The 144,179-nt window shown below is 39.9% G+C and overlaps 1 protein-coding gene and 1 long non-coding RNA gene across 2 annotated transcripts in view; both read right to left on the bottom strand.

The window, feature by feature from the left end:
• Positions 1-20,397, bottom strand: part of LOC122686871 — a 22,372-nt gene extending 1,975 nt beyond the window's left edge. Inside the window, exons 1-2 of the long non-coding RNA XR_006338932.1 lie at positions 20,286-20,397; positions 11,003-11,008 (exon numbers count right to left, since the gene is read on the bottom strand). This is a non-coding gene — a long non-coding RNA (uncharacterized LOC122686871). The remainder of the gene's footprint in view (positions 1-11,002; positions 11,009-20,285) is intronic.
• Positions 20,398-56,918: 36,521 nt separating this feature from the next.
• Positions 56,919-135,555, bottom strand: NDFIP2 (Nedd4 family interacting protein 2). Its single transcript, XM_043892004.1, has 8 exons — positions 135,160-135,555; positions 100,215-100,380; positions 95,918-96,051; positions 87,561-87,654; positions 70,096-70,220; positions 65,046-65,112; positions 62,260-62,365; positions 56,919-60,216 (listed from the first exon to the last, which is right to left on the bottom strand). The coding sequence occupies exons 1-7, from the start codon at positions 135,478-135,480 to the stop codon at positions 62,262-62,264; spliced, it is 1,011 nt and encodes a 336-aa protein (XP_043747939.1). The 5' UTR covers positions 135,481-135,555; the 3' UTR covers positions 56,919-60,216; positions 62,260-62,261.
• Between the last annotated feature and the right edge of the window lie 8,624 nt (positions 135,556-144,179).

The following is a 144,179-nucleotide window of genomic DNA, read 5'->3' as shown; positions in this document are numbered from 1 at the left end:
TGCATCTGACTCTTTGCAACCCCATGGACTGCAGCCCATGCCCTCCTAAAGGGAATCTTCTCAACCCAGGTATTGAACCCAGGTCTCCCACATTTCAGGCAGATTCTTTACCATCTGAGCCACTAGGGAAGCCCAATACCAAGGCTATTACATCTCAAAAATCATGCAATGGACCATATAAGGTCATAAATTAGAGGGATAAAATGATTTGGAGACCACAGTAATTTTTAATTTCCTAGGATTTATCATAGTTTTTTTGAAAATGGTGGTAAAATATAATATAACCTGTACCATTTTAGGCATTTTTTAATGTGCAGCTCAGTATTAAGTACACTCACACTGATGCACAACCAATTTCTAGAGCTCTTAATCTTTCAAAAAAAAACCTGAAACTCTACTTCTATACCCACTAAACAGCTCCCTCCCCAAGCCCCTGACAGTCACCATCCTACTTTCAATCTCTATTAACCTGACTTCTCTAGGTACTTCATATAAGTAGTATGATACAGTAATTTGTCTTTTTGTGTCTGGTTTATTTCACCTAGCATAGGGTCCTCAGTGCTCATACATGCTGCATATGTGCCAGGATTTCTTTTCTTTTTAAAGCCGAAAAATACTAAGTTGTATATATGTATCACATTTATCCATTCATCCATCACTGGGCACACTTGGGCTGCTTCCACCTTTTGGCTCTGCTACAAACTAGTCTTTCTATCTTAATCCTATGTGTCAGTGTTCCTCATACCTACATTCATGAAAGGCTACCATATCGAGTCACTCACATTCCTACTGAGTGGGAAGACTGACCACAAAAACGTGATAGCTCCTAGGGCTTCCCTGGTCGCTCAGCAATAAAGAATCCACCTGTCAATGCAGGAAACAGGATTTGATTCCTGGGTCGGGAAGATCCCCTGGAGGAGGAAATGGCAACTCACTCCAGTAGTCTTGCCTGGGAAATCGCATGGACAGAGGAGCTGGAGGGCTACAGTTCATGGGGTCACAAAGAGTCAGACATGACTTAATGACTGAACAACAACTTCTGCTAAGATATTAAATTATATTAAAGACAGGCAGCGTTCCCTGACATTCCATGCTCACAAACATCTTGTATTATGCTGTTGAGTGGGTGAAATATCAAAATAGGTTCATGGTTGAATGTCCTCTGAGATTATTTGAACCCATACAACCATGCCCCATCCTTCTGCCCTTCTGATGTTTCTTTATACACGTCTTTTTGTTTTATCAGCTGTAGACAGTATCTCTCTTTCTATTTATTTATCACTGCACTGGGTCTTCCTTGCTATGCCTGGGCTTTCTCTAGTTGTAGTGAGTAGGGCCTACTCTCCAGGTGAGGTGTGTGGGCTTTTCATTGTAGTGGCTTCTCTTGCCGCAGAGCACAAGTTGTAGGGCGTGCGGGCTTCCGTAGTTGCAACGTGTGGGCTTGGTTGTCCCCACGACGTGTGGAATTTTTCCTGACCAGTGATTGAACCCATGTCCCCAGCACTGGCAGGCAGATTCTTAACCACTGAACCACAAGGGAAGTCCACCTTTCTGATGTTTTATCATGCACTTATAAGACACAAAATTTTAGGAAAGAGAGATAACATATGAACTTTGAAAAACTATATCCACTCGGGGAGAAGAGCTTACATCAGAATCTGGGGCAAGAGGCCAATATGTATGATTGAAAATTTCTGAATATTATCCTAACACACATAACTTCTTGAAACCTAATGGCTCCCTGATTACACTGCCCAGTTAAATGTAAAAAACAAAAAATACATACATACATACATATATGTATTCTTTAAGGAAAAGCATTCAAAATTAAGTAGTTTTGAATTTAAGAAAATTCCTTAAATGTGAAAGATTTAACTCAGTGAAAAAGTCACTTCTTTGCAAAAACAAATAAAAACTATCTCAAGCACATCACACAGGAACCATTTCACCCATGTGGTCTATAAGATGCAATTAGCACCTCACTAGTTACAAGCCAAGCTTCCTCCCTTCCTGCCCCACAACCTTCACCATGCCAGAGTGAAAGGCCAGGAGCCATTAGATCCATTTCAGGAGGAAGAAAACTCATGCTCTGGGTGAGTCAATGAGCTGCCACAGGCAACATGATTAGGAAATGACAGAACTGAATGTAGAACCCCAGACTTGTCTGTGGAACACAGGACAGAGAGTGTTTAGAAACTTTGTAACAATTTACAAAATTCATTCTGTCTGTTAAATCTAAAAAAAAAAATAAATAAATTAGGGTTTGTATTTTAGATCTTGAGAGTTTTAATTTCATTTCTCATAATTAATTTTACTGTATTCTAAAAAGCATCCATCCACAAAAATTTGAAAATTAAAAAACAAAACTACTCTTCCACTGCAAAAAGTTTGAGATATACTGTTGGACTCAAATTCCTCTCAAATCAATCAGTATCTATGTATGGGTGAAAATAAGCATGTATCAGGAATTCTATACACCATCTCAAAATGTAAGTAGTAGTTAAGAGATGCCAATATTCACAACGTATGAGAATTTTGTAACCAATTTATAAAAAAACAGCATACAATGCACAAAGAGGTAAAGACTGCACTTTAAAAAAGCAGATGTCAAGGACTGAATCTGAAGGTGTAGGTTAAACGTTACCGTCAAGGATACAGCGTGGTTTGACAAGGCATAGTTCCTTCCTCATGGTTGCTTATTCACGGCATGTAGAAGAAACCACAGCCCTGCCCACCCAGGGCCAAGGAGCCAACCACTCCTTAGGTCACTGAACCTTCCTGCTGGAGAGGACATCCTGTGCCTTCCTGTCATATAGGGTCACTTCACGGATCAGGAATAAATGGCAAAAAGGGTGTCTTTAGCAACCACCTGAATAACCACGTCATCTGCTTAGTGCAATCCTGCAGAATTTTTCTTTTCTTTTATATAATAGTTAAATTCAGGTACAATGCAGTTTGGGGCTGCCCTGGTGGTTCAGCAGTGAAGAATCCGCCTGCCAGTGCGGAGACATGAGTTCGATCCCTGGGCTGGGACGATCTCTTGGCAGAGGAAATGGCAACCCACTCCAGTACTCTTGTCTGGGAAATCCCGTGGACAGAGGAGCCTGGTGGGCTACAGTCCACAAGGTCTCAAGAGAGTCAGACAAGACTGAGAGACTAAACAACAACAATACAATTTATAGCATTAAAACCAGATTCTCTTTTGAGTTAATAAACTATGTTCTACAGTTTCTATCTTTGGTAAAATTGGTTCTTTAAAGCCACAGAGTTCATAATAGAACTGCCATGAGCTTTCTTGTTAATAGGAATTGTTTCATATTCAGGTTTCTTTTCATTACCTTAATTATCAGGTAATTATACTTTCCTTGTTCTACCCCAAGCAGCACTTTACCTTCCTTGGTATTTATACATCCAAATAATTGCAGATGGTTATCAAGGCCTATCTTTGTTGTCTCTAAGCCAAGGTGAACCTATTTCATTCCCTTACCTGGCTTCCTAAATCAGTGCCTCCAACCCCCTCAATCATTTTCCTGACTCTTCGTCTGAACATTTTCCAAGAAAACGTCTCTGTCTTTCCTGGTCTCAGGCTCCCAGAACAAATGTGGTTTTCAGTGCCACTTCATCAGGATCGCTTCCCTACCCCGGGGTAAATCTCTTGAATTCTTCACATCCCTTTGGTCTTTTTCCCCCCTGCCTGTATCCAGCCTGGGTCCAAGGTATTTCATTGCCCAAGGCAAAATGAAGCTTCTTTTCTTTTACAGCATGTAATTGGATTCATTTCAAAAAGCCTCACACTGTCTCCTTCCCCCCTTCCCACTCCCCTTTGGCTCTTGAATTATAGACACACTGCTAAATTATCTGGCTGTAAGAATACTGGAGTAGCCATTCCCTTCTCCAGGGGATCTTCTCAACCCAGGGATTAAACCCAGGTCTCCTACATTGCAGGCAGATCCTTTACCATCAGAGCCACCAGGGAAGGCCACATGGCTGCAAGAGATCATAAATAAGTCCAAGGCCTTGTAGGATTTGGAAAGGTCAGAGCCTCTAGGAAGCACAAGTGTGGACTTGTGGAATAATTCACTTCATTTCTAAAAGCCTCCATGTCCATATCTTTAAAACTGAACAATGACAAAAAAAATAAGGAAATATATGTAAAAATAAGGAAGAGTATACAAGATTATTTGTAATAGCTAAGGAATGACATAAAGTCTTTGTTTTTTTTAATAGTAACTCAGGCTTTGTTAGAAATAATAAAGTCACAAAATGACTCATGTGGAAGAAGTGCTATCGGTAATTCAGACTTAATGATTTCTCTGCTAAAAGTCTTTGAAATCGTGAAGGGTCTGTTGCTTAAATAAAATATTTAAGGACTATAAATATAATCCTACCTGGGAAGGGATCTTTTTTTTTTTTTCAAACTTAATTTCCCAGGCAAGAGTACTGGAGTGGGTTGCCATGCCCTCCTCCAAGAGATCTTCCCAACCCAGGGATCGAACCCAGGTGTTCGACTCAGCCATACATATACATGTATCTATTCTCCCCGCTACTTCCCCCGACCCCACCATCCAGGCTGCCACATAACATTGAGCAGAATTACCTGTGTTCTATGGTAGGTCCTGTCAGGCGAGTGTATGCTCCTCGGTTCTTTGTTTCGTCACAACAAAAATTTGGAGTGACGGCCATTAAAGCCCCTTGGCGGGTCACAGCTCATGGAGGACAGACTGTGCTATAGCTCTCAGGTCTCGAACGGACCGTGTTATAGCTCTTAAATAAATCAGTGTTACAGCTCAGTGTTACAGCTCTATTTATTTAGATAATAGCAGGAAAATCCATCTTCGAGGCATGAGGGCACGTCGATCCAAAGACGCGAAGAGAAGATAGCCCCATGGCATGGGAGAGAGAGAAGAGGGCTTTGGCTCCTCTTTTTATATGTTTCTCTGTCCCTGGGCCTGTCTTATGTAAATTGGGCCAGCCAGGAGTGTTGTTTGTTTTACCTGAGGTTCTCACTCCGGTCCTCGGACCTTCCTTTGCTCTATTTTCACGGGCTTTTCCCTTCCTTGTCCTTTAGCCACCACCATTCTGGACTCCTTTTCCCTATTCTAACTACCTAACAGACCACTTTAAATACAGCAGTGTGTACATGTCCATCCCAAACTCTCTTGGAAGGGATTGCGTAGAGATGAAGAGCTGACCTGCTGGCCATCAGGACCGCCTCACTGGGGCCGCACAGAACCCAGCACAGCTAGTGGAGCAGCTGTCAGAACTCACCTGTGCAGGTCTGGGCCCGTGTGCCATGCAAGGGGAGCAGGGCCGATGCAGCATATCAGACATCTGGATGCATGACGGGATCCATAGATACTCTGGGGAAAGACAATAAACTCCTGAGAGTGATTGTGATTGATCACCAATGAAAGTGTAATTGTGCAAGTCGGGGGCCTCCTTAAGCTGTATACATACAGACTCTCATCTTTCACAACCAAAAGGCAAGAAAAATTTAGGATCCAATCCAGAACTTAATTTAAGAGTAGCAAAGCCCCGGGAGAGGCTGTATTCTCAACATGGAGCCATTCACTACTCCAAAGTCAGGGCTCCGATTCTCTGATTCTGATGGAGTGGGAACGTAAGACAGGGGGTGGTGATATCTAAGTGAAAACATTAAAAACCTTAAATTCTAAGATTTTCCGTCTGGGCCTGCATAATTGGTTCACTCCTCCCTGTTAAAGGCTAGTGTCAATGCAAATAGTCACTAAACAATCTATGATAAGGAATAGAATAAAGTTTTATTTGAGCCAAGGACTCTAGGCCAGGAGATTCAAGAAACACTTAAATTGTGTTCCACTGGACTACAAAATGGAGGAGACTTACACAGGAAAAAACTGCAAAATTTCATAAATTGTTTGTCAAGAGCAGGCTAGAAGTAAGGATGCTTGTTAAACAAGCATTGGTCACATAGTAATGAGGGAGACCTCAAGACAGACCATAAGGTTGCAGCTGGTAGCAGATAATTGTTTTGAGAATGGCTGCTGGTGTCCTTGAATTTGAAACAGTTCAGAAAAGTCAAGTTCTCATTGATGCAGAAACAAGTCTGAAAACATATCCAATAATGGCCATATCTATCCATGGCTCTATTTTGGATGCCTGAGCCACAGTTTGTCCGTTTGATTTTTAAATGATTTTAAATACGTCATCAGTAGTGACAGACCTCCCTTTCTTAAAAGTTATAAAGGAACTTCTGCCTTACAAGATCACACATGCACATGCACACACACACACACACACACAGCATTCTTGATCTCCTCCAACCTCCTGCCCACCAGACAAGGACTAAGGACTAAGTCAAAATAAAATCCTAATGAAGAAGTATAGATCTTCTAACAAGCGAAGAGATAAAACCTTAATATTGCCGCAAGACCCCATGATGTACCAGCAGAAACTGGAGGCGTACAGTGGAATTCTGGGTACCACATCAGTAGGAGCAGGACATACAACTGGACTAGAAAGAGTTTCTATGATGTCAGGAGCCTTCTGTGACAGAGCACTTCACCCCTGTCAAGACCTGCGGAGACAATACCAATCCATGGCTAGGCTGGCTCTGGGAAGAAAGTGACAGCCCTCACTGAATGAACAGAAACATCACAGCTATCATGGTTAATAGTAAAGAAGAGTCAAAAGACTCAGAGACATGAGCAAGCTAGAGTGGAATAAATAAATGGTAAAAGTGAATGAATGAGTAAATATCTTCCCTTTCCTTGGAAAGATATATTTACATATGGATGCCAGAATTTTCTTTCTAAAACTCAAATCTGATCACATGACTCTTCCTTCTCACATACCAAATAAAATTCAATCTCATTGTTTTAAATGTATTTTTTTTAATTACATGTGCCTGGCAGGTATTTGCCATATCAAAAAATATTTGTTACATAAATGAATGGTCATAGTAGGCTCACAAGACTCAGTTCGTCCCACTACCTTCCCTTCTAAATACCTCTCATTTGAAAGGACAGACACAATGACTTTCTCGCCATTCCCCAAATACGACAGCCATTCACAGTCTGTGCCTTTGAATAAACTGATCACTCTGACTCAAATGCTATCTCAATCTTCTTTCATCCATTCATTCAACAAATATTTATTGAGTGCTACACACAACCCTCCCTGCCAACTCCAATTCACTCCTTATGGCATCTTCTCTGAGAAGGGGTTCCAATCTTCCCCAAGATAAGTGGGGCCCTTTGAGCATGGCACCTTGAACGTTTCCCTCTAGGAACCTCCTTTTTGAACTGCTATTTGTTGGTTTACGTGTCTTTCCAGTTCACTGAGTGCAGTCAGAGCAGGAAGACCACCCTGTAGATCAGACCCCAGTAAACAGGAAGCTGTGTTGCAGATACCATTTATTTTGTTTGCCTAGTCTCATCTTCAACATTCTTGCAGCAACACTCCTGCTTCTTCAGGGAATGACTGCACAGGCTGCAGATGGCTGTCATACTTGGGGAACGGTGAGAAAGCCACCGTGTCTGTCCTTTCAAACGAGAGGTATTTAGAAGGGAAGGTAGTGGGAGGAACCGAGTCTTGTAAGCTTAATAGGTCCATTCATTTATGTAACAAATATTCTTTGATATGGCAAATACCTGCCAGGCATATATAGTAAAAAAATAATAATAATAAATCTATAAATACATAAATAAATTATCTCCCTGCTCCCCACTCTGTGTGGCTCCAGCTGCTAATCACAGTTCATTAGTCGCATATATCACACACACCTTTAGTCACAGAAGTAGCATGTAACTCAGCTCTGGCCAGTAACGAGTCTCCTTGGACATCATGCTTTGTCCAAGAATGGACATGTGACCCAACCCAGGCTAATAAGACTTCTTCTCTGGGATATTGTATATGGCCACTGGCATAGGGAGGTGCTCCCTCTTTCCATGGGGGTCACTAACCTAAAGCAGCCTGTTGGCCATGACCTCCTGCTCTCACCAAATAAAGGAAGCACACCTGTAAGAGGGAGAATGTGGCCGACGAACAGAGACAAGCAGAGTGACAAGAGCAGACCCAACATTATTTTAGTCTCTGAGGTCCCTGAGGCCAGGCACACCCCTAGTCATTCAAGTTGTTGCTGTTGTTCAGTCATTCAGGTAAATCATCCCCCCAAAATCGTTGAACAAACAAAAATGGAATTTTTAAAAATCCTTTCAAAACAGTATTCATTGTCAAAACTCCATTCAAACATATTAAGTCATTCCATAAAGTCATTCCATTATTCAGCCTCTCCTACGGGCTGGACATTCTTTTAGACGTTAGGTTGTCACAAGCAAACACCTTGAAAGTGAAAGTCGCTCGGTTGTGTCCAACTCTTTGTGTCTGCACGGACTATACAGTCCATGGAATTCGCAAGGCCAGAATACTGGAATGGGTAGCCTTTCCCTTCTCCAGGGGAATCTTCCCAACCCAGGGATTGAACCCAGGTCTCCCATATTGCAGGCAAATTCTTTACCTTCTGAGCCACCATTATACTGCTATTTGAAATTAGCACTTATCTCCAAAAAATAAATAAATAGACAAGCCCTTAGAATTTTATTGAATATTTGTATTTTAGAGTGATAAGCCCAACCTTCTTTTATTGTATTTATATTCACAGTTATTGGGATAATTTATCCTGTCATGTGAAAACAGATAATACCCCTTCAAAATAGTATAGATATTGGATCAGTCCATGCAAAAGTCAGCTAAAGATAATATATCAAATGAAGTCAGGAATAAAAATGTATACTATATATGTGCGCTCAGTCGTGTCTGACTCTTTGCGATCCCATGGACTGTAGCCCACCAGGCTCATATGTTCAGGAGATTCTCCAGACAAGTATACTGGAGTGGGTAGCCATTCCCTCCTGCAGGGGATCTTTCCAACCCAGGGATGAATCCGAGTCTCCTGCATTTCCTGAATTGCCAGGCAGATTCTTTACTGCTGAGCCGTGTTCCCCACATTGGCAGGCAGACTTCTAACCACTGAACAACCAGGGAAGTCCCAGAAACATAGCTTTTTAAAACTACAGCTCTCTGGGTACTTACCTACCTGTCAGATTCTGAATCAATGGATCTAAGATACAGCTTGAGACTCAATATCTTCTTTTTCTCAGTTCCCAAGATCAAAGTCATGCAAAGCCAGATTTGAGATCTAGAAAACAGTCCAGCACTCCTATCTGAATAAATCTTTCTTTTTCTCTACCAGTCATCACACACACTCAACTTTTTGTTATATTTATTAAATGAGATATAAAATTTCAGCTAATATTGATGAGATGGTAACTTATATCATAAAGCTACACTTAGGAAACATGATGTATTTCCATATCCAAGAACTGGGGAATTCATGAAGATCTTAGAACAAAATCCTCCTGGGGACATGTGTATACCTGTGACTGATTCATGTTGATGTACGGCAGAAACCAGCACAACATTGTAAAGTAATGATCCTCCAATTAAAAAATAAGAAAATCTACTACATCACTGGTTCACATGTTGTACAGCAGAACCTAACACACCATTGTAAAGCAATTATACACCAAACATTTTTAAAAGAGCACCATATCTTAAAAATTTTAAGACTGCAATGGGAGCCACATTATATTTAAAATCTTTAAGTTTAGAACTCACATAGACTTGAGAATGCATTCAGTTTAACTCCTTCACTTTGTAGAAGAGAAATCAGAGTTAATGATTTCATTCAGATGGAAAATGAACTCTGAAATATATGTTTTAATGTAAAATTTTCAAATCCTGCTTTGGCCAGCACAAACAGCAATCTCCCAAATCACAAAAGCTCTTCCAAAATACTGAAACCAATCCCTGGAGTTCGTTGTATCCTTGTGTCAGTATACTGGGAGCTGATTCCATCTATAAAAACCTCTCAGTTGGCAACTATAACTTCCTTCCACCTGTTAAAATTGTCAGTTGACCTGATCATTCATAAAGTCCCTAATATGAAAAACAAGGAAGATTCCCGATCTCAAACTGAAAAAAAATGTTGACAGATTATGGTGCTGTGTTCTAAGATGGAGCATATTCTAAAAGAGGGTGGATCATAACCTAGGTTTGTGGCTCAGATTTACTTTCAGGAAACACTCAAGGTTTCTTGAGTTTGTTTAGTGCATCTAAGCTGAACATGTAACTTTCTAATTGTAACATATAACTCAAAAAGAATACTACTTGCTGGTTTTCAAGAGAATTCTACCTCAAGGGAACTGCTATAACATGCTTCGTAGACATGCACAAATTGGTTCATGTTCATATATAGTGCCAATTTTTATAACATTAAGAATATATACACTGCAAAGTTCTTAAAAGTTACCCTTAAATGTTTAATGCCTAACTGAAGACACTTGTGGCTTTAGGTGACTTACAGTATGTCTCCATTTTACATAGTAACACTCTAAAGAGATCTGTCAAGTTTAGAATAAATTTGTACAAGGCAAGACTCAGTATAAAACCTATCTCAGATCACTTCAGACATTTTTAGCATACATATGAAGCTGATCAGAGACAGAATGCCCACACCAGATCTATCACAAGACTGTAGGGTTGTAGTTTGATTATAAAACCTGAAAGTCACATTCAGGTAGCTTAAGTCGTTGGTCAACTATGCTTCAGACTGTAAGGGAAATATTCTGGAGAATATTATAATCAGGTGAAATTATAATTTGTAATGAACAAAAATGTAATACCAAGCCTGGAGACTTCCCTAGAAGTCCAGTGGTTGCGGCTCCCTGCTTGCATTGTAGGAGGCATGGGTCTGATCCCTGGTTGGGAAAATAAGAGCCCACATATCACACAGCACAGTCCAAAAAAAAAGATGATATCTACATTTTTTTAAAAAAAGAAGAAGAACCAGGCCTGAAAGTGTCAGAGTTTTTAAGATTTTAAGATTATTTCTTTTGCTCATTAATTCCTTTAGGCAATAATCCCAAATTAAGCACATTCATTACAAATATAAACTAGTAACTTAGATCTGGAGTTTTCCATCAATAAATTAATAGGTTATATAGTATAACATTGTCTTTTTGAGATTTACTGAACTGGAGAAAGAAAATGTACTAGCTCAGTCTGAAAACTTGGAGAAAGAAAAATGTATATTCTAAGCTAGTTATTCATACTGTAAAAATTATTCAAACTATTATTTAGAAACTATAGCAAGACTGTGCCCTGAGATTTTCTCAATAAGGAAAATAAATTCCCACTTGAGTTTAAAAACAATAAGTTTAAGTGCAAAGTCAACAAGTAAGGTCATCCCATCTATGAAGATGTCTTTAAATGCGACATAATACAATGTGCATACCTCCTAGTACTTATTTAGCAATTTTATCTTAACACATCTGAAATTTTAAGAAATAGTAATATTTTCCTATGCCATCAAGTTTACTGGTTATTAATTAATGAATAATATGAGAGGTAATAAATACTACATTTAGGGAAAACAATATCACACGCTATACCAGGAGTTTTTAAAAGAAAAGAATGGTTTGGAAAAAATAGAATTCAATGTCACATTAAAGAAATTTTTATTCTAAATATATTAGAGGAAATATTTGGAGCAAATGTGCTAATTTCTAGTTCAGAACTTCCTGTCAACCTTTTTACTCAGTTAACAACTTTCTCATACTTCAAACACCTTTAACCTCCCTAAGGCTGTATAATTTTTCTAAAAGCACTCACTTATCAAAATGCCCTAGTTGAGAAAAAAGGGCAAGAGGCAAAGAAAAACTTAAACTTTATTTGAATTTCTCTTTTTTCCTATCTAAGAATGAGAAATATTTCAAAGGAAAAGGTTAGTGACATGTAGAAAAATCTGTGCCATATTGCACAATATGGAAAATACTTAGGACATTTGCAATACCATATTGTGTTACCTTAAAACGTCCTTCATCTTTCTCAATTTTTTTTTTAAAAAGCTTGAAAGAACAACAGAAAAAGACATCTTCACAATGATTAAGAAATGAAATTATGAAATAAAAACTAATTATTGAGGAAGATGCAAATATTCCAAAAATATAACTGAGAGGGAAATTCATCTGTGAGCATCCTGAGAGGTAGGGCTAAAACAGGAAACACAATCACCTATGTCAATCCTTTGAACACAGAAGTGGGAGCACATCAGTGGCTTGATTAAAATAATAAACATTAATAATATCATCTAGGATTGTTATATACATATTTGTATATAAAGCTCTTGACAACAGTTTTTCAACAAATACAGAAGTCCTCTTTAATGACTCTTGCTTATATAATCTTTGCTTTCCAGACAACACAGCCTGGAGATAAAAATAGGCTCATGAGAATTCTCTGATTCTATGCCACTTGAGAAAGTGTAACCAATTTGGTTTTTTACTTTGGGGCGCTGAGCTGGGTCTTCATTGCAGCTCATGGGCTTCTCTAGTTACGGCGCACAGACTTAGCTGATTCCTGGCATGTGGAAACTTAGTTCCCCCAATCAGCATTTGATTCTGTGTCCCCTGAATTGAAAGGTGGATTCTCAACCACTGGACCACCATGGAAGTCTCAGCAACCCATTTTAAATTCCTCAGCAAAAGAAAAGTCCCCAAGAGTGGCTACAATTTGGCATCCACCATTTTCTTTCTCTCTTCTTCTGTAGTGACAGCTCCCGTCACTGCGGAGCCAAAATGGCAGCTCCGCACCCCTAGCTCACAGCAGTGGCGATCAGCAATGGGTTCATAGGGACACTGATGCTGCTGCTGAGAGCTGATGTCTGTCCTGAGACCGCCATCTTCCATCTGAATGCACCAAACTCAATTTTACCTTAGCACCTTGCCCGAGCTATTCCTCTGCCTAGGAAGGCTTTTCCTCGAGTCTTTACACGGCCAACTTCCTCAGAAATCCATGTCTCTCCTCAGATAGCCTACATTTCCCTGAACACACTAGCTATCCTCATCCTCTAGTCCCTCTCCATCCCATAAACCTGTTTTATTTTGGACTTGGACCAAGTCACCAAAACCATCAATCACTCCTTTCTGATTCTTCCTAAAAGGACAAAAATATAAAACCAATCAAGTCAAAATAAACAAACAGCAAAAAACACTTGGGCGGGTTAATGGGCAGATAGCAGAATGCGCTCCTCAAAGTTATGAAGCATCAAATAAATGAAGAGCAGACGGTGCTCTCCTCCTATCTGGTCATGAAATTCAAGTTTACTTCTGATAGGTTCTGACTGGACCTGTTGCAGCAATACAGCAAAATATTAAAATGTGGCAAATACATTTCAGGATACTTCCCCCAAATTAAATATCTGCACAAACTAATGAGGTTAAGTTACTACTAACCTCAAACTTTCCGTTTGTCCCCAAAGTACAATCAAGTAAACATATTTTTTTAAAAAGAGAAAAAATGCTGCTCCCTGGAATAGAGGTGTTGGCATATGTGATGCAAAAAGGAATAATTTCAACTGAAACAAATACATCTCTAAGAAACAGCACTCTAAAGCTTAGAGCAGTCAGAAATCAAGAAAGTTTGGTTAGCTATGGGGGAAGTTCTTTACTTCATGGCAAGTCAGAACATGCAAAGATGGCAGAACTCTCACAAGATTGCACAGAGGCTCCTTACAAACGGAAAGGACTATTTAGCCATAATCTAAGTACTTTCCAAAACAATGACACTGGGATTACAGCATATGCTCCACGTTGATAAGAGTATTTTTATTACTCACCAAGTTGACTTCGAAAACATTCAGGCTTCATTTGCAGAAGTTAACACAGGATTTATTCAGGCAAATAAGTATTTATTTAGGTTGTCCTTTTGGAATGTTGGCACGGAGTGAGGCTGGTTACAAAATGTTAATATGCCAACTGCAATGGTGTTCCCAGGTGGCACTAGTGGTAAAGAACCCACCTGCCAATGCAAGAGACCTAAGAGACACAGGTTCAATTCCTGGGTCAGGAAGATCCACTGGAGAAGAGAATGGCAACCCACTCCAATATTCTTGCCTGGAGAGTCCCATGGACAGATAAACCTGGCAGGCTACAGTCCATAGGGTCGCAAAGAGTGGAACATGACTGAAGTGACTTAGCACATCACAGCACAATAGTGTTAGCTGAACTGGATGACCTGGCATTGCTATTGAAGTCTCAAGGCCGAAACAAGATACATTAAACTTTGGGAATTACAGTCACAGGACTCACTAGCAGAACTTGCAAAATACTGCTATGAAATCGCAAGGACTGTTTAGTTAGAATTCAGTTTATGTTTCCCAGCCAAGTGTCTTAAGACAAAAACAAACTTGGCATTGCGAAAACTCTTCTACCTGTTCAGACTTTCAGGACCAAGTATTCACAAGATTTTGCGAGAGCAAAACTTGTTTTTTTTTCACTTCATGCCTGTTAGAATGGATATTATCAAAAAAGACAATAAATAAGGTGTTGGTGAAGATGTGGAGAAAAAGGAACACTTCTACGCTATTGATGTGAAAGTAAGTTGATGCAATCACTGTGGAAAAGAGAATGGAGTTTCCTTAAAAAATTAAAAATAGATCTACTGTGAAAAGTGAAAGTGAAGTCGCTCAGTTGTGTCTGACTCTTTGTGACCCCATGGACTGTAGCCTGCATCAGGCTTCTCCGTCCATGGGATTTTCCAGACAAGAGTACTGGAGTGGGTTGCCATTTCCTTCTCCAGGGGATCTTTCTGACCCAGGGACTGAATCCAGGTCTCAGGGATCAAACCCAGATCTTCCACCTTGCAGGCAAACACTTTACCCCCTGAGCCATTTTTCAGATCTACTGTGTGATCCAGCAATTCTACTTCTGGGTATTTATCTGAAGAAAGTGAAAACACTAAAACATATTAAAAAGATATATGCATTCTTATGTTTATTACAGCATTATTTACAATAGCCAACATAAAGAGCCTAAGTGTCTATCCATGGATAACTGTATAAATAAAATCTGAGCTATAGATATACAACACACACACACACACATGCACACGCACACAGTAGAATATTATTCAGTTATAAAAAATAAGGAAATCTTGCCATTTACAACAACATAGATAAACCTGAAGGGCATTATACTAAGTGAAATAAGTCCATCAGAAAATAGAAATATCAGCTGTCTTATAAGTATAATCTAAAAAACAAAACAAATAAAAAACACAGAAAAAAACAAACACATAGATGCAAAGAATAGATTGATGGTGGTCAGAGTAGAAACAGGGTATGAGGAATGGGAGAAATGGGTGAAGGAAGGGGTCATTAAGTAAAAGAAAAAAGAAAATGTAGCATTCTTGGAATAAGCTGCATACTCACAAGAAGTAGAGAGATGAAAACATTAGGTAAACTTATTTATTATGTGATGTGATGCAAAATGGTTTGTGGAAATGTTTTTGAGTCATCATACCTATGGTGGTAAGGAACTAATTTAGGATCTGGGCTTGTGCTGTGTGCTCAGTCCTGTCCCCAACTCTTTGTGATCCCGTGGATTATAACCCACCAGGCTCCTCTGTCCATGGGGATTGTCCAAGCAAGAATACTGGAATAAGTTGCCATGCCCTCCTCCAGGAGATCTTCCCAATCCAGGGACTGAACCCAGGTCTCCCACATTGCAGGTGGATTCTTTACTATCTGAGCTACCAGGGAAACCCATCTTTAAAAAAAGACTATAATCCAAGTTAGAGTTATAATAAATAAATAACTTTAAATCAAAAAAATATTAAACTAAGTTTGAAACTTCATCTTACAGAAAGATAACTAGAGATTTTATGGATGTGGATGGTTAAACATATATGTGGGCCACTGAATATTTAGTTGATACCAAAAAAACTTGCAGAAAATATTTCCATATATGTATTTGTCCATAGTAGAGTTAAAGCTTTTAACCTGAAATCTGTCTAGTAATCAGAGAGACAATATTTAAGGAGAAAAATAAGAAAGTAAGTAAGATGCCCAAAACAAACTGAGAATAAAATTTGCAATTCATGTAAAAAAAAGTATAATTTCTCTAATACCAGGAGCTTCTAAATGTCAGTAAGACCAACAAAATGTAAGCAAAGTTTGGAAACAGTAAGCCACTAAAGAGTAAATACAAATATCTCCTAAAAATATGAAAAAATCTTCAATAAAGAATAATTTTAAGATGCTAGTTAAGCTATACTGAAATTCCAGTTTTTACACACCAGATTAGCAAAGTTTAAAAAGTTTTATGATGTATAGTGATCCAAGCGTACAGTGAATCAGGAATTCAATTATTCCTGGTGGTGTGCAAATGAATCCAAATTTCATGGAAAGCAACAGCAATATCTATCAAAATTTACATGCACATACTTATGGAAACTCCACCTCCAGCAATTCATCCAATGGAAAGAACTATGTGTGTGCAAAAAGATATCTACATAAAGATCATCAGGGCAACAGCACCAAATTAGCAAAAGTTTGGAAATTGCAATCAGTTAAGACATTGCTTAAATAAGTGACAAGTCATCTTAACCATGGCAGCATTCTTGTTTACCTATCCAGTGATTATGGCCCAACATCTATTCTGGTATGCGTGTGTGCACATGCTCAGTTATGTCCGACTCTTTTGAGACCCCATGTACTGTAGCCCACCAGGCTTCCTCTATCCATGGGATTTTCCAAGTGAGAATACTGGAGTGGGTTGCCATTTCCTACTCCAGGGGTTCTTCCCAACAGAGTGGTGGAACCCATGTCTCTTGCATCTCCTGCATTGGCAGGTGGATCCTTAATCACTGGCACCACTTACTGTGCTAACAGTCCATATTTCGCTAATTCTCTCCCCAGCACTAGGATATATTAGTCTTGAAGAGTGTAACTCAATCACAGTCATTTCATTCTCCCTGTTGGAATATAATAAAATCTCCAGACCACTATTTCAGGAGGAAACCAGTGGCTGGGGGATAGGGACTGAAAAGAGATTTACTTTTCTCTAAAAGCATCTTTGAACTCTAAATTTTTCAATTAGAACAAGCATGTATATAAAAAATACATAAAATTTGTAAATAGCATCATCCTCCATTTTTTATTAAGAAGCTGAAGCCTAAAAATTAAAATTTTAAAGGTTTTGAAAGTAGTAGCAGAAATGAAACTTAAATCTATGTTCTCTAGCTGTAAAGTGAGTCCCAGCAAGGCCCAGCCTATCTGGATACAAGGTTTGCTGTTACTTGCTTTAATATCATCTCTTCTCTCCTCTGATGAATATGCATCATGGTTTAAAAACTAATAACCATAAAGTCAGGCAGAAAGTTCAAATTCTGTCTCTGCTACTTCTTGAGAGCTATATGAATTTAAGCAGGTAGTGTATTTTCGAACCTCAGCTTATTCATTACCAAACAAAATAATAATGAAACCTTAGGGTTGTGAGAATTCAGTTTCAATTGACCCTTGAACAACACAGGTGTGAACTGCAGGGGTCCCATTCGTATTCGGATGTTTTTCAATAAATACGACAGCACCACTCTCCCCTCCCTTGGATGAATCTGTGGATGCAGAATCCTGGATGCAGAGGGCCCACCTTGGAACTTGAGTATGGAGTATCGATGGCTTTTGATATCCACCTCAGGTCCTGGAACCAATACCTCACGATAACAAGGGAGGACAGTAGCTTAAATGAGATATATTAGAAAAAGCCGCTAGTCTTGTGCTGGGCTTTAATGAGTGCTCTAATAGGTGCAGGCTTCCCTGGTGGCTCAGACAGTAAAGAATTTCCCTGCAGTCCAGGAGACCTGGGTTTGATCCCTAAATTGGGAAGATCCTCTGGAGAAGGAAATGGCAACCCACGCGAATATTTTTGCCTGGAGAATCCCATGGACAGAGGATCCTGATGGGCTACAGTCCATGGGGTCAAAAACAGACAGACACGACTGAGCGACTAACACATCCAAGTGGATGTAGGTTGTAACATGGTCACTTAAAGTAGATTTAAATGAACTTTTGGTTCAACAGTTTGGAAATTTCTCAGCACTTCTTAAAATTATCTGAAATACTGCATGTGTGTGTGTGTGTGTGTTAGTCGTTCAGTCATGTCCTCAACCACCAGGGGAGCAAAAATACTACATAAGGGATCATAAAAATAAGAATGGAATGCGTGCTTGTGTGCGTGCTAAGTAGCTTCAGTTGTGTCCGACTCTTTGCAACCCCACGGACTGTAGCCTACCAGGCTTCTCTGTCCATGGGATTCTCCAGGCAAGAATACTGGAGTGGGTGGCCATTCCCTTCTTCAGGGGATCTTCCTGACCCATGCCTTGAACCTGAGCCTCAGTTGGACTCCTTTTAAATTAGCAGAGAAGAGGATTCTGGGCACTGTTTCTCACACTTCAGCTTTGCCTAAACACTGGAATTACTTGGAGTAACCAGGAGTTTTTTAAACTCTTGATGCCTGAGTTCCACCTTTAGAGACTCTGATTTAATTGGTTTGGGCTGCAGTCTGGACAACTGAATTTTTAAAGAATTAATTTTAAGTTCTAATGTGCAGCCGAGGTTGAGAACTGATGGCATAGATTCTTCATAAGTCATTTGTTCTTAATTAACTTAGACCTATTCTCATCACGTCAGTAGAGGTTTTGAAAGCTTATATATTTCCTTCAAAGATTAGCAGCTTCATCAAGACCAGAATTATCTCTTTATTTCCTAATTGTTTTTTTTAACCTCTGCCTTCTAGCTTTCCATTCATCTCATTAAGGGCCCGGTTGAATCTCTATCTTCTGTTGACTGATTGGCTATTAAAGATTGAAAACTCTGACAGCAGCTGGAAGCCTCCCCGTTTTAGCGTTTCTTCCTCAGGTGATAACCTGCCTGGTGAGAACCAGATCCATGAGGTGGGGCACACAGCCACACTGCCACGGCTCCTTCTACAGGCAAATGTTGCAGAAATGGGTTCCATTCCCAGCCAAAGCACTATATTACCTCTTGTTTTTCCTTTCCTTCCATTTGTTTCAACTTTTACTGAATTAAATAATGATGCAGGCTTCCCTGATGGCTCAGTGGTAAAGAATCACCCTGACAATGCGGGGGACACAGGTTTGATTCCTGGTCCAGGAAGATCCCACATCCCACTGAGGAGCCAAGCCCATGCACTGTTGCTCGCTAAGCCCAGCTTACTGACCGGTGCTCTAGAGCCCAGAAACTGCAACTGCGGAGCCCACGTGTCACAACTACTGAAGCCTGCTTGCCCTAGAGCCTGCGCTCCACGAGAGAAGTCCCTGCAAGGAAAAGCCCATGCACCACAACTAGAGAACAGCCCTGCTCATTGCAACTAGAGAAAAGACCTCCCAGCAATAAAGACCCAGCACAGTCATAAGTAAATACATAAATAAAATTATTTTAAAAATACAATAATGATGCATGTGAAACCATTCTCAGAAGTAACCAACTACTTTGACTTTCATTTCAGATGTTTAGGGAAGAAGAACAGATAGCAGAACTCCGGATCTGAAGTCAGGATGTGGGTTTAAGCCGTGGTCTACCGCCTATGCTGGACAGTCACTTTGCTTCATTGCCTGCTAAGTCCTTTAGTCCTGTCTGACTCTGCAACGCTATGGACTCTAGCCTGCCAGGATCCTCTGTGCATGGGGTTCTCCAGGCAAGAATACTGGAGTGGGTTGCCATGTCATTCTCCAGGAAATCTTCCCGACCCAGGGACTGAAACCATCTCTTTTTGTGAGGCCTCAATTTCCTAATGCAGGAGCTGAGTAATAATGATATAGGGTTGTTAGGATAATGGGATTAGGGGTCTGAAAAGCACTTTATAAAATATAAAGCATGTTTGAAATATTATTATGATTGTGAAAGGAATAAGTAAAAACCTTAAGCAAATGATTAAATTGATTTTATACAACAATAATTTAGCATCCCTCTTTTAGATTAGAAATAATTTCCCTTAAGCCTTTCCTTGTTTGCCAGAATTGATCATATCTCACATCTCTGTCTAAAACTTAACTTGGTTACCATTATTCTCTATAGTCAAAGCTATGGTTTTTCCAGTAGTCAGGTATGGATATGAGAGTTGGACCATAAAGAAAGCTGAGTGCTGAAAAACTGATGTATTCAAATTGTGGTGCTGTAGAAGACTCTTGAGAGTCCCTTGGACTGCAAGAAGTTAAAAACAGTCAATCCTAAAGGAAATCAACCCTGAATATTCATTGGAAGGACTGATGCTAAAGCTCTAATATTTGGCCACCAGATGTGGAGAGCCAACTCATTGGAAAAGATCCTGAGACTGGGAAAGATTGATGGAAGGAGAAGAGAGCAATAGAGAATGAGATGGTTGGACGACATCATTGAGTCAATGGACCCGAGTTTGAGCAAACTCCGGGATATAGTGAAGGACAGGGAAGCCTGGCATGCTGCAGTCCATGGGGTCACAAACAGTCAGACACGACTGAGCAACTGAACAACAGCAAACCGTCATTCCAAACATGGTAACATTTGTCATCTAAACACAAAGCTGGTATGCCATTGTGGAGACATTCCTTTCCCCAGTGAACTCTTGAAGGAAGACATGATGTAAAAAGCAAAAGGAAGGAAGCTAATAGGTATTAGCTCATTCATTTGTTCTCCAGGGTATGTACTAAGAATCTGCCAGCTTCTTGAGAGCCTGCTGGGTGGCAAGGGCCATATGAGGAACTGTGGTTGGAGTACCGACCAGGACCAGCAGCGAAACGTGATAAATGTTACAACTGAGAAAGATGGCGATCAGTAGCAGGAGATCTCACAGTCAAAATTTATAGAAGTGAAGCTTGAATTGGCTGCCCAAGGTGGGCTGGGCAGGATCGGTGCCTGGGCATGGAGAGCAGGAAGGTCTGGATGAGAAAGCACGGTTCGTTAGAATAACTGAAAGAAGTTCAGTGTATCTGGAGCGTGTGAGAGGGAAGGTGGTGAGAGAAGAGGCTGGAAAGGCAAACAGGAACCCTAAACCTTGGAACACCCGTCAAAGGGTTTGGATCATATCCTGGGGGCATTGGGAAATCATTAAAAGATTCGAAACGAGAGTGATAGCATCAGATTTCTAGGGCTTGTGCTTGTCAGTTTTTCTCTGTTTGTTTGGTTACTGTGTGTAGCAAGCTTTTGAGAGGAGAAAGGAGGAGACTAGATGTGAATACTCCTTGGGAGAAATGCTTGGGATCTAGTCTTGTGTTGTGACAGATGGAATCAGAGGAAGGAAGGGAGCATTCTTTGTAAAACTCCAATCTGATGTCACTCTCTCACTTTAAACTTCAAACATTTTCCATTGTTCTCAGGATAAAATTTCAAAAACTCTTAACATGGCTTATTAAAGGACCCTTCATGGTCTGGATGCCCCTTCCTGCCCCTTACACACTGAGCCTCTCTATTTCTTGTACCGTTTGAAATATTTGAAAAAGCTTACCCATCTACTTCTCTAAACTCATTGGACATTGAGGTCAAATAACCTGCCCAGAAACTTCATAAAAGTCATAACTGTTTCACTGAGGAATAAATGAATGACATGAATGATTTGTATGTATCAATAAGACTTGTAGTTTATCAAACTTGGAGGGGAGAAGAATCCTAAGGATGAAACAAATGTTTCTGGCTTGAGTCACTGGTTGGTTTAGAGAAACTTTGGAGAGGGGACAGAGAAGATGGTTCAATCTGACTTACACGAGTTTGAGGTAGTTGCAAGTTATCTAAGAGGAGATGCTAAATAGGTAATTGGATCTAAGTATAAGCATATGCCAGATTCTGTGCCAGGCACTTTCACACATATTATCTCATGTAATTAACTAAAGCCAAATATAGATAAAAAACAATTAACTATATGATTTAATTTTAAAGTAGGCACTATACTAATTGTGTTAATCCAGGCTATGAGTAGCCCATATCTATTCATCTGGGGAAATGAGCAATTTATCCCTGGAGGAGATAAGAACTGTCTAGTGATTTCAATCATTTCATTTCCAAAGTATTTACATGGCACAATTATGGGAAGACTTAAACACAAAAACAAGTATAGATGGTTGAGTGAATAATTTTATTCCCATGGAGGAGTTTTAGCCTGTCCCAGTCTTTCGCATGAGTAATCATGGGGCCCAGCTCATTTTAAATAAGCCCAACAGAGAGAAAAAGGAAAATGCCCTACCACTGTCAGCTCAGCCAATACTTGGCAACCTGTATTATCCTTGACACCTATCCCTGTAAGGGTTCTCCCTTCCTACTTTAGGCAAAGTATTAAGCCAGACCTGTGAAATATTTCCTCTACCTAATTTACATATTTTATGCATCTTTGTTGCATCTCTAGGTACAATATTAGCATTCCAGAAAACATTTCCATTTCATCCTTCAAACCTTCAGACTCCAAAGTTTCCCAGCAATACAACTAAGCTGTTTTATATACGGTAGTGTATATATATATCAATCCAATCTCCCCAATTCATCCCATCCTTCTCTTCCCCTCCCCTACGTCCACATGTTCGTTCGCTATACCTGCATCTGTATTTCTGCCCTGGAAATAGGTTCACCTGTACCATCTTTCTAGATTGCACATATATGCATTAATATATGATTTTCTCTTTTATCATATCTCTTTTGTGATATTTGTTTTTCTCTTTCTGAATTATTTTACTCTATGGGAACCTGCTATAAAACACAGGGAGTTTAGCTAGATGGGTGGATGAGGGAGCATGTGGGAAGGAAGTCCAAAAGAGAGAGGATATATGTAAACATGTGGCTGATTCACTTCATTGTACAAGAGAAACTAATACAACATTGTAAGGCAATTATATATCAATAAAATGAAAGCAATAAAAAAGAAGAACTAAGCTCTTTGCTCCGTAAGATTTTAAAATAATGTTTCTCAAAGTATGATCTGAGGCCAGAAAACTGGAATCAACAGAGCTGCTTCCTTAAAATAAGGACTTGGGTCCTTTTCTCCACAACTACTAAGTCAGCATTTCTCAAGATGGGACCCAGGAATCTACATTTGGAAAAGGTTGCCCAGGTGATATCTGTCACACTAAAATTGGAGAATTTGATCCTTTTTCTTAAGTAAGGTAGACAATTCTCACTACACATCTTGCTGTCAGAAATAGCTATGTTATGCCTTCTCATGGAGAAGTAACATACTAGAACAATAGATACATTCAATTAATTTTTGAATTCAATAAAAATTTGAATTCACAAGTAAAAACAAGAGGCTGAACACTCTGAACTGGACTCCTTGAAAGAAGATTTTAAAAGATTTTACCCACCTACTGTTGCCAATAGAGTAATTGCTAGAAAACAAATATTTTACACAGAACTACTAAATACCAGGTAATTGTTCACTGATTACTAAAAAGTAAGCTAATCAAAGGGAGTGCTTTATAATTAAGGTATCTTATTGACAGTAGGGAAGATCCATGTTACAGAGTAAACTCCTAGGTTATGAGAATTCTGTTTTTAGATTTTGCTTTCTGTTTTGTGCATATCTGTTTGGTTTTTGATAAAGACTTTTCAAAGAAGTTTGAAAAGGAATGGCAGAATTGACTCACTGAATTAAACTCTTAGTTATTGCCCACAAACCTTCCTTCAATGTCTGTATCATTCTCGAAGAAAGATTGTGTGTGTGTGTGTGTGTGTGTGTGTGTATATACATATATATTTAATACTCAACCTAAATATAGATTTCAGTGAGTGTAAAACTCTTTTGTTTTCCAAAACAAATAAAGACTGTTACTTGAGAGATGCTGGACAAATAGAGATATGTGAGACCTGATCTCTGCTTTTCTCTGAATTTCCTAAATTTGAAAAAGAGGAGAAATCATTTTTTGTAAACATTTTCATTCAAAAGCTTCAGTCTTTTTTATTATTCAGGCACTGAAAGGTTAATTTTTAAGTACTTTTCTTTGGCAAAGTAAATAGAAAATTCTATTACCCATCAATTAAACATAGGTAAGAAGTAACAGAGTTTGAACAGAGCAGGGATACATATTATGCATGCAAGGAAAATTAAAACTTGAGATGTTGTATCGGGGTGCGTGTGCTTTGATGTACAAAAGAACCATTGTTTGTGTGGGACAAAACCTCCGCAGTATAGAACAGAGATAAAAAGGAGGGAGTTTCTAGCAAATCAAGGTCAACTGAGATCTGTGAATAACATAAATGCTATTAATCTAGTACCGAATGAATCACAGGAGTACAGCGGGGTATGGTTATGTGGTGGAGTTCGTGGCAGGAGTGTTTTATGTCACTTTGTATTAGATAGTGAGCGTATTCATCCAGATTCCTAAATACCAACCCAACTGGTGCAGAAGAAACCTTAAGGAGCTGGCGAGAACAAATCCAAGAGCTAGATCTGAAGTTCAGAAAGGTAATAGCAATGTTCAAACAGTGCGGCAAGTTGAGATATTTGCAGGCAGCCATACAATCTCACCCCTCAGAAATACACGAGAAAGGATCTCGTAGTTGGATGGCGAGCAGCTTATTATGTATAATGTCGCCTCCCTCTCTATGTCCTAGTTTAATAGAAGAGATGCAGACAGTAATGCCTTAAAAGACTGGATGCCAGAAAACATAGAATTCTTTTCCTCTGATGACTAATTTAAAATACAAAATGAGCCACTACTTTCTTAAGGGAAACATTACAAACTCAGTAAGTATCATTCTTTTTTCAAAAGTTGAATCTATCTAAATGTTTGAGAGTCCTTTTATCTAAGTCTTACTGAAATATATATTTATTTTAAATATGTTTGTCTATGTATTGTTTTACATTCCAGACCCATTTTTTCTTATTTTTTGCTCTTTATTGGAGTAGGTTGATTTACAATATTATGTTAGTTTCAGTTACACAGGAAAGTGAATCAGCCATAGATATACCTACATTCTCTCTTTTCTAGATTCCCTCCCCATATAAGTCATCAGGGGCTTCCCAGCTGGCACTAGTGGTAAAGAATCTGCCTGCAATACAGGAGACATGGGTTCGATCCCTAGGTCAGGAAGATCCCCTGGAGCAGAGCATGGCAACCCACTCCAGTATTCTTGCCTGAAGAATCCCCATAGACAGAGGAGCCTGGCAGGCTACAGTTCATAGGGTCACAAAGAGTTGGACATGACTGAAGTGACTTAGCACTCACATACACACATGTATCTACAAGGCAGAGAAAGTCAATGGTTGCCAGCAGCCCCAAGAACCTAAGAGAGCAGCACAGGACTTCTCCCTCAGCCTCTGGGGGAAACTAGCCCTGCTGACAGCTTGATTTCAGATTTCCTGGCCTCTAGATTGGCGAGAGAATGAATTTCTTAAAACATTGGTGTTTTAAGTCACCCAATTTGTGGTCCTTTGTGATGGTAACCCTAAGAAACTTAGTGATGCACAAAATTCATGCAAATGTCAAAACCCAGCCTACAGTACCACTGAGCAGCTAGGGGAAACAAAAATGTGCTGTTTTTAACAAAATCCTCGATAAAGAGGCTGAAGAATGAAGGTGGGCTCACCACTAGAAGGGATTTTTGAGATCATCTAGAGAAGGCAATGGCGACCCACTGTAGTACTCTTGCCTGGAAAATCCCATGGACAGAGGAGCCTGGTAGGCTGCAGTCCATGGGGTCGTGAAGAGTCAGACATGATGAGTGACTTCACTTTCACTTTTCACTTTCATGCATTGGAGAAGGAAATGGCAACCCACTCCAGTGTTCTTGCCTGGAGAATCCCAGAGACGGGGAAGCCTGGTGGGCTGCCGTCTATGGGGTCACACAGAGTCGGACACGACTGAAGTGACTTAGCAGCAGCAGCAGCAGTGTCATCCTGGAACTTCCCTTGTGGCTCAGCTGGTAAAGAATCTCCCTGTAATGTGGGAGACCCGGGTTTGACCCCTGGGTTGGGAAGATCCCCTGGAGAAGGGAAAGGCTACCCACTCCAGTAGTCTCGTCTGGAAAATTTCATGGACAGAGGAGCCTGGTGGGCTACCATCCATGGGGTCACAGAGTTGGACATGACTGAACGACTAACACACACACAGAGTCATCCTATCCATTGCACAGCTGAAGAAACTGAAGGAATCTATCCTTGGCTTCCTTTCTCCTTTGTCTCAAGTGAGATACAGATGGTCTGTTCTCACTCTGGCAGGAAATCTCTGTCTGGCTGAAACCCCAGATGATTCATCTGGATTCTCAGAGAGTAAGAAGTTCTCACCAGTAAGATGGTAACTATAAAATGCATTTACTCTAGAGTACCAACCCTGTAGGTGTTCTGTGCTTAGTCACTCAGTCATGTCCAATTCTTGCAACCCCATGGACTGTAGCCCACGGAGATTTCTCTAGGCAAGAATACTGGAGTGGGTTGCAAGCCCTCCTCCAGGGGATCTTTCCAACCCAGGGATCGAACTAGGATTTCCCACATTGTAGGCAGATTCTTTACCATTGAGCCACCAGGGAAGCCCAGGTCACAATGGGAGAAGCTGGAAATATGAACCCCTGTCTTTTAAAACACATCCGAAATCCCAAATATGAGATCTGTTACATTGAAGTTGTAAGTAAAATCAAACAATTATATTTTTGTTTTCTCAGGTTAAAACCGATGGCTCAGAACAAGGCAAAAGAAAGGGAAACTGTAGACTATTTCCATCTGTGGCATTTAAAACAAGGGCAGGATGTTGCTGCCTGGCTGATAGCTGACCAATTCTATAAAACCAGAAAAGAAGGACAACACACACACACTATTAATGATGCTGAAGGACTATAAAGGCAGTCAAAAGCTTGAGAAGGTCAAGATCCTTGGCAGAAGGAAAGTTAATTGAGGGGCTGGAGAGAAAGTGGCTGCTGAGATGCAGAGAAATTGAGCTCAACCAGTGAGACCAGCAGCTTCCCTCTTAGCTCAGTTGGTGAAGAATCTGCCTGCAATGCAGGAGACCCCGGTGCGATTCCTGGGTCAAGAAGGGATAGGCGAAGGGATAGGCTACCCACTCCAGTATTCTTAGGCTTCCCTTGTGGTTCAACTGGTAAAGAATCCGCCTGCAATGAGGGAATCCTGGGTTCGATCCCTGGGTTGAGAAGATCCCCTGGAGGAGGAAACGGCTACTCACTCAAGTATTCTGGCCTGGAGAATTCCATTGACTGTATAGTCCATGGAGTCGCAAAGGGTCAGACATGACTGAGAAACTTTTACATACATACAAGTGAGACCAGCGAGCAGTCTCTTGCATCAGGCAAGTCAAGACCATCAGGAGATCCAATATGCAACAAGCTAAGAGCCTAGATGGCTTCCCTGGTGTCTCAGCAGTAAAGAATCTGCCTGCAATGCAGGAGACCTGAGTTCAATCCCTGGGTTGGGAAGATGCCCTGGAGGAGGGCACGGCAACCCACTCCAGTATTCTTGCCTGAAAAATCCCATGGACAGAGGAGCCTTGTCGGCTACAGTTCATAGGGTTGCGGTTGCACAGAGTCGGACACCACTGAATCGACTTAGCACACAAGATCTTAGAGGGAAGGGAAATGCAGGAAAATAAGCCACTTTTGCTCTCGAGTTATTCATCTATTTGTCTGCGGTGCAGGCCAAAAGATGAGGAAGCAAATCCAAAAAGTGTTTTCTCTGCTAAGCAGCTGAAACACTAAGGAGGGCTATTGGCAGTCTCACTATGCTGGGAGATTAAAAAAAAAAAGAAAAGTATAGCAGCTGCCAATGTGGAGATGCCCAGGCAGTCATTTCAGGGTTTCATGTGAGATGTCCTATACTTTTGAAGTAAAAGGAAACCTCAAGTAAAGAAGCCATAAAGATTGGAACTTGGACTCAAATCAGCTTGCCCCCTAATTGGACTAAGGGGATCTGCTCCTCTAACTGCCTTCCAGAAGTTAAAGAAACTCTCTCTGGAGAAAGAGTATCTTCGAGAGCTTCTCCAGTTTTTCATACATGAGCTCCAGGCTTCCCTGGAAGATGGTCAAGTGCACCCGAGAGGACTAGGAGGTAAAAAATCCATCGTGGAACCAGCCGCAGTTGCGATTCGGATATCAAAGGGATCAGACTCTAACTTTAAAACCTGAGCAGATGTCCACCTTCCTTCACCACAGACAGTTCATAAAGGGTCACAGACAAACTTTTAGTGAGTGAAACTAGAATGGGACCTGGCTAAGCATCTTGGTGACTCAGAAGTGAGCTTCTCCTCTGAAGACAGTAGTTCTGTATGGAGTGGCCTTGAAGGAAGGGGAGAACGCTGACCATTGCCCCAGAGGCTCAGTCCTTTACCCCTGAGGGGTTACTCACATGAAGCCAGTATTTCCCAAAATGCCCGGAGTCCTGAATTAGGACACAGCACTAGAATTTTTAAATAGTAAAGCCGAACTGGATGAGAGGATAGGAGAGGATGGACTGCGTTCATGGGCAAGTGAAGAACAGAAGCTCAGAACAGCAGTGAGGAGTTTCCTGTGAGTGGCAGTGAGGTTCAAACCTTGACACAGGCTGTGAGAAGAAAGAAAACAAAGTTCGCCTGGACTTCCCTGGCAGCCCAGTGGTTAAGAGTCTGCGCTTCCAATGCAGGGGGCACAGGTTCAATTCCTGGTCAGGAAACCAAGATTCCACATTCCATGCCGTATGGCCAAACACTAAATAAATAATAAACAAAACAAAAATGAAAATGAGTTCCTATGTAGAATTAATTATTATCCCTTTATTTTTATTCATCAGAAGCTGGGAGAAAGTGGGAGAAGGGGCTTTGAGAATTTTAGTTCCCCTTTTTGTCTCATACTGTCCCCACACTCATGAAGTTGCAAATTAAAGAATTAATAAAATTAGGACAAATAAAAATTAGGACACTGCCTTTGTGTGTGCTAAGTCATATTTGACTCTTTGGGACCCTGTGAACTATAGCCTGCCAGGCTCCTCTGTCCATGGGATTCTCCAGGCAAGAATACTGGAGTGGGTTGCCATGCCCTCCTCCCAGTTATCTTCCTGACTCAGGGATCAAACCTGTGTCTCTTACGTCTCCTGCGTTGGCAGGCAGGTTCTTTACCACTAGTACCACCTGAGACACCTCCGTTACCTAACTCAGTATAATTTCTTTGCTCTTTTCTGTCTTGTTTCTTCTTCCCGAGGTCCTTCCTTGCATATTGCATTTTATCCTTTCCCCTTAAGGTGCCCAAAAAGCTATGCGGCTACCCCAAACTTACCCCCACAGTCCTGGCACAGGGTTAGCCCTGAGGAACACTTCTGGGACCACAATAAGAAAGTGGAAAAGTAGGTGCGGGGGCACTGACTTTCCCCACTGGCAGCATCAGGCAAGCTCAGAACAGAGGCGAGGCTCTGATGCTGACCAGTGCCCATCTGCGAGGGAACCACTAGCTCCATGGTACCAGGACACTTAACAGGCTCGGCTGCGGTCCCATCTGTGCTCTGGTGTCTGCAGGCTTTAAACCAAGGACAGGGGTTTTGCCTTCTCTTTCCCTACTGGCTCAGCTGGTAAAGAATCCACCACCAATGCAGGAGATGCAAGAGACAAGGGTTTGATGCCTGGGTGAGGAAGTTCCCCTGGAGCAAGAAATGGCAACCCACTCCAGTATTCTTGCCTGGAAAATTCCATGAACAGAGGAGCCTGGTGGGCTACAGTCCATGGGGTCGCAAAGAGTCGGACATGACCGAGCGCACGCACACACTCACAATCCCTTCCCGTAAATGACTCTTAGTGGTGAAGCAGTTAAGGCAGGATTCCTCCTCTTGGCTGGAACTTCGCATTTTTTGTTGGCACCGTCTCATCCCCGGAGACAATAGCAGATTGTGTGTGGTGTTCGCAGAGGGATCTTGTCCTGGCAGGCAGGCTTCCAGTCAACATGCTTAACATCCTCTGCAGAGACCGTGCCTTGTTCCAACCTGACTTTCAAGTGTCTTTATAAAGACAATCGTTCCAATCACAACGGGCAACCGCGTGAGGAACTTGCACAGAAGTGAAAGCAAAAATCCTCCTAAGAGAGTCTCAGGGAGGAGCAGAGAAAAGGAGGATGCTCAAAAGAGGAGGGGAGGCAGCCTCGACTGAAATTCTGGGACCCAGATGCACTCTGTCTGTTCCCCGATTAGAAAAAGCCCTTCTCTTCCTCATACCTCTGACCCAGTTCACAGTCCTGAAACGGCTTGCTGTTGGGTAATCTTAACCACAGCCATCACCCAGGTGAGGGGCTTTCCTGGCAGGAAGGTGAAGAATTTCAAGCCATGCAGAACTTCCGACCAGGGCCCGAGGGTCTGGGTCCCCAACCAGCAGCCACACCCTGAAACCACAGACCCTTCTCCACCAACGGCTGGTCCACTGTCCCCTCACCCCTCCCAGAGCTGGAGGCGGCGGGGAGCACCACGCAGATAACCTCCAGGAAAGACTGCCTCGGGGGACAAGAAATCTGAACTAAGATAAACAATGACTAAGATCCCCGTAGAGTCACAGTTCATAAAGCACAAAGCATTCTGGACTTCCATGTCTCAAAAATTTTTGTGGAAGACAGATTTTAAAGATAAGGAGATGGGGAGGGAGGTGGGAGAGGGGTTCAGGATGGGGGACACATGTACACCCATGGCTGATTCATGTCAATGTATGATAAAAACTACTACAATACTGTAAAGTAATTAGCCTCCAATTAAAATAAATAAATTAATTTAAAAAAAAATAAAGATAAGGAGACAAATTCATCAAGGTTAAGCAGCTCACCAGAGGTCACATAGCTTGCAAATGACCACACTGGTTATGAACATAAACTTTTTAGGGGAGAGAAGACAAATCCATCATGCAGAAAAATTCCAAATAATTTATGGAGATACTCAAGGGAGGTGGAAGAGAACTGCCCACTCCATACATGTGGGCAGTACATGGTGATGACCTTCCAGGAGGATGGCATGGGAGCATGGGGGTAACTGTACTGTGGGGAAACTGACAGAGCCTTGACCACTAGCTGGTCAAGGTCAATGTCAACTGAGATATGTCACGTAGAGAGGATGCACCTCTTTCTGGTGGGAGGAGGGGAGGAGAGAAGCAGGCTCCTTCATAAGGGTCTAGCAGATACAGTGGAGGTGGAGGTGAAGTCCTAGGCCTCCGGAGCAGAGACCAGGCCTCCCTGACTCCACCTGGCAAGCCTTCTCCTACCTCAGGTTCCTCACTCCAGCCTCCCGCGCCTCTGGGAACACAGAGCGCCAAGAACTGCCAGGCCGGTCCCTCCAGGGCCCCCACTTGGAGCAGAGAACAGGATCCAGGATGCTCCCTCCCCACTGTGGGAGATCAGGGGAGACCAGTGTCCCACTCTCCACCAGGATGAAGTGGAGAAGCTCTCTCTCCTCCAGAAGAGAACAAACTCTTGTTCTCTGTGATGGGGGAGAGAGAGTGAGGCTTGGCCCCTAAGCAGAACCTAGAAAGAGGCCAGAGGTGGAACACCCGGAGGAGATTCTCAGATGTCACTTTCACATTTGCAGTGTCTCCACTTTCCCGTCCCATCGACTCTAGGGAGCAGCTCAGAGGCTGGGCCAGAGTGACTGACAGGAAGAGGGGATCTGCTCCAAAGACATCTGTGGATTTCAAAGTGGGAGTTTCCCCGACACCAAATTCACCTCTATACACACAGGGCAGTAGTCATGTATGGATGTGAGAAATGGATCATAAAGAAGGCTGAGCACTGAAGAACTGATGTTTTTGAATTGTGGTGTTGGAGAAGACTCTTGAGAGTCCCTTGGACTGCAAGGATATCACACCAGTCAATCCTAAAGGAAATCAACCCTGAACATTCATGGGAAGGACTGATGCTAAAGCTCCAATACTTCGGTCACCTGATGCTAAAAGCCAACTCACTAGAAAAGACCTTGATGCTGGGAAAGAGTGAAGGCAGGAGGAGGGGATGACAGAGGATGAGATGGTTGGATGGCATCACTGACTCAATGGACATGAGTTTGAGCAAGCTCCAGGAGATGGTGAAGGACAGGGAAGTGTGGTGTGCTGCCGTTCATGGGGTCACAAAGAGTCAGACATGACTGAGTGACTGACAACATACACACACAGGGCAGCACCCCTGGTGGCAGGCGAGCAGCTTCAAAGGGACCAGAAAGAGCAGCCACCCTTGGGGCTAAAGAGCTGGATGGGGCCAGCCAGTTCTGGGAGATCGGGCAGTATGTGCCCTTGATTGGGCGTGATGAGAGCGGCACCTTACCTCTGTGGTCTGCCTCCCCAAAACCCATCACCCCAGGCTAATCACGAGAAAAACAGACAAATTCCAACTGAGGGACATTCTACACACGCCTGACCAGCACTCTGCAAAACTGTTGAGGTCAGCAAAGACAGGGAAAGTCTAAGAAACCATCTCAGCCTAGAGGAGACTAAGGAGACATGATGATTAAAGCTACTGTGGTGTTCTAGGTGGAATCTAGATGGAAAAGGTCATGAGGTGAAAGCTACGGAAATCTGAAGAAATTATGGACTTTGAAGTTGTGGTACACATGTACAATGGAATACACATGTACACATGCATGACAACACATGTACACATCTACAATGGAATACATATGTACAACATACACATGTACATGTGTACACATGTATATGTGTACACTGGAATACACATGTACACACGTACACATGTACAATGGAATACACATGTACACACATACAACATACACATGTACACATGTAGGCATGTACAATGGAATACGCATATACACATGTGCAACATACAATGTACACATGTGCAACATACACATGTACACATGTACGATGGAATACACGTGTACGCATGTACAACATACATGTGTACACATGTACAATGGAATAAAAAAGAATACGTTTGGGTCAGTTCTAAGGAAGTAAATGAACCTAGAGCCTATCATAGAGTTAAGTAAGTCAGAAAGAGAAGAAAAACATATATTAACACATATATATGGAATCTAGAAAGATGGTACTGATGAACCTATTTGCAGGGCAGCAATGGAGATGCAGACATAGAGAACAGACTTATGGACATGAGCAGGTGGAAGGAGGAGAGGGTGGAACAAATGGAGAGGAGCATGGAAGCATATACACTACTGTATGTAAAATAAATAGCCAATGGGAATTTGCCGTATGACTCAGGGAATTCAAACTGGGGCTCTGGAACAACGTAGAGGGGTGGGAAGGGGTGGGAGGTGGGAGAAAGGTTCAAAAGGGAGGGAACATATGTGTACCTATGACAGATTCATGCTGATGTATGGCAGAAACCTATACAATATTGTAAAGCAATTATCCTTCAATTAAAAATAAATACATTAAAATAAACATATAAATATAAATGATGGACTTTGATAATGTATCAACAGTGGTGCATGAACTGTAACAAATATACCATATGAATATAAGATGTCAGTAACAGAAGAAACTGCATGCCAAGTAGACAAGAATGAATGCTTGGTAGTATCTTCTCAATTTTTCTGTAAATCTAAAACTGTCCAAAAATCAAAATTTCATTTAACTAAAATGTCCAACATCTCTGCATAACATCTTTCTATAATAACACACAATTCTGTGTCTTATTAAGCAAGCATTTTCTTGGTATGCAACTCAGTTGATTAAGTCTAGCCCTCTGACCAGACACTAGATTCTGAGAAGGCAGGGATCATGCCTGTTTACTGGGCATCAGATCTCTGCAACTTGGCACAGTGCCTAGCACATAATAGGAGTTCAGTAATGCTAAATGAATGATACTAGTTCCAAGGGTATTTAGAACAGCTTTCTCTAAACACATTAATTTCAAACATTCAAGCCCAGGTCAGGAAGAATGCTAAAATAGTTAAAATATCAAAACAAGAAAATAGGATCCCAGTAATTTCATTTAAGATGTTAATTCTGATGATAAGAGATTAACATAGACATTTTAGAACAAAGCACAAACTATATGATCCAGCAATGTGACTCCTGGGCATACATACTGAAAAGGTGAAAACTCTCACTCGAAAAGACACACGTACCCCAATGTTTATAGCAGCACTGTTCACCGTAGCCAACATGTGAAAGCAACTCAAGTGCCCATTGACAGGTGATTGGTTTAGGATGTGGTGGAGATATTTACACAACGGAATATTACTCAGTCATAAAAATGAATGAAATATTGCCATTTGCAGCAACATGGGTGGACCTAAAGAATATCATACTAAGTAAAACAGAAAGACGTATATGATATTACTTACATAGGGAATCTAAATAATACAAATGAAATTATACATAAAACAGAAATAGACTCACAGAAATAGAAAACAAACCTGTGATTACCAAAGGAAAAAGGATGGGCAGGGGAGGGGATAAACCAGGAGTATGTGATTAAAAAACACAAACCACTGTACACAAAGTAGATACACAACAAGAATATACCGCATAGCATAAGGAACTATATTCAATACCTTGTAATAACCTATAATGGAAAATAATCTGAAAAAATATATATATAACTGAATCACTTTGCTATATTCACGAAACTAATACAATATTGTGAACCAACTCTATTTCAATAAAAACAAAAAACTTTTTTAAAAGAACAGAGCACAAACTAGAGCAAGGTTACAGACATGAGTTGGGAGCTACATTACAAGGAAGAGGAATCAGAGTCAAGAAACTTCAATGTAAGTACAAACAATACGGTACACCACATTAGAAGTCAGCATTATCAGTGTGTACTCACAGAAATACAGCATTTGTAGGCCCGCAAGTTAACCTCGCACTTTCTTGCCTTCTTGACTTTATCCAAAATTCTGTGTACAGTTTGAATTTCCCTACAGGAAGAAGACAAGATATTTAAATGTTTACAAAATAGATAATTACCCCTTAAGGAAAAGTTAAAAGTTGAGAAAAATTAGCCAGAAAAGCAAAGAGATAACAAGTGATCAATAACAACTATTTAATGTGTAACGAGTGTTTGTAAAGAGAGACCTGACTAGTTTTGTGGCTTCACAAAAAACTAGGCAAAAGAAAAATGAGCTTAAATTGCCATAAACCTTTATCATCAGGAACTTTGTCTCTTATTCCCTGGATAGTTTTAAAATTAGAATGGTCAGCCACTTGGTTGCCATGGCCCTACCAAGAAAGAAGGGTGGCCTTCATGAAAGTCATATCAATCTATGACTATTATTTGATGACTTGGTGTAGAATCTACACATAAATAAATTAATGGTCACAAGGCTTTCATCCACCACCAACCAGGCCACCTGGGTAGAAACCACTTCTGTTTCATTCACCTCTCTCCTTAGCACCTAACTTAGCATCTAGCTGTTGGTGCTCAAATCAATATTTGTTGAACAAGCATATTAATAAGGAAATCAACCTTGAGTCATGAAAAAGACAGCCAATTATATTCTGCTTTTTTACATTTACAGGAACTTGAAGTAGAAGAACAGAGCAAAAGAATGTTGCCATCATTGATTTCTTTACTAAAAAAGCTGAAGTAGATATTCTAAAGGGAAAAAGCATTAACACGGTACCTGACCCATTATAGACATTGTGCTGTTGTGTGCTGGGCTTAGTCCCTTGATCGTGTCCCACTCTGTGACCACATGGAGCCTGCCAGGCTCCTCTATCCATGGTGATTCTCTAGGCAGGAATACTGGAGAGAGTTGCCATGCCCTCCTCCGGAGGATCTTCCCAACCCAAGGATCGAACCCAGGTCTCTTCACATTGTGGGCAGATTCTGAGCCACTGTGGCATGTGTAATTCACAAACCCATCTCCCACACTCTTCGTACAAAGTGACATTGACATGCCTCTGTTAGAGTCTACCTTCCCTTTCCTTGAACACAGACACACCTTGTAACTATCCTAAATGTTACAAAAATGATGTAGTGTGATTTCTGAAGGTAAGTTATACAAGGCTTTCTCTCTCTCTCTCTGTCTCTTAGAATACTTACCCTCGAAACCCAGCCAACATGTTGGGAAGAAGCCCAGGCCACATGGAAAGGCCACGTGTGGTGACCCACTGTCAAGGACTAGACATGTGAACAAATGAACCTTCGGACAATTCCAGCCCCCAGCCTCTGAGCCTTGCCTTGGGGCCCCCAGCCATCATAGAGCCATTTCTCCTGTGCTATGCCTAAAATTTGGACTCAGCAACATTGTAAAAGATAATATATGATTAATTTTACTTTAAACCATTGAGTTTCAGGTAATTTGCTACACAGCAATAGATAACTAATAGAGGTGTAACTAAATGTTAAATTGGTTTAATTGTCTTGAATATCTCCAGCTGAAAAAATTCACTGAACACCTACTCCTATGTGTCTGGCACAGTGTCAGGGGCTAGTAATGTGTGTGTGTTAGTTGCTCAGCCGCGTCCGACTCTTTGCGATCATATGGACCCCACCAGGCTCCTCTGTCCATGGACTTCTCCAGGCAAGAATACTGGAGTGGGTTCCCATGCCCTCCTCCAGGGGATCGTCCCCTCCCAGGGATCGAAGCCCGGTCTCCCACATTTCAGGCAGATTCTTTACGATCTGAGCCACCAGAGAAGCCCAGAGGCTAGGAATATACACACTTGAATCAGTGCCCTCCCTTCTACTAGCTTCCTTTAAGGGGAATAAACGCAAGGTAAACAGTTCATTTCAGAATAATACGATCTATCTTTTTTATTACACTGGTGAGTCCTTCTATAACTCAGCAGGACCCTATGAGGCCTTCCCGGAATAGACCCTCCCACCCATGATCTCTGCCTGCCTTTTGTCTGTAGAAAAACTTTACTCATAGAACAAACTTAATCAGAGAAGTTAGAAAATGCAGAATGAAAGGGAAATAGTCAAGCAAGACAAAACAATAATAATGTAGCCATTAAACAAACTCAAGGACCTTTAGTTCCTCCTCAAGGGCTTCCCTAGTGGCTCAGATGGTAAAGAATCTGCCTGCAATGCAGGAGACCTGGGTCTGACCCCTGAGTCGGGAAGATCCCCTGGAGAAGGGAATGGCAATTCTCTCTAGTATTCTTGCCTGGGGAAATCCCATGGGCAGAGTCTGGTGGGTTACAGTCCATGGGATCACAAAAAGTCGGACACAACTGTGCAACTTTCACTTTCAAGGGCTCTAGTAATATTCTGAGCCATGTCCTTTGAGCTGTTTTGCAGATACTGAAGCCCCCACCAGGTGGAAGAAATTAACTGTATGCTGTCCACAAACACATAGACCCCAGACCAGCTGGAACCAGTAACTTGATGATGGTGACTCCCAATTACTTCACCACCTACCAGTCAGAAGAATGTCCATGAGCTGATAACACACCCCCAAACCCCTCTTCCTCACCCTATCTTTAAAAAACCTTTCCCTGAAAGCCTTTGGGAGAGTTCAAGTCTTTAAAGCACTAGCTACTCTGGACTCCCTGCTTGGCAATAAATCTATTTTGGGAACTTCTCTGGCAGTCTAGTGGTTAAGACTCTGTGCTCCCAATGCAGGGTGCACTGGTTCAATCTCTGGTTGGAGAAGATCCCACATGCCACTTGGCGTGGCCAAAAAAAGGTTTTTTAATAACACTATTTTTATTTCACCCAAAGCTCTGTCTCCAAGATTTGAACCCACGTGGGTACACAGAGGTCAAATTTCGGCAACAATTCCTGGCTCAGGCTTGGATCCTGAAGTGGGGAGTTAGTGACCCCTGTGAGCACCTCTTAAAACTCATTGACACTGTTCTCTCGAAACATCCCACCCTCGCCTTCTCCCTCAGAGTCCAAAATTCTATTCTGTACATCTAGAGAACAGCATCGAGAGAACAGCATCGAAACATGTAAATTATCAAGGGTGAAACAGATCACCAGCCCAGGCTGGATGCATGAGACAAGTGCTCGGGCCTGGTGCACTGGGAAGACCCAGAGGAATTGGGTGGAGAGGGAGGTGGGAGGGGGGATCGGGATGGGGAATACATGTAAATCCATGGCTGATTCATGTCAATGTATGACAAAAACCACTACAATATTATAAAGTAATTAGCTTCCAACTAATAAAAATAAACGAAAAAAAAAAACCTCATTGATATGTGGTCTCCTGGCTTTTCTTGCAATGGTGGGACAGAAAAGTACCTAAAGAGGAGGCAGAGGTTATACTTTCAGTGGACGGATGCTCCTGAGCAGAGAAAGTGATACAGAATGAAGATTGGCATTGGTAACACACCCCGGGCTTGATTTTGAGTCCCTCAGAGAGAGGAGTCAACTGAAAAATGGAGTTAAGTTCCCGAAGGAGCTTGTGAAACCCTCAGAGGGGTCAGGGCTGTTTCGGGGGGCCAGATGTTAAAAACATCAAGCCCTGTGTTACCATATCGGTTATTTCTCATTGAACGAATACATTCATGGCCTCGAGTATTTATGATGATAAAATGTATGTAATATAAAATTTGCCATTTTAACCATTTTTAAGTGTGCAGTTCAACAGCATTACCTCTGTTTGCAATATCATGTAAACATCACCACCATTTACCTCCAGAACTTTTTCACCATCCCAGACTGCAACTCCATCCCAAATAACTCCCCATCTGTGCCCCCTGGCCCTGGTAACTTCTGTTCTACTTTCTGTCTCTGCAAACTTGGCTATTCTAGGTGTTGGTTCACAAACTCGGCATCCCAACGATATCCAAAATGGGTGCCGAACATGAAGATACAGGGAGAGACCCAAGAAGCAGGCAGCCCACCCCAGGTGGGTAGGTAGCAGTTTTCTCAAGCAAGGGAACTTACGAGGTTTGTCTTCAGCAGCCACAAGATGGGTATCTGTCTGCACTACCCAAGCATCTTAACAGTTTATACAGAAGCCTTAGTTCAGTTCAGTTCAGTCGTTCAGTCCTGTCCGACTCTTTCCGACCCCATGAATCGCAGCACGCCAGGCCTCCCTGTCCATCACAAACTCCCAGAGTTTACTCAGACTCGTGCCCATCGAGTCGGTGATGCCATCCAGCCATCTCACCCTCTGTCGTCCCCTTCTCCTCCTGCCCCCAATCCCTCCCAGCATCAGGGTCTTTTCCAATGAGTCAACTCTTCACATGAAGTGGCCAAAGCATTGGCGTTTCAGCTTCAGCATCAGTCCTTCCAATGAACACCCAGGACTGATCTCCTTTAGGATGTACTCGTTGGATTTCCTTGCAGTCCAGGGGACTCTCAGGAGTCTTCTCCAACACCACAGTTCAAAAGCATCAATTTTTCGGTGCTCAGCTTTCTTCACAGTCCAGCTCTCAAGGGGGCTCAATTAGGTGTGCATCCAGACAGTCTCAACAACACACTGCTCTCTCTCAAGGCTGTGTCCTTGAAAATGGCTCCCAGCGTGGGAACGCTGGGTGAAATGTACATTCATGGGACATGGGCGGAAGGAGGGGAAGAGCCTCCCCCTGTCCGGATCCAGCTCAAGGGTGAACCAGCGGTCACACCACCCCCACGACCGGCCCTTACAGTTTTACACGCCCCCTTTTATCCCCCCCCACAATTTTCACCTGAGCGGTCATCAAGGGGTTTCACTAATTTGGTGACTCTCTGGCTGCACTGGAGGCAGCAACAATACAGGCAGATGCAGGAGAAGACACAGGTTAAGATAATGATTCCCAAAATAAGTCACATGCTTTCCTATTATAAGTCTCATCAGGACTTCTCAGGCAGTCCAGTGATTCAGACTTTGCCTTTCAATGCAGGGGCTGGTTCGATCCCTGGTCAGAAAGCCAAGATCTCACATGCCTCCGAGGCCAAAAAAAAAACACAACACATATAACAGAAGCAATATTGTAACAAATTCAATGAAGACTTAAAAAAAAAAAAAAGCCTCATCATCCAAACTACTGTTTTTGTAAGTGCCCTAGGCCAGGTTTCGGCTCATTTGGAGCGTTCACTTGTGCACTCGTGTGACTTAATAAAGTTGACACATTAGCAGAGTCATCGGGTGTGAACACACAACAGTCTGTTTAGATCATGACACAGATGCCTCCTCCAGGGCTGTATAACGTCCAAGTCCACCCTGTTTGGGAGGACAGCTTTTCTCATTAGAGATTTCAGTACTCGGTAATGACAGGCTTTGCCAGCTCTCATTTAAGTCTTGCTCCAGGCCAGCAGAAGGGACAAAGTCTGTGGCCAAATGATCGTACTCGTGGTAAACAAAACATGCTCATCTGGCCTCGAGGAGAGGGAGGTTGGCAGTGTTTGTTACTATGGGGTGGGTTCTCTCCTGTGCCCAGGGAAAACCCAGGGAGCATCAGGCTAACCTCCCAGGTGGAAGCCACAGCCAAAGATTTGTGCCATGTAACCAGTGTCCCTCTGGGAGTGACCCAATATATACCCAGGCGTGGGCAGCGCAGCCAATCACTGCCACACCTGCCACTGTCCTCTGATGTGACAGAATGATTGCAAGGTTCCAGTGATATCCATCCCCTATTCCTCATGCAATTAGGTTGGCTATTTTTATAGCATGATTGTTCTATCCCCAACATAGGGGTGCCCAGGGGCTCAAATGCCTATTAGCTGGATGAGTGACATGAAACGTATCCCAAATCTGTGTAGCTACCCACTGCGCTGGTGGTGGTATTTTTAGGACTCTGTTGGTCAGCCATTTGATGGGCTGCCGGTGTAGTTTGACTGACAGAAAATGAATACCCAGACACAGTGATAGCGTGTGTCACAGGCCAGGTGTCCAGATCAGCATGGGTAACACCAGATGAATTAAGCATGCTTGTCCCAGCTTGTTCTTCCCTTATGTTCTGCTTTAGTGCTTTCCAATCCCCTTCCTGGGGGGGTGATAGCCACCATCCTGACCAGCGAGAGGGGGCAGCCGCCCACATACCCAATAGATGGATCAATTCCTTTGCCAGGCACACAACTGGGCCCCCCCGTAGAAAGGTATTTCCATCCTTGACCCATTCCATGACCAAACACCATAAGAGGAGCAGAAGTCTAATGCTGAAAAGACAGATCTTTAGTAGGAACTTGTACGGGAAGGTCTTCCACTTCTATAAGAATTACACTTCTGTGGGCTTCTCTGGTGGCTCAGGGGTAAAAAAAAATCTGCCTGCCAATGCAGGAGCCACAGGTTCAATCCCTGGTCTGAGAGGATCCCACAAGCCGTGGAGCATGTGAACTCCCATGGGCCACTAATCCCATAGGCCACAACTACTGAGCCTGTGCTCTAGAGCCCAGGAACTGCAACTACTGAGCCCTTTTGCTGCAAATACTGAAGTCCATGTGCCCTAGAGCCTGTGCTCTGAAACAAGAGAGAAGCCGCTGCAGTGAGAAATCTGCACACTGCAACAAAGAGTAGCTCCCACTTACCCCAACTAGAGAGAAGCCTGTGCAGCAATAGAGACAGCACAGCCAAAAATAAAATTAATTATCTATTATATATATATATTACACTTGTGGCCTGATCCTTAGTTGTCCATGGGACCACAGATTTAGACATCTACCCGGTTGTACAGACCCTCCACGTTGGCTGGGAAGGCAGCACTGTGAGGGGAGCACTGGGGCAGGGAGGCCAGAGGAGGACTCCCACCTTCTCTCAGTGGTGCTACGTGCCATTCCAGGTAGATAGCATCTCAGCAGGTCCCATTTGCCGCAAGACAACAGGATCCCAGTAATGACTGAGTGCTTCCCCCTCACCTGAGGGTGCAAAATAACCCATCCATCCCAGTGGGACATCCCATCGAATGTTCTAGTGGATTCACGCCTTTCCCAGCACGATGGGACACGATGTTCTCAGCATATAGACAAGTGATCCATGGTAAGAATCAGAAGAGTGTTTTTTTCTTTTCTTTGAAGGAGGTGGAACCCCTTCAACGTCATGTTCTTTTACCCAGTCTTTCCTATCATGACTTTTGAAATGTGATCCTTGGTCATCATCAATTTGATAAGGGGATTCGTACATGGTGGGCTTCCCAGGCGGCTCAGTGGTGAAGCATCTGCCTGCCCATGAAGGAGCCTCAGAAGTTTCAATCCCTGGGTTGGGAAGAACCCCTGGAGAAGGGCATGGCAACCACTCCAGTATTCTTGCCTGGAGAATCCCATGGACAGAGACTAGTGGGTTACAGTCCACGGGGTTGCAAAGAGTCAGACACAACTGAGCGACTAAGCACACAGCAGAGCATCTTATGAGCCAGGGCAAGGGAGCATGAGCGTGTCTTTCCACACATTCTGACCCCACAAGGGCTTATTCACAATCATCTGTCCCTTGGCTTCCCACTGTCCTAGCCATAGCGTTCACCCCTTTAAAACAGCCCAGCTATCAGTGCCAAGGGTTAGGGCCAGGACTCCCGAGTGAGCACCACCCAGACCACTCAGCTCAGCCCATGGGCTGCTGTGGTTCATTCCTGTTTCCATCCAGATGGTGTCACTGTTGGGCTAATAGAGTCTGCAGTCCATGGAAGACAGATTGCCCCGCTAGATCATCACACACCAGGCATCAGCAGGAGCTTCCCCCACCCCCATGGGCTGCAGGGGAATGGGGAGTGGGCATCTGGAGAATCCCCATCCAACACAGGGCCTAGGAGCACCCCCATTTCTAGAGACAGTGGGCTGGCCGACCGGGCACTCGTGTACTACAAAGTGTTGGTCAGTCGTGTCCGACTCTGCAACCCCATAGACTGTAGCCTGCCAGGCTCCTCTGTCCCTGGGATTCTCCAGGCAACAATATTGGAGTGGGTTGCCATGCCCTCCTGCAGGGGATCTTCCCAACCCAGGGATCGAACCCGGGTCTCCCACATTGCAGGCAGATTCTTTACCATCCAAGGGAAGCGTGCTACAAAGGGGCATGTCATTCAGTCAGTGTGGGAGCTTGAGCCATGAGAGAAGGGGCAACAGAACATATTTTTTTCCATTTATTTTTATTTGTTGGAGGCTAATTACTTTATAATATTGTAGTGGTTTTTGCCATACATTGACATGAATCAGCCATGGATTTACATGTATTCCCCATCCCGATCCCCCCTCCCACCTCCCTCTCCACCCGATCCCTCTGGGTCTTCCCAGCACACCAGCCCCGAGCACTTGTCTCATGCATCCAACCTGGGCTGGTGATCAACAGAACATATTTTTAACCCACACCTTGATAGCCGCAGTGTCAACCAGAGCTGTCACCTTTAGTTTATTTGTAGGGGATCAGGGAATAATGACCTCAACATGAGGTCTTCTGTGGCTCCAATGGCCCTCAGCTGGAGGTGATCTCGGCCTGCATCCTAAACCCCAGGTGTGGGGGTTACCTGCCCTGACGAGGGCTGAATCCCTGAGGCCTCTGCTGGAGCAGGTGGGGCATCGGAGATGGTCAGGGCAGGTGGGTATGTCTGCACTGGTCAGGTTTTCACAGGAGACCAACACTGCTTTTCAGGTGGGTCCTGGCAGCCATGAGGTCAAACAACATTTGCTTTCAGGTTATTAATACTTTTACCAGATCCTCAACAGCTGTTTGGGATAGCTTTTAAAGCTCCCTTTCTGTCTTTGGTTTTTCCAAAGCCCCTACCCATTCCTAAGATATGTCAGTTTCCCCCAGATCAGCAGTGGGTCACCGCCATATCATAAATGTCTGGCCCATCACAGGGTTCAGCATGGGTATCAGCGTCCTATGCCAGGGCTGGTTGTATTTCAGTCTCTGTTCCTGCAGAGAATGTGGTCCAGTCGGGGCCTTCCAAGACAGGGGCTGGTTGGTCTATCTCACCACCAGCTCCCTAAGAAGCAGTGGCGCCTCCTCTATAAGATTTCCAGGGTCAGGCATGCCCAGCGAGGCCTCCCCTCATTAGGCCAAGCCTCCCCACAGGCTAGACTAATCCAACCTGTAAGGGAGTGAGAACAAAGGGTGAACCCCAACCCCCAGGGCACTGCGGGAGCATAGGGTGTGGGTTGATGTTCCTCATCTTCTCTGCCTCCTGGTGGGTCATAAAAATGCCACTACTCCCTGGCTGTTGTTCAGTCGCTAAGTCTGACTCTTTGTGACCCCATGGACTGCAGCACGCCAGTCTTTCCTATCCTTCACTATTTCCCGGAGTTTGTTCAAGCTCATGTCCATTGAGTCAGTGATGCCATCCAAGCATCTCATCCTCTGTCATCCCCTTCTCCTCCTGCCTTCAATCTTTCCCAGCACCAGGGTCTTTCCAATGAGTCGGCTCTTCGCATCAGGTGGCCAAAGTATTGGAGCTTTAGCATCAGTCCTTCCAATGAACATTCAGGGTTGATTTCCTTTAGGATTGACTGGTTTGATCTCCTTGCTGTCCAAGGGACTCTCAAGAGGCTACTCCAGCACCACAGTTCAAAAGCAGCTCAGCCTTCTTTATGGTCCAACTCTCATATCCATACATGGCTAGTGGAAAAACCATAGCTTTGACTATACAGATCTTTGTTAGCAAAGTGAATGTCTCTGCTTTTTAATATGCTGTCTAGGTTTGTCATAGCTTTTCTTCCAAGGAGCAAATGTGTCTTAATTTCACAGCTTTCATCACCCTCTGCAGTGATTTTGGAGCCCAAGAAAATAAAGTCTGTCACTGTTTCCCCATCTAATTGCCATGAAGTGATGGGATCAGATGCCATGATTTTCATTTTTTGAATGTTGAGTTTTAAGCCAGCTTTTTCACTCTCCTTTTTCACCCTCATCAAGAGGGTGTATACCCAGAAATGGAATTGCACCACATGGACAAATACAGAGATGCCTTTATCAGAGTCTGTCTCAATTCTCCTGCATTTCCAATCCATGCTCAAAGCCTCCCAAGGGAAACCCCAGCCTGGGATCCATGCCGCCTTCACTGTCCTTGCTGCAGGTGGCTGGGAGGCTGTTGTACAGCCTTGTAGATAGGCTAGAGTACAAAAGTCACATGCCTCCAGGCTCAGCTGGGCCCACACCACCCATATGTCCATTGTTCTAGAAGTCCATGCCCCAGGCATGCAGTGGCTATTCCAAACCTTCACCACAACCCTCCAGCCCTTCAACCTTCCTGGGTTCTCTCTGTTTAACACCTCACTTCACCTCTTAAATCAAGGTTCCCCAACCTCCTTCATTCACATTGCACCTTCATGATTTTTGCTCTAATCATTTACCCTCAGTCTATCACTTAATATATCTCTTTAAATCATTTAATTTTCAATTGTTTACTTATTGGTAATAACACCCAGAAAGGTCCCATCTGTGATATACAAGATATTTTTTCTGTAACACAACAATTCAAAATGTTCATCCACATACCATTTAGAATTATTGCCATCAATGAGTATACTATAATTTGGAAAAGTCTTCAGTGAATGAGAAGAATGGTATTGAGCATGTACCTGTTCAACCTCCACAAAGTCTCTTACATCCACACCCAGGAGACCCCACCACCTGGAATCTTAACACTTACCACCTGTTGTCTTATTAGGAGATTTAATCCATCAGAAATCTCCTCTCTCCTCCCATATTTTGACCTCTTGCAGCTTATCTGGCTCCCATCTCACCTGTCGCCACTTAAGTCTCCATGTTCTTCTTCCATTACACCCTCTGACATTTTGCTCAGAAATACTGAACTGTTGGAGTTTTTAACATATATTGTTTTTTCTCACCATCTTACCAGTGCCCTTACTTTTCTCTGTCTGTAATTCCTTTCTCTACCTCTCCTCTTCAGGTGAAAAAAGAAAAACTAAGAATCTATGAACAGATGGACTTCCCTGATGGTCCAGTTGTTAAGACCCTACACTTCCACTGCAGGAGGCATGGGTTCCATCCCTGGTGGAGGAACTAAGGAACTAAGATCCGACATGCTACACAGTGCAGCCAGAAAAAAAAAAAATGAATCTCTGAACTGAAAGATGATAAGAAATCTGATTTCTTTCTTTTTGTGTTCTCTAATTCTAAATGGACACAGCATATGGAAAAGTTATTCATGTTGCTCAGTTTTATCACCATCCCTGATTCCCAGCCACCATGCTTTTATAAAACTCTATCATAAAAATTTTAGTGTTTTTTCCATTCTATACTCTGGCATCAAAGACTTTGTGGATGCATAATACTGACAAAAACACTATCAAGTCCAAAAGTTCAGCTCTGAGTACAAAGTAAAAGAAATGTGTCCAAAATGTCTTTTGTCACAATATAAAATTGCTCTCAGTAGAAACATATTTTTCTATGTTAAAATTAAATCTTTATACCCTATTAATATAAAAGTGCTCTCTAATTTTATCTCGATATCAGATAATATAAATATTTAGAAAGTCTATTACACTTAATATGACCATCTATTACCAATTAATAATTATAGAATTACTATATTTAGTATAATGCTTATGATTTGCTCAAATTATTTGACCAAGGTAATCTTTTCTAGAACATATCAAATGGATGAATTTTGTCATCAGTATTTTTGTTCATGTTAATATTTGCAGGAAAAAGAAAAGCTAAAATCTAAACTCAGATTTTAAAAATAATTTGACAGTATTTAAAGGGAAAATTCTCCCTTTCAGAGACATAAGTCTCTTAAGGGTCTTATGAAATTTCTTCCTAAGTTTAATTTTTCCAAGGTCATAGAGAAGAACAGAAATTTTAGTTTGCCATCTCAGTTTCCATGTCTAACAGAGGACATGAAACTTCCTCTTACAACAGTAAAGCAACAGAAATAGCAAGAGCTTTCTTTCTTGCTACAGCCCCCCATAAATCCCACATTCCACTGGATTCTGGACAGCGGTTATTAGATGAGGGATATTTCAAATGTCAGCTTTTCATAGAACATCTCTGCTGCTGCTGCTAAGTCGCTTCAGTCGCGTTCGACTCTGTGCGACCCCATAGATGGTAGCCCATCAGCCTCCTCTGTACCTTGGATTCTCCAGGCAAGAATCCTGGAGTGGGTTGCCATTTCCTACTCTAATGCATGTATGCATGCTAAGTCACTTCAGTCGTGTCCAACTCTACAAAAAGATTAATCATTTCAATGTTGTTCACAGTTATCCTTGAAACTTGATATGCTAGTAATTAGAAAATGTCCCGTATTTTACACTTCAAAGTGCTCAACCTATAATATCTTACATTTTTTTGTTCTTTCACATATCTCACATCATCTCAACCATAATCCTGCTTGTGTGGCAAGTGCCCTCTTTCCTTATTCCACTTCCTTCTGGAGACACTTACCTTAACCTGCATTTTGGGAAGCATGTGCTGCAAGGGAAGGTGGATAATTCTGCCGTCTTGTTAGCTCAGCTGTGATGATGAGCTTGCCCTTCCAGTGACTGGTTTGGGAATCACAAAGAAATGTGAGGAGACATCGGTGAGGGACCGCCAGAGTGGTTTAAAACCACCAGGGAATGGAGAAACACGGTACAGATGAACCTATTTGCAAGGCCGGAATAGAGATACAGACAGAGAATGGGCATGTGGACACGGTGGAGGAAGGAGAGGGTGGGACGAATTGACAGAGCAGCATTGACATGTATACATGACCATGTGTAAAACAGCTAACGGGAAGCTGTTATATAACCCAGGGATCTCGGCTCTGTGCTCTGTGACGACCTAGATGGGTGGGATGGGGGTGGGGAGGCTCAAGAGAGAGGAGATATATGTATATTTATAGCTGGTTCACTTGGTCGTAAAGCAGAAACTAACACAACAACATAAAGCAATTATACTCCAATTATAAAATTTTACAAATAAATGAAGCATGCCAGGGGAAACTCCCCCTTTTTCTGCCCCTGAATATTGTAGCCACAGAGGAAGAAATGACCCCGTGAAGGATGGTGGGTCCAAGACCCAGGCATTAAAGGGAGTAGATGGGAGGGAGGAAGCAAAAGGACTAAATACTTACAAATAATAGACAGTATATATATAAATGTAAAATAAATATATATGCAGCATGTAAAAACTGTACAATCACATGCTGACATAGATCTTTAAGGCTGCAACCAAAACTACAAAGCAACAGCACGTCTCAACAGAAGAGCAGCTGATGCAAAAAACACCAAGGAATAAATGACAACTATGTGCATCCCTTCACCATAGCTGTCTTATCTACTCTTTATCCCCCCAACTGTGGCGACTTTATCTAGTCTTGAGGGTGAGGAGTTACCTGGATCTGTCCAATATTCTTCTGTGCCTCTTATTTGTGGCATGTGTGTGTGTGTGTGTGCTCAGTCGTGTCTAACTCTGCAACCACACCAACAGTAGCCCGCCAGGTTCCTCTGTCCATGGGATTCTCCAGGCAAGAATACTGGAGTGGATTCCATTTCCTTCAACAGGGGACCTTCCCAACCCAGTGATCGAATTTATGTCTCTTCCATCTCCTGTATTGGCAGGTGGATTCTTTACCACTGTGCCACCTGGGAAGCTCATATTGTAATTATAGTTGGGTTCTTCAGAATTCTGATTTTTGGCACTAATTTTCTTCCAATGAAAACTCTATTTTCAACCACTGCCCCTGCCATGAATGTCATATGTGCATTTGAGAACATGAAACTAAAAATTGCCGGTTTGTTTGTTTGTTTTTTCATTAAGTCAAGGCCCTTACTTGATAGTCCTGGCATTGCTGTTCTAATAACCAGACACTGAGACCCTTAGTGGGTTTCCTTTGTGGCTCAGCTGGTAAAGAATCCACCTGCAATGAAGGAGACCTGGGTTCGATCCCTGGGTTGGGAAGATCTCCTGGAGAAGGGAAAGGCTAGCCACTCCAGTATTCTGGCCCGGAGAATTCCATGGACAACAGTCCAGAGTGCGACATGACTGAAAGTTTTTCACTTCCACTTTTGGGGGCTTCCCTGTGGTTCAGATGGTAAAAAAAAAACCTGCCAGCGAGACCCTTAGTATTACCTTCCCTGTTGCCTGACTGGAGAACATGTAGTATGACCATGAGGCAGCCAAGGAAAGAAGTATAGGTTAACAATTTAGTATAGGTTAGCATTTAACATTTTAGTATAGGTTAACATTTAACATTTTGCCTCATTACACCAAAGAAAATTCTGCAGTTGCTTTTTTTAAAGAATTTTTTTAATTGATAAGGTTTTTGTTTTTATTGTTTGTTTTTGTTTTTTTTTGTTTGTTTTTATTGTGGGATCTTATTTCCTCAAACAGGGATCAAACTAGCGCTCTTTGTATTGGAATCGCAGAATCTTCACCACTGGACCACCTGGGGGAATCTCTGCAATTATTTTTGCTATTTCATTTCAAAATAAGTATGATAAAATACATATGGTAAAATGTATGAGATTTTCTTTTAACTTATCCTAAATAAGTGAAATAGAACACTTATTAATGTGTACTGATAAGCAGCAAATCTATTCATGAAAACCCTGAGTTATTTTCATTTTCAGTTTAATTTTGACATAATGTGAGGGTTCTTTGTTAAAGACAGGGGTGTGAATATTTCTTCGGTATATTTCCAATAGAACAACCATACCCAACAAAGACCCAAAGTCCCAATTTGTCCAGCCAATCCAATGGATGTAGGTCAGAACTGCAAGGGTTCCATAAGTGTCAGTCACATGCTTGGCTCTTTCTATCAAAGAACATTTACAGTTTGCACTGGGAGCTGGATATGTGGCCTCTATGGGACCAGCCTCACCCAGGCTGCCTGCATCTAGGGTTTCAATGCAGTTTAGCCCAGTGCCTCTGCACTCTTTTCCTATCAGGTTACTTTCTCCTAATTTGGATTCCAGAGCCGGGTGACTGAGGTCAGCTCCACACAATGGTGCTTCCTTAAGGGAGAGCTTGATGGGAAAGAACAATGTCTACAACTTGTCAACTCATCTCTGCCTGTGGCACTGCCAAATTTGGGGGAGTGTTTCACTTCTGTTTTGCTCTCAATGCCAATGAATGGCTGGGCCATCCCTGGGGCTCTCTTATTCATGAGTCTTCTCCTCCCATTCTGTCAGTCAAGTGAATTTTTTGTTCAAGACGTAAGACAGAAGGCACTGCTGTAAGACTATTCAAGCTGCTATGACAGTCAGCTTGACTATTAGGGTCCCCGGAGCTGACCGAAGAGCCACAATCAGAACCTTGATCCTTTTGGCTACTGCTGAAAAAAGCTCTGAGGTCATATTCTGTACAGTTTATAGGCCATACGTTATCACTGCTGGACAGTGATCACAGTCATCATTTTATTATCACCTGTAAGGCTACCATGAACATCTTTATAAAGAACTTTTTTCTTCAGTTGAATGTTTTCCATGTGATAAATTCCCATAAATGAAATTATTAAAACTATCACAAATAATAATTATGACAACTGTATAGAATTCAAATTTAGGGTAAACTATCATTAAGAAAAAAAAGAAAACACAACTTGCCTGAAAACCTGTAGGCACTCTGCATGAGGTCGAGACCTGGGTGGAAAGTGTCAAAATGGAAAGCATATCAAAACAATGAGATTCTGATTTTTTTTCCCAGAAATATGTAATTTTAAATTTTGCTGGAATTTTTAAAAAGAGCATTGAGGTTTTCTAATATAAGGGCACATTAGTTTCTTCTTGAAAAGGTATTTATTCTTATTCTCTAAAGAGTATATGGGGAAATAGCTGCTTTTCTCAGACCATTATAGCTTTTTAATGACATAGTCAATTATACTTGTATTGTTTGCTGGGGTTTCAATATTTGAAAAGTATCTAAAGAACAACAAAAAGAATTGCCAAGTACTTTGTTTTTATTGTACTGCCCTTTCTCATAAATATGCACATTTAGGGACTGTAATAATGCCTGCTCTATTAATTCAACATAATTGAATAATCATTTTTTTTCATATTTTGGTCTTCATTCCTCCAGATTTGAATTTAGTTTACATCTTGTATGTAAATTCCAGAGGAAAGACAAACAATGAGAAGGAAATAACATGGAGAGTTAAGAGGCCTTGCTTTGTATGGACAAGTAATAAACATTTCCTCCATTTGTAAAATTGTCTTTAAAAATGGATAATAGCATTAACAGTTCTAGTTGCTTACTTTAAATCAATATTTAGGTCTTTATTCCTTTTGCTTCTAAGTATCATCATGCATTACTTTGTCCTTCCTTCAACAATTAGGTAAGCTCTAGTACTGAATAGAAAGTTTTTGTTTTATCTAAAATGCCTATTTAGGTTAAAGCAGATACTATATTTCAATGCCAACGTGCCTAATTCATTTCACTCAGAAAAATCACAGTACAAAAATGCTGTAGATGGCCGCTGTGAATGCTGGGGAGTTGTTTTTGGAGGGAGGGGTTGTGTGTGTGGCTTGGGTTTGGCTTTGGTTTTTGCTTAAGAGTTTAACGCCATTGTGTGTGTGGGGGGCTGTTTGTGAGACAAAGATTCCTACCTTGGTAAAAGTTCAGATGGGAGAAATACAGGAGAAAAGTTACAAGGTAAAAGTTTCTATCAGCTTGTATTTGCTAATCCGGAAGAGAGTTTTGCAAATAGGTCACTCATTAAAAGTTTATGTGGTTAAAAAAGAAGTTTATGTGGTGAATTCAGGAAGGCTCATCACTAGGAGAACAAGAGTGAAGGTTTTATAGAGCATTCTGGGTGGGCAGAAGCGTCTGCAGAACTGAAAGCTTACATAAAGTGTTGCTCCTCTTTTAAATTCAGGTCTCAGCTTTTACTATTTTAATTTTTATTGGAGTCTAGCTGCTTTAGAATGTTGTGTCAGTTTCTGATGTCCAGCAAAGTGAATCTGCTATATGTGTACATAGATCCACTCTTCTTTGGATTTCGTTTTAGGTCACCACAGAGCACTCAGTAGTTTCCTGTGAGATACAGTAGGTTCTTATTAGTTAGCTATTTCATACATTAATGCGTGCTAAGTTGCTTCGATTGTGTCTGACTCTGCAACCTTTTGTACGTAGCCCGCCAGGCTCCTCTGTCCATGGGATTCTCCAGGCAAGAACACTGAAGCGGGTTGCGCCCTTCTCCAGGGGATCTTACCGACCCAGGGATCGAACCTGGGTCTCCTGCATTGCGGGTGGATTCTTTACTGTCTGAGCCACTAGGGAAGCCCTATTTTGTACACACTAGTGTACCCATGCCAACCCATTGCTCTTTCAAATACTCTTCCAGCCCTTCAATGAGCATTCAGTTACTCCTTCCCCTTAAGTAAACACATCTAATTGCTGTTTTCCTTCTCAGGAAATCAAAGGGAGACAAACTCAGTTATACAACTAAACATGTTATCCATTAATCATGTACCTTTTTACTGATACATGAATGCTAAAGGGTGCTGGACCTGGGGGAGAGGAGTGATGTACTGTGAATTATTTAAGGAATTAATGGTACTTTTTATCTTCTTTACTGAAGAATGTCATTGTTTCCATCTTTAAAGATTTTCAAATGACACCCCCAAATCTGTGGCTCATCAGCAACAATATAATACTAGAGATAGAAATGTTTAAGATTTTTTTTTAGAAATGTTTAAGATTTTTTAAAGCATTTTTAATTTTTTATGGACATAAGCAACTATTACTATATAATTTGCTTCCTTCTCCAATAAAAGCTAAAAACTATTCCTACCTCCAAGAATCTTGCTAGCTTTATTTTCCAGGTATTTCTGGAAAAATGTCAGCATTTACAGGCCCCATTGTACGCCTGGACTCTTTAGTCTCACGATTCAAAGTTACTACTTTAAGGTTCTCTGGGTAACGAGTTCCTTTCACTCTCTTCCCAAGCTCCCATCACCAGGGCTCTATGTTTCACACAGCATCAAGTTCAAGGCTTAATAATCATAAAGCTTTACCTACTTTCTTGCAACACACTGAAGTAAACAACCAATGACTATAACCGGTAGGATTTTTTTCCTATCTAAATGACTTATAGGATTAAGTACTTACTTCAACAATCACATGAAAATTTCTTGACATTTTCTTTTCTGGTTTAGATTTTAGTAACTGCACAGCTGAAATCCTTGTTATATGACAAGAGATTTTTGAATGAAACCTGCACCTCTCATGCTAAACTACGAGACTCTGGATCTTGATGAATGCCTTCTGTTTTTGCTGGCTTTCTCTAGCCAGGAAAAGGAGTTGCAGCCTTGGTATTGTAGGCAGAGTAGAAGCCCAGATCCCCAACTTGGACTGCTCTGATGCTCAAGAAGGGGACCTCCTCATTCCTGCTGATGAGGGAAGGGTATTTCAGCTCCTCACATGGTGTCCACTCACCCTGAGGAAGGTGGCCTGTTATCACTGTTGGTGAAAGTCCTAACTCCCACTAGACGTCTTCTGCTTTTCAATTTTATTTATTTAGAGTAATTTGGCTGCCCCAGGTCTTAGTTGTGGTATGTGGGATCTGGTTCCCTGACCAGAGATTGAATCTCAAACCCCTGCCCTGGGAGAGTGGAGTCTTAACCGCTGGACCACCAGGGAAGTCCCAGTTATAGACACTAAAAAATAAATAAATCCAAAACGAAGAACCCAACATTTGTAAGAGGAAGCTGGTGAAATAACCTATCCCAGAATCAGAATCAAGCTGCCTACCACCTTACTTTCTGATCCCTTCCCAACCAGGACTGCAGTGCACTGGCTCCCTGAGCAAAAGCCACGCGTCACCAACGATAAAGTAACAGCATCTCACGGTGAAATTCTGGGGGACTGGCCTACGGGCTTCCAAGCTTCACCCCAGGGCGATGTGTGCGTGCTTTTTCTGCCTCTACCAGCTGGATCGCTTCACTGCTTGGCACACAGGTACCTCCCTTCCCCTTTTTGTGTGATGATGCCCGTTAAAATCAATGGTCATCTAAGCAACGTTTGCTTGAATTCCCACTTGCTTCAGAGAAGTTACAAGGAGCCAGTCCTGGATGATCCTGCTGTAATCACTCTTGTCAGAGGATCTGGCAGATCAAATGCCCACACCAGGCAGGGCCCTGCTTCAAGTCCTGGAGACATCAGCTAACTCTAATTGGCAGCCTGGTCAGCAAACACACAATATAATGTCTACCTCTTTTGCATAAACCTCACGTAATCCTCAGGTACATACACACTGTGCTTCCCAACAAACAGGTGAGGAAACTGAGGCGTTGGTTAAAGGAAATGTCCGAGCTGGCATAGGGCTGATATTTGAGTCCAGGTTTAGCCTGGCTCCAAAACCCTGTCTTTCTGCTACACAAAGCCACCTCCCTTAATCAGCCACAGGCTCTTCAAGGATAGAGGAGGGGAGATACTAGTGAGAAAAATTACTTTTTTTTTTAAGCAAAAAAAATCAACTGGATGATCAGTCCAATTCTGCTTGTGTTCCAGGAGATGGAGAAAGAAACTGTCTTCTCAGCACTAACAGTTCTATTCTGTCCCAAGGCTCCCACACGACCCTGGAGACACAGCCCTGCAGAGACAGCCATGTAGTGTGTTTAAAGGCAGGAAAATCAGAAGGCTCTCAGTGAGACAGGTCAAAAAACAACTCCAGAAATGCTCATTAGTGCTTTAAGATCTATTTTATGTACCTTTTCCTTGCCCTGGAAAAGTCTGACTGATGCATTGATCCTGACATTTGTAACTTTCTATCATTAGTATACAAGGAGCTAGATATAGAGAGGAACACATGATAAAAGAGGAATCAGCAGTACTGCTAGATCAAACTCCTTCCCATAGTTTGGAAAAACTATGGGAAGGAGATGTGCAGTCATAGAGCAGATGTATTCCATTGGAACCTCTGGAAATTGAGGCTGGGGTGTTAACTTCCCCCAGATTCTCTGTTGATTATAATGCACTGTACTGAATAACAAACTTCCCTGGTGGCTCAGATGATAAAGAATCTGCCTGAAATGCAGGAGACCCAGGTTCGATCCCTGGGTTGGGAAGATTCCCTTGGAGAAGGGCATAGCAACCCACTCCAGTATATTCTTGCCTGGAGAATCCCATGGACAGAGGAGCCTGGCAGTCCATGGGGTCACAAAGAGTTGGACACAACTGAGTGACTAACACACATACTGATTAACAATTACAGCTCTAAAGAAAGGTTCCAAGAATCATTCCATCAGGAATTCACCCCTGGACATCCTGTAGAGTCAGGGAAATTTATGACTTGGTTGTCTCTTAAAAGTATGTAACTTGCAGCTGAAGATTTAAGGTGAGGATTTCTGCCATTTTGGCGAGTTACGTAGTTTTCCTGGGTCTCTCCAATGTTTACCTATTATTAAACTTTTGTTTGATTTTATCCAGTTTGGGGGGAGGGGAAAGTTCATTAATTAGGTAAACTGATGCTTTCCATAGTAATCATCATTTTAAAAGCCTGGATTTAAGAAGTGATATTTCACTTCCTTTCTCATCATCTATTATATTAGGATGAGTGGTCATCAATGCTTGCTAGCAATTAATGATCTGCAGGTCTTCTCTCTGAATGAATAAAATGGCAATTAAAATTTTAGAGCCCAAATGCCACAGTTAGTAAAACCAAATCACTATGTAGGAATTTAGATGGCTGAGAAGCTAAGTTTGATGGAAAAGAAACAATGCATTTCTACACTAGGGATTCCTGCACAAGTACTGTTCTTATACCTCCACTGAAGAGTTCACACTTTCCAACAGGGTAGTTTGTTGCTTTTCACATTCTGAGAGCAGAGGCTGCCCTCCAGGTTTCTTCTGAGCTTTGGACAAACTTTGGTCTTACTTGCGGATCTCATGATGCTCTGGTAAAGCTACAAGATGACACAGCTTTAAGGAGGGATAACCAGTGTCACTAAGGGTAAAACACTGACTTTAAACATGAAAGGAGGAGGAATGTAATACAAATGGCTTTGTTTTGGAAGCTTGAGAGAGAGGAAAACTGCCTCCAAGGTTCTGTGAACCAGGGGCTTCCCTGATGGCTCAGTGGTTTAAAAAAAAAAAAAAAAATCCACCTACCAATGCAGGGGACACGGGTTCAATCCCTCCTCTGGGAAGATCTCACATGTCGCAGAGCAGCTAAACCCGTGCACCATGACCACTGAGCCTGTGCTCTAGCACTCGGGACCCGCAACTACTGAAGCCTGCGTGCTCCAGAGCCGCTAACTCCACAAGAGCAGCCACGGAAGCGAGGAGCCCACGTACCAACCAGAGAGCAGCCCACACAGGAACAAAGACCCAGCACAGCCAAAAACAAACAAAGAAAATTATATCTATAAAAGGTCTTGTGAACCAGTATGGGACTTGGGTGTGCTATAATCTCAGCGGTTAAAGGGGCGATCACTCTATCTCTTCCTTATCTGGGGCTTCCCTGGTGGCTCAGTGGTAAAGAACCCACCTGCCACTACAGGAGACGCGTGTTGGATCCCTGGGTCGGGAAGATCCCGTCGAGAAGGAAATGGCAGCCCACTCCAGTATTCTTGCCTGGAAAATCCCACAGACAGAGGAGCCTGAGAGTTACAGTCCATGGAGTCGCAAGAATTGGATGTGACTAAGCAACTATGATAACAACAACTTCCTTATTTAGCTGCTGGATGTTTCACTGGTTTCCATGAAAACCAAGTGGGGTTTTTAAAATCATATAGCTCAACCTCTCAAAATCAAACAAAAATTGAAAGCTAAGTTAAAAACATCAAGAAAAGTGAAAACAAGAAAACATACTGAGCTCTAAATAAACATTTTTCTTTTAACTTTGATGAAGTAGGGAATGAGTTTTTTTCTTTTTTTTCTAACTAACTACAGGGTAGGTTGCATTTTAGGTCGTATGCCCCTGGTGGCTTAAGAGGGCTAAGTGTCTACCTGCAATGTGGGAGACCTTGGTTCGATCCCTGGGTCGTGAAGATTTCCTGGAGAAGGAAATGGTAACCCACTCCAGTACTCTTGCCTGGAAAAATCCCACGGACGGAGGAGCCTGGAAGGCTACAGTCCATGGGGTCGCAAAGAGTCGGACACGGCTGAGTGACTTCACTTTCCTTTCCTTTCTTTCCCTAATGAGAATATACCCATAAGCAGGTCTGATCTATGGTGACCACTAATCTTTTGCAAAGCAGAAATAAACATAAGTTATTTGCATTTATTAAAATTAAACTGAAACCTATCTCCCAATATACAAATTACTCACTCTCCAACCTAATTCCATGCCAGTTGTTTTCCATGTAACGTAAGTTCAAGCAAATGAACATTTTGGGAGGCCAAGGTGTTGCTAATATATTGTCAATCAAACTGATTTTCAAAAGGATGCATGACAGGTTCACAGTTCCACATTTACTGAACTTTATTAACAAGTAAAACACATATTAACATGTTCTATATATGGGAAAGGACATTCAATAATGGCACATTATCATCTAACAGATGAACTTTATCAAGAATGAAGTTTTAAAAAATAATACACATATTTCATGACTATTTGAAGAATTAACAAAAAAACAATTTAACAGCAGTTTAAACATAAAAAAGCTCACTGTTTACTATTTACCATAAATGGAATCATTTCAATACAACTTCTATTAAAAAACAAAAACAAAAAAAGGAAAAAAAAATATATGTACTATATCTTCTACAGGCCTAACAGGTGTCTAGGCAAGGCTGTGACAACAGTAATTGACTCCTGCCCTAATACTGCAGTTCCCTCTCTCAAGGCAGTAGGTTTAGGCAGTCACTTCTCAATACAGTGGAGAGTTATATACAGGGTGATCATACAAATTCTCCTCCAAATTAGGACACTTATGAGAGAGGAGGCACAATTTAAGCTCAGGAAATAGTAATAACCAGGTCTGTTATGAGCAAACTCAGGATATATGTCACTCTAGTTAAATACAGTTACCAGATGCACTATCATTACCTTTGTGCTTTATGTGGATAGACCAGTTGGAAAAAAATTGTGGTAAATTAAGAAACCCTGAATTCTTCTCCAACTAGACCTTTGGAACTCCACTTTTCCTGTCATTAGCAGTTTTGCTTGAAATATTAGTGATTATTGTCTTAACAGGTTAACATTTATGACCTTCAAAGGCATGGGATATAGCTTACAGACTCAAAATAAAATATAGACTCAAAAAGAAATTATTTCCTTTCTATTAAAAAGAGATTTTCATTTTAACCAAGTATAATAGAATTTGCGTTTTAAATTCCTAAAATGTATCCTGGACACACTGTATAGAAAATGTATTTTTACTTAAATTTAGGCTTTTTTTTTTTTTCTCATCAAAACATAAAGATGGATTTTTCTGGTCATAATGAGCTTTTTCAAATATAACAGAAATAAGGTAATACATTTTTTTTTGTATTAGCTTCCAAGCTCCAGTTCACATTCATTCAAAAATTGTTCACAGGTACCCTAACAAGGATTCTGATTTTTAATTTATTTAAGGCAGAGTGCAAAGGCGGTTAAGTGTCTCCAAAACGTAGCAGCAGCTATGCTGTCCAAGCTCACAGGAAATGAAGGGAAGTGTGTAGGATCTGATAAATCCAGGAGAGAATGCTGTTTTCGAAAAGAATATTCTGAGTCTCCTGACTGGATGATGAGATTTAAGACTACCAATGAACTCTACCAATTAAAGAGGATTAAGTAACAACACACTTGAATCTTACAGGTTTGTGGAGGAAAAAATCAAAACAAAAAGTGAAGTTTTGATGTTAGGTCAACATCTACATGCATAAACCAAGTATTAAGATCACAAAAACAAAAATTTAATAAATTGGTATATTGATAGATGATCTAGTAATTTTAACTTACTCTGTATCATAGCTTAATGTCATTTAAAAACTATTACAAAGTATAGGTTTATAGGAAATTAATACGCAATAAAAACTTCTAACATGAGCTCACATTTCTTATAAATAAATTCTAATTAATTTCCAATTCAGGCAACTAAATCAAATATTTTGTTTTCTTTATCCCAGTCTATTGTTAAAGGGTACCTTAATCAATAATCAAGGGTTCAAGATACTTTAATCAATAATAAAAAGGTTATGCAGGGGGGGAGAATAAATGATGGAAACAAAAAATAGGAAGCTCAGAAAAACAAAATGGCATGTTTAATTTACCAAAGACAATGAAGTAAATGAGAAAACACAGAGAAATACAAAAAAGTTATAAAGCATAATAAATTTTATTTTTTCAGAAGTGGAAAATGACCCTGAATAGTTTTAAATGTATCTTTTAGTAGCTGGTGTCTAATAATAAACAAGCAATCTATTTTAAATGTTCTATATAGTTGTATTAACTGATTTTTAAGTTTAAAAGGTAATTTTTAATGTTGGCATTCAAAAGCAAAGATATAACTGAAAAGAAGACAGATGAACCATAAAATGATTTGCAGAATGTAGTAGCTTATGAATGCAAAATCGATTCCAGTTGTAATAATACATATTCATATACACTCTCGCAACACTCACACCCCTATACTCCACAGACACATTTCCATAACTTGAAAACAAATATTTCATGTATCTCGATTCAGGAAATGATTTTTACAAGTTAACCTTACAATCAGAAAGCAAGAAGATATTAAAAGCACAAGTTTTTATTTGCTAAGCTAAACATCTAAAGGAAAAAAACATTACAATGATACTGAAAGATATTTTTATTGGTATTTTAAAAGGCAAAATGCAAACGAGAATATCTTATTCAGAAAATTAATTTTCAAAAATGTCTTAAATGAAATAAATATAATATCTAATACAATCTCTTCCTCTAAGAATCTATAAGATGGACAATGCTAAAAACCAAGCTTCTCATTTGAGAATCCCCAAAGTTAGCATGTCCCTTTAAAAAAAAAGATTTTCTTATAAAGGAAATGTGGCATACCCACGTTTTCTAAAATTTGTCCTAAAACTATCTTTAACATCGAAATTTTCTAAATATATTAAGTCCACTTAAATTAAAATTAAGGAAAAGATACCTAGATACAATTTCTAAGAAAACAATGCAGAAAGTAATTTATGCATGGTTTGCATGGTTATTTACAGAAAGTTTCGCTAAATAATGATATAACTATCATGTTCAAGAGTCTGACAAATCCCTTCTAATAATCAGCACTGCAGGCTTCAAAAAAACTTTATATATAACAAAGAATGTTTCCTGTGAAGAGTTATTAGATAAATCTGAGAGCCACAAACTAAAGCATCTGACATGGTTAATAATTTCATGTTTATTATACTGAATGTCAGGTCAGAAGTCAATGGTATTTACATGCTGGAAGACTGTTTATCACTCAACTCTTTCAATTATATCAAACACTGATTAATCAAATGTGACTGGACTTCACTGCTAGAACTGTATGGTTTCTTTCAAGTATATGCAAATCTTTTGAATGGGCACATATGCAACTGTGCAAAACTAATGAAACATAAATATTTAAAAGAATGAACAGAAATGGCTTTTAAGCATAAACCACTCTGCCATTCAATTTTGAAGCTCTATCTTTTCTTCACTAATTTGTCTTCTGTGTTTAGTAGTCTTCTATCCTATTAAAGTTGCAGGTTTACAGATGACCTGGAAATTTCACATTGATGTAAGAAAGGAATGTCTGGTCGATGCAGTCTAGGGACAGAGAGAGAATTAGTCTTAAAATGTATTAAGTTGCAATTATCCAAATGATAGTACAATGAAAACCCATTTTATAGTATGACATCAAGAACATAATAGCCTTTTGGTAAGAATGACATGAAGTAGCCCAGATCAAAATATATTCTAAAGTAACCTTCTAAAGGAGAGCATCTAAAAAATATTTACATTAAATTTTAAACTCCTGAAAAGGCAAACAAGATAATCACACTGAATATTCACAGAATATCATTTAAATTAGTAAAATTACAAACTCTTAAGGTCACTGTAGACAAGTTAAAGAGAAAATGTGACATCTTCAAGGGGAAGGAAGAAACCTTAATGGAAAATTTTAAAATAATACTTAAGTACAATCCAGAAATGCAACTGCAATCATCTTCAGCAGAATTAAGTAAATTATGTTAGCTTATATAACAGTCATATAAGCACAAAATTTAAGCAAGCAAATCACAAACCATATAATTTATGTATACTTAATCATAGCAACCTTGAAACATCTTGTACTTGGGAGACACATCAGGAAGTTAAGTGTTTTAGTAGACCTTTGGCTTACGCAGTTCAAATACTTGAAAAGTTCAAAACAATGAAGTGTATAGTACTTGCTTTTAAAGTACTACAGCGAGGTATGAGGTCTCTTCACTGAAGATCTACTAGCCGCACAATAAATGCATGCCTGTACTATACACAGAGCCTCCAGAAACTTACTTGATAACTAGTAAGACAATCTCTGCTCATTTCTTTATTTTTCCATTTATTCAAGTTGTAGCCTTCATTGTTGATATAAACTGGTACATGTTAAGAAAACAGTAACAGAGCTATTTTCTTTGCACAATCTTTACTCCTTGATCCAGTTTGTTAAGATCAGCACATGGCATTGCTTACAACAGCCAAAACATGGAAGCAACCTAAATGTCCACTGAAAGAGGAATGGGTGAAGAAGATGTGGTACGTATACACAATGGACTATTACTCAGCCATTAAAAAGAATGCCATTTGCAGCAACATGGATGGACGCAGAGATTGTCATACTGAGTGGAGTAAGTCAGAGAAGGAGTAACATCATATGACATCTCTTCTATGGTTGCCAGGGGGAAGGGACAGTTAAGGAGTTTGGGATGGACAGGTACACACTGCTATATTTAAAATGGATGAGCAACAAGGACCTACTGTATAACACAGGGAACTCTGCTCATTGTTGGGTAGCAGGCTGGATGGGAGGGGAGTTTGAGGGATAATGGACACGTATATGTTAGCTGTCCACCTGAAGTTATCACGACATTGTTAATCAGCTAAACCTCAACAAATCATAAAGTTTAAAAAAAAAAAAGATCAGTGTATGGCAAATTGCTTTTCAGTCACAGATTTGGTTTTTTATTTGTCTGTTTTAGCCTGCAGATATCTGTGTGAAATTCACACTGATGCAAAATGTCCATTCTTTCTGTGTAAGTGCTTTGTCATATTCTGTTTTTCAAGCCTTTAGATGCTGAGCTGGTGGTTACTTCATGTACAACCTGTAGCCAAGCTCTAAACAGAAATTTAAAGGTCTGATTTAAAGTTTTAGTTTACTCATAATGTGTTTTTTTAAAAACTAAAATGTAATGAAATTCAATTTTTTAAATGGAAGTTATCTTAAAAGTTTGCAATTTTTAAAATTTCAATACTTTTAACAGTATTCAAAATCTATTAAAAATGCTAAATTTGAGTAAACAACATGAGTACACATTAAGCTTTAATGTGCATGGGGTGAAGGGCTTCCTTGGTGGCTCAGTGGTAAAGTAATCCATCTGCCAATACAGGAGACAAGGGTTTGATCCCTGGGTTGGGAAGATCTCCTGGAGGAGGAAATGACAACTCACTCCAGTATTTTTATTTGGAAAATTCCATGGACAGAGGAGCCTGGAGATCTATAGTCCATGGGGTCTCAAAAGAGTCAGACACAACTTAGCGACTAAACAACAAATGCATGGGGTGAATCTGAATACAAAGGGAATAAACAGTTAATATATTAATATTTCTTACCTCTATAATAAGAAGAAATACCTTGTTCTATGAGCAGCTGCCATACTTTCAGACATGTTTCTGACTTTTAGATAATTAACAAATCCTCTGAAGAAAAGAAGCAGGCCTGAGGAGGTTGAAATATATGGATATATTATGCTCTTACAACTAGAAAGGGGACATGATAAATATGAAATAGACAATTACAAACAAGGCCCTCTTGGTCGAAGGAATTTAATGTGTAGGATTCCATTCAATCCACATTTTACACTATAATGGTAGCTCTATTGTAAGGAAATATAATAAAATTTAACTGCTACCTCCAAATTCTTTCAATTTGTTAAGCCTAGATGTATCTAAAGTAAAGCAAATCTAGCCATCAAAGTCCTAACTTACACAAAAACACACACTTATAAAAGTATTTTTTTAACAAGGAAAGCTACCTAATGTGTTTAAACTGATTCAACTCATAGAAACCCCATTTTACATGAAAGTTTTAAATCACTATAATGATTAAGCAAACTAAGACATATTTACTGATATAAAGTATTCAACAGAGAACATATGCAGTATATGTAATTGCTAACAATTGTAGGATAAAACCAGTAATAAGCCTGTCTGGCCAGATCAGGTGCCTGTCATCTGCAAAATCTATATTTAGAGATACATACATTACATAAATAATTCAATTATTAGTTATTTCCAAGTAATAACAGTAGATTAATTTATAATAAAAAAATTTGAGAAAAATCAATACAGGAGACTTTGCAAGTAGGCACTCTAGTGAGTTCTTGAATGATTTGAGATACAGCTTCTATTTTAGTGTTCTCCTCTATAAAACAGTATTTTTAAATAATAACCATTTACATCAGAAACATCTTTAGTAATTGATAAAGCCCGTGAAATGTCTCAAAGTTTCAGATGAAAAATATCAGCTAAGTGTCAAAAGCATCACCATTATTAGTGAAGTCTTTGATGTACTTAAGCATACAATTCTAAGGGAAATATTTATTAACTCTAGTAAATTTTTAACCAGGTAATAAGGGGGTGAAGTAGAGTTGGGGCAAGAAGCAGATGATACGTATTTAGGGAACTTTCCTCACCAGGAGGACAAGCCTGTCAGTTTAAATTCAAAGTCTCAAATGAAATTTGTAACCCAATTCTAAGACAATAATCGAAGCCCTAAAATAAGAAGCATGGTTACAATAAATTAGAGACAGAAGACAGAAGAGCGACACAAATAATGACTTAAAACAAGTGGTATAAATTTCACCCAAATCTGATCCCATCTGCTTCCCATATCCTCTTTTCCCTGTGTGACTCCCACTCTGAATTCCGCCCTTATGCCCTTCCAGATGCTGTTCAAAGATAATGACATTGTGATCCAAACATAAAAGTATTACTGGAAAATGTAAACCAAAATTATTTGTGAAATCCCTTCTGTAGTCTATGAAGCTGCTGTTGCTAAGACCTATTTTGCTCTGCTCAGGCATTTTCCAAAATTAGCCAATTCCCACCTAGAAACCAATCAAGCAGCAGCTATGGTTTCTCAGCGTTCTGGGGTATGCGCAACATTCTTCTGGGTATGTGACAGCAACGTTCCCATCACGGATTAAGCTTTCACATTCCCCTAAATGCTAGATTATGGCTCTGATGAGGAACTGGGGCTGCGCCTGCATTCTACTGTGTTCCACGGTTGCCTTCATAAGACTCTTCAATCCCCTAATAATATTTATAAGCAACTATCTCACTCAATGTGCTTAAACACCTAAAAGACATTATAAATTTTTTCACTTTTGAGTAAGAAACTCAGTCAAGCACAGAATCAGTCAGAAAACAATTAACAAGACAAAAAAAACTGGTTAAACTTTTGTCCAATCAGACTCCCCAACAAAATCACAAGAGATATACAAATAATTGAAATAATTTCACTATAATTATCAGAGAAAGAATCTAGGCTCTTTAGTGACCTTTGCTGACCACTAAGATTTTGTTTCCTGAAAAATCCTACAGATAAAACAGCAGGACTAAATAAAAATGCCAGGAGAACACTGCCACCTACTGAAGTGCTGTTTTCCAGTACAAGTAATTTACTACAGAAATGTGGACTCTTAAACCTAAAGAGAAACAACACGTATTTTTCATGTTGGTAAATAAATTTGAAATGTGGATTACAAATATAATGTGATTTTAAGATTAACTTAATTATCATACATCTAAAGAGGAAAACACAAGGAAACACAGATTGGAAATCCATAAAATTCATCAATATTAATAAACGATACGCCTGGTAAGAAGAAAACTCAACAGAAGCACTGTGATCATTAAGCATGAACCCTTCCCTTACGCCTGACTGATTAATGATTAATGCAGAGTGCACTTCAAAAGTGTAAAGAATGTTTCAATGATCCAAAAATAAAAGAATAGGTAGAATATCCAACTAGCCTCCTCTCAACATTTCCTACGATCATTAAAAGAAAATCACGCATGTCTATTTTCCAAAATAAATGCTGAAGGCAATTATTTTTTAATCATCTTATTATTTTCAAGTTTAGCAGTGTTCAGTTACCATTTAACCACTGATTCTTTAAATTGACAGGCTCTGAATTTTAAATCAGAAACCAGAGTGTTATGTAAAACTATCTGGATAGCCAAGATGACATGTGTTTGGATATGAGAATTTTTCAACAGAAAATTTTTCTTTCATGTAAATAACACAGTATACTTACATCTTACAATTTTAGGAAATACCAAAGTTAAACTAAATGCAAATTAGTCATACTGAAATGCATTAAGAATAAACTTACCAAGTACAAGAAATATCCACCAAAGCCAGTATTGTCCATTGAAATATCCAGTAAAATAATCAGAAAACTATGGAATGAACATAAATATATTTACTGTATTTATGGATCTAAATTTGAAAATCATAGATTAACCTCAGTTTCAGAAATAATACAAATAATCATCAGCACATAAAACAGCACAAAAAGAAAGAGAGAAAAGAAAAAAATTACACAAAATTATTTGAGAAAAAAAAACTTTGAGAAGTTTTTTATCAGCAAACAAACTTATGCAAAATATTTAAGAAATAAAAATCAGTTTCAAACTGCCTGTAAGGAAGAAAGATAAGTGCTATTTAACCAAATCCAACATTTTTCTCATTAAAGAGTTCACATGTCAGTTCTTTTCTCATAATCTCCCAAAGCCACAACTGCCATCCCAAACACACTACAGCAACCCGCTGCTTTAGATATTAACACCAAAAGCCACATTAGTTTAATCTTATCAGATGGGGATGTTCTGCTGACCTCTAGAAAGAAGAGCTTTCGACCTTCTGCACCCCCCTACTGTTAACCACTGCCAAGAATACTAGGCACATAAAGACCCCCAACTCATCAGAGTCTCTTTTATTTTCAAGCTAGGTGCTTGAGCATTCATTTCCCAACAGTGAGCTGAGAACAGCTACAGGAACCCTAAAGCGGCATTTCAACAGCTCCTACCAGTGGCCGCGGCAGACAGTGTTTAAATTCTCTGTGAAATGAGAATGTGAACAGACAGATGGAAGGCAGGGTTTGATGACACTGAACACAGGTATCTTTGCCTTGATTTGATTGTGGACTTGACGATTTTACAAGTTTTCTTTGTAAATCTGTCTCATTTTCCTGTTTGTTTCATCTACTCTGTTTCTACCAGTCTCCAACCTGAATTTAACCAAAAATGAGTTTGTTAAAAGCATGTTTGTCCTCAGATGTATCTATTTCCAAATTTGTAAGTAATTATTTCCAACTTTTCATTGGTAATTTCCACAAAAGATTAAAAAAAAAATATTACAGGTTTGGTAAGAACAAAACACTTACAAACTGTAAAATAATGTTACTGTGTGGGAAAGCACATCCACTAAAGGGTATCTAAATGTTTCTTAAAGCTTTTAAAATATTTTCCCAGGAAGTATTTATAATATATGAACCATGATCTAAGTTCTCAGCTCTGAGTCTGAGAAATTTCAAAGAATAGAGATTTCAAAGTCCCATTATAGATACAAAGCCCATGTATTCCTACACCTTTAAAATATGTACAATGAAGGAAGAATAGGAAAACTGTGAAAATACAGCTTATAAAGTAGGACAGCTGCATTACTTTTTAATCAAATGATTAATAAGAAACAAAAGGCTTTCATATAGGTTTTAGAGATTATAAGGACAAAAGGAATAAAGAACTAAAACCATACATTTTTACCTTTCTAATTCTTAGATACCTTAAAATATATTTAATATATAATATCCCCAACAAGAGGCAACCAGAAAAGAACAATGTAATTCTTCACCAGAAGTATCGACCTGCAGCTGTTCTTTATCTGTTCCCAAGTAAAGAATATAATTATCTTCATTTTGAAGTCAAAGGGAAAAACTCACTATATAAAAAGAATAAACTAATAAGCTTCGGGGCTCATTAGTAAGTTTTCAAACATGTTTCAAAATACTAAAAAAATCAGAGGGCTCAGTCAAGTTGTGTTTGGGGTTTTTTTAATAACTCATATTTAGTAGTCAACCACAGGCTGCAAGAAATCAAATTTTGGAAAATAAATTAACCAACAGTAAGAATTTATCTGATTTAAATTTTTGAAATAATTATGATTTTATTTTGTTAATATGACACCTGTATTTTGTTTACTTCCTGTCTACTTTTAAAAGGAATTGTCAGCTTTTAACAAAATATATATGCAATTTTAAACAAATAATAAAAACATTAAAAGCCCTGGAGAGAATCTTGGGCTAAACATATTTACAGTAAATGTGAGGCTCACAGCGATTCAAAAACAAAAAGAAAAGCAGCAATGTGATTTATAAATTACTTATTATCTAATAAAAGGAAATGCCAGGCTTTTAGGAAAAAACCTTTCCCTCAGCACTGAACTTCAAGGAGAATTTATTGCTTGGAGCATTGTAACAAAAGTCAAAGTACAGTCAAAGTTACAGAGGCAGTACAAAATTAGGAAAGCAGGCACCAAACGGAAGTCAAGCTAGATTCTAATCCACAAACTGTGGGACACTCAACAAGCTATTAGACTTTTTATTCTGTTTCATCATCAGTAAAATGGGTAGCCTGTCTCCAGCATCATTGATGACACAGGATTATTCGGTGTTTATAATGAATCATACCTGGAACACAGTAAGTGCTCACTGAATGGCAACTACTATTTTAAAACAGAAAATTCCTTAAAATCCTTTTCTTAAAAAAAAAAAAAAAATCCTTTTCTTATATCAATTCTCAATATACACTACAGGTATAACACTAACCTTAACGCAGTAAAGGTATTTTAAAGGGAAACTAAACAGTCCCAGGGATTAAACTTCATGCTATTAAATTCCTTACAAAACTTTGAGAAACTCCAAAGTTTTTGAATTTAAGGTCCCATCTCATCACACTAACTGGAGTTGATGAGGAGACAATCTTAACTCCTTCGCAATCTGGGGTTCCATGAGAGAATTATGGCAACCCACTCCAGTGCTCTTGCCTGGAAAATCCCATGGATGGAAGAGCCTGGTGGGTTGCAGTCCATGGGGGTCACGAAGAGTCGGACACGACTTCACTTTCACTTTTCACTTTCACTTTTCACTTTCATGCATTGGAGAGGGAGGTGGCAACCCACTCCAGTGTTCTTGCCTAGAGAATCCCAGGGACGGCGGAGTCTGGTGGGCTGCCGTCTATGGGGTCGCACAGAGTCGGACACGATTGAAGCGACGCAGCAGCAGCAGCATGAGAGAATTAGGGCTTCATATACTAAAGTCAAACACTGCATATAATGCATTGATTTCTTTTTTATGTTCTAGAATGATACTAGCAATTCAATAACCTTAGGAAAACTGAGAAAGTCAAATCATTTTCCACTTTCTGTGACTCAGACAAGAAATCCCATTTGAATAATAGTCATTAATTCTATTACTAACATAACCAGGGTTGGACTAGATTATCTAGTTCCAACTCTTGAGTTTTTCCTACTAGTAACTTATGCAGGGGCAAGGACTGTCTCTTTATCTCTGCATGCCTCATAACACCTAACAGATTTATGCTTGTGGTGAGAACCTACTTTACATTTTTCAAATGAAATTAAAACAAGGAACAGCCAGGGGGCAGTTCTTACAATGGTCAGGTTTTAATCACCTTAAAAGAAGCCAGTCTGCAGGTCCCACCAAGAATCTGGGACTGTTTAATAACTACAGCCTATAATCTGGTCTGAACAGAGACATGGTCTGACAAGATTACTGAAACCCTGGGAAGTAATAAAATAAGTTTAAAAATAATGAAAAAACACATAAAATTCAGTTTTATTATTTTTGTAATGGGTGATTTTCTTAAGATATTTGATAATGCAGGTGCGTAAATGAAGTGTCTGAAGCACTGAAGCTGACATATTAGTATGTGGTTCTACTGAAAATTTCAGGAGGACTTGACTCATTCAATTAGAAGTCATTGTTTAAATATACATGATTTGTGGAAAGTATATATTTTATTAATTGTATATAGCATTTAAATGTGTGGGTTACTTTTAATATGAGTAACTAATTAACAAAGCCACTTTCCTAGCTGGAGAAACCAGGGGAAAATCCTTGTAAAAAGGAGCCAAAGGGGCCTTCAAGAGGCAAAGGAAAAGAGCTGGGGGAAGATCATGCTGACAGCAGCACTGCCTGTGCAATGGTTACAAAAATTTTTTTTTTGCTGAGATGGGAGAAAGAAAAGAAGTTACTGTTATCTCCCTACACATCATTTTGTAAATGACATGAGGGAGACAGAGGGTGATTTCCAGAAACAACTGGAAAATGAGAAGAAAGGCTTAGATGGAACATAGGGGTCGAACCCAGGTGTCCCACATTGCAGGCGCATTCTTTACCAGCTGAGCCACAAGGAAAGCCCAAGAATATTGGAGTGGGTAGACCTGAGAAGGTCTCCAGCGGATTCTTCCCGACCCAGGAATCGAACCGGGGTTTCCTGCATTGTAGGCAGATTCTTTACCAACTGAACTATAAGGGAAGCCCATAAAGGAAAAAAAGATGAGTTCTAATAACTACCTTAAAGGCGTGTACTTTTACTCTTGGGGGCCTCCCGAGTGGCTCAGTTGGTAAAGAATCGCCTGCAATGCAAGAGACCCAGGTTTGATCCCTAGGTCGGGAAGATCCCCTGGAGAAGGGCATTACAACCCATTCCAGTATTCTTGCCTGGAGAATCCCATGGACAGAGGTAGCCGGTGGGCTACAGTCCATGGGGTCTCAAAGAGTCTGACACAACTGAGCAACTAACACTTTTTTACCTCTTAATGTCACCAAAAAGAAAGAGTAAGAAAACATTTAAATCTGTGATAATTTCACTAGCCAATGGAAATGTTTACATTTTAACTAAGTCCAGGCAGACCTACGCTATATCACAATAGTGGCAGCCAGGATTCACTGAGCCCATGTACTTGTGCAGTAACTGGGCAAGGTGCTCAGATTATGTCCTGTTCACAGCTCACGGAAATACTGAAAGGTGCCTATTATCTATCATGAAGAAACTAACACTCTGAACAATTTAAAAACTTAAAAGTCAGAACAATGATATAAAAATGATGAAATTCAAACTCAAATTTATCTGATTTCAAAGTTCTTTTCACATACTAACAAATTCTCATACAATGCAGTCAGAAAATGTTCTCACCACAGAGATCACTATAATAATTAAGGATAGAAGTTAAGAATAAGTCTCAAAATAACTGAACTCATATACACAAAATACACAAAATGAACATTTACAAATCACACAGGGAATTTCACGTGCTTTGATTTTAGCGATAAAAGTGGTAGAGGCTATCAGGACACTCACCCTGACAATGAGGATCCATTTGATCAAGGACAGCCCGAAGCCACAGATGGCACCGTACCTCCCAGCAATGGTGTTGGTGATGCAGAAGGATAAGCAAAATCCAAGCCAGTTGAAGATAAATGCCACTGGAAGCAAGAGAAATAGTTCTTTTAAAAGACCACATACTGGAAACAAAGTAACAGAGACCTAATTCAGAAGACCTGAGTTTGATCCCTGGGTTGGGAAGATCCCTTGGAGAAAGGCATGGCAACGCCCTCCAGTATCCTTGCCTGGAATTCCACAGACAGAGAAGCCTCGCAGGCTACAGTTCATCATGTCTCAAAGAGTAGGACATGACTGAGTGACTAACACCACTACTACTTCAGTGGAATATAAATACTACTTCACTGCTCAAAGGAAACAGCAGTTCTCTTTAACTCTGTACTAAGTCTTCCTTACAGACCACAGTCTACCTTTTTCAAATGTACTGAGTTGTTTACTATCCATTAACAAATGGGGAAGCTTGCTTTCTTGTCAGTTTGGTCAACAAGAATCAATACCTTAGAGCTTATAACCCAAAAGGTGAAATTGTAATTTTAATCCAGTTAAAAATTAAGTCACAATGTGGCTGCCATGCAATCCTACCCAAAAAGTCTAGTCTAAGACACCAGCCAACCAAATTGGCTTTTTAAAAAAGCAGTATTAAAGATAAGCTGAATAAATTATGTATTTTAATAATAAATAAATTATACTAATGTTCCAGGAGCAAATATTGTTCACAGCCTCCTCCTACCTAACAAAACCTGAGGTTCCCCTTCCCAGGAACCTACCTACCTTTAGATCCTGTATTTAAGGGGTGGCTGGACCCCATACTTAGCCCGCAAAGGTGAGTCCTGAGTAGTCTGGGAAAAACACAGGAGGCCCAAATCCCCTGCCAGTGATTTTATTTTGTAAATAGGACTTCTGAAAAACATTCTTAAAAACACAGCAAGGAGAGCGAGGATAGAATTTAGGCTCAATGACAGTAGCTCTAAACTGATCACTGTTGAAGCTGGGCGATGGATATGTAGATGCTTTGTTTAATTTTTTAAATTGAAACAGACTTGATTTACAATGTTGTGTGTGCTTATTTTAAATTTTTGGCCACATCCTAAGGCATGTGGGATCTTAGTTCTCTAACCAGGGATCAAACCCTGCACTCCCTTGCACTGGAAGACTGAGTCTTAACCACTAGACCACCAAGGAAATCCTACAGAGATGTTTAATATACTCTCATCCAGTTTGAGAATTTCTACAATAAAAGCTTTAAAAAAAGGAAGAAGAAGAAAAAGAAAAGGCCCTTCTTCTTCCACTGGATGTCACATTTAATCATCATACCTGAAACTGCTGCCATGATCCTGCTATCAGCCTGAGAACTAAACCATCATTCCAAGTCTGCTGGGGTGGATTGGGGCAGGGAGTGGATGGGTAGATGATGGGCGGGTAGGTCGGTGGGTTTGTGTGCACATGCGTGTGTGTGTGTGTGTGTGTACTGTTTTTGTGAAGAAGAAAGCAAAGCAGAGCCACAGCACTGACACAGTCTGTGCCTGAGGTCTGCTTATCCAGAGACTTCTGCTTTTATGAGATAGTCTCCTAACTATTTACAACAGCTGAGTGAGGGTTTTCTATTATTTGTAGCATAAACCATTCTGACCTGGGATTATATCCCAGGTCCCTGAGATATAATCAGAGTGCCATATTTATGTTCAAGATATCAACAATATCACATAATAGTAGCAATAATAATAATAAAACTAAAGACCAACTTGAATGTAAGTCTTGTTCACAGCTCATCCTCTCACCCTAAATATCTCCAACTAAGCCCCAGAGAGAATAAAGTAAATTACCTAGAGAATTTCTGGTTTTTCAAAATTTTAAAGACATAGAGGAAATGCTTTAAGATAAGTTCAAATGAAATGGCTATTTCTTTGAAGCAATGCCCCTACTACTATCATTTCTTCCTTCCTAAAACTTTGTAGATGCAGCCTTTTTGATCATTTATGGGAAGCTATAATACATGGTGATGCAATAGCCAGAAAAATGAATTCTGAAATAAGAGACTTGTGTTTGAGTCACAACTCACTCACTGGATGTACAACCTTGGACTCACTGCTGACTTCTGTTGAGCCACAGTTCTCTGATCTTTAAGCACCGACTTCATGAGATTGATAAGAGGATTAAGTAAGAACGTAAAAAGCTTAGCACAGCAACTGGCACATGGTGGTTGCTAAACAATGTCTGCCACCATCCCTATACATACAAAACGATCTCTTCACATTATAGAGTAGGTTCCATCTTTCCTGCCAAAAGCACTTCAGGAGACACTACTATAAATAAAGTGTGAAAGTGCGGAAGTCGCTCAGTGGTGTCCAACTCTGCAACGCCATGGACTGTAGCCCACCAGGCTTCTCTGTCCATGGGATTCTCCAGGTAAGAATACTAGAGTTGGTTGCCATGTCCTCCTCCAGAGGATCCTCCCAACCCAGGGATCGAACCTGGGCCTCCTGCACTGCAGGCAGACTCTTTACATCTGAGCCACCAGGGAAGCTACACTATATAAAGCTTGTTTATTCTCTAATTTTAGCTACCATACTGGACAACAGAGATAGAACACTTCCATTGTTCTAGAATAATCTATTGCATATAGCAGCTCTCTACCTAACTGGCTAATATTTGTGTTAACTGTGGGGAAAGCAGATAACAAAACCAGTTTTATATCTATTTAAAGAACTGACATTACCAAGCAGCAGCAGAGATTCCCAACTGGTTGCTACATACGTGCTAATGACAAGCTGAGGTATTTCTTTCCTCAACCCTTAGGGCAGGCAGGAGAGGCCTGGGGCAGAGGACAGATACCTCCAGTCCTGAGCATCCCATCCCAGTGTGCTATGAACATTCTATCATTTTGTAAGTACCTCCTATCACAGGTATCTTCCTACATCAAAACAGGAAGCACTGACAGAGAAATCCAAAACAGCAAAATATTTCAAAAGTGTTATTTTTTTTTTTTTTTTTACCATTGAGCATGTATATGTTTAGCTTTGGGGGAAAAAAGCATTTAAACACTGTCCAGTTTCTTCAAAATCAGACCTACCACTATCTACTAGACATATCATTGTGCCCCAAAGAGGAACAAGATTCAAAAGGACGTAAAAGTACTTAATGAGGTGTCATGTTTTCTTTATGGTCTCCACCAGTGGTGTGAATTCCTATAAACTGTGCTCATGTGATACAATTTGTTATTGACTGAACTGCACCCTCCTCGAAACTTGTAGATTAAAGTACTAACCCCGCAGTGTGACTTACGTAGAGATAGGGCCTTTAGGGAGGGAGTTACGAGTACCTGAGGTTATAAGTGTAAAGCCGGAATACAACAGGACTGGTGTCCCTACAGGAAGAGGCAGAGACGGCAGGGAGTTCTCTGTGCACACGCAGAGAAGAGGCCATGTGAGGACACGGCAAGAAGACAGCCATCTGCAAGCCAGGAGGAGAACCCTCACCAGAAACCAAATTTTCTGGCTCTCTGATCTCAGACTTCTAGCTTCCAGAACCGTGAGAAAATAAATTTTCATTGTTTAAGCCACCCAGTCTGTGATATTTTGTTACGGCAGCCTGAACAGACAAACACGTAACTTAATCACCTTTAACTGCTTTCACATACACATGCACTAGTTAAACAGAGAAGCTGTGACGACTGAAGCACAGACAGATTCACTTTTTATGCCCTCTGGCCTATAAGACAGAAAGTAAAGCTGATAAGTCTTTAACGTACAGAAAGGGCAGGGCATTCCATTCTGGATCCTCACCGGGTCCCCAGCCTCTGGGATCTAATGCCTGATGATCTGAGGTAAAGCTGATGTAATAGTTGAAATAAAGTACACAATAAATGCAATGCACATACATGAATCATCCCAAAACCATCCCCCCTCCTCCCTGGTCTGTGGAAAAATTGTCTTCCATGAAACTGGTCCCTGGTGCCAAAACGTGAGTGCTGCTAAGGCATGTCTGAATTGTCAGGAAAAGGATTTAACAAACATACACTAAACCTTAGGTATGTCAAATCCATAAAAGAAAGAATGCGTAGTAGAGACAGGTGAACAGATATCAATACATGCCTAAGAGAGAAGACATGAATACTTTTCTTTCAGCTCCACCTTCATTCACGCATGTTCCACTGGAGAGCTAGAACAAAACAAGGAAGCTTAAAAGGTGTAGAGAAGGGACTTTCCTGCGGGTCAAGTGGCTTAGCCTCCACACTCCCAGTCAGAAGTCTGAGATCAATGAGTCAGAAAATTCCATTTCTGGTGAGGGTTCTCTTCCTGGCTTGCAGATGGTTCATCAGGGAACTAGATCCCACATACCACAATTAAAAATCCACATGCCACAACTGAAAAGATCCCACAGACAGCAGTGAAAACTGAAGATCCTGCATGTCGCAACTAAGACACAGCACAGCAAAATAAATCAATATTTTTTTTTTTTAAAGGTGGAGGTCACCTATTCCCAACACAGCAAGGCCCAAGATGGAACCCAGAGAAGCAACAGGTTCATATAAGCTATACTCCTGTGGAAAAGTAAGATTTGGGGGAGTAAATAACAGGGAAGTAGGAAAATTAGCACAGGAAATTTTAAAGTACACTTAGTGTTGCTTCAATTACAGGTGAATGGCATCTGAAAGAAGGCTGCCAATCAAATGACTTACTAGAACTGAGAGGTGAAGTCTCAGTTAAGGATGAGGAAGGCGAACACCACCTTCACTGACAGCACTCATAACTCATGGCATTTCATGTGTATTAACTCATTTGATCCTTACATTAGCCTTTTAAGAAGAACGAGATCAGAATTAATTCCCTTTCACAGAAGGACAAATTAAGAGTCAGAACAGAGAGGAGCCAAGATGGCGGAGGAGTAGGATGGGGAGACCACTTTCTCTCCTACAAATTCATCAAAAGAATATCTGAACGCAGAGCAAACTTCACAAAACAACTTCGGATCACTAGCTGAGGTCATCAGGCGCCCAGAAAAGCAGCCCATTGTCTTCGAAAGGAGGTAGGACAAAATATAAAAGATAAAAAGTGAGACAAAAGAGCTAAGGACAGAGATCCGTCCCGGGAAGCGGGTCTTTAGAGGACGTTTCCAGACACCGGGAAACCCTCGCACTGTCGGGCCTGGGGGAAGTGTTTGAATCTAGGAGGGCAACCTGACTGGGAGGGAAACAATAAATAAAACCCACAGATTACGTGCCTAAAAGCAACTCTCAGCAGAAAAGTGCTCCAGACACCCGCATCCGCCACCAGCAAGTAGGGGCCGCACGGAGAGGAGCAGGCGGCATTGTTTGGGGCAGGGTCTGGGCCTGAGTGCCCTGAGGACAATCGGAGGGAGCTTTTGTGAGTTGCCAACTTGAACTGTGGGAGAGCAGGGAAGAGAGAGAAAATTGACCGGCCGAACACGCTGCCGGCCGTTCGCAGAACAAAGGGACCGAGAAAGTCCAGAGAAGAGCTCGCAGACTGCGGACCGGCCCAGACCCGCCGGAGGCGGGAGCAGGTCGCAGCGAGACACAGGGCGCAGGCACCCGACCTACGCGGGCGGGGGCGGGGGCGGGGGCTGGGGACGCGGAGGGCAGAAGGCGCATGCACCCGACTGGCGCCGGCGGAAACCGAGATTGGGACCGCGGAAGGTAGTGGGTGCACCGCACCCGGGGAAAGTGCGCCTGTCAAGCTCCTGGCTGCCTGGACTGCTCTGACGGGGAAGGCACAAGAGCGGACGCAGCCTTTTGTTCCGCGCTTTTGTGGAGCACCCGAGGGGAGCTGCGCGCGGCGCGCTCCATATAGAGCAGCCGGGATCCTGAGCAGCGCAGACCGAGAAAGCAGCGCCAGCCTCTCCCGGCAGCGCCAGCCCATCCCCGCAGCGTCAGCCCCTCCCAGCAGCGCGACAGAACTAGCTACCTGAATAAGAGTCCACCTCCGCCCGCCTGTGTCAGGGCGGAAATGAGGCTCTGAAGAAACCGGCAAACAGAAGCCAAATAAACAAACGGAACCGCTTCAGAAGGGACCGGTGCAACAGATTAAAATCCCTAAGTGTAAGCTGGAACGAGGATATATCTGAAACTGAGCCAAACCGACATTGACCTCAACAGCTCCAGAGAAATTCCTAGATATATTTTTACTTTTTTTTTTTTTTTAATAAGAAACCAAAAAAAAAATTTTAATTTTTTCTTTTTTATTTTTTCTCTTTTATTTTCCTTTAAAATTCCCTATTACTCCCCCATCACTCCTTAACTTTCATTTTCATAGATTTTTAAGGTTTTTTTTAATTAGGGAAAAATCTTTTTTTTTTTCTTTTTTTCTCCTTTTTCTCTTCTATTTTCTATTTTTCTTTTTCTCTTATTTCTTTTAAAGTCCTCTAGTACTCCTCTACTACTCCTTAATTTTCATTTTCAATACACTATAACCTTACCAAAAAAAAAAAAAAGAGAGAAGCCCTATTTTTTAAACTGAACTTCATATATATTTTAAAAAAATTTCTTTGTGTGTGTTTTGGTTTTTGTTTTTAATATAGTATTTTTAAGAGTCTAATCTCTACTCTAGATTTTTAATTTTTGTTTTTCAATATATGATATAAATTGTGAACATTTAAGAATCCAATATTCAGTTCCCATTTTTACTCAGGAGTGTGTTGATTATTCTCTCCCAATCTTGACTCTCTGTTTTCTACCTCAGAACACCTCTATTTCCTCCTTTCCCCTTTTCTTCCCAATCCAATTCTGTGAATCTTGGTGGGTGTCTGGGCTACGGAGAACATTCTGGGAACAGACAACTGCGTAGATCTGTCTCTCTCCTCTTGAGTCCCCCTTTTTCTCCTCCTGCTCAACACTATCTCCCTCCTCCCTCTCCTCTTCTTCATGTAACTCTGTGAACTTCTCTGGGTGTCCCTAACGGGGGGAGAAACTTTTCGCCATTAACCTAGAAGTTTTATTATCAGTGCTGTGTAGTTGGAGAAGTCCTGAGACTACAGGAAGAATAAAACTGAAATCCAGAGGCAGGAAACTTAAGCCCAAAACCTGAGAACATCAGAAAACTCCTGACTACATGGAACTTTAAGTAATAAGTGACCGTCCAAAAGCCTCCATACCTACACTGAAACCAACCACCACCCAAGAGCCAATAAGTTTTAGAGCAAGACATACCAAGCAAATTCTCCAGCAACGCAGGAACATAGCCCTAAACGTCAACATACAGGCTGCCCAAGGTGACACCTAACACATAGACCCATCTCAAAACTCATTACTGAGCACTCCATTGCTCTCCAGAGAGAAGAAATCAAGTTCCACGCACCAGAACACCGACACAAACTTTCCTAACCAGGAAACATTGACAAGCCAATCGTCTAACCCCACCTACTGGGAAAAACCTCCACAATAAAAAGGAACCACAGACCTCCAGAATACAAAAAGCCCAGTCCAGACACCGCAATCTAAACAAGATGAAAAGGCAGAGAAATACCCAACAGGTAAAGGAACATGAAAAATGCCCACCAAGTCAAGCAAAAGAGGAGGAGATAGGGAATCTACCTGAAAAAGAATTTAGAATAATGATAATAAAAATGATCCAAAATCTTGAAAACAAAATGGAGTTACAGATAAATAGCCTGGAGACAAAGATTGAAAAGATGCAAGAAATGTTTAATAAAGACCTAGAAGAAATAAAAAAGAGTCAATTAAAAATGAATAATGCAATGAATGAGATCAAAAACACTCTGGAGGGAACCAAGAGTAGAATAACGGAGACAGAAGATAGGATAAGTGAGGTAGAAGATAAAATGGTGGAAATAAATGAAACAGAGAGGAAAAAAGAAAAAAGGATCAAAAGAAATGAGGACAACCTCAGGGACCTCTGGGACAATGTGAAACGCCCCAACATTCGAATCGTAGGAATCCCAGAAGAAGAAGACAAAAAGAAAGGCCATGAGAAAATACTCAAGGAGATAATAGCTGAAAACTTCCCTAAAATGGGGAAGGAAATAGCCACCCAAGTCCAAGAAACCCAGAGAGTCCCAAACAGGATAAACCCAAAGTGAAACACCCCAAGACACATATTAATCAAATTAACAAAGATCAAACACAAAGAACAAATATTAAAAGCAGCAAGGGAGAAACAACAAATAACACACAAAGGGATTCCCATAAGGATAACAGCTGATCTATCAATAGAAACCCTCCAGGCCAGAAGGGAATGGCAAGACATACTGAAAGTAATGAAAGAGAATAACCTACAACCTAGATTACTGTACCCAGCAAGGATCTCATTCAGATATGAAGGAGAATTCAAAAGCTTTACAGACAAGCAAAAGCTGAGAGAATTCAGCACCACCAAACCAGCTCTTCAACAAATGCTAAAGGATCTTCTCTAGATAGGAAATGCAGAAAGGTTGTATAAATGTGAACCTAAAACAACAAAGTAAATGGCAAAGGGACCACACCTATCAATAATTACCTTAAATGTAAATGGGTTGAATGCCCCAACCAAAAGACAAAGATTGGCTGAATGGATACAAAAACAAGACCCCTATATATGCTGTCTACAAGAGACCCACCTCAAAGCAAGAGACACATACAGACTAAAAGTGAAGGGCTGGAAAAAAATATTTCATGCAAACGGAGACCAAAAGAAAGCAGGAGTCGCAATACTCATATCAGATAAAATAGACTTTCAAATAAAGGCTGTGAAAAGAGACAAAGAAGGACACTACATAATGATCAAAGGATCAATCCAAGAAGAAGATATAACAATTATAAATATATATGCACCCAACATAGGAGCACCACAATATGTACGGCAAACGCTAACGAGTATGAAAGAGGAAATTAATAGTAACACAATAATAGTGGGAGACTTTAATACCCCACTCACAACTATGGATAGATCAACTAAACAGAAAATTAACAAGGAAACACAAACCTTGAATGACACAATGGACCAGCTAGACCTAATTGATATCTATAGGACATTTCACCCCAAAACAATCAACTTCACCTTTTTCTCAAGTGCACACGGAACCTTCTCCAGAATAGATCACATCCTGGGCCATAAATCTGGTCTTGGAAAATTCAAAAAAATTGAAATCATTCCAGTCATCTTTTCTGACCACAGTGCAGTAAGATTAGATCTCAATTACAGGAAAAAAATTGTTAAAAATTCAAACACATGGAGGCTAAATAACACGCTTCTGAATAACCAACAAATCATAGAAGAAATCAAAAAAGAAATCAAAATATGCATAGAAATGAATGAAAATGAAAACACAACAACCCAAAACCTATGGGATACTGTAAAAGCAGTGCTAAGGGGAAGGTTCATAGCATTACAGGCTCACATCAAGAAACAAGAAAAAAGGCAAATAAATAACCTAACTCTACACCTAAAGCAATTAGAGAAGGCAGAAATGAAGAACCCCAGGGTTAGCAGAAGGAAAGAAATCTTAAAAATTAGGGCAGAAATAAATGCAAAAGAAACTAAAGAGACCATAGCAAAAATCAACAAAGCTAAAAGCTGGTTTTTTGAAAAAATAAACAAAATTGACAAACCATTAGCAAGACTCATTAAGAAGCAAAGAGAGAAGAACCAAATTAACAAAATTAGAAATGAAAATGGAGAGATCACAACAGACAACACTGAAATACAAAGGATCATAAGAGACTACTACCAGCAGCTCTATGCCAATAAAATGGACAACTTGGATGAAATGGACAAATTCTTAGAAAAGTATAACCTTCCAAAACTGAACCAGGAAGAAATAGAAGATCTTAACAGAGCCATCACAAGCAAGGAAATCAAAACTGTAATCAAAAATCTTCCAGCAAACAAAAGCCCAGGACCAGATGGCTTCACAGCTGAATTCTACCAAAAATTTAGAGAAGAGCTAACACCTATCTTACTCAAACTCTTCCAGAAAATTGCAGAGGAAGGTAAACTTCCAAACTCATTCTATGAGGCCACCATCACCCTAATTCCAAAACCAGACAAGGATGCCACAAAAAAAGAAAACTACAAGCCAATATCACTGATGAACATAGACGCAAAAATCCTTAACAAAATTCTAGCAAACAGAATCCAACAACATATTAAAAAAATCATACACCACGACCAAGTGGGCTTTATCCCAGGAATGCAAGGATTCTTTAATATCCGCAAATCAATCAATGTAATACACCACATTAACAAATTGAAAGATAAAAACCATATGATTATCTCAATAGATGCAGAGAAAGCCTTTGACAAAATTCAACACCCATTCATGATTAAAACTCTCCAGAAAGCAGGAATAGAAGGAACATACCTCAACATAATAAAAGCTATATATGACAAACCCACAGCAAGCATCACCCTCAATGGTGAAAAATTGAAAGCATTTCCCCTGAAATCAGGAATAAGACAAGGGTGCCCACTCTCACCACTACTATTCAACATAGTGTTGGAAGTTTTGGCCACAGCAATCAGAGCAGAAAAAGAAGTAAAAGGAATCCAGATAGGAAAAGAAGAAGTGAAACTCTCGCTGTTTGCAGATGACATGATCCTCTACATAGAAAACCCTAAAGACTCTTCCAGAAAATTACTAGAGCTAATCAATGAATATAGTAAAGTAGCAGGATATAAAATTAACACACAAAAATCCCTTGCATTCCTATATACTAACAATGAAAAAACAGAAAGAGAAATTAAGGAAACAATACCATTCACCATTGCAACAAAAAGAATAAAATACTTAGGAATATATCTACCTAAAGAAACAAAAGACCTATACATAGAAAACTATAAAACACTGATGAAAGAAATCAAAGAGGACACAAACAGATGGAGAAACATACCATGCTCATGGATTGGAAGAATCAATATTGTCAAAATGGCTATTCTACCCAAAGCAGTCTATAGATTCAATGCAATCCCTATCAAGCCACCAACGGTATTTTTCACAGAACTAGACCAAAGAATTTCACAATTTGTATGGAAATACAAAAAACCTCGAATAGCCAAAGTAATCTTGAGAAAGAAGAATGGAACTGGAGGAATCAACCTGCCTGACTTCAGACTCTACTACAAAGCCACAGTCATCAAGACAGTATGGTACTGGCACAAAGACAGAAATATAGACCAATGGAACAGAATAGAAAGCCCAGAGATAAATCCACAAACCTATGGACACCTTATCTTTGACAAAGGAGGCAAGGATATACAATGGAAAAAAGACAACCTCTTTAACAAGTGGTGCTGGGAAAGCTGGTCAACCACTTGTAAAAGAATGAAACTAGAACACTTTCTGACACCATACACAAAAATAAACTCAAAATGGATTAAAGATCTAAATGTCAGACCAGAAACTATAAAACTCCTAGAGGAGAACATAGGCAAAACACTCTCCGACATAAATCACAGCAAGATCCTCTATGACCCACCTCCCAGAATATTGGAAATAAAAGCAAAACTAAACAAATGGGACCTAATGAAACTTAAAAGCTTTTGCACAACAAAGGAAACTATAAGTAAGGTGAAAAGACGGCCCTCAGATTGGGAGAAAATAATAGCAAATGAAGAAACAGACAAAGGATTAATCTCAAAAATATACAAGCAACTCCTGCAACTCAATTCCAGAAAAATAAATGACCCAATCAAAAAATGGGCCAGAGAACTAAACAGACATTTCTCCAAAGAAGACATACAGATGGCTAACAAACACATGAAAAGATGCTCAACATCACTCATTATCAGAGAAATGCAAATCAAAACCACAATGAGGTACCATTACACACCAGTCAGGATGGCTGCTATCCAAAAGTCTACAAGCAATAAATGCTGGAGAGGGTGTGGAGAAAAGGGAACCCTCTTACACTGTTGGTGGGAATGCAAACTAGTACAGCCACTATGGAGAACAGTGTGGAGATTTCTTAAAAAACTGGAAATAGAACTGCCATATGACCCAGCAATCCCACTTCTGGGCATACACACTGAGGAAACCAGATCTGAAAGAGACACGTGCACCCCAATGTTCATCGCAGCACTGTTTATAATAGCCAGGACATGGAAGCAACCTAGATGCCCATCAGCAGATGAATGGATAAGGAAGCTGTGGTACATATACACCATGGAATATTACTCAGCCGTTAAAAAGAATTCATTTGAACCAGTTCTAATGAGATGGATGAAACTGGAGCCCATTATACAGAGTGAAGTAAGCCAGAAAGATAAAGAACATTACAGCATACTAACACATATATATGGAATTTAGAAAGATGGTAACGACAACCCTATATGCAAAACAGAAAAAGAGACACAGAAGTACAGAACAGACTTTTGAACTCTGTGGGAGAAGATGAGGGTGGGATGTTGCGAAAGAACAGCATGTATATTATCTATGGTGAAACAGGTCACCAGCCCAGGTGGGATGCATGAGACAAGTGCTCGAGCCTGGTGCACTGGGAAGACCCAGAGGAGTCGGGTGGAGAGGGGGGTGGGAGGGGGGATCGGTGTGGGGAATACATGTAAATCTATTGCTGGTTCGTGTCAATGTATGACAAAACCCACTGAAAAAATAAATTAATTAATTAATTAAAAAAAAAAAATAAAGACCAAAAAAAAAAAAAAAGTGTCAGAACAGTTAGGCTCCACACACGAAGTCACAAGGTAAGTAGGAGGCATTGTAGGTAGGACTGTAGCACCCCAGTCTTTTTTTTTTTTTTTGCAACCAAGTCTTTTACACCTGTTTACACTGATCATTTTATACATATACCTCCCACCTACCCAAAGAATTTGTCGAGTAATCAGAAAGCAATATTATATACTATAGTTTATCCATTAACTAGTATGGCTACACTTTTAAATTTTCAATAGCCACAAGATAGGTATCAATAATAAAGGGGAAATGAGTAACTCCACAGTGAAGAAAGCTGGCGGACACCACCTTAACTTGATGAGCGTTACCATCACTAGTAATAAGATACCTAGGAATAAGATACCCAGCAATAAGATACCTAGTAAAAAGACATCCAGATCATTGCCTTCTGATATGATGCACTGAAAAGACAGCATTTCTGTGATATTCTTGGGGGGATAGGGCAGACTGTACCACCTGAATCTAATCACAGGCAAACATTAGCTAAATCCAAATTGAAAGACATTCTACAAAATAACAGACCAGGACTCTACAGAAGAATCAAAGTTGTTACAAAACAAAGACAGACTGAAAAAACTGTTTTGGATTGAGGCAGATGGTGGAAACACAGAGGCTAATACAATGTGTAATCCCAAAACAGATGCTAGACCAAGAAAAAGACATCAGTGGCACAGCTGGGAAAATCTGAAAAAGGTCTACAAGCTAGTCAGTGTTATTTCATGATGCTAATTTAACTTCCCAATGTTGATTACTAGACTAAAGTTATGTATGTTAACACTTGGAAAAGTTGGATGAAAGCTATATTCCAATTGTACTGTTTCTGCGTTTTTCTTCCTAAATTTAAAATTATTTCAAAATGAAAAGTTTAAAATGTTCAAATTTTATTTTTTTTAAATGTTTAAATTTTAAACAATTTGATACTTGCTCTGAAAACAAACAAGTGAATATTACAAATGAATGAACACCAATATAATACTAACATTAAGCACTTATTAATTCTATCACAGAAAAATCGTCATTATATATAAATGCACATTTCAAATACAGTAAATTCCCAAAGAATAATCAATTTCACTATACTTGATTCTGAACTGCATAAAGGCAAATTTCTGTCTTATCCTCATGCAATTCTCTTTATTTAAACTATCAACATTGAGAAAAACATGAAACTAACAACGTATTAATTTTCAGACATTTCCACTAAACTACAAGCAACAAAATGACCAAAAAATTATTTTCCTTATAAACAGAACAAATTCAATAAAATTTAATACTTCACAAATATTATGAGTTTCTTAAGGTACAGTTACAACTCTTAGATATCTCCTCTTTCTGGATGCAATTACAATATCTGAGCCCAAAGCTATATAAAAACCTAGCTTTATATGAAGAAAGTAAGTCATTGATGCCTAACAAGGCAATCAATGTGTTATACCCAGATAACCTCTTTAAGAACTGTCGCTTATATGACTCATCCATGGTAGGTACTTGAAAGTATTTACTGAATAAAGATGTTCAATATCACTAATCATTGGGGAAATGCAAATTAGACCACAACTAGATACCACCACACAACTATTAGATTTCTAAAATTTTTTAAACCCTCAGTACCAAATGCTGATGAGGATCACAGCAATAGGAACACTCATTCACTGCTGGTGGGAATGCAGAATGGAACTGGAAGAAATTCTTACAAATCAGAATTCACATTTCAAAACATCTTTCTAATTCTTTCTAAACGTACTTGAAAGTGAAAGTGAAGTAGCACAGTCGTGTGCGACTCTTTGCGACCCCATGGGCTGTAGCCTGCCAGGCTCCTCCGTCCATGGGATTTTCCAGGCAAGGATACTGGAGAGGGTTGCCATTTCCTTCTCCAGGGGATCTTCATGACCCAGTGGTTGAACCCAGGTCTCCCGCACTGCAGGCAGACTCTTTACCATCTAAGCCACCAGGGAAGCCCAACTTACAAATAACCTAGTATCTCCTTAACTATGATTCCCTCAAGTCTAAAATGGGAATAATGCAAGTGATTATTATGATAGCATGCTGATGTGAAAACTCACACATGGATAAACCTCATAAAAGTTTTCTAAGCAGAATCAATTATGTTTTGAAGCACTAGAGTTCAAGGTAATTTCCACAGAATGTCACTTATCCAATGAACCAAACCTTAATTTCTAGCTTTTAACTAATGGATGTATAACTGACTTCTATTTCATTCCTTTTGAGAGAAAATCTGTTAAAAGTAGGCTCAGACACAAGGAGATAAGGCATATATAAGACATTTTGCGGTGACACTTCAAAGGATTACGAGAAGCAAAGCATCATCAGGGGATATACACATTTCTTTCTTTACATTTTCTGAACATGAGCAAGCAATTATTGTACCAAATTTACATGTAAACTTTAAGGTTACATGTAGTAAGAGACTGAATTGTGGATGGTGAAAACAGAGAAAGTAAAATTAAACCAACAAAAGGTTTAAATTGAAATATTCTTACTGAAAATCAGTACAGTTTTATTTGCACAACTTATATAATCTGAAATGTTTAAATTATAAACCATGTTAAAGAAAATCTATTTCCAGACGTTAGAAATAGACAGCAGAACAGAATCTAAACAATAGCTTGTTGCTGTTTAGTCGCTAAGTCATGCTCAACTAGCTACTGGATAGTTGGAGACAGCCACTAGATGGCAGTGACTACAAATAAATCTATGCTTACTAAAGCAAATAAATGTGAAGCACGGGCCGATCGATTGTCTTTACCCAAAGAAATGAAGGTGACAATTTATATAATCTTACTCTTATAATATCAGTGCAATATTTGTCTACAAAGATTCCTATTCTAATAGGAAGCATAAAGATATAAATTGTAGAAACTTAATTTAGTAAAAATGTAATAATAGGCAGATAATTTACATTAACACATTAAATGTAAACATTTATATTCGTCTCAATTAACATACCACCACTGACCAAAAACAGGGCCAACCAAGTGCCTAGGTTACTGTGCATTTACAACACTGGTGTATCAGTTAAATGCTTTCAGAGCTAAAAACTACAGATTGAGAAGAAGATAGCACAGTTAAGTGAAACACAGAAATGCAAAGATAATAACTAAGCTCGAGTCAAATAATTAGATGGTGTCAAATAACATGTTTTTATTTCTAAGAAATGGGTATTTATACTACAAGTAACTACAATAAATTTAAATTCTTCCTTTACCAATTAAGATTTCTTAAAAGACAACCATGAAAGGAATTAATGTTTACACTACTCTTTTTGTAAAGAAAATATGTGGGAAGCCTGTTATTAATATAAAGGGTTACCGGTTGAACTAAGAAAAAAATTAAGGTTTACTAGACTAATAGTACAAAGAAGAATTATTTTGTAGCCAAAGTGTGAATTTCCTTTTCATCATACTAAACATGTGTGCATTAATCACTCAGTTGTGTTCAACTCTTTGTAACCCCATGGACTGTAATCCACCAGGTTCCTCTGTCCATGAAATTCTCCAGGCAAGAATACTGGAGTGAGGTAGGCATTCCCTTCCAGGGGATCTTCCCAACCCAGGGAGCAAACCCAGGTCTCCTGCACTGCAGGCAGATTCTTTAACTTTTGACCCACGAGGGAAGTCCCATACTTAACATATCTAATGACGAATTGTAACTAAAACCATGAGATATAAATACTGCATATACATTATCTGATTGCCAACCTGAATATAATTTAGAAAATCTGAAGAGGAAAATATAACTGCCTGCACATCCACCCACACACTTCTGATACTTCTATTCTTCAGCAGATGAAATGAAAGAAAGAAAATAAGCAAGAAACCATTTCAAAATGGAGGAAAAGATAACTGAATTTTTAGACTCAGAAGTAACTCAACTCGGGAAGTATGTATTTTCTATACTGTCTATTATTAAAGTTGAATGTAGTATTTTAAGTAAAACATTCCTCAGCTTTATTATCAAAATTAACTATACAGTTGAAATACATTAAGTCAGCATGCTATCAAAGAAAGTATGAAAGCTTGATCACTTAACTAGTTGAGGGCAGAAATTAACCCTATCATAATCTGAGAAATTTACTTACTTGAATACTGGGTTTCTAAGAATTATTTTAGCAATTTAAACAGCTTGAGTGTCATATTATTATTTACTGAGTGTACTATGTGCCAATCCCTGAGTTAGGAATTGAAATAATGAAGACTATAACAAAGTCTTCTTAAAGCATAATCTATAAAGTCCAATGCTAAATTAAGAATGTTGCAAAATGTTAAAATAACTATTACTCAGGTTTCTGGTCTTCTAGTGATTCACCATTCTCCACAAATAGGACAAACTCACATTCCTGTTTCTCAAATCACATTGTCCCATTTGCCCAGACTACCTCCTGTTGAATGACACTCAAGTGGATGTTCTTTGCTCCAAAAACAGAATTTACCATTTCATTATACATGTTCCTATGGCCCCAAGTGGACATGTACGATTTCACATACAAAAACATATCTAGCTTTCAATATGCTTATATGTATCTCTATACAGTAAGCATCTAGCATAATAACCGCTATATAAAGTTACCTGGTAGGTGTTGAACAAATTCGAGGACTTGCATCATAACTTAAGATCACAGTTAGTTCAAGATCAAGAGCAATTTACATTTTAAATAATGTAAGACACACTGACAATACTTGTCTTTCTTCACTGTCTACACTGCTTTAAATACACACACAACTAACATCTGCAAGAAAAAGGTCTGGAAATGAAATATTACTTACTGAAAAATGCCAGCATGAAAATCCCATCATTACCCACTCTGAGCTGGTCTGCGTCATTGAAGTCATCTCTTGGTGGACACTCTTCCTCTTGAATCTGTAAAAAATTCACCATTAGAATAGTTCACTAACCTAATTACAACTTCATTACCTTGAGTGAAAAGATAAAAATTTATTATAAAGTCTAATGTCCTCAATGTAGTGTATAAGCAAAATGAGATAATGAGTACAACGTCTGGCACATAATAAGTACTCAAAAAATGTCAGTAATTATTAGTTTTCATGGGCACCCTTGAAAAGAGTAACTTTGAAAGAGAACTCAAAAAAGATAAAAATTGAGTAACACTGTATTAATGAAAATGATATCACAAAAGAAAGATGTGACACTGCTACCTTAGTGTCAAAGTGAGAAAGCATTTTTCATAATCAACAGTGAACTCTGATATAAACTCCATGGTTGGCAATCTGGCAATATTTATCAAAAATCAAAATGTATACATCCTTTGACACAGTAACTCCAGCTCTTGAAAATCACTTGTAAGAAACGATGTAGTAAAGACAATTCACTGCAGCAATGTTAATAAGGATAAAAAATTAGATACAATATAAATGCCCATCAGTAGTGGGCTACTGTCAGGAGACAACTATCTGTGAGTCTTTGGTGTTTCTACATCTTCCAGGTAGAGGCACTGCTGGTCTACTATCTTTTCAAGGATGTTTATACAGTATACAGCTTTGAGAGAGACAAGCAGCATCTCCCTCCAGAGGAGGGCTCCCTGCTAGCTCGGTTGGTAAAGAATCTGTATGCAATGCAGGAGACCCCAGTTCCATTCCAGAGTCTGAAAGATCCCCTGGAGAAGGGATAGGCTACCCACTCCTATATTCTTGGCTTCCCTGGTGGCTCAGCAGGTAAAGAATTCACCTGCAATGCAGGAGACCTGGGTTCAATCCCTGGGTAGGGAAGATCCCCTGGAGAAGGGAAAGGCTACCAACTCCAGTATTCTGGCCTGGAGAATTCCTGGGCTATACAGTCCATGGGGTCACAAAGAGTCAGACATGACTGACTTGACTTTCACCAGAGCAGGGATGTAGGTGTGCTTATTGACCATTAGAAAATATTGGGTTCGCCTAAACTCAGGGTTTCACATTGCAAGTAGAGGCATCGCTTGGCCTTGTTTGAGCTGCCCTGTGGGGCTTGAAACTGGCATGAGCAAATGATAATACTCTGACCACTATTACTGCTGCTGTGAATAATAAAGTTTCTGTCTGATGTCTTCTGTGAGCATCCACAAAACTGTGACAAGCCAATCAGGCAGCTTGCAAGTAGGGTAAAATCTCAGACCACTGATAATTCTGAGACCAATGAAATAAATTATTGTGTATCAAAAGCAATTAAATTCAAACAGCAAATATTTAAAAATAAATGACAATTTCCAAAATATATTAAGTGAAAGTCATTTGTACAGTACAATGCTTTTGTGTACAAAAATTATAGAAACACATTAATGTAGTTGCTTATAAATGCTGAGAAAGTTCTCTGAAAGTACATAAAGTCTGTTATCACTAATTGCCTCTAATATTCAACAAACGTTGAATATTTTTGTTGACAGAACACCCTTTCTACACAAGACTTCACTTCCTGGTACTTGGGATACATGAACGTACATAAAATCAAGATGTCTGTCTTTCTGAAGCCTAAATCCCAGTGAGGGGAACCAGACAACAAATAAAGATATAATAAATAAGTTACTTATAAAATTATTAAACGGTATAAATGTTCTACAAAAAAAAAAAAAAGGGAAAGGATGTTTAGAATGTTAAGTAAGGGTTACTGTTTTAAAGATGGAGGCTGCACAGGCCTCATTAAGGCAACACCGAGCAAAGACTTAAAGGAGAGGCAGGTACGGTGGCTATACAGATATCTCATAGAAGAGTGTTTCAGGCAGAGGGACAAGCCCATGCCAAGGTCCTAAGATAGAATCAGACCTGGCATGTTACAGAAATAGCAAGGAAGCTGACATGGTTGAAACCACTGAAAGCAAACAGGAAGAAATGTCAGAGAGTCCACGAAAGGACCCTGAGTTTTACTGAGTGAACTAGGAGGTCTTACAGAATTTTTAATAAATGACATGACCTGATCTACAAATATATTATCTCCATGTTACATACATGTAATCTCTCCTGGGTGTTTTGTTTCAACTTTGTGTTGGTACAGACAGAGCTCAGAGAAGCTAAGTGCCCTGCCCAAGATCACATAATTAGCTAGGGCAAGGCAGGACGTGAACCCAGGATACCAATGTTCTTTCCATCCAAGCATGGCTGTTTCACTACATTATGTTGTTTTCCTGAAGGAAAAAGATTTTCAAACCATACTACTCATTATTTAGGCAAAAAGATCCCTTAAACTCTGCAATCATATATCCAAGGCAACCTTCTGATGGTCAGTGTAATCACTAGCAATGATTAAATACATATTAATAAATTTTTATATCATTTTAAGCTAATTCAAGAAATAAACACTAAAGCATAGTAGGAGCTCAAAAAAACACTGTCAATATAATGGCAAGCATATAAATATTTCATATTCTTCAGAAACAGCAGTCCAAGAGATTTTACCAGAGGGACATCATTTTTACAAAGATAGGTGACATATACACAAAGATATCCTTTACAACATTAACACTGGAAAACACACTCTTGAAAAGATTCTAACTGTTCACTAGAGAGGAATGGCCCCTATATTAAGAGTATATTGATTCCATGGAATCTCACTCAACCATTAATGTAACAGAAAATACATAAAATGCTTAAAAAAATAAAACATGGTAGCTACACAATAATTTCAATTACATTAAACATTGACTTAGAAGCCCTAAAATTAAGAAAAAATTTAAAACAAACAGCTGTCTTAGGGCAACAATAGTATTTTTTCTTTCTAATTTCCCACACTGGCTATTTTTAAAAAAAGCATTCATTAACTTAATTAACTATTATTTATTAAACACCAAGGATGTGCTAGGTAATAGCTAGGTATCAGAAATCATCTTGGGGTTGTGCATAATTTATCAAGTGCTAGCTTTTGTGTCAAAATTGTACTCACATACAATTTTAAACAACGTACAAAAAAATGAATCCTATCCACTAGATGCTTATAAGATGAGACAAAGTGGCAAGCCATGTTTAAAAGTTTTATACAGTGAATTATGTGAAATTCAAATATTTTTCATCAGTTCAGTTCAGTTCAGTCGTTCAGTCGTGTCCAACTCTTTGGAACCCCATGAACAGCAGCACACCAGGCCTCGCAGTCCATCACAAACTCCCGGAGTCCACCCAAACCCATGTCCATTGAGTCGGTGATGCCATCTAACCATCTCGTCCTCTGTCGTCCCCTTCTCCTGCCCTCAATCTTTCCCAGCATCAGGGTCTTTTCAAAGGAGTCAACTCTTCGCATCAGGTGGCCAAAGTATTGGAGCTTCAGCTTCAACATCAGTCCTTCAACACCCAGGACTGATCTCCTGTAGGATGGACTGGTTGGATCTCCTTGCAGTCCAAGGGACTCTCGAGAGTCTTCTCCAACACCACAGTTCAAAAGTATCAATTCTTCAGTGCTCAACTTTCTTTACAGTCCAGCTCTCATATCTGTACATGACCACTGGAAAAACCATAGCCTTGACTAGATGGACCTTTGTTGACAAAGTAATGTCTCTGCTTTTTAATATGCTGTCTAGGTTGGTCATAACTTTCCTTCCAAGGAGTAAGCGTCTTTTAATTTCATGGCTGCAATCACCATCTGCAGTGATTTTGGAGCACAGAAAAATAAAGTCAGCCACTTTTTCCACTGTTTCCCCATCTATTTGCCATGAAGTGATGAACTGGATGCTATGATCTTGGTTTTCTGAATGTTGAGCTTTAAGCCAACTGTTTCACTCTCCTCTTTCACTTTCATCCAGAGGCTCTTTAGTTCTTTCTATTTTTCATAGAAATATTAAAAATGGGTAATGCATTTCAGTAAATCTACTGAGTCATCACATAATCATACCTGCAACCCTACACAATAAAAATAAGAAACAGTAGGAAAAAGTATTGTTTCCAAGTGTCCTGACTACCTATATTCCCCCAATGAAACTGAGTTTAAGAAATAAATTTTCAGTTAATCCAGTTGAGATTTATTTACAACTGAAAGTACTCAAGTGCTAATCAGACCAGTTTTTTTATCTGAATCAAGTATAGAAACTCATACTCGATAATCTGCAGAAAAAGGGTGCTGGAGCAGGGGGATAGAAACAGACAAATTTGAAAGATTTTTTATAAGGGTCAAAGTTAGTTTCTTTGCACAACTCTGTTTCTACTTTCCATAAAATTTTCCACAATCTTCATAAGCTAGAGTTAAAATGGTCTCAGAAACAAACAGAAAACTTTTCTTTATAGGCATATTCCAATTCAGGCAGAGAAACACATTACTTTCTAAAACAAGACACTGGAAATGACGACAGTGAGGGGTTCTAACAGTAACACTTCAGTTTTCTCTCCAAAAGGTAAAATCGCTTCTATCTCAAGACACAGAGAAGAAGACTTAATGATTCCTACTTTCTCTTTAGTTTTGATCCAATAGAGTGGAAGTTAGGGCAACAGAAGACATTAGGTCCTTAACATCCTTTACTGGAGTGGGTACCCATTCCTTTCTCTAGGGGATCTTCCCGACCCAGAGATCGAACCTGGGTTTCCTGCACTGCAGGCAGATTCTTTACCATCTGAGCCACCAGCAAAGCCCTAAAGACCTTTACCATTCCCAAAGTCCCCAGGGAGACATTCCCTGAGAAAAGGAGCCACTGTCCCCAAGTCACCAAGAGAGTGTGTGCATGTATATACAAACATGTACATAAACACACATGCCTGATAAAAACTCCACACCTTACTGATCTGTCCTCCTGCTCTGTAATTCTCTCCTCCCAACATCAAAAATCCTTACTGACTGAGCTATATTTATGCCACAGTCTTCACAAAAACTTACTTAACTCTCAGACGGAAAATGCATCAATAATAAATTTGTGGTTTACTATCTTTACTTATGTGTCCAAAACTACTTATGATGATGTTTAACTTTGTGTGTGCTGGAGGACGGGAGTGGGAGAAGGTGTGGAGGTGGTTTTGGCTGATGAAAGAAACCCAACCACTCAACCATCAGACAATCTACTCATTGGGAGCTGGCCTGTTGGTGGCAGGGTGAGAATATATACAAACACGTTCCTCCCCACCTTGGCCCCTCACCTCATTCGAGCTTTCCTCCATGACACGATATTTTGTGTTCTTTTCCTGAACAAAATGGGGATGAATCAAAAATTTGAAATGACACCTCTAAAGTCTAAGGCAAGAAAAAAAGGTAACAAACTCTAGTCCTGCTTGCAGCCATGGTAAAATGTAAGTAATTCCCCGCTTTTCACATGACTGAAGAATAACAGCATACATACATCTCACTCCCTATTACCGAGATAGCCACTCCTTTACCAGAACAGGAAATAACATAGGCATCTATCACTGACTTGATTACTAAGACAGGGAAGATGGGGGAGAACAGGCGGTGGAATCTTTGACCATCATTCCCAAATTCTGGGGTGGCATGTATTCAAAGGACAGAAAAAAAAGAAGTGAATTGACCAAAAACAGAAGTGAATTGACAAACGTAAGTTTGTAGGCCTGGTAAATTCTTTCTTTGTGTTTTAACCTCAGTTCAGTTCAATTCAGTTCAATTGCTAAGTTGTGTCTAACTCTTTTCGACCCCATGGACTGCAGCACACCAAGCTTCCCTGGTCCATCACCAACTCCCGGAGCTTACTCAAACTCATGCCCATTGAGTCGGTGATGCCATCCAACCATCTCATCCTCTATCGTCCCCTCCTCCTCCTGTCTTCAATCTTTCCCAGCATCAGGGTCTTTTCAAATGAGTCAGTTCTTCACATCAGGTAGCCAAAGTACCGTAGTTTCAGCTTTAGCATCAGTCCTTCCAATAAATATTTAGGACTGATCTCCTTTAGGATTGACTGGTTGGATACTGGTTGGATCTCCTTGCAGTCCAAGGGACTCTCGAGCGTCTTCTCTAGCACCACAGTTTGAAAGCATCAATTCTTCGGCCCTCAAGCTTTCTTTATGGTCCAACTCTCACATCTGTAAATGACTACTGGAAAAACCATAGCTTTGACTAAACAGACTTTTGTCGGCAAAGTGATGTCTCTGTTCTTTAATATGCTGTCTAGGTTTATCATAGCTTTTCTTCCAGGGAGCAAGTGTCTTTTAATTTCATGGCTGCAGTCACCATCTGCAGTGATTTTGGAGCCCAAAAAAATAAAGCCTCTGTTTCCATTGTTTCCCCATCTATTTGCCATGAAGTAATGGGACCGGATGCCATGATCTTAGTTTTCTGAATGTTGAGTTTTAAGCCAACTTTTTCATTCTCCTCTTTCTCTTTCATCAAGAGGCTCTTTACTTCTTATTCATCTTCTGCCATAAGGGTGGTGTCATCTGCATATCTGAGGTTATTGATATTTCTCCCAGAACTCTTAATTCCAGCTTGTGCTTCATCCAGCCAGACATTTCTCATGATGTACTCTGCATATAAGTTAAATAAGCAGGGTGACAACATACAGCCTTGACATACTCCTTTCCTGATTTGGAACCAGTCTGTTGTTCCATGTCCAGTTCTAACTGTTGCTTCTTGACCTGCATACACATTTCTCAGGAGGCAGGTCAAGTGATCTGGTATTCTCATCTCTTTCAGAATTTTCCAGAGTCTGTTGTGATCCACACAGTCAAAGGCTTTGGCATTGTCAATAAAGCAGAAGTAGATGTTTTTCTGGAACTCTCTTGTTTTTTCTATGATCCAACGGATGTTGGCAATTTGATCTCTGGTTCCTCTGCCTTTTCTAAATCCAGTTTGAAAATCTGCAAGTTTATGGTTCATGTACTCTTGTAGCCTGGCTTGGAGAATTTTGAGCATTACTTTGCTAGCGTGTGAGATGAGTGCAATTGTGCAGCAGTTTGAACATTCTTTGGCATTGCCTTTCTTTGGGATTGGAATGAAAACTGACCTTTTCCAGTCCTGTGGACACTGCTGAGTTCTCCAAATTTGCTGGCATATTGAGTGCAGCACTTTCACAGCACCATCTTTTAGGATTTGAAATAGCTCAACTGGAATTCCATCACCTCCATTAGCTTTGTTCGTAGTGATGCTTCCTGAGGCCCACTTGACTTTGCATTTCAGGATGTCTGGCTCTAGGTGAGTTATCACACCATCGTGGTTATCTGGGTCATGAAGACCTTTTTTGTTTAGTTCTTCTGTGTATTCTTGCCACCTCTTCTTAATATCTTCTGCTTCTGTTAGGTCTACACCATTTCTGTCCTTTATTGTGCCCATTTTTGCAAGAAATATCCCCTTGGTATCTCTAATTTTCTTGAAGAGATCTCTGGTCTTTCCCTTTCTATTGTTTTCCTCTATTTCTTTGCATTGATTGCTGAGGAAGGCTTTCTTATTTCTCCTTGCTATTCTTTGGAACTCTGCATTCAAATGGGTATATATTTCCTTTTCTCCTTTGTCTTTAGCGTCTCTTCTTTTCTGAGCTATTTGTAAGGGCTCCTTAGGCAACCATTTGTAAGGCCTCCTCAGACACCAAAAAGAGATATCCCATGTCAAAGGGTAAGGAGAAGCCCCAGCAAGATGGTAGGAGGGGCAAAATCACATTTAGAATCAAACCCCATACCTGCCAGAAATACTTGGAGGGCTCAAACAAAACCTTGTGCTCACCAGGACCCAGGAGAAAGGAGCAGTAAGTCCACAAGAGACAGATCCAGACTTGCCTGTGAGTGTTTTAACCTACTGTGAGTTCACTCATAGAGTCACTGGACTGGCTGAATGAATAGAAAATAATAATTTATAATTATAGTTATGGACCACAGAATCTAAACTACATAAGAAAGGAAGTAAAGACACTAAAGACACTTCATTAACAGTGAAGAAGTCAACGGGGTGGGGGTAACTTGAATGAGGAAGTCAGAGGGATGGCAAGGGGAAGGGTGGGAGGGATGAGTCTTAGTGCATGAGATGCCTGAAATCAAGTTTAGAAAATGATACATTATTGGTAACGAGAACACCAAGATGACCACAATCTGAGACAGGGTGCAGGAAAAGACCAACAGAAACAGAAATGAGGGAGGTCAAGGAATGCAGAACGTGTATGTCACTCAGAGAGTGCCAAAACACAATGACACAAATGAGCAGCAGTACAGAAAATACGAAAAATAAAAATAAATGCATGTAGAGAGAACTATCTTAGATATTATTCTCAAAGGAAACGATAACACTGTCTTACTCTTTGAGATGTTTCTGCTGCTGCAGCTGCCATCGCAGCAGCTTTGGCCTTCTCAGCTTCATCGTACGTGGGAAGAGAGGTAGCAACACTGTAAGGAGGCGGCACAGGATAAAACTCACTGTAAACTTCTGTATCTGAAGAAAAGGGTTTAAAAAAAAAAGGTAACTATTAAAACAAACTAATGACATTTTTATAGCCATAATACAATTTAACAAGTTACAGAATGCCACTGAGGATGATCACTGCTATCTGTAGTCCTATGTTATAAGCTGTATAACATATAAATTATTACTACATCATATTCTTGGGAGTCCTGTATTTATTGAGAAAAGACTGATAAATATCATCCAGAGACTGATACACAAAACAAGAGCATCAAGAAGGAGACTCTGAAAATGTGTGCAACACAAATGAGGTAAGAAACTCACCACATGTGAACACGTTCTGTGTGCCCACTTGCTGTGCTCAGAGAATTTATCTGCCCATAATCTCACAGTCAAAAAGAGGAAAAACAGCAGGAATAATAGTTAAAAAAAGAAAAAAAAAACATTGAAATAGCACTATCCACCTCCTATACCACTTCTAAATACATTAACCTCAGCAACTCTGAGGTTCAGAAAACTTAGGTGATTTGCCCAGGGTCACATAATCAAGAAGTGGCAGAACCCAGGAATTTCTGGACCCCAAAGACTTTGTTCCGCTAATATATGACATTAATTTTTCTATATGGGTCAATTTTAGCAACTCCTAAGCAAACTCAGTATTTCTCTTGGCTAAAAGATTGATGCTTTTTAACTCTTTTTCACTCTTATCCCTTCTTGCATTTTCCCTGCACCTACCTAGCTCTTTAGGTTTTCTTTTTTTGGAAGAGTTCTCCCTCCCCAGTTTTTAAGCTATTTTTGAAATATGATCTCCAGAAGTACATTACAATAAAATAATTTTTTTAAAGCTGCAACATTTATTGCCAACTTTCGTATAAGTAAAATCATACACATAGGTCAATCAGTCGACTAAGATGTGCTAGAATTACTGACGTAAATAACACGTAGATTCTAAAAGTAGTACATACCACAGTGTTTTACACTACTTCTGTGATTTCCTCTATCATAATGACAGCATTTTCACACTTTCTATATTGTTTATAACTTACCTATCTTTATCAGACTTTCTTGCATTTTCAACATGAAAACACACTACACTCAAGCAAAAATTTTCCTATTGCATTTTAATGTCTATAGGTTTCAAAAATAAGTATTTATAATGATATCAGTAAGAGCTAAGGGTCTGGAGTTAGGCAATTTTTAACTTAATAACAGGAAGTGGTGAGCAGCAGCGTAATACTGAATGTTATCCAACAAAAGGCACAAGAGTCACAAATTCTTAGAAAAGACTTATTATTAGGATGTAAAAACACTGCACACAGTCAAGTAAATAGATTTCTTTAGTTCTGAAGATTAAAGTAGAAGCAGAATTTCAGTAAAAACAATGATTATGAAGTTTAAGGCAATAACATTAAAAGTATGAACTTTTAAAACTGAAATAATGGTGGCTTCCCTGGTGGCCTAGTGGTTAGGAACCCACTTTGCTTAAAAAAAAAAAAAAAAAAAAAAAAGGAATCCACTTTGCTCTGCAGAGGACACAAGCTCAATCCCTGGTTCAGAAAGACCCGACATGCCTCGGGCCAACTAAGCCTGGGTACCACAACTCCTGAAGTCCCAGCACCCTAGGGCCTGATCTCTGCCACGAGAGGGTACACGATGACAAGGAGCCCACACCCCGCACGGAAGAGTGGCCCCTGCTCACTGCAGCTAGAGAAAACCCCCACACAGCAACGAAGACTCGGCACAGTCAAAAATAAGGTAAATAAATATTTATTTAAAAACCTGGAACACTGGCATATATTATCCAAGGTAATGAGATCCTTTACCTTAAAACTAGATATGTAACACTGTAAAGCAATTATTCTCCAATTTAAAAAAAAATATGGAAGTTTTTAAAAAGTTTTAACACCCAAGATAGAAACAATACCTATGCCAGTAACAGGTAAAAGTTGGGAAGAAGCATCTTTTATTTTCACTTGTCAATTTTACTTCCTTTTCTTCTCCCCTTTAAGGCAGAGGTTGGTTCCCAACCACAGAATGTGAAGTCTGGGGAGTTCCAATCCTAGTCCTCCTTCTTGGAAGTTGTGTAACCTGAAGCACATCACTTAAGTCCTATGAAGTTCTCCTTTCTTATCTACGAAGCTGACCCAGCAACACTATTACTTGCTATTATGGGATAAAATAGAACAGTATTCAAGAGGACTCTAAAAAGTGAAGCATTATATACAAATGTTACCTGTTATAACTGATGTTACTCAGATCTATAAAAACAGTCATAAAGTGACCTACTGAAGAACATAATCTCCACAGAAAACAGGCACTGTCCACACCTAAAATATAACATTGACCAAAAAACTAAAGAAAAATAGTATAATAGCTTTCATTAAGCAGAGACCCAAAATTCTAGGATTACTCAGGTCTTACTCTCAATTAGTCAGGCATGCCCTTTAAGTACAGGTGAAAAAATTTAAAAGACCAGGAATCACAAAGGAGATGGTGAAAATAACTGAAAATCTAGACTAGGCTTCACTTGTTTCACAGTTGAAATTCACCTAACCTTTAAAAATATCATGTTACATTATCAAAACTACTATACATCATAGAAAACTGAGAAGCTTCTCAATTCATTTTATGTTGTTTTCATAGAATTTTGCTTTCAACCTTGCTTTCCAAAAGTTTGCTTTTTCCAAACCAAAAAGACAGTACATAAAGTTACAGATCACCTGAAAAAAGCTGCAAAAAACACTAAAATAGTAATGGATTCAAATCCAGGAAAGACTGGAACATGATGGCAAAAAGTCCAAGAATATAGGGATGGATTAGCTTCAAGAAGAAATATGCTAATAAAATATTTCATGACAACAAAAACTGAAGGAGAAAAACCACATGATTTTATAATAAGACCAAAAAGCTGACTCCCTGGTTTCTGGCCTGCTGGAGCCATTTACTGAAATTGGGAAGACTGTCAAAGCAGCAAGCCTGGTGGCAGAGGAAGAGGCTATATACAGCTGTGGCGGTTTTAAACCACAGTCTACTCTTTGAAACACTTCCCGTGAAGAGGTGGAGACTAATTCTTCAATAATCCTAAGAGAGACTGAACTGACTCACTTATAACCACCTGCACTGTGACTTTTGAGGCAATGTAACCAGTTCCATCTGGCTTTCTCTCAGAACACTTGTTCTTAGAAGCCAGCCTGCATTCAGAGAGGAGCCCAGGCCACAAGAGGAGGCCACCAATAGCTGTTCTGGCCAACAGCCTCAGCTGAGGCCCCAGTTGAAGCCTGCCTCAACCAGTAAATGTGTGAATACAGAAGCCTGCAATTGCCTCCATCAGACAACAATCACGGGAGACCCTCATCATGGAGCCAAGTTCATCCTCCAAATTCTAAGAATTGATAATAATGATTGTTATCATTATGGAGAACTTCATCATGGAGCCAAGTTCACCCTCCAAATTCTGAGAATTGATAATAATGATTGTTATCTTACTCCATCAGGTTTGAGGTAGTCTGTTAAACAAATAGTAGCCACCACAAAGGGACATTTAGCAAAGGGACTTTCACTCTTAGCATCTTCCATCACAGAATGATTAACTTAACATTACTGGAAAAATATAAATTGTGGCCAGAGAAACAGACGAGAGTATTCTTGAGAATGACCTGAAAGAATGAGATGAACAGTAACAAGCAGGAATCACTGCCTTGTAGTCAAGAAATATTACCATGTGCAGGGGGGAACACTATGTACACCCTTCACGTCCATTCACATATGCTCACCACATTCCCACTCACATTCATCATGAATAATACCTGGTTTTATGACTATACAAGTAAACTCACACATGTATGGGTATGTTTATGCATGCACATCTGTAGGCATTATATGTGTGCGCGAATCTATAGGTAAGTGTATTTCTTCCAAAAGTTATATAGGTTAGTCCACTGGAAATGGATTCTAGCAAGCCTAAGAAAGCTTGACAAGCTGCATTTTTAAACTGATTTTTAAAACAGTGAGATACATAAGGCACAGAGCAAATTATTTTATAAACTATCTTTAGAAAAATTTGTTTTAAAAAATCATAAAACTAGAGAAGCCCATTAACAGACTTGATAATTATACAAAACCATACTGGTTAAAAAAAAAAAACTGAGTTCTTAAAAACATTACTAGTAGTTCCATACTAAGAGCAACAATACCTGAAGTTGTAGGTACTTCCACAGTAATACTACTGTAAGGGGGAGGAGAAGAGTCAGTCTCATGTCCAGATGCTGAAGGAGCGGCCTGCACGGTGTGTGGTGTTGGGTTTGAAGTAGACGGATGCTCTACAGCAGATGATTCTGAATTATCCTCTTCATTGTGAAGCTGAGAGAACAAATGAAAATGAAAACATTAATGTGAATCACATTTTTTTTTAATTTTTAAAGATTATTTCAGGCAAAGAATCATTTTCTTTCTTTTTTTTTTTTTTTAGCTAAAAACAAGCTAAAATAGCATTTAAAAAGATGAATAAAATTTTTGAGGGACATAGTCATTAAGTTTAGAATTTTTATAATTTATAATAAGAATAAAGTTCAAATTTTTAGGAATTTATAGAGAAAAAAGGTAATGATAACAGATTCAAGTTCACTCAATCCTGCAATACATATTGTCTACCATGTATTAATCACTGTGTAGAGCAAAGAAAAGTAAAACTAATACAACCACAACACCATATCTATTATATTAGTATCTTATGTAAAACGAATTAATGAAATAGAGTAACAATTTATAAACATTCTAATAATGTGGAATACTCTGAGGTTTTCCTAAGTACCAAAAGAATTACTTATAAAGCAAAATTACTTATAAAGCAAAATAAGTCACTGTGCATATAAAACTCTGGAAAATGTTCTTCATTACAACCAATTTATTGAAAGTTCAATAAACACTAGATAATATACTGAGATCTTTATGGTTTAACTCATTTAATCCTCACAACAAACAAGAGACTGTTAGACTATTATCCCCATTTCACAGGCTAAAAGAAAAAAGGAAAAAAAAAACCCAAACCAAAACAACCCTGGACATGTAGAGACTTAGAATAATTTGCCAAACATTACAATAAGTAGGAAGGCCAAGCCATGAATCAAATCCAAGCAATGTGGCTGCACACCTCCTACTTTTTAGTTAAAAAAAAAAAAAAAAAAAAGCTTGTCAAGAGAACAAATCTGCATGCTGTGATATAATGCATTTTTAATTTTAGAACATGAAAATTATTACTCCACTTTCCATAAGCTTCACTAAACTTACTTTCTCTGTACCTTAGTGACTCCACATGTAAATTCTAAATGAAACCAAAATCCTCACAGAACTGTAAAATAATAATTGAAAATCATCTAGCATAATGCCAAACACACAAAAGGCATTTAACAAATACTAGTTCTACCCTTCTTCTCTTTTATTTAATATACTTTATTTTATAAACTCAAAAACAGAAATTATGCAGTGCTTCAGTCTAATAAGTAGTCACTAGAGAATTTTTTTAAATATGTGAAGTAAAACAGGAGGTCAACTTACTTCACTGCTGTTTGGATGTGTCTTGGGGTAAGAGATTACACTAGCAAAACCGTTTTGTAAATTCATAAATGTATTATAATTTTTAACAAAACAAATCAACATAAAATCATCTCAAGAAGACAACTTTTTTCTTAACATTGTGGAAAAACGTTGCTTGTCATTCCAGCAAACAGTGAAGGCTGCCCACCATCAAGCTACCAACCAACACCGCCAACCACATTCACTGTACCCTGAGAGGAACTCAGGATGGTGAGAGGATACAGGCCCTAGGTAGCTAAAAAGCACATGTGAAGAATAATTTCAATAAGCCCAGACTTTAATAACATCTTCTGCACAAAGGGCTTCCCAGGTGGCACAGTGGTAAAGAATCCACCTGCCAATGCAGGAGACACAGGAGGGACTGGTTCGATCCCTGGGTCAGGAAGACCCCCTGGAGGAAGAAATAGCAACCCACTCCAGTATTTCTGCCTCGAAAATCCCATGGACAAAAGAGCCTGGCAGGTTACAGTCCGTGCAATCACAAAGAGTCAGCCACAAATGAGCAACCAAGCACATGTGCACACATAGAAAAGGACTAAAATCATTAACTTCAGACATCTATTTGTGTGATTAACAGTATTCTTCTCATGTTCTACTACTCCCCTGGCCCTCCCCCAGAAAAAAACTCCTACGAATCCTGGCTTCTCCCTCACCTCTTAGGAACAGTTCCTCAGACCTACCTGAGAGGTTGTCTCCTGGGATACAGTCCTCAGTAAGGTCCCCAAATAAAACGTAACTTGAAATTTTTAGGTTGTATGTTTTTCTTCAGTCAACAGCCTCAAAATTTATGTAACAAAATTCACTCACAGAAAGTGAGTTCAAATAAGCACAAAGTCAACTCTGTATGAGCTTTAACATTTATTTACTCGCAGGGCTCTTCTAAGTAGGCACTAAATGAGCAACCTCTTGACTAGCAACACTTTGCTCTAGGGTCATAAAGCATATTCTATGTTTCCCATTACAAGGCACTCAGGAGGGCTCCCAATGCTTTTGGTCACCTTTGACCACATTTTAAGAGCAAAACTGTCAGATGAACAAGTCAAGTCAAAGTACAGATATATACTTAGAAATAGCCTATATTTAGTAATTTAGCCTCTATGAGTATATTTAGTACATGTAGAAATTAGTATTACTAAACAAATAATAGTGAAGTTCCAAAAAAAAAAAAAAGGGGGGGAAACCATTATTCCATATCTACTATTAATACTGCAAATGGAGATGAACTGTACTAAAAAGAAAACCCTACATGACAAACAGCTCTGCCCTAATTCCTCTCAGGAAATACCCCTAACATATTGAATATGCAAATATGTTCTCCAGAATGACCAACTCTCTTCTTCAACCTATCAAAACATATTCACATAACTACAATAAAAAGAGTTACTACAGACACTTTTACATATGATCTCAGAAATAAAGTTTTGGAACTTATACAAGACACCAATTAATTTCAACCACCCTACTAACACCTTCAGTTTCATTCTTACAAAATTATAGTATACACTGAACAGTTGCTCTGTGTCAACAGTAAAACCCAGTAATTCAGTCAACAGTCTCTCTCCACTGTGGCACAGAACTTCCAACTCACTTTAACTGTAACACTGTAATTTTTTATGTATCTTTGGTGTCTCCACAGATTAACCTACAATGTGATAAAACAAACTTATTTTTAAGGCAGGACAAGAAAAATTTTAGCATAAACCTTTTTCTGCTGCTTTGAGTCACCATCCCTTCCCTTTTAGGGTGCACTGTGCACTCACTATTGACTAGACTGGATCTCCTTAGAAGACACAGGAATGCCTGCTCACCCCCAAAAAAGCAATCTCCATCTGGTGCCAGCAAGGTAACTACTCAGGAGATAATACTGCCTTCTCGGGTCTATAAGGAGTCACACTGACCCCACTACTTACCTTGTTGGACTATGTAAAGTGTCAATATGTTGTTTGGTCACTAAGTCATGTCCGACTCTCTGAAGATCCCTTGGACTGTAGCCTGCCAGGCTCCTCTGTCCATGTGATCTTCCAGACAAGAATACCAGAGTGGGTTGCCATTTCCTCCTCCTCCAGGGGATCTTCCCAACCCAGTTACTTTGATATATAACTTTTTGTCTCAAAAACTTACATATTTGTGCTTTTACTTTTAACATCAATCAGAACTTTCTGAAAGACTGTCTCCTGAGTTACAGTTCTCAGACTGGCTCAAAGAAGAATCTCCACTTCTCTCTCAGATGGACTACTGTTTAATTTTTTCAACACCTGCCTGCCTTTCCTCTAAATTCACACAAGGGTTAAAATTAAGTAATATGTTTATCAAATTAGACAATGCCATTTGTAGAAAATTTTCCCTAATCATGCTGTTATGCTGTTAAATGGTTCTATTTTACATTCTGTATCAACTTCCTAAACAGCAGAAAAAGAGGGGAAGAGTGGGATGGGACCCACATATATACAGTAATGAACCAGGCTCTGTGTCACATCCATACCTCACCTCAAAAGTTATCCTCCTAGCTTGTCCTATTTATGAGCCTCCTGAGGGGGGGAAAAATATATATATATATATGGGCAATAGCACATGAAAATTAAAGTATCTTTAATCCAGTGACCAGGGTGATGAAAAGCTGTACAGGAAAACACAATTTTTTAGTCTGAAGGATATAGCTGTAGCTAGTTATTATACATGTACATTAAGTATTTTTAACGATGAGAAAACTCTAAGCATTACTGATTAGCTAGCTGGAGGTCTAGCCTTCCTGTGTATAAACTACTGTTTCTTTAATTGGAATTGGCATGTCTCCTATACATATTCCTTCATTCTATCTTAAGGTGATAAAACATTAAGGTAATAACTGGAAAACCCGCTTTTGAGAAGCTAGAGATCTCAGTGAACATCTTCTAAACATACTAAGGTAACCATTACAGATGTCCTATAAAATGCTGTTTAGTGAACTCTACCCAGTACCCCAGGGCCTGGTGGGTTAGTTAGCAGCATGGTCTTTTCTTTTTCTTCCTCTCATTTCTTTTCTCTGGTCTGTTTCAACTTGGCCACAGAAACTGAATTACAGGGAAGAAATATAAGATCGCAGGGCAGGGGGGTTGGGGGTTCTCTTTTTGTGTGTTTTTTCTTTAATTTCTATAAAAAGCTAATACATTTTGTATACTACCACATACTGACTACATTTAGTACCAGAGGGCAAAAGCTGGAAAGAAGAGTTAGTAATTGCAAGGAGACAAACTTTAGCTCAATTTAAAATTTTTTTAAATTTTTTAGTTAGTACCTTTTAATTTTTACAGTACTCGCTTTTCTGTGGGGCAACAAATCCTTTTCAGGCAGATTTTGGATGACTATCTGGCAAGACTGTGGTATAACTAGGATGAACATACAGCTGTTTTCCCCAGGACACTTTATGCCTGTTGCACCAGAGACCCACTCATTTTAGACTTGTCTTCACCTTTCATTCTCAAAAAAAATAGCACGGTCAGTCAACCAACATCTAATGGGATTCTTGTCCTTCATACAAAAGTAGGAGATGACAAGGGTTTCTTCTAACCCTAAGGTAACAGGACTCCGGGAAAAAAACTCTGGTAATCTCTGTCAGTCAATGTTGCCTTATCCAACACCTGCCTGAGAGAAGCAAACAGATAAGGTTACAATAAAACCAATCTGTAGCTGTAGAGTCAAGCTACAGAGTTTAGTCACCCAAAAAGAAAGTAAGCTGCCTTATCTATACTCCTAGGGGTAAGGTAATAGCCGGTGCTAAGAAATTTCTGCAAACAGCCTAAGTGTTAAAACAAATAGCTCAGAAGACAGTCGCAAAAAACACTGCTGCTTAGCAAATGGAACTAGATTTTTGTACCAATAAAAGTGAATTTCAGCAGTCTTTCTCATGCACACATATATCATTAAACAAATTAACATAATCTTCTTAATTTTAGGTTTATTTCTCCACCAAATTTTTTCCACTAAACTTCTGCAGTGTCTGGATACCTTTCCGTTAATGAGAGAGAACCTACAATAAAGCAGTGATCAGGAAATGATGCAAATGATTGAAAAGAGTGCATGAGCAACAAGTAAATATTAATAAAAAAATATGCCTAATTTTTAGCTTCTTCTTTTGAAAGTACAGAAGTTTGGTTGCAGTTTTATATTTCATAATATAATACAGGTGTATTTCTGCTGGTCAAAACCTTTCTTGCTCGTACGAGAGAATACCATTATTTCATGGTGCTCTACAAAGAACACCACAGGCTTCAGAGGCTCCATGACTTGAAGGAGTCTTTAAAACAAACATTTAAAGCCAAGGAGCAATATATATTTTATCGAGACACAACTGTCTTTTAAATTAAAAGGGCTTTTATTTGCAAACTGTCTGCTCATGATATGTCAACTGAAAGAAAGGTGTAAAAAATTATATACAGTATAACTGAATTTTTTAAATAATAAGAAAGAAACACAACATCGCAGGTCAACTGTATGTCAACAAAATATTTTTAAAAGCTATTTCCTACAAACTTCCCCTCCCCCTAAAGAAGAGAAAAGGATTATTCGTGTAACATATATAGGCAATCAAGATTTCTGGAAAGATACAGAAGCAACTACAAACAGCTGCAGGCAGGAAAGAGATATCATCCTCTACTATTTGACTTTTTCACCCTAAACACAAATTAATTTGGATTTTAAAATTTTTAATAAGTAAAACCAAAGTGCAAAAATCCTCTAATTTCTGGTTTGGCATGTCTCTGAAGCAACAACATTAAGGTAAACACGATATCCTAGGATAAAAAAGCTTTTTCCACATAAAATATCATCATAATATTCTTATAGTTCCCCTTTGGGTTTATATATGTACAATCTTCTGTTGAAAATGACACAATCTGAAACTGTAACCACAGCAAATATATATTTGAAGAACAAATGAGCAACTGTATCTGTTTTTTGAAAAGAAAAAAGAGAGAGAGGCATAATGAACGGCAACAGAGTGGCTAAAGAATACAAGACTAATTTTATATTGTCACACTGGACAGTTCTGGGCTGCTGACCTAAATATCCACTCATTAAATCCACTTCTTAAAACAAAATTGAGCATAATCACATACTACAAAGGGGTTCTACATTAGTCACTCACTTGTGTCCAACTCTGTGACCCTACAGACCATAGGCTGCCAGGCTCCTCTGTCCACTGGATTTTTTTTCAGGCAAGAATCCTGGACTAGATTGCCATTTTCCTCCTCCAGGGGATCTTCCCGACCCAGGGATTGAACCGGCATCTCCTGTGTCTCCTGAATTGCAGGGAGATTCTTGATCCGCTGAGCCATCAGGGAAGGCCAAAAAGGGGCTCTGCTACTGCTGCTGCTAAGTCACTTCAGTCGTGTCAGACTCTGTGCGACCCCACAGACGGCAGCCCACCAGGCTCTGCCGTCCCTGGGATTCTCCAGGCAAGAACACTGGAGTGGGTTGTCATTTTCTTCTCCAAAAGGGGCTCTAGGCTCTGTTAAATAACACACACTGCACTGCCTAGTTGACTTTTATACACAGTTCAGATCTTAGCTTAAAATCAAGTTCTCAAGAAAATCTTTCCTATCTCTCACAAGTAGATGAGGACTCTAACGCAATCTTTTAAGCCAGCTTTTTCACTCTCCTCTTTCACCTTCATCAAGAGGCTCTTTAGTCCTCTTCACTTTCTGCCATTAGGGTGATGTCATCTGTATATCTGAAGTTACTGATATTTCTCCCGGCAATCTTGATCCCAGCTTGTGATTCAAAAAACTAAGATCATGGGATCTGGTCCTATCACTTCATGGCAAATAGACTGGGAAAAACTGGAAACAGTGACAGACTTCATTTTCTTGTGCTCCAAAATCACTGCAGATGGTGACTGCAGCTATGAAATTAAAAGACACTTGCTTCTTGGAAGAAAAGCTATGAAAAAGCTAGACAGCATATTAAAGAACAGAGACATCACTTTGCCGACAAAGGTTGGTATAGTCTAAGCTACGGTTTTTCCAGTAATCATGTATGGATGTGAGAGTTGGACCATAAAGAAGGCTGAGCACCAAAGAATTGATGCTTTCGAATTGTGGTGCTGGAGAAAACTCGTGAGAATCCCGACTGCAAGATCAAACCAGTCAATCTTACAGGAAATCAGTCCTGAATGTTCATTGGAAGGATTGATGCTGAAGCTCCAAAGCTTTGGCCTCCTTTTGGCCATGCGAAGAGCTGACTCATTGGAAAAGACCCCGATGCTGGGAAATATTGAAGGCAGGAGGAGAAGGGGACGATAGAGGATGAGATGGTTGGATGGCATCACCGACTCAATGGACATGAGTCTGAGCAAACTCTGGGAGATGGCGAAGGACAGCGAAGTCTGGCATGCTGCAGTTCATGAGGTCGCAGAGCTGGACATGACTTCCGACTGAACAACTGCAACACAATCTTAAAGCACCCTGTTCTTCTCAGCTCTTATCACAATAGAAAGTATTTGTGTAATCATTTATTTACAATCTGTTTTCCCAGCTAAAGTAAGAGCTCTATAAAACTGGATGTTATGTCTGTCTGTTGAACACTATGGAAAATAAGCTCCAAAGTATTTGGAATCAACCTTGGTTAAAATGAAAACAAAATGTAATATAAATCACTCAGCACAGTAGTATAAAATGGAAAGACTGGAGAAATAACCTTGCTATAATCCAAGTACTCTGAAGTCTCTGAGAAAGTGAAGTAGCTCAGTCGTGTCCAACTCTTTGTAACCCCACAGATTGCAGCCTGCCAGGCTCCTCTTTCCATAGGGTTTTCCAGGCAAGAATACTGGAGTGGGTTGTCATTTCCTTCTCCAGGGGATCCTCCTGACCCAGGGATTGAAACCAGGTCTCCCACACTGCAGGCACTCTGTACCATCTGAGCCACCGGGGAAGCCGAGATCCAGGAACTGATCCTGAAGTCTCTAACAGCTAGTTATTGCATTAAGAAGTAAAAAGACAAAGAGTTAAGAGTACATTTACATCCCAAAGACCTCCAAGGAAAAAAGAAACCAAACAGATGGGATAAAGATCTTACATAAATTTCTATTTTTAAAAGAATTCAGGCTCCCGTTAAATTCCTTTTTATATGCCAAAACTGCAACCTAAATACGCTCGATTCTAAGATTATTCTCTTTGAATACAAAATGCTCTATATACTGCACTCATTAGTCGTGTTCATAACCCTTTAATTAACGGGTCTGTAGCCTGCCAGGCTCCTCAGTCCATTGAATTCTCCAGGCAAGAATACTGGAGAGGGTAGTCATTCCCTTCTCCAGGGAATCTTCCCAACCCAGGGATCGAGATCCCCGGTTTCCAGCATTGCAGGCAGATTCTTCACCACCTGAGCCACGAGGGAAGCTCAAATGACAAGTACCTGACCTTATTCTTAAATATTTATGTCAGCAAAAAAATAGTCTTCTCAAAATTCCATTTGGCTTTCTCAGACCTTACCTAAGAAAACACGTATTTACAAATCTGCCCTACAATTATGCCTCTTTAGCAACAGATGGATATGGTCTTAACACAGATTACCAACAGATTATCATAGACCAAGGGGGAAAAAGACAGAAAAGACAAAAAGAAAGGAGAAAAAATATGTGTACCAACCGGACTGGCAGCTTCTTATACTTTCTTACATCTAACGTTTCTTACATCTAAAGCTGTCTGTCTACACAGCACTGCTGCCTCTCAGTCTCCCCATAATCTCTCAATCTAGCTCACATTAACTCAGCATGAAAAGACCATAAATGTCTATAAATTTCAGCACAGGAAGATGTTCAGTTTCAGCCCTGCCTGCCATGGTTTTGTACCAAAATATGTGTTATATAACATAAAATATGTTTAAGTTTACTTTAAAAAAAAAAACAACACTTCATTTTTCAAATCTGGTCACTAACTTGCGTTTTGTCTCTCTACAATGCAAGCAGCGTTTTGAGGTATACTTATTAATGACTATGCTATGGTCTTAAGCAATTAGGTTATCTACGGCAGACATGGAACTGTCCCCCTAAAATCCCGTCCAGCCCCCTTTCATTACAGATTCATAATATCTGGGGTGAGGCTGAAGCCACCATATTCCAAGACTAGACCCTGACACTCTACATCGGTCAGGGTACAGCAACTCCTTCTGGCACATCAACTGTTTCCCAGCCAACCTCGCCCTCCTCCTGGGCAGCGTGCCTGGGTCAAAGGTGGGCAATAAAATAAGCAAAGATTATCCACTTAAAGAACACAGAAAACTGCTGTGGAAATAACACAGAGCAATTTCAGGGTTTATGATTCCCTTAAGTGGTTTGAGGACCATAACTGAGAAACCCCAATGGAGAAAGTACTGCTACACATTTTTTATAAGCAGAAGAAATATTTAATGATGATGCTTAAACTCATAAAACTATTCAAATTCTGAGTTCTCAAAATAGCTCCATGCTTCAATTTTTACAAGCTAACATATCAGTATTTGTAAAGAAATAAATGTGGCCTGCCATTCCAGTTCTACAAGGATCAAGCCACTAGCTACTGCGGTGGCCCAAGGGCTGCGCATTCTGAGGGGGATTCAGGATGGTGAAAGATGGGGAACCTTCTGTGCTTTGGATGTATAGCCCTTAGAGAGTGAAGATACACATCTAAGGAAACATTTCAAATGACCTCAGATTCTTACATCTTCCCATCCACAGAAAAGTACTAAAACCACTCACTTCAGATGTCTGATTTTGTGATGAGTACTAGTAATCTTTTTATGCTTCACTATAGGGTTTTCCTGGCAAATAAAGCTCATATACATTATGGCTCCTCCCTTACCCTCTCCTCTTAGAGGAGTTTCTCTAAGCTGAGGGGCTATCTCTCAGGCTACAGTCCTCAGTAAGGTCCCCGAACTCACAACATGTACATTGTGAATGTTTATTTCAGTCAACATATTCTATCCAGCATAAGCAATGATCAGTATAGTGAAAATGGCAGCATTCAATGAAAGGTTCCTATGTTTACTTAATCAAATTAAGTAAGAACACTTCTACAGATTCTCCAAAAAGTTACTTATTTGCATGTGCCAAAAAGTAAGCCAGCAAACGCAGTACTGGGTCAAGTACAAAAAGCCAAACTGGCTGAGGAGTATACTTCATAATAAGGAGCTGAATCTCAGATATTAAAGTGTGTGTGTGTGTGTGTGTGTGTGTGTGTGTGTATGTTAGTCGCTCAGTCATGTCAGAGTCTTTGCAACCCCATGGACTGTAGCCCACCAGGCTCCTCTGTCCATGGAATTCTCCAGGCAAGAATATTGGAGTGGGCTGCCTGCCCTTCTCCAGGGGATCTTCCCACCCCAGGGATTGAACCCAGGTCTCCCACATTGCAGGCAGATTCTTTACAGCTTGAGCTACCCGGAAAGCCACATTAAAGTATAGCAATATTGAAGAGTCCTTGCAGCACTATTTCTTATTGACTTTTTATACTCTTAATTTTAGTGAAATGCTACAGAACCTAACAACTCTGTGGAAAGAAACCTTTATCTAGAATTCAGCAGTTCTTTAAGTATTTCCTTCCTTGCCATTAAAGTCAAACAAAATTGTATTTCGTATTCTTAAAAAACAGGATAGTATGATCTCATTCTTATTACATTATTCCTGTCTATAAGACCAAATGCAATGATGTCCACCAAATGTCAACCTAAGATATTTTTGGCTGGTAAGATTTGGGTGCCTAAATTGCTTCTTTCTCTATACTTATACTGCCTTTATTTTTTAAAATAGTTATATATCCCTTTTTATGAAAATAAAAACATTATTATAAAAACATACTTTAGCCCAGTGATTGACTGGGAAAGTTTTAAGACTACATTTTAAGACTACATCCAAAGAAACTAATCAGAAACAAGATTTCTTCATAAAGCTATTCAACTTTAGTGTTATAATAAAGTGTTATAATAATGGAAAACTGGAAACATCCTATTCATCCAAAATAGAATAAATACTGCTATCAACATAAAAGAATACAGCCATTTAAGATGGTGCTTCCAAAGGGGCTTCCCAGGTGGTGCAGTGGTAAAGAACCCGCCTGCCAACGCAGGAGACACAAGAGACCCAGGTTCAATCTCTGGGTTGGGAAGATCCCCTGAAGGAGGAAATGGCAACCCACTCCACTATTCTTGCCTGGAAAATCTCATGAGGCTACAAAGGATCAGACAGGACTGAGAGGCCAAAGGATACTTGATGAAACAGTAAATGTTCATGATACAGTGTTAAAGAATTAACAAGACTGTGTGTGTGTGTGTGTGTGTGTGTAAATCATATATTTTCATCTTATTTGAAGTAAGATGAAATGTTAGCAGTTTCAAAATGACTGTTAACAGACAAACGGGTAGCCTGGGTGCTTGCAAACTATTCTCTTGGTTTTTCTTTTTTAACTTTTCTGTACTTTTTCTAAGTTCTCTAGAACAGAGATCAAAGAAAGTACGAAACAATCTTATTTTTTGTTCTTAATGTAGGACAGCATGTGATAAGTTAAAAAGGTTTCCATCTATGTTTAAAGGAACAAGTTTCTACAGGTCAGAAAACTTGACATTTGTAAAACTTCTCAATAATACTAAAAAGAAAATCACGGCAGACTTTGCATCCACTCAGTAACCTTTTATAACTATTACACCATTACCATATTTACAAGAAAAGAAAGTCAGGTACATAAACCCAGATATTATGATGTTTGTTATTTTCCATCAACCAGTTAACCATACTACACATAAAGTGTTATCAGCATGTATCCATTTGAATGTGATGATATTATAAAGAAACCCACTCAAGAGGTCAAAATGATTCATGAAGCTTTTTGTCTCTCTCCCACCCATAATGAGTATTCTTCAGGGCACCCTCTGGCCTTAAATAGTTGCTAATCACATTATATATTTGTCTACATTATCTGTGTGTACGTGTTAGCCGCTAAGCTGTGTCCAACTCTATACAACCCCATGTAGTCTACCAGGCTCCTCTGTCCATGGAATTCTCCAGGGAAGAATACTGGAGTGGGTTGCCATTCTCTTCTCCCGGGGATCTTTCCAACCCAGGGATCGGAGCCGAGTCTCCCGCATGGCAGGCAGATTCTTTACCATCTGAGCCACCACAGTGATACTATCTGCTCCTCAGAGGTTCAATGAGGATGGCACTAGCACTGTCAGCAACACAACACCCATGTTCCAGCTGCTTTATTCTATGGCCTAGCTGAAAAAAAAAACAAAACAACTAAAACTCCACAAACTTTCCACCAACGACTCTGAGAAAATGCTCATTAAGCACCCAGCATACCAGCAGTAAACTGCTGTGGCAACAATGGTTGTGTCGGTCACTGCTCTTCCACGGCAGCCCTACATATAAAGTGTAGACGGTGCTTCCCCCATCCAAACTGAACTTCAGAAATCAGATATGTTCACATCATCTAACTGCTGGATGGTAGGAAAGTGCAAAAATGATAGGGACTTGTCACAAGGACATAGGAACAGATGGTCAACTCTGAGATCATCTGAGTCTCAAAACGATGGTAATGTGAGAGTATAATCAACCAAGTTAAAATCCATGAATTCGTACTAACTGAGATGAATAAATAAACTGGAGGCTACAGATGTTCTTCCTTACAGAATTCTACAGAATAAATGCAGAACGACAGAATTCAGAAATCACCCTTTGACAACCATCACTGTATATCTTTCAGATAATAACCAGGGAGTTCTAAAATCAATGCATCAAAGTATAATTAAAGGTCCTTTGTAGGGTATACTACAAAATACCTCATATGAATCTTTCCAAAACATTAATCTAATCCATAACAAAGAAGATTAAAGAATTGTTCCACATTAAGGGAAACAAAAAGACACAATAACTAAGAACAACAGCTGATCAAGGACTAAGATCCTAATCTAAAAATAAGTTGCTGGTTCTTTTTCGCAATAAAAGACATTAATAGGGAAGCTGGTAAAATATATTTATAGATTACAGTACTGTATTCATGTCACTGATTTTGACAACTGCACATTGGCTTATAAAAGAATGTCATTTTTTTTTTAGAAAATATACACTGAAATACTTTGAGTAAACAGATAACATATCTGCCATTCACATTCAAGTGTTTCAGAAAAATATAGCATGTGGGTATAGATACACATATATACAAACAAAATATCACAAGGCATATGTAATAAAATATCAACATTTGAGGAAATTGTATGAATGGTATACAGGAACCCTTTGTACTAATTTCCCATACTTATAAGTCTAAAATTATATTGAAATAAAGTTAAAAATCAAAATGCAATAGGACAAGAAAACAGAAAAAATACACTGCATAAACAGATTAATTTAAAACTCTACAATTCCAGCTTCTAATTTCCACTCTATCACTAGAAACCTATATGATCATTAAAAACCTGAACACTGTATAAACTGGTCACTTTTCAAAATGATTTCTCCACATTTCATCAAAACCCTATTTTCCCTGAATGGCATTATAGAACAACTCTCAAAAGCCTCTCAAACAAGAATGTTAATCCTCACCCTACTCCCCCTTATCTGGAAACAAGAAGACAAAGAAAATGTTCTTGGACATGGCCAACACAAGATCAAGCGTCTTTCCTGAAGTTCACACTTCCACACAGTCCTCCGGACTTCTTTTTCTAATCCTGTTCTTATATAACTCCCCAGGGAGTTAAATTTACAAGCCAGCACCCTACGCCTCCAATACCGTCTCCTCTACCTTAATTCCTACTACAACGTAAGATGTATGCACGTGTTAAGTTAGTCACTCAGTCATGTCCAATTCTTTGCGACCCCGTGGACTGTAGCCCACCAAAATCCTCTGTCCATGGAATTCTCCAAGCAAGAATACTGGGGAGGGCTGTCATTCCCTTCTCTAGGGGATCTTCATGACCCAGGGGTTGAATCCAGGTCTCCTGCATTGCAGGCAGATTCCTTCCTGTCTGAGCCACCAGCTAAACCAACTTAACTCTTGAGCTATGAAACAGGAAGTAATAATATTCAAAGTTGAGTGGTCTAGTAACTCCATCAGTTCTCCACTTCCCTGACCTAGTGATTATCTAAAATGCTTCTACTAGAAAATACTAGATTTCTACATCTTAATTACTGGTCACAACCTCCTGACCTTTACCTTTTTTACTCCCTTACTTCCGTTAAGTCTCTTCCTTGGGCCCTCCATTCACCGTCACCTGGTTTTACCCTCTATCCTACGTAGCAGCCTGGACTATAAAGTGAAAAACTTGAATGACACTCACCCTCAGTTTCCTAGCTCCCATATCCTCTGCCACATCTATCCCATTGAGACTCAATTTGAGGTGAGTCTGTCTACTATCTCCTGGTAGAAGGAGGGAAGCAAATCCCATAACTGTATAGACGGGTGCTGTAAAAATTTAGTTTCCAATTCCAGCAAGGCCGTCAGAACTAGTCATCACCAAGGCAAGTGTTTCAGCTCTGCCACTCCTCTAGCCCCCACTTCCAACCATGGAACTCTCAGTCAAAATCTTTGCTTCCTACTTCACAAATGAAAACAGGATTTCAAGCAAAAACTCCTTCAATTTCTCTCCCCTGCAGCTCTATATTTAGCATATGGCTTCCGTTTATATTCTTTACTCCTAAATGCCAGATAACAACACAGAAAAGATCCTGCCTCCCAAAGGATTGGGTTTTTTTTTTTTTAACATTATGTCTCTTCTTTCTTTTCTCCACTAACTTCTTTCTCTCTGCCCACATGTATATTCTATTCACACCACACTTAGAAAAAAATCCTGTTCCCAGCTAAAATTTAAATTTTTATTTCATGCTTTTTGACTACTTCCATCTTATACTTCTTTTCCTTTAGTGACAAACATCCTATAAGAAAAACAAAAATTCGGTGCACTTCTAACTCTTACTTCCTCCTGAATCCATTACCATCTGGCTTTCGCTCAAACAGTTCTTGCTAAGAACAATGACCTTCTTCCTAATTGTTAGGTCCAAAAACCTACTCATCCTATCAAAAATCTTGAATACAATTGTCCCTGGATAACCCGGTATTCCAGGATCCTCACTCCCACGGTGCAGATACTCAAATCCTATATAAAATGGCATAATAAGAGTCCAGCCTCCGTATCTGCAGATCTCAAAATCAAAGAACACGAAGGGGGTACTATATACATTCAACACAGTTGAGTGCAGTTCTAACTGGTTCTTCTTTAGCTTCCAGAGAAGTATTTCCTCTGGTTTTCCTCCTATCTTTGACTATTCACTGCTTCTTTTATATGGGTCCCTATTTTCTTCTGCCAACTTTAAAGAGTCTTAGCAAAACTTGGATCCAGAGCCATGAATACTGCCTACTACACACTGAGAAAGATAGTCTGATACGAAAAAAATCTAAATTTAAGATACAGATCTACCACCTCCTGTATAATCCTGACTGGGTTTTTTAGCCTTGTCTTCTTTCCATGATTCATTCATTTTCATTCAATTATTAGTCACTCAACCAATAGTTACTAAATGCCTACTACAGTATGTCTGAGATACTAAACTGGATGCAGGAAATATGTGCAAATCCCAACCCATCAGTCCCTAGAACTTCTAACAACTAGGGAGTTCTGACACAAGGGCATAATTCGACATGACCAGAACAGCCACAGGGGGCATTAAAATAAAAAGTCTGCATATTCTACCACAGGTAAATTAGAGAGTCAAGATCAGCAAGGACCATGCCTGAAATACCAACCTTCTTTTTTTTTTTTCATTTATTTTTATTAGTTGGAGGCTAATTATTCTACAATATTGTAGTGGGTTTTGTCATACATTGACATGAATCAGCCATGGAGTTACATGTATTCTCCATCCTGATCCCCCCTCCCATCTCCCTCTCCACCCGATTCCTCTGGGTCTTCCCAGTGCACCAGGCCCGAGCACTTGTCTCATGCATCCCACCTGGGCCGGTGATCTGTTTCACTATAGATAATACACATGCTGTTCTTTCGAAACATCCCACCCTCACCTTCTCCCACAGGGTCCAAAAGTCTGTTCTGTACTTCTGTGTCTCTTTTTCTGTTTTGCATATAGGGTTATCATTACCATCTTTCTAAATTCCATATATATGTGTTAGTATGCTGTAATGTTCTTTATCTTTCTGGCTTACTTCACTCTGTATAATGGGCTCCAGTTTTATCCATCTCATTAGAACTGATTCAAATGAATTCTTTTTAACGGCTGAGTAATATTCCATGGTGTATATGTACCACAGCTTCTTTATCCATTTATCTGCTGATGGGCATCTAGGTTGCTTCCATGTCCTGGCTATTATAAACAGTGCTGCAATGAACACTGGGGTGCACGTGTCTCAGATCTGGTTTCCTCAGTGTGTATGCCCAGAAGTGGGATTGCTGGGTCATATGGCAGTTCTATTTCCAGTTTTTTAAGGAATCTCCACACTGTTCTCCATAGTGGCTGTACTAGTTTGCATTCCTACCAACAGTGTAAGAGGGTTCCCTTTTCTCCACACCCTCTCCAGGATTTATTGCTTGTAGACTTTTGGATAGCAGCCATCCTGACTGGCGTGTAATGGTACCTCATTGTGGGTTTGATAAAAAGTCTGCATATTCTACCACAGGTAAATTAGAGAGTCAAGATCAGCAAGGACCATGCCTGAAATACCAACCTTCTTAAGAGCAAGTTTCATTCTTTCCTCAGCTGAAACAGAGAAGCTAACAGCAGAACTCTCAGGCAAAACTAAATACAGTAATATCAATTACCTAGACATGATGCTGCTGCTGAGTCATCCAGGAAGCAGAGCAAACACCAAGATGCCACTGCCAGAGAGAGCTAAAAGGACTCATCCATCAAAGCGTTACATGCCAAAGCAAACCCTCAAAAGTCGGCTGATAAATATGAATACGTGATCTGAATAACTTCATTCTATCAAAAGCCAAACACAGACACACACTCTCTCTCTCTCTCAGAAAGTTGGTGATTATGTGCCCCTGAACTAATTCACCTTATATAATTCCTTATTTGTGTAAATGATACTTATTCTCATATTACAATGATTATTATAATGCTACAATTCTAAGGTATTTATCACTTAAAAAAAGAAGAAACATTTACATTTTCAACAAGATTTTCCACAACACTGACATTTTCTAGTAAAAATTTACACACACACATGAATTCATTACTGCAAAGATGCACAAGACCAAAATATGTTATAAATTGTGACTTTGAAAAACCCAGAGTGAAAATCCTATCCCAAGAGGTACTGGATAGGCGATTCCTTACGGCACACGAATCCTGTCAGGAAAGCCATTTCAGTACACACACACAAAACAAACTTACCACATAGTTTTGGAGGGGAAAACCTCTGGTAAACTAAAGTTTTAACTTTACCTTTTGAAAGACTAGATTTTGGTTTAAAGAGAAACCTTAGTTAGCATAAGGAAAACATTGATAAAGATGGGCCTAAAATATTTCATTACACAGTACAGTGTGTAATTAACACAATTAACAAGTCAATAAAAAGTATAGGACAATATCATGTGCCAAAAAGCGAACTGGGACAAAATACCGGGACGAACAGTTTTGAGACTGTCCTCAACCGCCTACACTGGGCTAAGGATATGAAACATACCAGTTAAGTACAAAGGCTTCGGAATCAACTTTTTAAGACTCAAATCTAGGCTCCAACACTTACCAACTCTGTGACCTACTTGGGCATTTTTATTATCTACAAAATGGGAATCTATTTTTCTTACAGAGCTTTCATAAGGATTACAAAAGTTAATACCTGGAAACCCTTAAAATAATGCCTGGCATAGTAAATGTCCAATAAATGTGACTTTAAAAAAAAAAAAGAACAAAACAAAGGCACTTTGCTTATAGCATCTACTCTACTTCCTACAACCACCCTCTGAGATTAGTATACTGGAACAAACATTAAACAACTGAGCTGACACACCTCGCTGGGGCAAAGACAAGACTCAGACTCAGGTTTTACTGTCACTAATTCAGATTCTCTACTGCAAAATGCCTCAAATAAACACTCACAGGCAGTAATCTACTCTGCCACAGGATTACCTTCATGAGCACTGATTCTAGTTCAAGTACACACACATACTCCACCACCACCACACCGCACACATCTTTGAATCCAACCATCTGCTTCTCTTTAATGCCGCTAATTATCCAAACACTTAATCCAAGCTACCAATACTGCCTACCTAAACCACTGCCATAGCTTCCGAACTAAATGGCAGACCCTGACACTTGGGAGGCCCCACCAATGAAAAGGCTGGCTCACCAAGAAATGACACAACCCTGGAGGAACAAGTCCAGAACACACAAACACAGCTTACAGAATATAAATAAGCAAAGAAAGAACACCCAAATTTAAAGAAAACCTCCAACATGAAAGAAAAACAAACAAAAATAATAGGAGGAAAGTTAATGCAGGGAGTAGAAAAACAAAAACCTCACAAGTCTATAGTTGCCTCAAGTTCCAGCATGGTAGGACCCCTACAGTATAGCCCTCCCACGGACAGCCACTACAAACTTGAAGTATAAAAAACAACCATCTAAACATTCTGAAATTTAAGGAAAATAGGGATTTGGAGGGAAATTAAACCTTGGAGAAGCAATCTGCACAAAGGAGAGTGTTCCCTTTCTGTTCATTTTTCAGCCTTGCTGTGAGGCAGAACCATAGTTGTGGAGAGGCACCTTGGCTGGGCCACTAAACCCCTAACAGAACCCTTGCTATTTCCACCAGAGGAAGCAAGGAACAAACAGAGCCCAGACAGGCCAGGAAGTGAGGGGAAAGCACTACCCTTCGAACCATGCACATGCAGGACTGAACTAAAACAGATGAATGAGGGCCTAAGGAATTAAGCTTAGATTTGAACCACCGCACACAGAATGGGAGACAGTACTTACAATCTGAAGCTGAACTGACTGCTTCTAAAACAAAATACATACATTTTCCAGAGGACCACAGCAAAACACTCAGAAGATCCAGGATAAAATCCAAAATTACTAGAAATACAAAATATCAAGGAATATAAATCTCTCTCCTGGGAAAAGGCAATCAAGAGATGCCAATCCCAGGATGATTCAGATTATAGTTACTATGTGCATGTGCACTAAGTCACTTCAGTCATGTCCGACTCTGTGCCACCCTATGGACTGCAGCCCGCCAGGCTCCTCTGTCCACAGGGATTCTCCAGGCAAGAATACTGAAGTGGGCTACCATGCCCTCCTCCAGGGGATCTTCCTGACCCAGGGATCAAAGCTGCATCTCTTATGTCTAACCTATGTTGGCAGGTGGGTTCTTTACCACTAGCACCACATACAAAGATTTTAAAGCTGGTATTACAACTATGTTTTGGGAAATAAAGCTATATCACCTTGAAACCAATGAAATGAAAGGAATCTCAGAAGGTAAAGAGAAAACAAAAAACTGAACCAAATAAAAACTTTACACTGGAAAAATTAAATACCTGAAACAAAAAAATTCACTGGATGGGATCCATAGCACAAAGAAAAAGTGAATTTAAACTGATTTAGAGAATTCATCCATTCTAAAGAACAGAAAAGAAAAAGAATATAAAAAATAAATATGCTAACAAACAGAGCCACAAGAATTCTAAACCTTTAAAAGGTGTAGAAAACAAGCAATTTGAAACTCATAGAAAAACAAGAAAAAGAAACTGAAGAAATAATGTCCATAACTCATCAAAGTAATGAAAGGAGTAAATTAACAAATTCAACTTCAGTGAGGCTAATGCAGAAAAAATTCAAAGAAAATGACACCTAGACAGATCATAATAGAACTTCTAAAAATCAAAGACAGGGACTTTCCTGGCAGTCCAGTTTAAGACTCTCCACTTCCAATGCAGGGGGCAAGGGTCCATCCCTGGTCAAGGAATTAATATCCCACATGCTGCAAAGTGCAGCCAAAAGTGAAAAAAATAAATAAATAAAAATCAAAGGTAAAAGTTATTGGAGAATCCTGAAAAAACAATATATTACATACAGATAAACAAGGATTCAAATAACTACAAGTTTGTCATCAGACACCATGATCATCGCAAGAAAATGGAACAAAATCTTAAAGGGCTGAGAGAAAACAAACTCAGCCAGGAATTTTCTGTTCCCAAAATATGTTTCTACAGGGAGTTCCCGGGTGGCCTAGTGGCTAGGAGCACACACTTTCACTGCTGTGGCCTGGGTTCAAATCCTGCCTAGGGGGCTGAGATCCCACAAGCTGAGATCTGACATTTATACAACACTATATCCAACAACTGAAGAATATACATTATTTTCAAGTGCACATAATATATCACCAAGGTAATATACTGGGCCATAAAACAAGTCTCAATAAATTTAAAAGGAATCAGACCACAGTGAATGTGATCGCCTACCACAAAAAAAAAGAAAGAAAGAAAGAAAGAAAGAAAATTTTAAAAAGACATACAAGAAAATCCCAAATAAATGGAAATCAAATGGAATTCAAGATACAGAGGATCCAACATAGCAAAGTGATGAAGGGAAAAGTCAGTATGACAGCTGTGTGCCAGACCTAAAGAACAAATATTAACAGTTAGAAATAGGAGGATGGAGGGCTCTAAAAAGAATGTCTTCAAAGAACAAAATAAAGGAACTGATAACTATCCAATCCACGTGATCAAGCCAAAAACAGAGCTGAAAAGCAAATTCTGAAAAATGACAGAAGATCTGTAAAGAATTAACCACAGATACACAAGGGGGTGGGGGTAAGGGATAAATTAAGAGGAGTCTGGGGTTAACACATACACACTACTATACATAAAACAGGTAAACAACAAGGACCTATTGCATAGCACAAGGAACTATACTCAATATCCTGAATTCAAGTTATATACATAACCTAATCACTTTGCTGTATACTTAAAACTACCACAGTATTGTAAATTAACTATACCTCAATAAAAATAAATAAACAACGAAGAAATAAAAACTAGGCAACCCTATGAAAAATTTTAAGTTATACAAAACACACCACTTTGACTCACTAGTGAACAATGCTTTCAAAGTCATAAAATGTAAATACTAATTATCGACTTAACCAAATGTTAGGCGCCTTTCACACATTTGCTCTTCACAATAATTCTATCTATTACTAGTAAGGGAAGTACCTATACTATATCCTTATTTTATAGGTGAGGAAGCAATGGCACAGAGAAGTTAAGTAATCAGCCCAAGGGTACAGTGCTTTAAGTGAGAAGCCAAGATGTGAACTTATGAGGTGAGACTACAAAGATGATCTGGGAAGGAAAAGCAGGTCATGGAAGAAACCAAAGCAAAACAAACAAATCAAGTAGTAGCTTAGTATCATTACATTAAAAATACAAAGTTAAATAACCAAAGCCACCAGAACAGTTAAAGATTGTGTTCTTTTGAGGAGAAAGCTTGGAGGACCAAGCGTGGGAAAGAAAGACTGATGCTTCTCATTGTCTTTTTCTACTCTAACTTTTGAAACTGTATACTTGTATTGTTTTGATTTTAAAAAACATATGCTGGTCAAAGAAAACTCACTTCCAAGCTGAGCCCAGCCCACTGAAGCATTACACGGTTTTGGATTCTGGACAATCGGCTGGCCGGTGACCGCCAGGTTCACCCTACACCGGTCAAGCCTGGCGGTGTCGCCATGTCTGGTATCGTCACCAATAAAAGGAAGGTAACCATAATGGAAGTTCTATTTCCCAGCTTTTAACTCAGCTGATAATGTTTATACGTGACAGAATAAAGTTTGTCCTCCAAGCTTTGCTGAAAAACCCCTTAACAGATCCTCCCTCAGGCAGTCTTCTGTAAAATGAGATGGTTGAAGAAAATGATCCCTGCTTTCACAATATCTGGAAACATTTTCCTTCTGTCCATAAGTAAACCAAATAACCTAACCATGGTTAATTATTTGCAAATGCAAGTCACCAGTCAGATGAGGAATTATGTAAAACTACCAGAATTCATTTAAACAGATTTCTCTGCACTATTCTAAAAGCAAAGTATATACTCTAATTATGGACATCCAAAATATCACTGTATGGGCTGGGCAATGTGATGTCACTTTTACATAAAAGGACTCTGGAAATCTATTCACTTTATAAATATATCAGTAATCTCAAGGATATACTTGAAATCATTCAGAAAGAGCATGTTTATTTCTTCTATAAGCATTTACAATGCACTATATAATGGGCCCAGAACTATACTATACACTATTACAAATATGACAGACCTAAGCCCTAATTCACATTGAGTTTACAAAATGCATACCATGGAGCAAAGACTATGATAGGATAAGGGCACAGTGTTAAAAGCATACAGTGAACCTGGTAGGAAAAGGGAGGAAATGGAGTTGGGGAGGCAGATGAGGGAAGGTTTTCTGGAGAAAAGAACATCTAAACAGATTTGGATAAATAGAAATTCATCCTGGAGGAAGAACGAAAGGAGAAAAGGGCAATAATATGTTCCAAAGCCAGAAGGCAAGAGAGAGCACGGTGTAGAGTGGTGGCTGGCAAGGTGCAAGGTAAGAAAACAAAAATATTACAGTTCAAAACACACACATGTGCAGTGCAGTAACAAATAAAGCAGAGAGAAGTTAGCAGAGACTCATATTGTTCTCTAACGTTACAAACAAAAATTTTAAAGGATCAAGTATTATTTCAAGTGCTCATCCTTCCCCTTTTGGGGAAATCACACAAAAAGTCGCCCTGATATAAATGAACACTCTACCCAAATGAGAACAAATGTTCTTTTAAACTACTGGATTTCTTCAGTCTAGCATACAATAGGCCATAAGTTCGAAGAGCCTCAAAATTAGTAAAGAAGTAAAACTATCCAGTTTATTTCCTTATTCTCAAAGCCTCTGCCAAACAGCACAATTTCTTTACATAATGTAATGGGTAATTCTGGAGAAACACCACAGAGAACCTAAACCACAGCACATTCCTAAACTTTTAAAATATTAAACTACTGATGTTCAAATCTTAAAAGTAGGCAAGTCAAAACCCTAAAATAATCTGATAGTAAATCTCAGACTACTGCAGCATTTCCCAACTTGCACTTGGCATGTCTTTAACAAGAATTTTACCCACACCTTAATTCCAACTAAGTGACCAAACTTTTGGAAGAAACTATAACAACACAGCATGAAAACATAGACAACGATTTATAATCACATGACAGATAGGCCAGCCTTAACTACAATGACCTTTTGAGTAAATTTACATTTAATAAGGTCAGCAGAATGTATTCCATAGTTATTTAAGCTTAAGTCAGGCCTTCACATGTAGAATATATATAACCTTTTAAAATAATGCATTATTAATACACATATAATCAGTGTTCTAGCATGTAGGTATGACATTAAAGAAAGAATAAAAAGAAAATACTCTGTAAGTAGTCAACATAAAACAGATGAGGAAAATAAAAGCAGTACCCACAACTCCACAGTCAACGAAGGTACTAGGCAGAGCCACTGCACACGGCTCCATGAGTTCCTTACTGAACCACCCTATGGGGCCAATCGTGTGTGTGTGCATGCGTGTGCGCGTGTGCAGAGAAGGAGGGGAAAGGGAGAGGAAGAGAGACACATAACACGAAGCAGCATGTGTTAAGCTAGAAAGTAATGCAAAACACACACAACCTGAGAGTCCAAGTCTCGGTAGCAGAAAAAAAAAAAGAACTCTTATAAAAATGAGAATTAGAATAAAATAACAGACACAAGGTTTGACTCTATGGAACTGGTCTTGAGCTAACACCAATCACTCAGTCATTTTTATCAAATACTTCCAAAGTGCCTACCACATGCCAGATATTGACAGACATCAGTCAGTCAGTTCAGTCGCTCAGTTGTGTCCGACTCTTTGTGACCCCATGGACTGCAGCACACCAGAGTTCCCTGTCCTTCACTAACTCCCAGAGCTTACTCAAACTCATGGCCATGAGTCAGTGATGCCAGACATGGCAGTGAACAGAACAGACCTGTCCTTGTGAAGCTTACACATGTGGCTGGGAGGTGGGGGGGTGGGTAGGAAGGAGGCAGAAATTAAACAAATAAATATTTGAAAATATCAGGTGGTGACAAGTACCACGGGAAAAAAAAAATGAAACAGAAAATGGGAGTACTGTGAAGAGGGTACTGTGTTTTAAATGGCCTCAATGATGTGACCACTGTAACAGAATGAAGATTCTATTAGACATGAGAAACTTAGTCTCTGCTTTTTTCACAGGAAATGTAACACTCTTAATTGGGGTCTCCACACAAATTCTAGTGACAGACCAGGTGCCTGCTTGATTACCAGTTACAAGAAGTAAGGATGCAGAACAACTTTACCATAGCTCCTAAGGGTTTAGTTCAAGGCTGAATGAAATAAAAATCTGTCAGAAGCATCCTGCAACACACCCAAACTTAAGGCCTTTACAAGGTACATTCCTCTTTCATCTACATCGAGGGTGGGCAAATTACAGCTAGCAGGCCAAACTCAGCCTACCATCTGTTTTTGTAAATAAAGTTTTCTTAGAACACAGCCATGTTAACCTGCTTACATATTAAGTTGGATACTTTTGCACTGAAACAGCCAATCTGTACCCAGTTGTGACAGAAACCACATAACCTGGAAAGCCTAAAATACTTACTATCTGGTCCTTTACAAGAACATATGCTGACCTCTAGCCTAGACCACTACCACCACTACTACCCTCAAAGTAAAGACTTCTTTCAGGGGTCTCTTTAGGAGCACGTGACCAGGGCAGTCACATGGACCCAGCCACAGGAGAGCCTCATGCCTGGGGCTTAATGCTCCATGGTCACCTTTAAATTCTTTAAAAAAAAAAAAACAAAAAAAAACCTCCTTTCTTTCATTCTTCATTCAGCTGCGTTGGGAGCCCGTGTGCCGTGACTATGGAAGCCTGCGTCCGTGCACCGCAGCAGAAGCTCCCACAGGAATCTGGGCTGGATCTATGGCTGCTTTAATCAACAGAATGCAGCACAATGACATTCTGGAGTTCCAAGTCCAAGCCTTAAGATGAATGGCACCTTCGTTTTCCCTTCTATGATGTGAAAGGCCAAAGTCACACTGGGAGGACACATGAAGAGGACACACACAGAGGAGAACTGAAATGACTGACGTTCAAAGTTGAGCTTCCAGTCAATAGGCATCATCAACGGCTAGTGAAGGGAGTGAGTCATCTTGAATGTTCCAATCCAATCGAGCCCCCAAATGGTTGGAGTCCCAGTTAACAGCCCATGGAGCAGAAGAACTGCTCTATTGATCACAGCCAAGTTGAAACATAATAAAATGCTTGTGTTCTGAGTAGTTTGTTAAGAAACAATATAAAACTAAAGCATCAAGATTTGAATACCAGATCCATCACACCTGGATTCATACATATGCTTATTATTTAACCTCTTTATGTCTCATTTTTCTCCATCTGCAAAATGAGGATCATGACATTATCTATTTCACAGAATTGTTCTAATGAATAAACGTGCTCTTAAGTGTAAAAGTACACAGCGGAGTTCTCAGCATATTCCTGATATAACACAAAAAGATATTATTGTTCTACTATTGCTACTTCATTATTGATAAAATGTATTATTTATTCCAGCATCCTGCTTCACTTTCTTTAAACCACCTATTATTATCTGAAATTATGCTTACTTATTTACCTGCCTTCCCTCCAATAAAGTGTGAGCTATGAGACAAGAACTGTCTTGTCCACCAGCACCTAAAACAGGATTTGGTAGATAGAGATACTTTAAAATTAATATTGAATAAATGAGTTATAGGACCTTGGTTTCATAGTTAATCAATAATGATATCTAAAAACTGCTCCCATGCCTTGTTTTAAGTATAAATCTGACAAGAGGCACTCAAAACATACAATAGATAGCACATAGGCTATCTATAATGTTATTTTCAGGACATAATCCCAATGCATTTACTTGTGACTGCACAAACACTACACCATTATTAGATCGTGGAATGCTCAAATATGCCTAAGTGATGGCTGGCATCTGATTCAGCATTGTTCAGGCGTTCTAAGGTAGCTCACTTGTTTGTATAATTTTTTTAAATGAGTTGTACTCAAGCAAACTAATGACACACTCTTAGCCACTATTGCTACATGCACAGAAACAGCCAAAGAAACTTTAATGTGGGGTCTGTTCAAAAATAAACTACCCTGGCGACACAAATTAACATAATATTAATCTTTGAGCTACAGAAACCTGGTTTTAAACACACCTGAGGTGTGCATTTCCTCAGTTAGTTTTTTAAGTTTAAAATCTATATTAAAGAGGCAATAAAAATCATTCCCAGAACCCCGAAGCACCTCTAGAAGATACACAAAGCAGCACAAAAACATGATGGAGAGATGACAGATCCATGAAACTCACCCTGCCTCCTCTTCTAATTATAATTCCGTAGGAGTTTCTACATTTAGGAACAGCAAGAGAAAGCACAGGGGTGTGGCACAGAACTTTAGATGAGAAATAAACACATGTGAAGTCAGGGAAGTATGAGAGAGGACTTTAGGGTTGACGCTAGTAAGAAGTATGTCCTGCAGAACTTCAGTGGTTACTGCATAAAAGTTAAGGGGGAGGGGGAGACTGCTAAGATGCAGCACTGTACAGGTGTGGAAAGGGCCATTCAAGGAACCTGCATGTTAAAAACCTGAATTTAGGGGCTTCCCTGGTGGTTCAACAGTAAAGGGTCCGCCTGCCAACGCAGGGGATACGGATTCGATTCCTGGTCTAGGAAGACCCCACATGCCACCGAGTAACTGAGCCCATGTGCTACAACTACTGAAGCTCATGCGCCTACAGTCCGTTGTACCCAAGGAGTGAAGCCACTGCAACGAGAAGTCGGAGCATCGCAACTAGAGAAAAGTCCACATATTAATAAAGACCCGGCATAGCCAAAAATAAAGACTTACTAAAAAAAGAACAAAAATTTATACTTCAAAATCCAGTAAGCCCACTAAAATGGCTAAAAGTATAAAGTCTGAAAATATCAAAATTTTGGCAAGGTGGTGAAGCAGCCAAAGCTTCTATACATTGGTGGTCTAATTGTAAAATGGTACACATTAAAATGGTACACAGGCTTGGAAAAAAAGTCTGGTGATTTCTCATAAAATTAAGCATACATCTACCCTATTACCCAGTAATTTCACCGAAGAGAAATGAAAACATATAACCACAGAAAGACCTGCACTAGAATATTCCTAACAGCTTTATCTGTAATAGCCAAAAACTGGAAACAACCCAAATGTCTATCAACAGAGCAATGGATAAACAAACTGTCATACATCCACACAATGAAATACCATTCAATAAAAAGGGACGCACTAATGTACATGATAACATGGATCAATCTCCTAAACGGCATGCAGAGTGAAAGAAGCTTTGCAGACCATATGCTGTGTGATTCTAGAATTAGGTAAATCTAATTTGAAGTGAAAAACAAAAGACCATAACAATCACCTGGTGGGTATGAATCAACAGGGAAGGGTCATGAGTGAACTATGATGACAGCAATGTTCTGTCCCAATGGTCAGTAAACTTTTTCCATAAAGGGCAGAAGGGCAAATATTTCAGGCTTTCTGGGCTCTACCTCGAAAGCCAATTCTGCCACTGTAAATGAATGACATGGCTGCGCTACCATAAGACTTTATTTACAAAATAAGAGTTAGAATGTAGTTTGCTGGTCCCTGCTCTATATATTAAAAGTAGTTTGGGTTACACAGATGTATGTACTTGTCAAAACTCATCTAATAGGCCATGGAAGATCTGTGCATTTCGCTATATGTCAATTTTACACAAAAACCAAAAAGCAACAGCTAACTCTAGGCTAATGATAAGCATGTGGTTTTCAGTGAGGTACACCGATATCTGCAACATATTCTGAAAGCTCAAAAAACAAGATGGATACACTAACACAAATACTAATGATCCGCTGGATCATTTAAAAAGCAAGAGAATTCCAGAAAACATCTATTTCTGCTTTATTGACTATGCCAAAGCCTTTGACTGTGTGGATCACAACAACCTGTGAAAAATTCTGAAAGAGATGGGAATACCAGACCACCTGACCTGCCTCTTGAGAAACCTGTATGCAGGTCAGGAAGCAACAGCTAGAACTAGACATGGAACAACAGACTGGTTCCAAATAGGAAAAGGGGCACGTCAAGGCTATATATTGTCTCCCTGCTTATTTAACTTATATGCAGAGTACACCATGAGAAACGCTGGGCTGGATGAAGCACAAGCTGCAATCAAGATTGCTGGGAGAAATATCAATAACCTCAGATATGCAGATGACACCACCCTTATGGCAGAAAGTGAAGAACTAAAGAACCTCTTGATGAAAGTGAAAGAGGAGAGTGAAAAAGTTGGCTTAAAGCTCAACATTCAGAAAACCAAGATCCCATCCAGTCCCATCACTTCATGGCAAATAGATGGGGAAACAGTGGAAAAAGTGGCTGACTTTATTTTTCTGGGCTCCAAAATCACTGCAGATGGTGATTGCAGCCATGAAATTAAAAGACGCTTACTCCTTGGAAGGAGAGTTATGACCAACCTAGACAGCATATTAAAAAGCAGAGACATTACTTTGTGAACAAAAGTCCATCTAGTCAAGGCTATGGTTTTTCCAGTGGTCATGTATGGATGTGAGAGTTGGACTATAAAGAAGGCTGAGCACCGAAGAATTGATGCTTTTGAACTGTGGTGTTGGAGAAGACTCTTGAGAGTCCCTTGGACTGCAAGGAGATCCAACCAGTCCATCCTAAAGAAAATCAGTCCTGAATATTCATTGGAAGGACTGATGTTGAAGCTGAAACTCCAATACTTTGGCCACCTGATGCAAAGAGCTGACTCATCTGAAAAGACCCTGATGCTGGGAAAGATTGAGGGCAGGAAGAGAAGGGGACGACAGAGGATGAGATGGTTGGACGGCATCACCGACTCAATGGACATGGGTCTGGGTGCAATCTGGGAGTTGGTGACAGACAAGGAGGCCTGGCATGCTGCGGTTCATGGGGTCGCAAAGAGTCGGACACGACTGAGCAACTGAACTGAACTGGGAAATGTAGGCTCAACAACTGGTATATGGTATATGGAAGTTAACTGTACAATTCTTTCAACTTTTGAATATATTTGAAAGGTTTTGTTTTGTTTTTGGCCTCATTTTGTGGTCTGTGGGATCTTAGTTTGCTGACCAGACATCGAACCCATGCCCCTGGAAGGGGAATCACAGAGTCCTAACCAATGGACCACCAGGGAATTCCCTGACAGTTTTAATATTAAACTGGAGGGTGGGGGAGATTCAATGAGGCCACTGAAGATTTTTAAGCAAGAAAATGCAAATCAACTTTATATTCTACAGTTCATGCAGTGCAAGCATATACTGAAGGATGATCAGATGAAGGGAGAAAGTTCTAAGCAGGCTATTACAACAGTCCATGCCATAGAAAATATCAACATTTGAAGAGTAAGTACAAACTGAGTTCATGGAGAGAAGAAAAATCAGGGCAGTCAGTGCTCAGTTGCTCAATCACATCCAACTCTTTGCGACCCCATGGACTGTGGCCCACCAGGCTCTTCTGTCCATGGGATTTTCCAGGCAAGAATGCTGGAGTGGGTTACCATTTCCTCCTCCAGGGGATATTCCTGACCCAAAGATCAAACCTACATCTCCTCTGCCTCCTATATTGCAGGCCAAGCAGAGAGCTCCTTCATTTCAGGAAGGAGGAAGGAGTTTCAAGGAGAAGTTCACAATGTCAACATAAAAGAACTTAAGCATGAAGAGAATGAAAAGTACCTAGATTAAGCAATGGACCCTGATGATGTAAAAGAGGTGTGGGAAGAATGTAAATCAGATAAAGGAGATTATTAAGTTCAAAGGAAACAAACAAGTGACAAGTAATCTCGCTGGGACAAGAGAGGAAGAAAAAACTGAAACATAAAGTGAAAGACTGAAATATTGCTTTTAAATGAAAAACAAAAGTACATGACTGCACCTAAAAGTCACATCTCACCCAGAACCTGTACTCTTGGCTAAGGCAGCCAGCCGTGGGTCTGAGTGTCCCTGCATATTTTTACCGAGTGTGACAGTCTGCAAAGCCTGTCCATTTCATGATACTGCAAGGATTCTCATAATAAGTCACACAGGTAACAAAGAAGGTCAAGGTGACCACAGCTGACAACTGCCTCTCAGGGAGAGGTAAACTAGCTTGTTTGTTGTTTGCTATCATGCCTGCAGCTTGCTTTTTAAAAAAAAAAAGTGCTGGCTCCTTGGTCCTGAGTTCCTTAGCTGTGATCCACTATGTGTATCCATCTAGACCCATCATCCTCATGGGACCTGGTTACAAGGAAAGACAGCACAAACAGGCTGACGTTCATGAGTCTGCAGTGCTGTGAGTAATAATGTCACTTGTTTCTGACCTGGGAGTCTCCTGTTTGTCTGCCAGCAACCGTGAAACATTAACAGACTAAGTGTCAGCTTGTAAATATGGTAAAATCAAATCTTAAGATTTTTCAGAGTTCTTGACATGAATGACAAAGAGCTAGTTGATTTTCATATTGCTAAATAAGAGACAAAAACAGACACCAGCAAAAACTGCAATTTATGTAACATTTTATAGTTTATTTACCTTCTATTATTCATAATACTTATTATATAGCCGTCTCTACACTATATTTTATATATGTATTACATTATATAATTCTCATAATAATCCTAATGAGGTAGGTACTAATATGAGGAAACTGAGGCTTCAAGATGCTAGATAACTAAACCAAGGTCTCACAAACTGTAATCAACACAACCTACATATAGGCTCTGATGACTTTAAAAGATGTGAGGGTTTTGTTTAATCATTAATAGTCAACCTCCTTCCCAGCTGATTTATCAAGAGCAACTCTAATTCAGCATATATTAGAACAAAGCATCTCTATCATCATAGGACGAATACTTTATTCTTATAGAAAACTAACGTTTCGGAAATGTTAATAGAATCAAAGTTGTCTCTAAAAATCTATGGTTTAGGAAGAGCTAGGTTAAACAAATCCAAACCATTGTCTTTAGGGCAGAAGCTCTCATAGTTTCAATATGCAAATATATGTTCTTCCAGGTGGCGCTAATGGTAAAGAACCTGCCTGCCAAAGCAGGAGATTTAAGAGGCCTGGGTTTGATCCCTGGGTCGGGGAAGATCCCAAGGAGAAGGGAATGGCAACCCACTCCAAAACCCTTGCCTGGAGAATGCCATGGACAGAGGAGCCTCACAGGCTACAGTCAGTAGGGTCACAAAGAGTCAGACATGACTGAAGCGACTTAGCACACACATATGCTAATATGTATTCTATTTCTTCTAAAACCATCTATCATCTTCATTCTGAATGCTCCAGTTTGGAAAACTACTGCTGCAATCAACAGTGCCAATTTAACTTGTACACAGAATACCTTTGAAAACTTAGCAGTCAGCTTGGTGGTTCAAGTACACAAGTCCTTCAAAATAGAGAACATCAAAGTCAGAACGTGGCAAAACAGCTCCAAGCCAAGTCAACTACTTCATAGTCTGGCAACACTGCCCATTTCCTACCAAACAAAAGTCAGCTTCCCATAACACAATGGAACTACATGGCTTTTTCTGAAGTTAGAAGGGTAACAAGGCAAGGTTTTTATATGTGTAGCTCTGTACATTGTAAACACTGTTTTACTAAACAAAATTTAGACACTTGTAATGATGGAGCAGAGATCACAGAAAAAGTAGTTTTCACATAAAGCTTGTGAATTCGTTAATGACAGTAAGTCATTCTGATGGTCCTAGGCATCACCATTAACTCATCTGTCCATGGGATTCTCCAAGCAAGAATACTGAAGTGGGTAGCCATTCCCTTTTCTAGAGGATCTTTCTGACCCAAGGATGGAACCTGGGTCTCCCAAATAGCAGGTAGATTCTTTACCATCTGAGCCACCAGCGAAGCCCCAACTTATCAAAAACTAAACTTGAAAACTAAATTTTAACTCTATGAATAAGTGGAAAATTAACATCGTATATATGATTTTGCCGCCAAACATTATTTTCCTGTCTTCTACTTAGTCATCTCTAAACATTCGACAACTGAAACTGCTCATTGCTCCATTGTTATTAATCATTCCAGAGTTTTCAAAAAAGCCAGCCGCACAACAGTTGCGTTAATCATACAAGCTAGAGCTGTAGACTGATCCCTAGCTTACTGCCAACCGAATCAGCTGCCCTTTTTTTTTTTTTCCTTGCCCTCTGTTCTGAAGGAATACCTCCACCCATTCAAAGTCTACATAGGACACATCTCTAATGGGGAGTGCAGAGTCAGGGGTGGGAATATACCAAGATAAAGTTACTGACCAGGCCATTATCAACAAAACCAAGAGCTATTCTAGACAGATGAAATTACACAGGAACTGGGATTAAAATCTAAATGTAAACTGTACTAAGATTCTCAAACACTTCACCTTACAAGGAAAGTGATGTCCTACCTACTTGAACCAAGAAATATCTTTAGAAGGGCAGACTTTTGCCCTCTGCTCTCAAAGATTGCCTCCACCCATTCAAAGTGTATGTGGGGCACATATCCACCTAGAAAAAAAAAAGAAGGGCAATAAAATATCATACTGTTCACTATTTTGAAAGGAGTTGTAGAGAAAAAGGAAGTATCTTAAAGGTCACAGAGCAATTTCCAACATTTTGGTTTTAGGAATTCTTAAAAATATACAATTAACCATAACCACTGAAAACAAATGTGACTTTATAATAAATTACTTTAAAGCATAGATGTGTCAGTTAATAATGTTTTGAATAGGGATCTGTTTATGAGAACATGGTTGATTCTTATAAGCAAAACCCCAAAGAGAAAGAATTTGAATCAGCTAACACTATTAAGGTAAACAAATAAGAAAAGGAAAGAAAAGTGATTAAAGAAAAGAAATAAACACACTGGTAACAATATTCAATATTTTATTTTTACTAACATCTGCAAAAATTGGACTATGCCTTAAAAAAAGAAAACAAACCATCAAAAGTGTATACACTAACAACTTGAAAAATGTCTTCCCATACTGGCAGCAATATTTTCTGAACCATTCTGAAAATACTGATAAATTTTTACAGAATTCAGATCAATAACTTTATCGTGGTATACCCCTCACACCCCTGATCCCAACACCCCCATTTTACAGAATTCAGAATTCCAAATGAACATACATCATTTAGAGGTTTTACCGGATGTAAACCAGATGAAACTGATGCATCATGAGTTTTTATCTTAAAAAAAAAACAAAAAAAAAAAACGCAAAACTACATACATTGGGATTTCAACTTTCAGTACCCTTCATATTTGTCAAAGTACAGTTATTAAAAGAAATTCTTAGTTCACAGTCTCACTTGTGTAAATAGATCTGAAACATGAAATCTGCACTAACATATCTAGATTCATAAATCTCACAAACAGTACTGTCAATTGTAGCATCGGTGCTCCATAATTAACGTTTCTCTCCTTTCCCTCAGAAAATAGGCTTAACTAAATTACCACCTCAAAGTTTACAGAATAACATGCTACCTAGCTGCAAGGAAATAGTCAACTATAGCTGAGTCCATTTTTAAACAGGGTTTACCTAGGATTCGCCAATGACACCATCGGAATTAGTATCAGAAGAAAAATATATATCAGAAAAACGGACATGGGAAACACAGAGGGGCACTTTTCACTCATTTCAACTTATAAAGGTTTAATACGGTTAAACCGGAAAGCCTTGTATTTGAAGAAAATTAATTTTTCAAACACGATTAGCATTTTTAGCAAAACTTCCTATTTCCCCTCCCACCAATTTAAAAAAAAAAAAAAAACAGGAAAAAAAGAGTCGCTTTTCTAATAAAAACAGAAAAGGCCAAAATGACAAGGTTAACTAGGACTAAGAAATAAGATCAGCCCCACGACTATTCTCTACAGTTGCGCAATTTTTAAACCCACACTTTTTTTTTTAACCAAATCCAATCCCACCCCACACAGTGCTTACCTCTCCCTCCTTCCCACCCACTCCATCTATGACTGCGATCACCTTCCCAGCAGGTATGTGAACTCATTTCCAGTATACAATCCACGGGAAAATCTCTGAAGTAACTGGGTCAGGGCATGACGAAATGATCGAGAAAGTGAGAAATAAAACAGATATAAGTTCTAAAAGGAGGGGCGGGGGGTGTCTAACAGCGGAAGGATGAGGACCTAAAAGACGACCTGGGTCTAGAAAGAAGGGTCTCAAAGGACCCACGGGCAGGCTCCAATACGAGAAATGTGAAGTAAGCACGGTCCTGCCAGAAGAGCCAACAACAAATGAGCCAACATGCCCCACCGGCAATAACCGGTGGAAAGGGGCTCTGGAGTCCACCGGGGGCAGGTTGGGGGGTGCGGACAATCCCGGGGTTCCGGGCGGCGCAGGAGGCCGGGGCTGAGGACAGAAACTCACCACCTGGTAGCGGCCAGTCCCCGCCTGGTGGTGATCCATCCTGCCCGGCTCGGGGTCCGGCTTCCGAGCGGGTGAGTCCCCTCGGCACTCAGCCCCCTCGGTCGCCCCCTTCAACGACGTCGTCGCCTCAGCGACTCTTCCGCCTCTGTTTCTGCGGCCGCGGTCGCCCGGCCGGGCCGCCTCAGTTCCCGTCGCTGCCGCAGAAGCCGCGGAAACCTCCGCGTCGGCCGCAGCTGGGGGGCGAAGCTCCGGGGCGCCGCGCGCGCTACTGAGCATGCTCGGGATGGTCGCGCATGCTCGCTGGGTCCTCCGCCGTCCCATCCGCCTCGCGAGTGGCAGGGGGCGGTTTCGCTGGGTGGGATGAGATGGAAAAGTCAGGCAAGCCCGGGGAAGCGATCTAGGTTGTCAGCCTGTCGGGAGTGGGAGGTGGCAAAAGGAGCGGAGAAAAAAAAAAAAATCACCGTCCTTGATTGGCCTTTTCAGTCCGACGGGTTGCGTGCCGGCAAGTCACATTGTCGAGGAGAAAAGAGACGCATTCCAGGAACACCTGAGGACAGATCACCGTGTTTCCTCACACCTCGTCTTCTTATCCACCCAACCTAGAACAATGATGCTGCTCCTGCTGCTGCTGCTAAGTCGCTTCAGCCGTGTCGGACTCTGTGCGACCCCATAGACGGCAGCCCACCAGGCTCCCCGTCCCTGGGATTCTCCAGGCAAGAACACTGGAGTGGGTTGCCATTTCCTTCTCCAGTGCATGAAAGTGAAAAGTAAAAGTGAAGTCGCTCAGTCGTGCCCGACTCTTAGCGACGCCATGGACTGCAGCCTACCAGGCTCCTCCATCCATAGGATTCTCCAGGCAAGAGTACTGGAGTGGGGTGCCATTGCCTTCTCCGAGAACAATGCTAGGACACTCCTAAAAGACTTATTCAAAAATTATTAGTGAGTTAAGGGGTGTCTTTTTAGGTTGTTTTGTTTGTCCCCTTCTTGATAATAAGAGATTTAAGAGTCCAACAAGGAGTCTTCAGCCATACTCATGTATCTCGCGGCGGAAAGGAGGCCCTAGAGCCCTAGGTTACTAAAAGGATACAAAAAGATAATGAAATAATATAGGACTCTTCTAGGGTCCTATATTACATCGGTAATAAATTACATCGGTAATTCCAAAGGGTTTAACAGTAAGGATTCGCTTTGTGTGCAGTAAGACAATCTCAATAACCAGTTAACCACGCTTGGCCTACCGTGTGCATCTCCAACCAGACACAAAGCATGTTCTCTAGCAAGTAAAAGAATGTGATGGGGCGGCATACTCTTTAACCCAAAGAGTTTCTGAACACTGAAAACTGTGATCCCACATGATCTGGCTCAGTTGTCTTTTCTGTTCCTTTCCCTCCTGAATCCCCAAAGGAGATTCCCTGCAATGAAGAAGGCTACTGGATGCGCCTCATCATCTAGTTAAAAACAGCAAAAATACAATAAGGAGAGACATTCATTGAGAGAGCAACTGAAAAATGTAAGCTTTCCCTGTTGTTTTATTCAAAGCATTGATCAGTTCTTGGTATTTCTGCCATCTTGACACATCCAGTGGTGGAGAGTATTAATAGGCTGATACAATAAGAGGCAACGATATTGTCGTACTTAAATATCTAACCTTTCTTTGGGCTTAGTTGCTCAGTCTCTGAGTCCTGTCCCACTTATTGTGATCCCATGGACTTTAGCCCGCTGCGCTCCTGTCCATGGAATTTCCCAGGTAAGAATACTGGAGTGGGTAACCACTTCATCCTCCAGGATATCTTCCCTACCCAGGGATTGAGCCCAAGTTTCTCACATTGCAAGCGGATTCTTTACCATCTGAGCCACCAGGGAAGCCCAGGCTTTCTTCAGGTATAACTTAATGCATTTTCGATTCTAAGATAATAAACATGACATTTCATTGTGTTGCTGTACAGAAACTCACTCTCACAATTTCACCCCAAATGGTATTACCTTTCAACAATAAAGACAACCACCAGTGTCAGCAAAATGAAATGAGTCCTACATCACTTATGGTCTATACTGTTCGTTTAAAACTTAATTTTATATGCAGCTGCACTTTCATTAATCATTTATATGTCCATTTGTCTTTCAAACAAGCTTCTGCACAGAAGGGAGGCCATTGTTTACACCTAGCACAACCAGAACAGTGATGAGAACATAATGGTGAAAACCAATGACCTGACCAAAAGTAAACATCCTAAATCTTGTTAGAGTGACAGATCTTTCAGTTTTACTTTCCTCCCAAGTTTTGTGAGTGGTTTGCTAATCTAGAGAGCAGGTGACAAAATTCAACAGGAAAGTGGCTTTTCAGTGAAGAGGAGGAAGAGAAAGAGGGGAAAGAGAAGGAGAAGAGTTGATATGTGCTGACCCCTTCCCAAGTCAAGAACTGCATGAGCTACGTTATTTTGTCTTCACAGCATCTCCATGATGTAGGCACGATTGTCATCCAGGTTTAACAAATCAAGAAACTAAGGCACTGGGAGGTTCAGGAACTTTCCAAAGCCAAATCGCTCACAAGTGGTGACAGACTCCAGAGCCTCCACTATGTTAAGCACCATGCTATAATACACTTAAAATGAACCATCCAACCAGCAAACCAACTCCTCTTTCTTTCTGTCCACTGTTGCATTGGCTTAGTTGTGAAATAGGCAGAAGGAGCTCAGAGTGGCTCTCCAGAGGACAAAAATATCCAGTCTCACACAGATCAAGGAGTGGCTTTACAGGAAGTCAGACTGGATCTTTGATGCATCATAAGCAGAAGAGGCCCTGAGTTGTCCCATAGGAGCCACTTTGCGGGGAAGGTATGGGGGTAATGATATCCTGATCATTTTACAGGCCTTAAGCAACATGTGGTAGTTTTAATCTTTAATCTTTTGGTAGTAACAAGTCTAGTTACCTAAGGTGGTGGTCTACCACCATAAACTCAAGTGGAATTTTATAAATATTTGTTTTATTATTTATTTGGCTGCATTAGATCTTAGGTGTGGCATGTGGAATCTTTGCTGCGTCACCTGGGATTTTTCTTTCTGGTGCTTGGTCTCAGTATCTGCAACATACAGGCCCAGATGCTCTGATTCATGTGGGATCCTACTTCCCTGACCAGGGATTGAACCCAAGTCCCCAACATTACAAGGCGGACTCTCAACCGCTGAACCACCAGGGAAGTCCCTCAAGTGGAATTTTAGAATTAGAGTACACCTCACTAAGACCTCTTCATCACCAAATACACTGCCAGCAAAAATTTAACTAGTGTCCCACTGCGCTACTGGGGCAGATGTGGAGATAAGATGTCTGGATTCCCTGTCATGAAAGTGCCCTCTGCCTAGAGCCATCCAGCTGTTAGCTTTGTTGGGGTTTCCTTCAGCTTTTTACTCTGAGGTCCCACCGTTTTCAGGGTGGACCCTGCTGTTGACTAAACAAGGCGGGGCCGCAGGTCTAACTGCTTTTGCCTGACACTGGACCCCTTTAAGGGGCAGTCTGCTCCAGAGTTCCCTGCTGAGCTAGCAGAGATTTTTGTCAGCTCTGCAGTATGTTGTGACAGCTCTCCGCACCCAATCCTTTGTGCTTTCACAGATGTTAACTCTCTAATAAAGCTCCTGCACTCATAATTTCATATCAGTATCTGCTTCCTTGAGAGCCCAACCTAGACAAGTACCAAGATGGTCAGTTGAAAGAAAAAAACACCCAAAATGATTGTGAGTTAAGTTTTACCTGAGGAACTTTTGGAAGGCTGCAGCCCCGAAATAGCTTGTCAGATAGCTCTGAGGAGCTACTCGGAAGAGGGAAGGGAGGAGCCAGGATACCTATAAACTTTTTTTTGCTGGGAAAAAATATGTAGTCAAGCCTTAAAAGATTACTGCTAGTCACAAAGAACAGATATCTCACATTAAAATTATCTTTGGTCTGCCTAACTGTGTATGGGAAGTTTGGGGTCCTTTGAAATTTTTCTTAGATGTTCTTCTGAACTAAGGGCCAGTATACCCAAAGCACAGAATGTTTTCTGATGTTTTCCGTCCTGAATTCCCTTCAGGTCATACTCTAAGGGGGTATCTGTGGTGCCTAATGGCTTGATCCTTATAGAACTGAAATGTTATCGGCATTTTTTTTTAATAAGATAGAAAGTGATGGGTCATCCCTGGTGATCCGGTGGTTAAGAGTCTGCCTGCCAGTGCAAGTGACATGGGTTCAATCCCTGGTGTGGGAAGATCCCACATGCAGCGGAGCAACTAAGTCCGTGAGCCACGACTATTGAAGCATGCACACCCAGAGCCTGTGCTCTGCAACAAGAGACGCCGTCGCCCTGAGAAGCCCACACACTGCAACTAGAGAGTAACATCCACTCATTGCAGCTAGAGAAAGCCTGCACATAGCAGCAAAGACCCAGCACAGCCAAAAATAAATGAAGAAAATAGATAATTTTTTAAAAATAAAGTGATTGAACATTGTTATTATCAAAATTGTGTTAAATGACTACAGCTGTTCTTTCACGTAATTGATAGTTCATCTCCAGAATAACCCTAAGTACCCTCCATTGTGATCCTTTTCTCATGGGGATGTATTGTATCTGTAGCCTTCCTGTTAAGAATGACTTTGATTTTGTTCTTTGGAGTGATGCTGTCAGGCCAAGTCACAGGGCCCCTTTACCTGGACATACTTCCTACTGGGAATCCCTCTTATTCTTCCAGAAGCAGAGGAATTCCCTCCAGAAGTCAACCCAGTTCTTATCCTCCTTGAAAGAAAGTGGAAGTGTTAGCCACTCAGTCGTGTCTGACTCTTGGCGAGTAGCCGACCAAGACTGGACTTTAGCCATGGACTATAGCCCATGGACTGTAGCCTGCCAGACTCCTCTGCCCATGGAATTCTCCAGGCAAGAATACTGGAGTGGGTAGCCACTCCCTTCTCCAAAGGATCTTCCCCACCCAGGGATTGAACCCGGACCTCCTGCATTGTAAGCAGATTCTTTACAGTCTGAGCCACCAGGGAAGCCCTCCACATCCTCCTCTTATCTCTAACCCGGTATGCAGGATTTTTGTTGAGATTCCCATCAGTTAAAGAGCAGTAGACATGTCATTGCTTGCAGATGACCATCTACAGAAGCCTAAATCAAGGCAGGAAAAACTCCAAATTCTCTTTACTTCTTCAGTGACTTTTAGTTTTTTTATATCACTTCCTCTACAACATACAACACATTGGGTTGGAAAAAAAAAGTTTGTTCAGGTTTTTCCATATGATGTTACAGAAAAATCCAAATGAACTTTTTGGCCAACTCAGTAGAACTACTCTTCAGTAGCTATTGATGGTTAGTGTGACCACAGCTTTATCTAGAGAATTATCAAAAAGAGGTAAAATCACATTCTCTATCTGGAGTACACATCTGCAGATTTCTATGTCTGTAATAAAAATTCATTAGCCATTATTTTCAGTACATGAATTCTAAAGTAGATTTTGGAAAACACAATCAACTGTTATCATTTAGTAAATAAAAATAAGCATACTTATTACTGCAGTTTTCTTTCTGTTACCATGTATGTGGATCTTTTAGGCAGTTTGTAGGCATGAACCTCAATTTAGCTTCACATAGTGTTCCTTATTTAACTGGTTCTGAGATTCCTGTCATCTGTTCAGCTCTGTAATTTTAGAGAGGAAATCTTGTAAAATGAGCAACTTGACAATCAGGTATCTACTTCCTTTGCCTCTTTATTCTCTTCCCAGTATGTTCGAAGAATCTAAAACACAGCTAATGTTCTTTATCAGTCAGCTCAACCAAAGAGATAGAACCAATAGAAGATATACATAAAGAGATTTATTGCAAGGAATTGTCTTACACTGTTTTGGGGGCTTTCTCGGCAAGTCCAAATCCATCGCACAGGCCACTGGAACTCTAGAAACTGCTATCTACAGACAGAATTTCTTCTTCCTCAGAGAAGCCTCAATTCTGCTCTTAAGGCCTACCCAGATTGTAGAAGACAATCCCCTTTATTTAAAATCAACTTATTTTGAACTTTGAAAGTGAAAGTCGCTCAGTCATGTCTCATTGCAACCCCAAGGACTATACAGTCTATGGAATTCTCCAGGCAAGAATACTGGAGTGGGTAGCCTATCCCTTCTCCAGCAGATCTGCTCAACCCAGGAATCGAGATGGGGTCTCCTGCATTACAGGTGGGTTCTTTACCAACTGAGCTATCAGGGAAGCCCCTTTTGACCTTTAATCATATCTACAAGACAGATTCACAGCATGCTTAGATTAGTGTTTGATTGAATAATTGGGACTATAGCATAACCAAGTTGACAAAGCAAATTATCACAAGTTTTTTTAAACACTACAAAAAGAAATTGTCTCTGTATAATCAAGGATAAAGGGAAGAGGGAGAACAGAAGAGAGAAAGGAAGTACCAGAGAATTAGCTTACAGATTTAAAATAAATTTTCATATTAAGTATTTCCTCTCAGCTTTATTTTATACATGTACTGTTGGATATAGAGGGACCAACAGGCAACAATTAGAAAACATTTGAATTTTGATAAGCTACATCTCAGCTAATAATATTTTTTATTAAAATTTTTATTTTTCCTTTGTTAGGTCATAACAAATCTGAGCAAATCAGCAGCCATTTTGCCTTCGGGATTACAATATTTTTTAAGTTGGACTAAGTTGTAAGTTATTGGGGCTTCTCTGGTAGCTCAGACAGCGAAGAATCCACCTGCAATGCAGGAGACCCTGGTTAGATCCCTTGGTCAGGAAGATCCCCCGGAGAGGGGAATAGCTACCCACTCTAGTATTCTTGCCTGGAGAATCCCAGAGGAGACTGGTTGGCTACCAATCCCAATCCCAATTGGTGGGCTACCAATCCCAATCCCAATTGGTGGGCTACCAATCCCAATGCAGTCACAGCAAGTTGGACACAACTGAGCGACTAAGCATGCAAGTTATAAGTTTTAAAATGGTCTTTGCTTTACCTTGACTTCCTGGAGGACTTTTCCTGGTGGCTCAGATGGTAAAGCGTCTGCCTACAGTGCAGGTTCAATCCGTGGGTCAGGAAGATCTCCTGGAGAAGGAAATGGCAATCCACTCCAGCATTCTTGCCTGGAAAAATCCCATGGATGGAGGAGCCTGGTAGGCTACAGTCCATGGGGTCGCAAAGAGTTGGACATGACTGAGCAACTGCACTTTTCACTTTACCTTGAATATGGAAGACTATTCTTTAAACACACTAAAGCATGACTTTTTGTGGTGTTCTTTTTTTCTCTGAAAACCTCATAATCACTTTCATCACAGAAGAGCAGGACTGGCACTGAGAATATTGCCTATTCAGGTTTCTCTTGACTTACATTTGATCATCATGTAAGAAAAGAAGATAAACGCTATTTGTATGTGGGGGGAGGGGGAGTGTAAAAAATACAAGAAAGAAAAGCATCGCCTACATATCAAAGTGTTCTTAACATGTTAAAGATCATGTGCTCACTTTCTTCATAGGAGACACCAGGCTTCATTTGTTAAATAGCCTGCAGTCAATATGCTACTTCACTGTTAACAACATAATACGACATATAACAAAGTTGTCTCATTTCAGTACTGAGGATAAAGGGCATGGATTTTTTTTTAAAATCTGAAGGGACAAAATGATGACAGTAATTAGACAGAGTGATTTACCACATGGAACTAGGGAAAAATTCATACCCAATACCCGGCCTTAAAATTCAAACTGGGGAGGGATGTCCTTGGTGGTCCAATGGCTGCGATTCTGAGTGTCCTATGCAGGGGGCCCAGATTTGATCCCTGGTCAGGAAACTGAGATCCCACGTGCCACAACTAAGAACTGGTACATGCAGCCAAATAAATAAAAATTTTTTAAAAAGATTCAAATGGGGGAAAATCCTAAGGGCTTGACAGAGCCAATGTAAGCCCAGATAATGGGGGGAAAAAAAAGAGGTGGTGGTGGAATTCCTTTTGTATCTGGACGTTTTATCCTAGAATAAGTAAAATATTTATAATGTATCCCAGTTTACCTGTCAATATAAAGTTTCCATGAAATATGTATAAATTATGCTTATAGAGAATGATCATTGAGAAATCTGATGTTATTTCCCCAATAAGCATGATGACATCAAGTTCAAATCTTCTTTATCCAGTGTCTTAGTCTGTTTGGGATGCTATGACAGATTACCACAGATTGGGTGGTTTATAAACAATGGATATTTATTTCTCACAGTTTTGAGGGTTGGGAGTCCAAAATCAGAGTGCAGCATGGTCTGATTTTCACCAGAGTCCCTTTCTAGGTTTCAGAGTGTGGAATTCTCATTGTTCCCACAGGGCAGAAGGGCCAGTGAGGGATCTCTCTAGGGACTCTTTTATAGCTACTTAGTCCCATTCATGAGAGCCCCATCTCTGGACTTGATCACCTCCCGAAGACCCACTTCTTAATGCCGTCCACCTGGGCACTAAATTTTCAACATCTGAATCTGGGGGAACACAAACATTCACACCATACCATCCAGATACTGACTTTTAAAAAGAAAAGCATCAGTGTTACAAACACACACACACAGATACACATAGAGTAGAAAATTGAATGTAATTTATCCTTGGTTTGAATGAGGCAGATGATTTGGTTCACTACAGGCCCCTGAAATTCCCTTAAAATCCACTTGTTTGGAAAAGAGAGGAATGTTTGTTTTCATGGAGCTATAAAAACTCTAGCACTTGAAGGAACTTTCCAGGTCACCCACCCAGACACCTCAGGTTTGAAACTATGGAGACTGAGGCTCAGAGAGGTAACGCAACCTTAAAGGTTGCTACCAGTCCACTTTCAGCTTGGTTCAAATGTGGTAACTCATAAAATAATCCAAAATACTCCGCTGACTGTTCCTACCACATCCAGCCAGAAATAACCCTCCAAAACAGTACAAATCAGAATAAACATTTAGAACTCTGACACATCAAGAACTCAACATGTCAAAATTTCTTTGGAAGAAATATTAGTCAAATAT

This window comes from Cervus elaphus, chromosome 30 (assembly GCF_910594005.1).
Source record: "Cervus elaphus chromosome 30, mCerEla1.1, whole genome shotgun sequence".
Taxonomy (NCBI): Eukaryota; Metazoa; Chordata; class Mammalia; order Artiodactyla; family Cervidae; genus Cervus; species Cervus elaphus.
The sequence above is the reverse complement of the archived record's forward strand: the minus strand, read 5'-3'. Positions and strand labels throughout refer to the sequence as shown.

What these genes read in the sequence shown, in the direction of transcription:
- NDFIP2 (XM_043892004.1), bottom strand. Translation starts at nt 135,480, where the DNA reads ATGGGACGGCGGAGGACCCAGCGAGCATGCGCGACCATCCCGAGCATG. An exon ending in GGAAGTACCTACAACTTCAG is followed by an intron (nt 96,052 to 100,214) that starts GTATTGTTGCTC and finishes CCTTTTCTTCAG; the next exon opens with ATACAGAAGTTTACAGTGAG. An exon ending in CAGCAGAAACATCTCAAAGA is followed by an intron (nt 87,655 to 95,917) that starts GTAAGACAGTGT and finishes AATTTTTTACAG; the next exon opens with ATTCAAGAGGAAGAGTGTCC.